Source organism: Hyperoodon ampullatus, assembly GCF_949752795.1.
Source record: "Hyperoodon ampullatus genome assembly, chromosome: 14".
Lineage (NCBI taxonomy): Eukaryota > Metazoa > Chordata > Mammalia > Artiodactyla > Ziphiidae > Hyperoodon > Hyperoodon ampullatus.
Genome location: NC_136927.1, coordinates 22,165,078 through 22,284,083, shown reverse-complemented (window position 1 = coordinate 22,284,083; position 119,006 = coordinate 22,165,078). Strand labels below are relative to the sequence as shown.

At 62.8% G+C, this 119,006-nt stretch overlaps 17 protein-coding genes and 1 long non-coding RNA gene across 28 annotated transcripts; 9 read left to right on the top strand and 9 right to left on the bottom strand.

The window, feature by feature from the left end:
* Window positions 1-1,936: 1,936 nt before the first annotated feature.
* On the top strand, window positions 1,937-2,327 carry GNG13 (G protein subunit gamma 13; the record flags this gene model as incomplete). The annotated part of the gene is made up of 2 exons (XM_079718746.1): window positions 1,937-2,034; window positions 2,222-2,327. The coding sequence occupies 2 exons, from the start codon at window positions 1,937-1,939 to the stop codon at window positions 2,325-2,327; spliced, it is 204 nt and encodes a 67-aa protein (XP_079574872.1).
* Window positions 2,328-2,381: 54 nt separating this feature from the next.
* Window positions 2,382-10,795, bottom strand: CHTF18 (chromosome transmission fidelity factor 18; the record flags this gene model as incomplete). The annotated part of the gene is made up of 22 exons (XM_079718620.1): window positions 2,382-2,812; window positions 2,888-2,945; window positions 3,352-3,465; window positions 3,568-3,712; window positions 4,361-4,491; window positions 4,584-4,733; window positions 4,815-5,039; window positions 5,809-5,980; window positions 6,247-6,377; window positions 6,512-6,610; window positions 6,857-6,950; window positions 7,070-7,221; window positions 7,301-7,424; window positions 7,702-7,799; window positions 8,302-8,511; window positions 8,833-8,977; window positions 9,114-9,166; window positions 9,261-9,353; window positions 9,724-9,892; window positions 10,057-10,207; window positions 10,290-10,484; window positions 10,705-10,795. The coding sequence occupies 22 exons, from the start codon at window positions 10,793-10,795 to the stop codon at window positions 2,676-2,678; spliced, it is 2,937 nt and encodes a 978-aa protein (XP_079574746.1). The 3' UTR covers window positions 2,382-2,675.
* Window positions 10,796-11,707: 912 nt separating this feature from the next.
* On the top strand, window positions 11,708-14,240 carry RPUSD1 (RNA pseudouridine synthase domain containing 1; the record flags this gene model as incomplete). 3 transcript variants are annotated; one of them, XM_079718485.1, is made up of 5 exons in its annotated part: window positions 11,708-11,916; window positions 11,990-12,113; window positions 12,245-12,347; window positions 12,501-12,602; window positions 13,035-14,240. In XM_079718485.1, 5 exons carry the CDS (start codon window positions 11,708-11,710, stop codon window positions 13,460-13,462), a joined length of 966 nt encoding a protein of 321 aa, XP_079574611.1. In that variant the 3' UTR covers window positions 13,463-14,240. The 3 variants fall into 3 exon arrangements, with proteins under 3 accessions (XP_079574611.1, XP_079574613.1, XP_079574612.1); XM_079718487.1 differs by having other exon boundaries at window positions 11,735-11,868; XM_079718486.1 differs by having other exon boundaries at window positions 11,735-11,916; window positions 12,245-12,356.
* LOC307063004 (mesothelin-like protein) lies at window positions 14,240-23,504 on the top strand (the record flags this gene model as incomplete). Its single annotated transcript, XM_079718972.1, is given in 17 exon segments — window positions 14,240-14,255; window positions 14,856-14,941; window positions 15,174-15,232; window positions 16,294-16,372; window positions 16,545-16,636; window positions 18,229-18,376; window positions 18,646-18,800; window positions 18,996-19,106; window positions 19,208-19,248; window positions 20,010-20,130; window positions 21,157-21,277; window positions 22,259-22,344; window positions 22,464-22,590; window positions 22,674-22,688; window positions 22,691-22,869; window positions 23,155-23,245; window positions 23,454-23,504. Coding segments are annotated over 17 exon segments (1,578 nt in total).
* A 2,141-nt stretch (window positions 23,505-25,645) lies between these two features.
* CIAO3 (cytosolic iron-sulfur assembly component 3) lies at window positions 25,646-33,029 on the top strand (the record flags this gene model as incomplete). The annotated part of the gene is made up of 11 exons (XM_079720234.1): window positions 25,646-25,711; window positions 26,710-26,805; window positions 28,284-28,427; window positions 28,714-28,846; window positions 29,404-29,538; window positions 29,812-29,930; window positions 30,084-30,213; window positions 30,653-30,725; window positions 31,200-31,337; window positions 31,771-31,928; window positions 32,017-33,029. The coding sequence occupies 11 exons, from the start codon at window positions 25,646-25,648 to the stop codon at window positions 32,253-32,255; spliced, it is 1,431 nt and encodes a 476-aa protein (XP_079576360.1). The 3' UTR covers window positions 32,256-33,029.
* A 51-nt stretch (window positions 33,030-33,080) lies between these two features.
* HAGHL (hydroxyacylglutathione hydrolase like) lies at window positions 33,081-35,617 on the bottom strand (the record flags this gene model as incomplete). The annotated part of the gene is made up of 8 exons (XM_079719602.1): window positions 33,081-33,474; window positions 33,794-33,873; window positions 34,170-34,271; window positions 34,488-34,591; window positions 34,668-34,776; window positions 34,856-34,973; window positions 35,062-35,126; window positions 35,513-35,617. 8 exons carry the CDS (start codon window positions 35,615-35,617, stop codon window positions 33,306-33,308), a joined length of 852 nt encoding a protein of 283 aa, XP_079575728.1. The 3' UTR covers window positions 33,081-33,305.
* A 1,334-nt stretch (window positions 35,618-36,951) lies between these two features.
* CCDC78 (coiled-coil domain containing 78) lies at window positions 36,952-40,622 on the top strand (the record flags this gene model as incomplete). The annotated part of the gene is made up of 14 exons (XM_079718971.1): window positions 36,952-37,011; window positions 37,247-37,366; window positions 37,454-37,540; window positions 37,735-37,887; window positions 37,968-38,052; window positions 38,159-38,213; window positions 38,339-38,417; window positions 38,505-38,630; window positions 38,848-39,035; window positions 39,102-39,273; window positions 39,395-39,438; window positions 40,160-40,226; window positions 40,302-40,402; window positions 40,511-40,622. 14 exons carry the CDS (start codon window positions 36,952-36,954, stop codon window positions 40,620-40,622), a joined length of 1,449 nt encoding a protein of 482 aa, XP_079575097.1.
* A 113-nt stretch (window positions 40,623-40,735) lies between these two features.
* Window positions 40,736-42,502, bottom strand: ANTKMT (adenine nucleotide translocase lysine methyltransferase). Of its 2 annotated transcripts, XM_079720001.1 has the most exons (6): window positions 42,258-42,502; window positions 41,944-42,107; window positions 41,625-41,729; window positions 41,387-41,527; window positions 41,117-41,167; window positions 40,736-40,987 (listed from the first exon to the last, which is right to left on the bottom strand). In XM_079720001.1, exons 2-6 carry the CDS (start codon window positions 42,103-42,105, stop codon window positions 40,766-40,768), a joined length of 681 nt encoding a protein of 226 aa, XP_079576127.1. In that variant the 5' UTR covers window positions 42,106-42,107; window positions 42,258-42,502; the 3' UTR covers window positions 40,736-40,765. The 2 variants fall into 2 exon arrangements, with proteins under 2 accessions (XP_079576127.1, XP_079576128.1); XM_079720002.1 differs by lacking the exons at window positions 41,117-41,167; window positions 42,258-42,502 and having other exon boundaries at window positions 41,944-42,209.
* A 3,507-nt stretch (window positions 42,503-46,009) lies between these two features.
* On the bottom strand, window positions 46,010-48,169 carry METRN (meteorin, glial cell differentiation regulator; the record flags this gene model as incomplete). Its single annotated transcript, XM_079719778.1, has 4 exons — window positions 46,010-46,326; window positions 46,403-46,462; window positions 47,381-47,781; window positions 48,072-48,169. The coding sequence occupies 4 exons, from the start codon at window positions 48,167-48,169 to the stop codon at window positions 46,010-46,012; spliced, it is 876 nt and encodes a 291-aa protein (XP_079575904.1).
* Window positions 48,170-61,996: 13,827 nt separating this feature from the next.
* On the top strand, window positions 61,997-65,135 carry FBXL16 (F-box and leucine rich repeat protein 16; the record flags this gene model as incomplete). The annotated part of the gene is made up of 5 exons (XM_079719355.1): window positions 61,997-62,638; window positions 63,382-63,890; window positions 64,262-64,346; window positions 64,659-64,722; window positions 64,987-65,135. The coding sequence occupies 5 exons, from the start codon at window positions 61,997-61,999 to the stop codon at window positions 65,133-65,135; spliced, it is 1,449 nt and encodes a 482-aa protein (XP_079575481.1).
* Window positions 65,136-69,083: 3,948 nt separating this feature from the next.
* On the top strand, window positions 69,084-73,819 carry WDR24 (WD repeat domain 24; the record flags this gene model as incomplete). The annotated part of the gene is made up of 8 exons (XM_079719149.1): window positions 69,084-69,564; window positions 70,758-70,935; window positions 71,084-71,756; window positions 72,285-72,403; window positions 72,482-72,603; window positions 72,697-72,801; window positions 72,886-73,226; window positions 73,401-73,819. The coding sequence occupies 8 exons, from the start codon at window positions 69,084-69,086 to the stop codon at window positions 73,752-73,754; spliced, it is 2,373 nt and encodes a 790-aa protein (XP_079575275.1). The 3' UTR covers window positions 73,755-73,819.
* A 245-nt stretch (window positions 73,820-74,064) lies between these two features.
* JMJD8 (jumonji domain containing 8) lies at window positions 74,065-75,720 on the top strand (the record flags this gene model as incomplete). Its single annotated transcript, XM_079718840.1, has 9 exons — window positions 74,065-74,156; window positions 74,234-74,332; window positions 74,544-74,592; window positions 74,670-74,766; window positions 74,856-74,924; window positions 75,019-75,138; window positions 75,226-75,293; window positions 75,371-75,505; window positions 75,585-75,720. 9 exons carry the CDS (start codon window positions 74,065-74,067, stop codon window positions 75,663-75,665), a joined length of 810 nt encoding a protein of 269 aa, XP_079574966.1. The 3' UTR covers window positions 75,666-75,720.
* STUB1 (STIP1 homology and U-box containing protein 1) lies at window positions 75,714-78,112 on the bottom strand. Its single transcript, XM_079718839.1, has 7 exons — window positions 77,851-78,112; window positions 77,136-77,334; window positions 76,882-77,047; window positions 76,594-76,681; window positions 76,381-76,437; window positions 76,176-76,292; window positions 75,714-76,098 (listed from the first exon to the last, which is right to left on the bottom strand). The coding sequence occupies exons 1-7, from the start codon at window positions 78,007-78,009 to the stop codon at window positions 75,973-75,975; spliced, it is 912 nt and encodes a 303-aa protein (XP_079574965.1). The 5' UTR covers window positions 78,010-78,112; the 3' UTR covers window positions 75,714-75,972.
* Window positions 78,113-78,243: 131 nt separating this feature from the next.
* On the top strand, window positions 78,244-79,645 carry LOC307062854. The gene is made up of 3 exons (XR_013811227.1): window positions 78,244-78,491; window positions 78,565-78,658; window positions 79,374-79,645. It is a non-coding gene; the product is annotated as an uncharacterized lncRNA (long non-coding RNA).
* Window positions 79,646-79,957: 312 nt separating this feature from the next.
* Window positions 79,958-82,387, bottom strand: RHBDL1 (rhomboid like 1; the record flags this gene model as incomplete). Of its 2 annotated transcripts, XM_079718618.1 has the most annotated exons (8): window positions 79,958-80,431; window positions 80,506-80,566; window positions 80,651-80,751; window positions 80,826-80,938; window positions 81,067-81,215; window positions 81,300-81,524; window positions 81,741-81,902; window positions 82,349-82,387. In XM_079718618.1, 8 exons carry the CDS (start codon window positions 82,385-82,387, stop codon window positions 80,160-80,162), a joined length of 1,122 nt encoding a protein of 373 aa, XP_079574744.1. In that variant the 3' UTR covers window positions 79,958-80,159. The 2 variants fall into 2 exon arrangements, with proteins under 2 accessions (XP_079574744.1, XP_079574745.1); XM_079718619.1 differs by lacking the exon at window positions 81,300-81,524.
* A 1,718-nt stretch (window positions 82,388-84,105) lies between these two features.
* Window positions 84,106-89,642, bottom strand: RHOT2 (ras homolog family member T2; the record flags this gene model as incomplete). 7 transcript variants are annotated; one of them, XM_079718478.1, is made up of 19 exons in its annotated part: window positions 84,106-84,712; window positions 84,995-85,197; window positions 85,289-85,411; window positions 85,524-85,604; window positions 85,701-85,831; window positions 85,917-86,017; window positions 86,101-86,243; window positions 86,320-86,404; window positions 86,606-86,726; window positions 86,821-86,929; window positions 87,058-87,156; window positions 87,229-87,330; window positions 87,426-87,534; window positions 87,613-87,665; window positions 88,160-88,213; window positions 89,122-89,165; window positions 89,248-89,329; window positions 89,428-89,486; window positions 89,606-89,642. In XM_079718478.1, the coding sequence occupies 19 exons, from the start codon at window positions 89,640-89,642 to the stop codon at window positions 84,586-84,588; spliced, it is 1,863 nt and encodes a 620-aa protein (XP_079574604.1). In that variant the 3' UTR covers window positions 84,106-84,585. The 7 variants fall into 7 exon arrangements, with proteins under 7 accessions (XP_079574604.1, XP_079574605.1, XP_079574603.1 ...); XM_079718479.1 differs by having other exon boundaries at window positions 85,524-85,831; window positions 86,821-86,932; XM_079718477.1 differs by having other exon boundaries at window positions 85,524-85,831.
* Window positions 89,643-90,128: 486 nt separating this feature from the next.
* On the bottom strand, window positions 90,129-106,723 carry WDR90 (WD repeat domain 90; the record flags this gene model as incomplete). Its single annotated transcript, XM_079718970.1, has 44 exons — window positions 90,129-90,434; window positions 90,722-90,806; window positions 90,920-91,252; window positions 91,360-91,490; window positions 91,599-91,773; window positions 91,926-92,048; window positions 94,035-94,206; window positions 94,363-94,474; window positions 94,615-94,783; window positions 94,872-95,062; window positions 95,158-95,317; window positions 95,490-95,611; window positions 95,840-95,942; window positions 96,516-96,613; window positions 96,915-97,082; window positions 97,228-97,359; window positions 97,551-97,591; window positions 97,679-97,840; window positions 97,974-98,119; window positions 98,319-98,480; window positions 98,770-98,900; window positions 99,414-99,544; window positions 99,750-99,889; window positions 100,096-100,331; window positions 100,661-100,777; window positions 100,849-100,979; window positions 101,082-101,225; window positions 101,318-101,436; window positions 101,882-101,939; window positions 102,010-102,155; window positions 102,225-102,335; window positions 102,923-102,991; window positions 103,255-103,317; window positions 103,456-103,674; window positions 103,752-103,849; window positions 104,228-104,295; window positions 104,402-104,516; window positions 104,779-104,940; window positions 105,155-105,263; window positions 105,353-105,529; window positions 105,659-105,750; window positions 105,977-106,115; window positions 106,202-106,342; window positions 106,691-106,723. 44 exons carry the CDS (start codon window positions 106,721-106,723, stop codon window positions 90,277-90,279), a joined length of 5,892 nt encoding a protein of 1,963 aa, XP_079575096.1. The 3' UTR covers window positions 90,129-90,276.
* A 219-nt stretch (window positions 106,724-106,942) lies between these two features.
* Window positions 106,943-112,128, bottom strand: MCRIP2 (MAPK regulated corepressor interacting protein 2). The gene is made up of 5 exons (XM_079720233.1): window positions 112,000-112,128; window positions 111,777-111,894; window positions 107,891-108,018; window positions 107,554-107,655; window positions 106,943-107,325 (listed from the first exon to the last, which is right to left on the bottom strand). Exons 1-5 carry the CDS (start codon window positions 112,049-112,051, stop codon window positions 107,255-107,257), a joined length of 471 nt encoding a protein of 156 aa, XP_079576359.1. The 5' UTR covers window positions 112,052-112,128; the 3' UTR covers window positions 106,943-107,254.
* Between the last annotated feature and the right edge of the window lie 6,878 nt (window positions 112,129-119,006).

Below are 119,006 nucleotides of genomic sequence, written 5' to 3'. Positions count from 1 at the left end.
GGAGCCCATCCAGCCCAGTGGGAGGACACGTCACCCAGGGCCAGAGCTGACCCCACACTGCTCCCTGATGCATCTGCCACCCTCAGCTGGTGCCCAGCAATGGAGTGCCCTGCCTGGGGCTGGCAGAATGTGCCTGATGAAGCCAGATCCCCAGGGTCAACCCAGCCCTGAGGAGGGAGGGCAGAGTGGGGGCGGTGCCAGGGCCTGGCCCAGGTGGCGGGAGTAGGCGGGGCACCTGCCTGGGCTCTGCCCGCCTGTGTGCCCGGCTCACTCGTCCATCACTTCGCCCTCGCCATCACTTGGCCCTTGTCATCTTTGCCCTAGCGGTCACCGTCCAAGGTAGGTCTGGTGAACTGGCCCCTTGTGCTGAGCAGGAAACCGAAGCCTGGGGCTCTGGGGCTTGCCCAGGTACCATTGGGCTGACCTGGACCACCCTAACCCCCGAGGCACCCTTGCCTGTCCGTCTTCGGGCGAGGGCAGCCGCCCTGCGTGTCGCAACGGGCCGGCCTGACCGGTGGAGAGGACCCCTCCGTCCGCGGGCAGGCTGCGTGGGGAGATGCGTCCGTGCGCCGTGCGCGCCGCCCGCAGTGCCCGCCGAGCCAGCGCCGTGCGCCGAGGCCGGAGGCGCGCAGGTCGGGCGGCGGCGGCTGCGGCTGCGGCGGCTGCGCGCAGGTAGGGCTGGCGGAGACGGGGGAGGGGGCTGCGGACCGGGCTGCCACCGCCCCCAGCCTGGGAGGCCCCCGCCCACGTGACTCTCTGAGAACCTGAGCCGCCGGGTGGGGTGCTGGAACTCGGGGTCTCTAGGAGGGAGCCCCTGCTCGCACCCCTGGCTGCCCCTGAGAAGTCCCCCTACTCCCCCGGCTCTCACCCTCGCTCCTGGCTGACCCTCCCAGGAGCTCCCTCCACGGCCTGAGGCAGGCGAGGTCACAATCCTGGCAGGACCTGCCCACACTTCCCAGGTCAAGGAAGTCGGTTCTCTGGCTCCCAGCCTCAGTGATGAGGGCAGGGGATGGGGGACAGCAAGGGGCTCCCTGGACCCCTTGAGTAGGCTGCAGCAGGGGAGACAAGGAGCGACCTGCCCTCACTTGACCGCAGCTGGCCGGGCCTCCTGAGAGGTCTGAACCTGTGGCCGTGACGGGCGGGCCGTGACGGGCGGGCCCACCCCCACCCGTGGGCCCACCCCCACCCCCACCCCCACCCCACCCCACCCCCACCCTCAGAGACGGGACCAGGGGCTTGTAGGCAGTACAGAGGAGACACTGGACAGTGGGAGGCGTCAGGGGTTCCAAGTCTTGGACCAGCTGCTCAGCCTGGGACCCCAAAATCCCCAGCACTTGCCCCCAGCCCCCTAGCCAGAGATGCAAATAGCAGCCTCACTCTCCTGGCCCCTGGATTAACCTGCCCTCGGGGTGGGCTTTGCCCATGCAAAGCACGGGGACGGTATGGGTGTGTGTGTCAGGGTCCCACCCCTGACATGATAGGTTTCTGCTACCGGGAGTGGAAAGTGGGTCTTGCAGGTGGAGGGTCAGGGGACCTGTCCTGTTCTGCTATTCCCCAGCACGGGGACATTAACCCACTTTCTCCAACCCAGAGGCCCAACCTTGGTGAGGCTTTGCTGGTGGGTAGGGGTGGAAAGTTTTCTCTACAGTTAATTAGCCCCATGGGAAGTGGGAGGCAGGCACGCAGGGCCTCATTAGTGGGGCCTCAGCTCCAGCCCTGTACCCTGGTGAGTGGCATGGGCTGTGGGGACCTCCCTAAGCAGTGAGCTGGTGTCAGTGTGATAGGGTGGGGGCTCCCTCCCTCCCTTTGTTTGGGGGGTGGGTGGGAGGGGGCTCACCAGTGGGGAGGGTGATCGTAGGCTGGCAGCCCCCTGGCTCTGTTGATTCCTCCCATACCTTCTAGCCCCAGGCTGGCCACTTCCGAAGCCCCGGATGCCATGGAGGAGTGGGACGTGCCCCAGATGAAGAAAGAGGTGGAGAGCCTCAAGTACCAGCTGGCCTTCAAAAGGGAGATGTCATCCAAGACTATCCCTGAGTGAGTCCCCAGGACCCCATGGAGCCCTGGCCACACCCCACCCAAGGCCAGCCATGGTTTGCATCTCATTTCCCTGCTCTGTGCTCATTTGTATGAGCCAAGACCACACACACCCCGACTGCCATCAGGCAGCACTTCTGAGGGAGGGCAGGTGCCCTTGTGCTCACCCCACCCTCCCCACCCACAGGCTCCTCAAGTGGATTGAGGATGGGATCCCCAAGGACCCCTTCCTGAACCCCGACCTGATGAAGAACAACCCGTGGGTGGAGAAGGGCAAGTGTGCCATCCTGTGAGGCCCCCACACCCCAGACTCATGCCTCCCTGTGAAGAGGACGACTCTGTAAAAGTGTGACTTTTATAAAGAGTTTTCAAGGATGTACATGCTTTTGTACATTTTCTAGGAGAGAGAAAGCAACACCCAGGCACCCAGTGTGTATCTGGGGACATCTGGTGTGGCTCCAGGGTGTCCGGTGTGGATCCAGCCTGTCTGGCACAACCCCAGAGTGTCCGGCATGGACAGGGGGGTCCAGCACAGCCCCCACGGTGCCCAGCATAGATCCTGGGGACGTCAACTGTGGGTCAGAGTATCTAGCACAGCCCAGGGTGGCAGCATGGATCCTGGGGACTTGGTGTGGCCCAGGCTACAGCAGGTCCCTGATGTACAGGCTGCGCCGCACGGCGTTGGAGACGCCCTCCTTGAAGCGGAACCAGACGTCGCTCCTGCCCACCGCGGTGCCCATGCGCTGCTCGGCCGTGTCAGTCTCAGGGGCTGCGTGCTCTGCAGGGGCCACACAGTCGTTCCTCCACCCGACCCTGACCCCAGTCCCTCAACTGCCCCCACCTCCCCACACACCTGTGCTCGGGGCTGCCGCTCTCTTGACAACCACACGACCAAAGAAGTCCCTCTCGGGCTAAAGGAGATAAGCCGGTCAGGTTCACGGGGGCTGACCCACAGCGGACAGTCCCCTACCTGGGGGGAGGGCCCAGAGGCCATCTCCCAGGGAGAAGGGGTCTCGTGGCACCTCTGGGCAATGGCCCCCTACCCTCACCCCAGCGCGGACCCTCTCTGCAAGTGTTCCCTCCACCCTTCACCACCCTCACCATCGCCTGCTCCCTGCCAAGGTCAGGTCCAGGGCGGGAGGTGCCAGCATCCTGCCCAGATGAGAAACTGAAGCCAGGTGGAACCATCATGAACATCAAGGAGCTGGACCTCCAGGACTTAGAACCATAGCACTCCAAGGTCACCCACCCAGGCCCACGTGGCCCCACCCTCTGGCCACCTAGCCCGCCCCCCCATTAGGGTTAGGGTTACCACACCTGCTCCTCCAGGGCAGCTCTCTTCAGGATGCGCTCCAGCCGCTGCTCGTGGCTGCACGGGGCAGATGGCTGCGCCCCTTTCTCCCCAGTGCCCCCCAGGGGACCCCCGTCCACCTACAGGAAGTCACATACAGTGAGAGCTGACTGGGCAGGACCATACCAGGGATGGTGTCCACTCTGAGGGCCCTGCTCTGCCCAGAGCCTGGGGTGGCTCACCTGGGGGCCGACCCTAGCCCGGGCCAAGGCCTCCACCCGCCGCATCTTCTCCACTTCAATCTCACGGGCAATGAGCTGCTTGGCCTGGTAGGTGAGGGGCTTGCGGGTGGGCAGCTCGGGAAAGCGGCAGACATCCTCCACGTTCCTGGTCTCGGGGTGAGCGGGGCAGGGCAGGACACCAGGGCACTCAGTCAGCAGAGACGGGGCAGGAGCTACTCACTAGCACCGACCCCAACTGCCAGAATGCAACAATGCAGGACGAGGTCCAGTCCTGTCCCTGCCACACCCAGCTGTGTGGCAGCAGTGGTGTTACCCACTCCGAGCCTCTGTTTCCCCAACTGTATGTGGGCTCGAAGAGGGCTGCAAGGGAGGAACTGACACAACGTGGCATGGCCTGGATTCGGGCCTGGGCCTGGGTGCTTGGGAACCAGCATCATTACTGCCTCAAGGATCTGCATCTGGACACCACTGCTGCCGGTCCTCCATCCCCACGACCCTCTCAGGACAGAGAAACGGAGCCCTGGGGAGCTCAAGGGCCCTCTGGGGGTAGCTCCCGGGGGCACTGAGAGGCTCTGCAGTAAACCTCAGGTCCCAGGGCTGTGCCCACCTCACAGTCACATCTGGGCAAGGAATGAGCTAGAACTGACTCTCCCACCCTCCAATGGGGAAACAGACTCACACCTCCAAAGCCATGCATTTAGACTCGCGCCGAGCAATCACCATGGCACTTGGAGCCCAGCCCCCCAGCCTCCTGCCCCCAGGCACCCCCACCCCAGGTGCTGCACAGACTCACGGCTCCAGCCTGTAGACATACTGCCCGTCGGGCGTGCGCTCCTGGCAGTAGGTGAGGCTATAGGCGAGCATGGTGCCCACGAGGCTGGCCAGCTGCTGTTTCTCTCGGGCGCTGTACAGCTGTGTGCTCACCTGTGGGACGGTGGGCAGCAGGCAGGGGTGCTAAGCGTGGCCAGGGGCCTGCCCCCACCAGGAGCCACAGCCCTTCCAGGCAAGGCACTCACGGGGCGCAGCTTGGGTGCGAGGATGTCCAGGAGCAGGCAGAGGGTGTCCAGGATGAGCGCCTGCGGTGCAGCCCGGCTGCGGGTGGCTGGCGTGATGCCCGACACCAGCGTCTGGATCAGGTTGTGGGTCCGGCTCATCCGATTCTGGGCCTGGGGTGGAGGGCGGATGAGGACCAAGTCACCCAGGGCCCCGGTGTTAGACCCCGGGTATGGGCAGGGAGTGGGGCGCACCTCCTGCTGGCTGCTGGGAAAGGTGATCCTCGGCACGTGGCTGGAGGCAAAGAGCAGGTGGAAGGCCGGGGGCAGGAAGGGCAGGTAGCGCAGCAGCTGGAAGCTCTGGCCGTGGTGGGCAGCCCGGCTCAGCAGGTCGTCAAAGGCCAGCCAGTCAAGGGCTATGCACACGGCTGCCAGGCTGGAGTCCCGCAGCCGCAGCCGCAAGAAGTTGTCGAATAGGCCCTGCGGGCAGGTGGACAGGCCAGTTCCCTGAGCCCCTCCAGCCTCACGCCCCCCCAGCCCACAGCACAAGCACCACCCAGTGGGACCCTTCCCTTCCCACCTGCCGGCCAGGAAGGCCCACTCCGCCACCCCAACTCTGGTTTGACCAAGACCCTGAGACATGTGAGAAAGAAGCCCCCAATTCCTCCCTAAAGGAAGTTCTGTTCACCAGAATCAAGGACACAGAGCCCCCACTCTTGTTCCATGTGGGAATCCCTCCCCTCCGGCCACCACGCTGCCCTCCACACAGTGGATTTCCAGATTTGCAAGGATCGCCAGCTGCTAATCCAAAGCTGCTTAGCCAGGGAGGCAACTTACACCAGGCTTCCCAGGGGATGGGGGGCATCCGCCACCTGCTCTCCACCCCACGTGCACCCACGTCCCTGTTCCCACAGCTCACATCCAGAATCCAGCCCCTCCCGGCTACTGTCGGGGCCCTTCAGGTAGTTCCCCAAGAGCAGCCAGAGTGACCCCATCATACGACCCCACGCTGGCCATCCCCCTCCTGCCAGGGTCAGTCCTTCCTCCCAGCCTGTCCCTGCTCCCACCCCTTCTCAGAAGCCTCCCGATGCCCCATGTCCACTCCCCACCCTCCCGCCCGCCTGCTTCTCCTTGGGCTCAGCACCATCTGAAGCGTGTCCCGCTCACTGTCTGGGGATGAGAAACACTGCCAGGTGCTGGCCTCCTGCCCCTCAGCCCCCCGCAAAGGTTTGAGGTAGAGCATGGTTACCTGGACCACCTTTTCGTGCTCACCCGCAGAAGCGGCCACATGCAAGATGTGGTAGAACCGCTGAGAGGCCGCGGTCAGGGGCACCTTGGCAGCGAGGGGCCCTGAACCCACGTGCCCATCACCGAGCAGGAGTGTGTGGGTGGGCAGGGTCGGGTCCTGACCCACGCGGTGCCTGCAGAGAGGGCCCTGAGGCTGGAGTGGAGCCCCCACCCCAACACCCTGGACCCAGCCCTGCCCACCCTATCCCTCCCGGCGGCACCAGCTTGTGTACGTTTACGATACCCTGAGGTCCCCGAGAAGGGACAGTGAGGGAGGCCGAGGCAGAGCCAAGTGGCCCCCAGGGCCGTGCAGCCTCACACCCCGTCAGCAAAGGCAGAGCTGGCTGGCATCCCAGGGCTAGGGTACTGCGGACGTCCAGACCGGGGCTGGCCTACCTACCTCCGGGCCTGGGGCAGCTGGAAGACCTCCTGCCACACGGAGAAGAGCCCCTTGCGCTGGTCCTTGAGGCCAATGCGTGTGGTCTGCACAGCCTGAACGCTCAGCTCCCGCCGGCCCCGCCCATGCAGGAACTGGACATGGGGTGGGGGGTGGGGCAGTGACGGTGGCTGACCCCCACCCGTGTAGACACGGCGGTGGTGCGGGGATGGGGGAGTGCTGGCTGCTGGCTGCCCCTGCCCCACCCCCGCCACGGGCACCTGCCCACCTGCAGGGCATTGATGCAGGCGCGGATGTCGTTGTCTGTCTTCTCGCAGAGGGCCACCAGGGCGCCAGGGTCAGCCCGCATGCCCCGCCGCAGGGAGATCTGCAGGGAAGTGAGAGGGTGAGTGTCCCCCCGACCCCTACCCTAAAGCCACCTACTCCCTAGAAACAGGGGTCAGCTCCTGTCCTATGGGGAGCAAAGGCCGAAAATCCCTGAGGAAGGACCCCGGTCGCTGCTTGGAACCACCCACCACCAGAGACCAAACTGTCCCAGCACCTCCACCCCATATTCTGGGACCAGGTGGGAGGCCGGCGGCCTGACGGCAGAGGGAGGGCAGCCCTCACGGACCTCCTGGAGCCGCTGCGTGAGCCTGGAGGGCAGCGTGGGCGGGAAGTGGAGCAGGAGCGCCTGCTGCTTCAGCTGCCGAAGGGAGGGCGCAAACCTGTGGGATGAGCGGTTTGCACAACGAGCCCACCTGGCCAGGGGCGCCAGGGTGCGTGCCACAGCCCAGCAGACGTGGGGCACGCCCACCCAGCAGAGACCCCGCCCCGCCCCACTCACTGGTCATTGCAGATGCAGATGATGGGCCTCATCAGGATCCCCCCTTGCGCCCGGCGCCGCCGCCCCCCGCCCGTGGGCACAGCGGGTCCCCCTGGCTCTGTCTCCTGTGGGCCCTGGCGGTCCAAGACGCTCAGGAGAACATTGATGGCGGCCTGGGGGGACACGCAGACAGCGGTGAGTCCCAGCCCCCACTGCCCGCCCACCCGGGCGCAGCACACCCAGGAGGCCCACCGTGGGGGCCCCGTCGATCTCATCGATAACCAGGCAGTTGGGCCTCCCACCAGCACCCAACACCGACTCCATCTGCGTGGCTGCCTCGATGCGCGTTCGGAAGGCCTCAGGGCTGCGGTCATCACTGGAACCAAGAGGCCAGGGAGGGGCTGTCAGGGCAGCCATGGCCTCAGCCAGGGCAGCAGCCAGTGTCCCCAGCAGGACAATTTCCCAGGGCAGAGCCACCACGTGTACAACTCACGGATACTACACAAGGCCACCCCATGACACTGCGGCCAAATCCCAGTGAGCCCTGAGGATGGACAATTCCACAGCCCACCACCCCCAGGCTTTCAGGGTTGTATCCCAGGCTCGACCAGACACATCAGGACAAAAGGAGGCCTGGCCCTCCCCCAACTCACCTCGCGTTCATCTCCACCACAGAGTATCCGGCATGCCGTGCAATCACGTGGGCCAGGGTGGTCTTGCCCAGCCCTGGGGGCCCACACAGCAGCGCCACCTGCAGCCGAGGCAGGAGAAAACGTGCTGTAACCGACACCACCTCACGGACTCTAGGAGACCCTGGCCCAACCGCCAGAGACTGAAAATCCTATCCCACGAAGCTCGGTGCTAAGAGATGTTCTCCTGCCCTGCCCTAGTCACCAAAGGAGAACAAGCCCCTGCCTGCTGGTCGTGCAGAGCGAGAATAAAGCCTTGCATGAAGCAAGTGACGTTTGGACCTGACAAAGACACAGCTGTTACTGACGTGACTAACACCCAGAACCCACCCACAGTCCAGCGTAATCACTGTGGGGAGGTGCGGGGCCCTGCAACGAGTGCTAGTCTTATCTAAGTCATTAGAAGAAAGGACTCAAATCCCAGCTCACATTGCTGACACTCCTCACCAAGACCCTGACATCGTCCCACCTACAGCCTCGGGGGCAGTAAATGTGCCTCATGGCCCCCAGAGGCTGCAAAGGTGCCAGCCACCCAGAGAACAGCCCACAGCCAGGTGGGCTCACCTTCTGCCGGGGCCGCCCGCTTGGATCCAGCTCAGCCTCCAGCATCTCCTCTAGCACCTGTCCGTGGCTTTTCCACTTGCTGGAGGCTGTGGCCTCCTTGCCACCACGGGCCAGTTCCACACTGGGTCTGGGCTTCCGGGTGGGCCGCTCTCGGCCAAACACCACCAAGTCCCACAGCTTCAGCCACTTGAGGAGGCAGCGGTTGGTGAACTGCAGGAAGAGAGGCCCGGCCTGGGGGAGCGGCCACCAGCACCAAGGACTCCTAGTGCCTGCCCCTCATGTCACTCTACTGTCATGAGCCCAAAGACACACACAGTGATGCTGAGGCTGAATGACAAGTGATGACCGGTGAAAGGCTCTGTACTGGCCTCAGTTTCCCCACCTACAATTCAACGAGGCTGGTCAAATCCCTCCTCCAAATCCTGACACCTCTGTGGGCTGGCAAAATGAAGACCTGCTAGGCCCTAAGTTCTTTTCTCTTGGCAACAAAGAAGCCAGTCACACTTCACTTAAGCAAAAACAGGACCTCACATCGTCACTGAGCAGCTCCGTATAGCGTTGGGGTGCGAACTCATCCACCCAGAGGCAGTGCTGGGAGGCATCTTGGCTGTCAGCCGGCTCCTCCTCAGAGGCCCCCGAGGGCTGGGGCCTCTCCTCCACCTCCTCTGACCTAAGACTGGAGAGCATTGTGCCCTGAGCCACTGGGCCTTAACCCCATGCAGGGATCACACCCCCCAGAATACATGCTGGTGGTCGGTCAGCAGTCCAAGGACCAGTGAGGACCTCAGAGATGGAGGGGCCCACTGTGTCACCTGCACAGTGTGTCCGAGAGCCGCTGGGCCTCTTCCAGCAGTCGCTGCCGCCGCTGTGCAGACAATGGGGTTGGAATCAGGATGGCTCAGCCAGCCAGTCACCCCAGAGCTACCTCTCCCTTCCCAGCAAACCCCAGCGGACCCTACCTCGCTGTCGATCTTCTCCTTCAGGGAGGCAAAGGACACGCCCAGCAGGTCCAGCTGGCCATGGCCACGCCACCGGATGTCAAGAAGAGGGCTCTGCAGGGAAGGGAGAGCATCAGTCACTCTCCTCTAGGTTATGGGATTTCTACAGACCCCCTCCCAACAGTGCTCAGGGACCTAGGTGGCATTCCCTAGTATCAATGGGCCACAAGGAGCCCCTTCTCACCAGGGACCCCAAGGGATCACTGGAATGGCAGCAGATCTAAGGTGGAGGAGAGGAGAAAAGGTGAAAAGAAGTAAGATGGAGAAGGAGAAGAAAAAATGAGAGAAAGAGGAAGAAACTGAAGGAGAAAGATGGCTCTCCCGAGTGGAAGACTAGAGGCCAGATGGACCTCTAGAGGGGTTCCCAGGGTCAGGGTGGAGGATGTGATGTCCAGGCCCCCGATCGTGTCTGCACAGCACCCACCTGGACCCCAGTGCCCACTGGGTCAGCCCGAAGCACCAGAAAGGCCCGGTCGCCGCCGGTGGAGGTCACGTTGATGTAGTCCTCCAAGACAGGGGGCCGCCTCAGGACAGGATTGCGGGCGGCTGGCGAGGCCTTAGTGAGACCCACATCAGCCTCGGTGTCCAAGGGCCTGGGAAGGGACCATGACCATCTTGGGGATTCTTGGGGAAGGGACTTGGATCCACTGCTGGCTACCCAGCCCTCCCACAGGCCCCCAATCCCCAGGCCTCAAGACCTTGTTGAAGAAACCGAATCCTTCCAAGGTACTGTATACCTGTACCCCAAGCTACACACCCCTTGCCCCACAGTTCAGCAGGGACCTCAGGACTCGGTGGGGGGGTGATGTCCTGAGTCGGGGAGTCAGGAGGCAGCGGCTCTTCCATCTCATCGGACCTGAAGTTCAGTCTCCTGGCAGCCTCCAGCCTGGACCGTTTGACTTTGGGGGCTGGGGAGACACATGGAAGGAACAGAGGTCCTTCTCCAGCCTCGAACCCCACCCCTATGGTCTGGGCCCCCGGAAAACATACTAGGGGGCAGGGGTCTGTCCCCGTGGATGTCAGCGGCCAGCTGCCTCTTCCTGGCACCGCCCTTGCTGTTCCTTGAAGGTCCTCCTGGAGAGCAGTGAGTGGGAGCATCCCCTCCAGCAATGGTCTCCTCGAACGTCAGGCGGGGCCGGCCCACGGTGGGCCAGGGGTCCCTGGAAGGTGACACGGCGGTTGTCCCTGCGGAGAGAAAACTCACAGCAGTCGTGCAGAGCAGCTCGTCTGCACACACAGTCACAGCCCACGAGGTCGGCGGCGCTGCAGGGCCCTGCTCTCCCTAAGGTTGTTGCTGCCTCCCGGCCTTCGCGCCTCCCCTCCGAGTAACCCTCCTGGAATCCCCGGGTGGGCCAGACCCCTGTCGAGCAACGGGGGACGAGGCCACGGCAGTGCCCACGCCTACCTTCCAGCTCGGCCAGCACCTCGAGCTCGGCCGCGAACTGGCTGTGGAAGTCGTCCTCAACGCCGTACAGCTCCCGCTCGTAGTCCTCCATGGCCGCCCGCCGCCGGCTGCGAACCTCCCGCGCCCCGCGCGCAGCTCCTGCCCAAAGCGACCCGGCGCCGCCAATCAATGGCCGGCGTACCCGGGCGCTCGCCATTGGTCAGCGGGAGGGGCGGGGCGTGGGCGTGGCTGCGCGCGCAGGCCGGGCGGGGCCGAGTCCGTACGTTGGAGCTGGAGCGGCGGGACCCGGGCGCTCGCCATTGGCCAGCACGGCCGCCCGTCCGAGCCGTGGGCAGGACGTGGGCGGGACTGAGCGCCCAGGCCGGGCCGGGCGAGGCGCACCTCTGTGGTCCAAGTGACGGCTCCGGGGCCGCTGGGCCACGAGGCAGGGAGACGCGAGGGCAGGAGCCAGGGCCGGGCAGCAGCATCGGGGGCCCAGACGGCGCAGCTCAGCTGCAGGTCGATCTCGGAGTGGGCAGGGGCGCGGGAAGCGTTCGCAGTGGAGTCCGGCGGGCACCTCTCCGCCTGTGCCCATCAGACGCGGGAGGCGAGGGTTCCTCGGAGGGGAGGCAGGGCAGGGGACGTCTACGTGGGAGAGGGAGAGCCCCATCCCCTGCCCTGCACCCCACCCCGGAAAAGGCCCCTATCGCGTGTCCGTGGCCCGTCTGGGAAGGGTTCCGTGGGAGCAGGCTGGATGGCAAGACTGCTTCTCCCCAGGCCCGGGTCTGGCAGGACTGCCCCACAGCCAGAGCCTAGGGCAACACTAGCTCCCCTGATATTGGCCAGATCCCTGCTACTTGACACCCTGCTACTTGACTCAGAGGTGGGAGCAGGCACACAGTAGGTCTGCAAGCTTGCCTGACACAGCCTCGGTGCCTTCAGACCCAGGGCCCTGGGGAGCAGGGGTGTCCACGCCAGGTGGGCAGGACCCTGATGTGGGCTGGGCACCCCATGACCCCGCTCCATGTACTTGCCCTGCATTGCAGCCACCATGGAGCCAGGCAGCGTGGAGAACCTGTGTGTTGTGTACCGGAGCCGTGACTTCCTGGTGGTGAACAAGCACTGGGATGTGCGCATCGACAGCAAGGCCTGGTGGGAGACGCTGACCCTCCAGAAGCAGCTGCGGCACCGCTTCCCAGAGCTGGCCGACCCTGACACCTGCTACGGGTTCAGGTACCCACAGCAGCCTCCGTCGGTGGGAAGCGGCCCACAGCCCAGCCACCACTGATCCTCTGCCCCACGCCAGGTTCTGCCACCAACTGGACTTCTCCACCAGTGGGGCACTCTGTGTGGCCCTGAACAAGGCAGCCGCAGGCAGTGCCTACAGGTGCTTCAAGGACCGGAGAGTCACCAAGGCTTATCTGGCTCTGGTAAGGCCCGGCTGGTCCTTGGAGCAGGAGACTCAAACTCTCAATCCACTTTGGTAGCCTCTGGCTGTCAGGTGGGTTTCCCAGCAGTGGTGGGTGACCCCGTGAGCAGCGTGTGACCCCCTTCCTGGCAGGTGCGGGGGCACGTCCAGGAGAGCCGAATGACCATCAGCTATGCTATTGGCAAGAACAGCACAGAAGGCCGGACCCACACCATGTGCATTGAGGGCACACAGGGTACGGAGGGCAGGGGGTGGGGGCCAGGGGCACAGTCGTCCAGTGGGGACCCTGGGTAGGCTGGGGCAACCCGGGCAGGCGACCTGGGATTGGGGTGGACTCAGCCATGGAGCTGGCCCAGCCAACTCTCTGGGCTTTCCTTGCTCCCTTCAGGCTGTGAGAACCCAAAACCAAGCCTCACTGAGCTGGTGGTCCTGGAACACGGACTGTATGCAGGTGATCCTGTCTCCAAAGTGCTGTTGCAGCCTCTCACGGGTGTGTCCAGGGCGCGTGCCCAGGTCTCCTTGCTGTCTGCTGATGGTGTCCTGCCTCGGGCATCTCCTGGCACAGGGCACCGAAGTGTCCCCGTCACGCAGGAAAGGAACCTGCCTGGGGTCTCCCAGCATTGCTGGCCAGGCTGACTCCTCCCCCACACTCAGCCTCACAGCCTGCAGCCTCTTGCCCCATAGGAGGTCGCTCAAGCCTGGGTTCTCTAGTTGATCAAGCATCGCCCTGGCCTCACCAGGGGCAGCCCCAGAAGTCGCTTCTGTTCTGAGTTCTGACGTCTTTGTGGCATGAAACAGGGAGGTCTGCTGCCCCCAGGGGTTGTGTTGAGGCTTCAAGGACAGTGCTGGGCATGACGTGAATGGGTAGGGGGTGGGCATGGGGTGGCGCCCCCGCCTGACTGGCCCACTCTGCTCCCCAAAGGACGGACGCACCAGCTGCGCGTGCACTGCAGCGCCCTGGGCCACCCCATCGTGGGGGATCAGACCTATGGCCAGGCCTCGAGCCAGGAGGACCAGCCCTTCCGCATGATGCTCCACGCCTTCTACCTGCGCATCCCCACGTGCACCGAGTGCGTGGAGGCCTGCACGCCCGACCCCTTCGTGCCCACCCTCGATGCCTGCTGGAGCCCCCACACCCTGGTGCAGCCACTGGACGAGCTCGTCCAGGTCCTGCGGGCTGCCCCAGACCCTGACCCCACAGAAGGGGGCCCCAGGCCCTGCAGCCCCTCCACGCCCCTGCCTGGGCCGGGCCGGCCCCCACCGCCCCCTGCCAAGCTCCCTGAGACAGAAGCACAGCGGGCCTCCTGCCTGAAGTGGCTGTCGGAGTGGACGCTGGAGCCGGACAACTGAGAGCGTCGTGCTGGGGTGGGGATGGCAGGCTGGGACTCCAAGGGTTGGGGGCTGTGGGTCAGAGTCCTGGACCCATCCCTGCAATGGCCAGGCCTGGAGCAGGGCCGGCAGGGCCAGCAGGGGGAGCCAGGCAGCTGCGATTCCAGAGGATTAAGCTCTTGGGCTGTGGGACCAACATGGGCCTCCCTCCCAACACCCCAACCCCCACAAACTGCCCCAGAGCACCTCCCTGGTTCTAGAGCCTCAACCCCAGGAGCTTATTTGTAGACTTCATCGGGGTCACCCTGGAAGAGGCAGAGCCAGAACCCTGGCCCCCCTCAAGGTGGGCTCCTCCTGGGCCCCCAGCCAACACCCCAGAACACCCTGTTCCACGCTGCTTTGCTTGGACCCTCTGTGTCCAACACCCCAGCCTGGCTGGGTTCTCCACCTGCAGGCCTCAACCCTCCTTGCTAGACCCGTCCGACCTTGTGCCTTTGCTTCTGCTAGACTCTGCCCCCTCCACCCGCATCCTGAGTGTCTCACGTGGAGGTAGGTGTGGGCCACACTCCTCAGCCCCCACCTCACGTGCCATCCCTCCAGGCCTTCTCAGTGCTGCTCCATGGGGTCTTCTGGGCCCCTAATTGTGGCTGCTGCCTCCATCACCTGCCTGGCAATTTCCAGGCAGGACCTCAGCCTGGGAGCAAGGGCAGCCCGCCAGCCCCTGCCTCCTCCATCCCCACAACACGGCCACGCCTCCCCAGCCATAGCTGAGCTCTGAGAACTGGGAATAAACGCTCAATGACTGACCTTGCAAGTGACCATGAATGTGCCTGATGTGGGGATTTCAGGGGGGCTCACACCCCCACCCCATCCCTTCACTGGACAGACCTTTGCCCTAGACCCCAACAGGAGCCAGGACGGACCTTATAATCCTAGCTGCTGACCTGCCCACCCCCATTCACTGAACAACCTGCAGTCCTGGTGTGGGGGCTGGGCTCTGAGTAGGGGACAGAGCTGGGTCAGCTGCATCCCTGGAGGACCCCAAGACCCCCCGCCAAAAACATCAGAGCATCCACCTGGTCCCACCAGGGTTCTCCGTAGAGCCGCTGCCCTCACAGTGCAAACCTTGGGGCCCTCCAACACCTCAGAATGCCACGGGAGGGCTGGCGCCTAGGCTTCCAGCCAGTTTGAGGTCACACACCATGTCCCTGTGCCCAACTAGGCCGGGCCCCTCCTCTTGGCCGGCCAAGGCAGACAGGCCCTATTGTGGGGCTCCTGGGCTCACCCCACCTGTAACCGCAGCAAGCTCTCAGCCCGGGTGGAGCCAGAGGCAGCCCCCACCCCCACCCCGCATGGGGCCTCTGCAGAGACCCAGGTCCCAGCCTCTGCTCCCCCGTCTCCTCATCTGTAACAGGATCGGAGGGACCCACGGGGCAGCAGCCTGGACAGATGGATGGCTACTGTGATGTGCCCAGCACGACCCTTTCTTGTCAGACGGGGGTGGGGTGGGAGAGCATCACCTTCCTGGCACTCCCAGCACCTCACCTCCTTGCTGAGGACTGCCCCACCTCTCCCCCCACCACCCTCCACTCCACCTCCTTCCCACTACCTTCACCCTCTGCCCTCCTCTCCCCACCACCATCTACGCCCCCACACCCTAATGCCCTCCTCTGCCATCAACTCTTACCTGTTTCGCCCCCTTCTCAGCATCTCACCACTGTCTCCTCCTTAGGTCCCTGCCGAGCATCAGCCCCTCACCCCCAGCGCGGCCCGGCTCACAGACCCTGCTCAGTGTGTATAGAGAATGAAGGAATGGTCCCCAAAGGACTCAGGGCCGTGAGCCCACCTTGTGCAGGCTTCCCGCCTCTCCCCACGCCCCCTTGTCATGGCCCCACCCCCTATGCCTCTGGGCGGTGCTCAGCCACCATCATGCCTGCTGTTGCCACACGGGGTCACTGCTGACCCCGGCCCCTCATAGCCCTGTCCTCTTGAGACTGCGGTGACCTTTGGAAGTTCCATTTCCCATGGACACACCCAGTTGCTGCCCAACTGCTGGCACCTGCCAGAGGGTCTGGACCTACAGGGGCTGTGGCCAAGCCAGGACCACCCCGACAGCCCTTCCTTCCAGGGGCCCCTCCCCACCCAGCTCAGGCAGGGCTACCCAACAACACCCCAAAGGGTGGCCAGGTCTTCCTCCCTGTGCCCCAGCGACTGGCCACATGTTGGGGTCCTCCCTGGGGCACAGGTCCTGAACTCGGGGGGGCGTTTCTCATGCCAGGACAGAGAGAATCGTTTTTCTTCAGCTGGCTGGCATCACCACTGTCCCCCCGCTCAGGTCCCAGGAAGCTGCTGGTGAGGCCAGGGGGCCAAGGGTCACCCCCATCCCCACCCTTCTGTAGCCAGGCGTCTTGGCTGGGCCAGGACCCAGCCTCCAGGGCCCCCACCCCCGACCCCAGCCACAGGGACGGGAGCACACAGCCGCCGCCACCATGTGGCCCTGGGGCTCCAGCCCCTGCTTACTGCCAAATGGCCTGAGGTCAGCCAGGTTGGGGCCTTGGGACCACCCTGACTGAGGGTCTGCAGGGTAGGACCAGTTGGCTGAGGAGGGGCCTGGGGGAGAGCGGAGGGCAGGCGTGACCCGCCACAGAGCACTGACCTGGGCATGAGAGCCTGGCTCAGGGCCCATGGGCTGAGCCTGCAGAGCAAGCGACAAGACAGACAGGAAGACGGGTAGACTGGACAGACAGACAGGCAGCCACGGAGAGAGGGAAGGCAGGATGGAAGGGCAACAGGGGCCCATGGGTAGGAGCTGCCCCGGGGATGTTCCACGTATATTTCCCCTCTCCCCACAGCCTGGCTCCTCCCCCTGTCAGCCCTGTCAGCTCCTCTGAGAACCCCCAGGACCACAGATCCCGACCTTGCTCCCCACAGGTATGCTGCCTCTCCCGCTGGCCCCAGGACATGGGGTCCACCCAGTCCATCTGCCCCCCACAGCCCACTGTGGGGCAGCCCATGAGTGGTCACGCTCCAGGGGGCACAATGTCGGCAGGTCAGGAGCACACCCAAGTGCCCAACCCTGCCCCTGCTCACTCTGTGTGGACAGGGACAAGCCGTCAGCCAGCCTGGGCCTCAGTCTCCTCGTGTGTACAGCGAGCACTCTGCTGGGCTGCTGGCGGGGGCCGGATTCCACGAGCAGTACGGGACAGCGCTGGGGACGGGTGTGACTCTCTACAGCCCAGCACTTGCTCTGTTGCTGTGGTCATTTGTCCACCCGGGGCCTGGGGCTTCCCTAGAGGCCAAACCCAAATGGGGCAGCCAGCATCTGGCCTCCTGCACTCACTGGCCTATGGGGAGTGTCCTTCAGCCAGGCCTGGACCCTGGGGTGGGTGGAGACCCCACCACCAAGTGACATCCCACCCCCACAGACCCCTCAGCATCCAGAGCTCCAGCAAGCCCTCAGCCAAAACCAAGTGCTCCAGAGCTGACCAGCCAGCCTCAGGGGGTCAGTGCTAGAGCCCAGGGTGAGCCTGCCCGCCTCCAGTGGGACCCGCCCCCTGGACCCCGCTCCCCTCCAGACCCTGGGGGTCACCGGCCTCACTGCCACACACCCTGCCAGATGGAGCTGAGCTGTCCCTCCTGGTGGTCAAGGGGCCCTTGGAAGCCCATCCTGGGCCAGCTGGACGGGGAGTCACCGGACAGTTTTCAGGGGAGGGGGCTGTCACCACAAGTTCTGGGTGCCCTCCAGCTCTAGATGCTGCGGCTGGACTCCCATGGGGCCTAGCCAGGGGCCGGGGAGCGATCCTCAGCTGGTCCCTCCAGCTGTAGGTCCCCCAGGGTCAGCACCTCTGCTTGTCTGCAGGGCTGGCTCGATGGGCACGTGTGGCCCTTGATGCAGGTGGTAGTTGTTCAGTGGCTGAACCCATGTCATGGGGGCTCAAGGCCCCAGAGCCCTCTTGGCCCTGCCAAGCAGGGGCAGATGTGGTGAAAGTTGGGGCCAAGGGCCAGCCTGGGGCCCCCAGCCTCCCCCACCTCAGCTGGGGAAGAAGTGTCTGTGGGCACCTTCATTCCCAACCCTCCCGCAGCCATACCTCCTGCTCTGCCTTGGAGACTTGCTCTGTGGAGCTGTCCCCGTCCCGGGCCCCAGGGTGCTGGGCACCAGGGCCACATGTGTGGCAGGCACAGCTCTCCCACTGAGGCTGCCTGCACACCCTCCCCGCCCCACGGTGCACACACGTGTGGACACGCATGGCCGGCTCTGCTCCAGTATCCACAGTACAGAAACACGCCACACGTCACTCAACCCAGGCCCCACAGTGGGGCCACGTGTGCCTAAGATCCCTGCAGGGGACACACGAACCACATGCACCACGTGTGCACACAGATGTGTGTGCTCCTGGGTGCACACGGATGTGCATGTGTGCTCACACACGGATGCCAGCACACATGTCAAGTGCAGGTGTGCACGTGTACAAACGCAGGTGCGACCCTCAGGGCAAGGTCACAGCTGAGCCAGGCCCCCCAGGGGAGGGGTGTGTGCTCGGCAGCCGCCAACTGTGAGCTAAGCCTCCCTCTCCTGTGAGGCTGGGGAGCAGGTGCCCGCTGCTCTTGGGGCCCCCAGGGGCTGACAAGGCTGCGTCACCTGGTATAGCCCCAGCCCCTCCCCTACACATCTGCCTAGCAGGCGTCACTGCAGGAGTGGGTGGCTGGCAGGGCAGGGTGCTGAGCGAGCCACGGAGGTGAGCGGAGACCGTGGTGCCCCAACCCTGCACCACCCCTGCACCCCGAAGCTCAGTTGCAGGGGCTGACACAGGGCAGGGTGGGACCACTGGTGTCTGGAGCTCCTGGCGCCACGTCTACAATATCCCCGCTTCCGATATCTGCCGCCTGGACCTGGAACAGCCTCCTTCTAGGACAGACAGAGTTCTTGGTGCTCAGGTGAGGGGCGGGGGTGGGACAGGAGCCACGACCAACTGGACGCACAGGTCCCCAGCTGTGAGTCTGGCCTCTGTGCAGCCCTGGGCAGGTAGCTGAGCCCCTCTGAGCCTCCATCTTGGCCCCCACTTGGGGCGGTTACCTCCCCATCTTCCTCGTGGGCCATGAAGAGTCCGGAGGCCCACAGGTGCCCCAAGCCAGCAGCCCGTGCAAGGCCGTGGTCCAGGAGCCAGCAGTGTGGACCAGGCTCCCTGGCGCAACCCCCTCCCCAGGCCTCAGTTTTGGTCTCCACCATGGCCAGGGCTGCCGGCAGCCTGCAGCATGGGTTGTGCCCGGGGCCAGGTCTGGGCATCCAGGGCCCTGAGAAGGGAAGGGGGCTGCCTGGGCCGCCTGGTGTGGGGGTGAAGCTGGGGCTGCACCAGGGCAGGTTGGGGGCCAGCAGGCCTCTCACCCCAGCTGCTGCAGGGACTCACTGGGACTGCCGCCCACCCCCACCCTCGAGCTGTTGAGAGAGCTGTCCACTGGAGACACAGCAGCCCAGCTGCAGATCCCGAGCCCTGACCTGCGATAAGAAAGCCTGGATTTGGCCTGGCACCCCCTCTGCTGCTCCCTTTTGTTCCAGAGACACATTGCTTGTGGGTTGTGCCCTCCTGAAAGACGAAGGGACACGGCTACAGCCCAAGATTCGGGGTCACCTGCCCTGCATGGCACCTGTCCTGTGTGACCCTGGGTGGTGACCTCCCCTCTGTACCCTGCCCCGGCCTCACCACCTCCTGTCTCCTCTCCAGCTTGACCCGGACCCTCTGCCTGTGACCCCCAGTGCCTTCCTGCCAGGATGACCAGTGGGCACCACACAGCCATGGGCCCCAGAGCAGGTGAGATGACTCTCCCTCCCCCTCTTGGGGGACAGCTCCCATGGCCGGCTCCTCGGGGTGGCAGGATCACCCTCTTTCCTCCTGAGCCTCTACTGGGGGTCCGGGAAGGGAAGGGGGCGGCACAGATGGGGCACTGGGGGTGGGGGTCCTGTTGGGTACAAGGCAGGGACAAGGGGGGCCATGGCTAGAAGGGACTGAGCAACCGAGGAGCAGGAGAAGGTGGTAGCTGACCCCTGTCCCTCTGCTCAGGGGTTTCAGGGCTCAGACTGTGAAGACAGAGCCACAGGGGGTGGAGGGAGAAGGTGCATACATGTGGACACTAGTAGGCATGCATACAGGCCATCACATAGGTGTGCACATGCTTCCAGACACACAGTCACATGCCACCAGCTACACATCATCACATGAGTGTATACACTGCCACACCAGCAGGCACACAGGTCTACTGCGTAGTCATGCATGCCATCCCACACATGTACACCCCACCACACTTGTGTATACACCACCACCACTGTACATACCATTAGGGGCACAGGCATACAGCATCAGACAGTTGTGTATACAGGTAGACACACTGCCACACATGTTCAGCTGGTCACACAGCATGCTCAGACCCAGGCTGGCACACAGGTGACCAGCACCGTGGAGCTCCCAAGGACTCCATATTGGGGCTGTCACAGGCCCACCCAGGACACAGGGAGCCCTGGGGAGACCCACACTGGACGCTCCCACACAGATGCTTATGGCCTGTTCTGTTCCAGGTGCCCTGGTGAGCCTGGGCCTCGCCTTCCTGGTGTCACTCACTGCCCACTGCTCTCATCCCCAGGCTGAGGGCGCCACCCAGGGAGGGCTGGATGTCAGCAGGGCCAACCTGTGGGCCAGGTGAATGCAGGTTTTGAGTCACAATCAAGTTTCCCCAGCAGATTCCTTGGTAGGCCTGGGTGGGGGTAAGAAGGAGGGACCATCTCCAGGGTCTGCATTTGACGGCCCAGGCATGGCTGGGGCAGGACTGACTTCCGGCTCCTATATGGGGGGCCTGGCCCTGCCTGCCCAGGTCACTCGCTGGAGATGGCTCAGGGCAGCTGGTGTCCTTCATCAGAGTCACACCCACATGACTGGGACAGGACCCCAGGCCATCGCGGCTGGCCATCGTGGGGCCCGGGTCCCCCACCTCGGCCCGGCAGACAACCACTTTTTTTGTTTCTGGGGGGGCCGCGTCATGCGGCATGTGGGATCTTAGTTCCCCCACCAGGGATCAAACCCACACCCCTTGCATTGGAAGCATGGAGTCTTAACCACTGGACTGCCAGGGAACTCCCGACAATCACTTCTTGTCCTGAGGCCTCTCAGCTTTCTTCTTTCCGCCCCAAGCTTTGCTGCCCTCTTGGGTCCCAAACTGAGACTCTGTCCTGGTGGGGGTTGGAGGCCACTGATCTGCCATCAATCACTTGATCAGTCAGTTGACTGATCAGGCAGGGCTGGAGGCCAAACTGGACCAGCTGGGCCCAGGCTAAGGTCTCATGAGACCTGACCTTCTCCTGTGCACGGATCTTACTAGATTCACATCACGAGGAAAGCGTGGCTGCAGTCACCCAACAGGTGCCCTTCAAAACCTCAGCCATCGCTGGGACCTCAGAGCCCCAAGCTCTGGAACTGGGCCTCAACCAGACCCTGAGTCTGGACAGGGGCCACTTTTAAGCCCTGCTCATAGCTCAGAGCCCAGCACCAACAGGGTGCCCTCAGGGGAAATGTGTGGTATGCATATGCTGGCAGCCAGAGCCTTGCTATCCACACCTCCTGTGTCTCTCACCCCCACCCTGCGTTGAGGAGTCTGACCTCCACCCCAAATGCTGCAGTCTGGGGCCCCTACTCCCTCTGCCCCTCACTGTCTGTCTCCTTTCTGCCCAGTGCCAACACCTCCCTCCTGCAAGGCTTCTGGTGCCAGCCGGCCAGTCAGCTGGCCCGGGACCAGCTTGCCGCTCTGATCAGGAGGATGGAGACGCAGCATGTCCTCCTCGGAGCCTGGCAGGTCAGCGGCGGCCCCTGCCGAGACTGCCTGGGTGTCGAGGGCAAGGGCAGACTCCCTGGAGAAGGGCCCCGGGGACGGGCAGGAAGGGAGGCATCCCCAGCAGAGGACCCAGGCAGCAAGGGCCAGGAATGTGGTGCCAGGACACGGAGTAGCTCTCCTGAGCACAGGGCCCTGTGCTGGAGAGCTGCACTGATTGTCTCCAAGCCGACACAAGATGCACCTCTCAGGTCACCCGACGGACAGGAAGTTAGCCTTTGAGGTGGGCTTCCCCCTCCCCTGGGTGATGTTCCAGTGTGGCCCACTTTGGACTGTTTCCAGGACTTCTCACCAATCACCCACAGACTCCTGCCTCTTGTTCTTGGTTTGGTGAGGGCTTGCCTACCTGGCCTCCATCTGGCACCTGTGGCAGGTCCTCCAGGCTCCCCGAGGGTGAGGGGTCTTCCAGCCTGCTGGCCTCTCCTCCACCTGGGCTGTAAGAGGGGCCAGCTGAGCCAACCTGGACCCACAGCTGACCCAAGCGTCACCAGTCCCTGAGTTTAATAAAAGGAAGGAAGGAAGGAAAGCTATTATTTTGTCTTATTATACAATTAATATAAAATTAGTAATAAATCTGAAACAACCCCAAAGTAGGCCAAGTAAGTGGGACAAGACGTCCAGGCAGGGGTGCATTGGATAAGCAGACCCTCAGTGAGCCAGTGTGGTGCAGCGGGGGCTGGGGTGGGCAAGGGCCTGATGCCAGAGGGGAGGGGGCTCTCAGGCTGGGTTTGACCCGTTCTGAGGCCGGTTCTCGTGTGAAGGTTGAGGCAGGAAGAGGAAAACGTGAAGTCCAGGGACAGAGAGCCAGCAGGCAGAAGGAGGGGATGGGTGGACGTGGGGACGGGGGCTGAGAGGTAGGTGGGGGACCCTAAGGTGGGCAGAGGGAGAGGGGCTGGGCAAGCCCCCGGCCGGGCAAGGAAGTGACATGCTGCCTGCCCTGCCCAGCTCAGCGGTCTGGCCAACCTGGCCACCCGGCAAGGCCTCCAGGGCGACTTCGAGCTCCACCCCACCAACCTGCTGCTCTTCTACGAGTGTCCCTCCCCTCCCAATGCCCAGCAGCGTGGGCTGAGCATGCTCCCCAGGGACACCTCAGTCACTCGGAGGCCCCCCAGTTGGCCTCCCTCCTGACAGCCCCCCAACCTTCCCACAGCCTGACACAGGTGAGGGAAGCTGACTGCCAGGCCTTCGTCCACCGCGCCACCCAGGGCAACACAGGGCTGCTGGCCAACCTGCCTGACCAGAGGGCCACCCTGCGGCACAGAGCCCTGGCCTGCCTGGTAGGCACCGTGGGCCGGCCGGGCCAGGACAGGACAGGTGACAGGCAGTGGGACCAGGCTCATGCTGACCTGCTGTCCTGCAGGGAGGGCCCCACCCCACCCGAGCCTCAGCACCTCCGACCTGCTGCTCCTCAGGGTCCTGGTGTGTGACATGGATGCATCCAGCATCATGGCTGCAGACCCCCATGTGCTGCAGAACCTGCAGCGCTGTCCCCAGCCGATGGCTGCCCAGCAGGCCGCCCTCAACAGGCTGCTGGCCAGCAGCAGGACCAGGCTCGGGTGAGTGGGGGCCCATGCCTTCTACCCAGGCTTCCCCTCCTCCACCTGATAGAGGAGGCAGCCTGGGGATCAATGTCCGCAGCCCCACTGACCTCTAACCTCTGACCCAGCTCCCACCCCACTCTGACCCTGCAGCCTATGGGGTATGGGTTTGGGGTGCCCAGAGGCCTGGGGTGGGAGAGTCTCTGCTGGGTAGGCCCTGGGAATGGCACTCAGGGAGGGTAGGTGGTCTGAGGGCTCTGTATGCTGCTCAGGGCCCGACACAGAGCCCCCTTCGCACACCAGGCCCCCTGGCTCCTGGAACCTGGAGGGGCTGCAGGCTCTGGCACCCCTAGCCACCTACATCAGCCCCAGCCTGTGGATGCAGGTGCAGGAGGTAGGGCAGCGCCCCAGGGCAGGTGGGGATCCAGCCAACCTTCCACCAGCCTGCCCAGGCCTGATGGTCAGCTGGCAGCCACTCTGATGCCCAAGCGCTGTCCCCAGTCGCTCCCCGTCACAGAGTTTCTGTCTGTGGGGACGAAGGAGGGAACAGGTAGCCCTGGTGGCCCTCCCCAGGGTGTGGACTCTCCAGGCCTGCCCGCCAGGCCGTGGGCCTGGACTTCTTTGGCAGCATAGTGGCCATAGTGGCAGCATAGTGGCCACGGGCAGGGCAGCTCAGCCAGCGTAAGACAACAAGAGAAGCCACCGCAATGAGAAGCCCGCACACCGCAATGAAGAGTAGCCCCCGCTCGCCACAACTAGAGAAAGCCAGCAGGCAGCAATGAAAACCCAACGCAGCCATAAATAAATAAAATTATTAAATAAATAAATAAAATTATTAAATAAATAAATAAAGTGTGCGATTCAATGGTTTTTAACATATTACATTATTAATTTTAAAACTGTGTTAAAATATGTATAACAAAATTGGGCAGGGCTTCCACGGTGGCGCAGTGGTTGAGGGTCCGCCTGCCGATGCAGGGGACACGGGTTCGTGCCCCGGTCCGGGAAGATCCCATATTAAACGGAGCGGCTGGGCCCGTGGGCCATGGACGCTGAGCTCGCGTGTCCCGAGCCTGTTGCTCCGCAACGGGAGAGGCCACAGCAGTGAGAGGCCCGTGTACCGCAAAAAAAAAAAAAAAAAAAAAAAAATTGGGCATTGTAACCATTTTTAAGTTTACAATTCTGTGGCGAGAGTTACATTCACAGTGTTGTTCAATCATCGCCACTATCTATTTCCAAAACTTTTCCATCATCCCAAACTGAAACCCCTTCCCAAGGCCTTGGTAACTCTAATCTACTTCCTGTCTCTATGGACCTGCCTGTTCTGCACATTTCACATAAGTGGAATCACACAGTAGTGGCGTCTGTGTCTGGCTCTCTCACTAGACACAGTGTTTTCAGGGTTCATCTACATTACAGTGTGTCAGCGCTTCATCCTTCTATAGCTGAATGATAGTCCATGGTGTGGATGGACCACATTCCTTTATCCGCATCTGCCGATGGTCATTTGGGCTGTTTCCATCTTTTGACTAGCCCCCACCTTTGCTCCACTGGTTCTGGGGGAAAGAGAGATGGAAACCGCCCTGCATATCTACACGCAAACTGTCCCCCTCCAGCATTAGAAGAGCCCTCCTTTGTCCCCCAGCCTCAGCCAGAGCCCCCTATGCTATAAACCCTCTCCATCACCCCAGCCTAACTGACCCTCATCCTGGCCCGATCCCAACAGCACTTATTATCCTCACGCATTTTTTATAAACGTTCTCTGGGGCACTGCAGTGAAACTAAGTTTATTTTGTATTTGTCTGGTTCTAATAATGAGTGAGAATGTTGAGATTTCAGGCACTGTACCCCAGACTTTAGTCAGGTATTGCCAGGACGGCGGGTGCTGGGGCCTGGAAGCCCACCAGGTACATCCTCTGGTGAAAGCCCCTCTCGCTAACACCTGGGCCTCAGGCACCTGGACATCACAGTTAACCCGCAGGTAGGTGAGGAATCATCAGGTAGAGCCCACATCAGAACAAGAACCCCAAGAAGAGCACAGGCTGGGATGTGTCCCCAGCATGTGAGATCATGCCCTGCCTGCGGGGTATTCTGGGGCTGACCCTGCCAAGGCACCTTCAGGGCTGGGCCCACGTGGGTCCTGGGGATGTGCCAGATTCCACCACTGGCGTTTTCTGGAAAGCCCAATAAAAAAGTGGTCATTACCTGTACATGACGACTCAAGAACTGAGTCCAGCCAGCTGCGGTTCTGTCTCAGGTAATAAAATCTCACAGGGAAATGGAGTTTTCTCAGGCTGGTCTTTGAAATAACCGCGGACTCTCTCCGAGAACCCCAGGGCTCTGCACTGAGCCGCAGCCTCGGGAGGAACGGCTCCTCATCCCCGTCACTCTCATTTTCTTCTCTTTTCAACAGACACTGGGCGTCTCTGCGTACCCGGCGCCCTTCTGGGTTCTTGGGCTGCGTCCGGAACCAAGTAAAGCAAGTCGGCTGCACCTCTCCCGGGGCGGAGACGGCGGGGCCCGCACACCTGGCTGGCAGGTGAGCCCGGGACCGCGAGTGAGGCGCCCTCGCCTCCCCGCCGCCCCTCTGCCTCCCGGCCCGCGCCCAGGCAGGGAGGAGAGTGAGAGGTGCCCGGCGTCGCCAGCAGGGGGCGCGCGCCTTCCAGACGCCCGGCCCCTTAGCCAGTCGCGCATGAGCTATGCGGACGCTTTCCGGCAGCGTGGCGGAACCGCTTTCCCCGTTTCGCGGCATTTGGCGACACCTGCGCGCGGCGGCGGGCGGCAGTGTGGCACCATGGCGTCGCTCTTCAGCGGGGCCCTGCAGCTGACGGACCTGGACGACTTCATCGCGCCGTCTCAGGTGGGCGGCCCGGGCGGCGGCCGTGCGCGGGGAGCCCCCCCCGCCGCAGTCTCTCCCCTGAGGGGCTCAGAAGCGGGGCTGCTGGGTCGCACAGCCCCGTAGCTTCCGCGTCCCCTTCCCGGGCGGCCACTGAAGCCGGACTCACCTAGCTTGGGGCCCGGGAGACCCTGCCGAGCTTCCTGGCCAGTTCCTTGAGTGTGAACAGAGTGGGACGGCCCCACCCCGCTGCGAGGGCTTGGGAGGTGCTCCGCTGGAGTCACGGCGGTGGTCGTCGTAGGTGTCGCCCCCGGGGGGGGGGAAGACAGAGCTTGCCCCCAAAGGGGACAGGACAGCTGCACTTGAGAGCCGGCCGCCCTTATCTGGCGTCCCCGCTTATCGGTTGCCACCAGCCAGGCAGGACCAGGGCTCGGAGGGCCATAGCTAAGCCGTCCCAGGAGGAGGAACGGGTGGGGCTGGTCCCGGCACAGCGGCAGGAGGAGCTCGGACAGGCCTCCCACCAAGGCTTTCTGGGGCTAGTTCCCTTTGGGAATGCGACGGCCAGTGAGGTGCTCCTGTTGAGAGAGACCGCGAGAACTCGAGTTGGGCAGAGAAAGGAACTTTCTTCCAGGAACTGGGCGGGGCCAAGCGTTCCTAGCGACCCCTTGGCTTCCTCCCAGCAGTCAATGAAAAACTGGCCAAGGTGCCCCGCCAGACGTTTACGCTGAGGAAGGTGAGGGTGGGGGTTGGTGCTGTCTGCAGACAGGTTAGCGTGCAGGCCCAGTCAGCACCGCCTCCATCTGACTGTGACCTGCAGAGCGACTCTTGGTCGGACAGAGTGTCTGACCAGGCGTAAGTAGGGTAAGTAGTGACAAGATCCATAGCACTAAGAGTGCTTCTGCTGCAGGAAGACCGGAATCAGGGCACAGTTTTCGTCCCAGGTGGTGGTGTGGCCATCAGGCTGCCCCTCTTCTTCCACCTCTGTGCACTCAGGTGCCCGCTGGGGTTTCTCACTGGTATAGGATTGCATCAAGCCCATGAGGGTGGATAAGAGGCCGGGAAGCGGCGTGGCCAAGATCCACATCGAAGATGACGGGAGTTACTTCCAAGTCAGTCAGGTAAGTGCCAGCTCGGTTGGCCTGAACCACGTTTCACTGCTCCGTCGAGTGACAAATGCAGGGGCCACAGGATCTTGCACGTTTCACCAGTCCTTTCTCAGATATGTTCTGCAGAGAGCTCTTTGCAGAGAGCTCTTTGCAGAGATGGCAGTTCCCGCATCCCCTCCCTCTTTCCTTCTGTCTCTGAGTTGTAATTGTGTAAGATTTTCTAGTCCAGACCACTTGTTCTTAGGGAACACCTGCTTCCTGTGTAATTTAGTAATGACAAGATCCTAATCCAATGGCGTTAAAATTTACCCCGACTGTTTGCCATTTGGACTCTCAAGAACATCAGTGCTGTCCCAGGGACCGCAGGCACCACCAGGCACGCTAGCCCGGGGATCCTGCCCAAGCAGGGGAGGAGCCACAGGATGGTTCACGGTAGGGCCAGACAGCAGGATCCAGAGTTCACAGGGAGAGAGCCACTGTTCACTCAGCCCAGGAGGGTGACGCAGCAGCACACCACGGGTCCCGCCCAAGCCCAGCACAGCACGGAAGACTGGGTCCTTTTTAGGTACCAAGTGGGCGCTGCTCCAGAGCAGCAGTGGTTGATCTGGAGGGAAGTCGGAAGCACATCAGCGCCCTGCTCAGCACAGCATCACAGCCTGGCCTTGAGGCCAGTCCAACCTGGGAAAATGCACTGAGCTCAAATTGTGGCTTTGGTGCTAAGTGAGGCCTAGTGATCTGGGCTGGAAGGGAGTTCCACTCTTGTCAGCCCCCTGGTCACACTCTGGGCCCCTGAAGCTCAGACCACTCCTGTGTGTGCAGAGGGAGTGAAGGGGCTCTACTGGGATCATTTGCAGCTAAGAAGAGTTGCCCAGCCTGGAGGCTGGCTTGAACACCAAGTTCTGCAAATGTCTGGCCGAGTCTGACACTGTGACTGCCCCTTGTGTCCCTCACCCACTCTTCCGTGTGTTGGCACTGGGCAGGCACAGCCCAGGTGGGCACAGCCTCCCGCCATCTCCTCCCTCTGCCCGTCTCCTTGTTCCTCTGTCCTTTCTTCCTTAATCTTTGCCCTTGCCTTTCTTTTCCTCCTCCATTTAGAGCCTGGCCTTGGGCATTTTCCTGTCCCCACAGCCCCGTGAGGGCAGCCTGGGGACCAACGACTGTCCAGGGCCTCTGTGATGAGTCAGCTGCTTCTCTGCAGATTTAATGCCCATCTCCCACCCCTGGTGGGCAGCAAGCCTCTTCAATATGATCTGACATGCCAGCCAAGTTTGTACCGAAGTTAGAATTTGGTGCCAGTATGAAAATATAGAATGTGTATATGTGTTTCTGCAATAAATATTTAACTTCTAAAAACTTACAGCACATAAAGCCAGTAGTTGGTTGTCAGTGTTGTGAGACGGAGAATGAAGGTTCCCTGTGGGTCCCATCATCTGAGAGCTCCATGTCCTCATGCGGAGGGCCCTTGGGGTACCAGGTTCTTGTGCTTCCAGGATGGAGGGACGAAGAAGCTGGAGAAGGCCAAGATCTCGCTGGACGACTGCCTGGCGTGCAGTGGCTGCGTCACTTCGGCAGAGACCGTGCTCATCACTCAGCAGAGCCACGAGGAGCTGCGGAAGGTTCTAAGTGCTAATAAGGTGAGCGGTGGGGCAGTCTTTGGGATGCCACTCTAACCCGACATCAACCCCAGCATCCCTCACTCGTGTTGTCAGGGCAGCTCATCTTCTGGTGCCCTTTATCCTATGTGACTCCTGACATTTTTAGGTCTCATCGGTGGGATCTCAGTCAATTACTTGTATTTTGACATTAGTGTTAACCCTAAACTTCAGCTTTTGCATGTTTGCAAAAATGACACGCCCTGATGGAGTTAGGCTTGGAATCTGTTAAACACACAGAGTGAGCGGCAGGTCCCTTGCTTTGCAGGTGGCGGCACCTGATCAGCAGAGGCTGGTTGTCATCTCGGTCTCTCCCCAGTCCAGAGCGTCGCTGGCTGTGAGATTTCAGCTGAATCCTACAGACACCGCCAGGAAATTAACTGCATTCTTTAAAAAAATAGGTAGATGCTGAACCTTGGGTGAGCTCCAGCTTGGACACAAGGGCTGGCGGGGGGCTCATCATGCCCCGCTGTCACTGGGCTTAAACACATCAGAAACTCTATCTGAGGTTGACTTCAACTTGAAGTTTTGTTTTGATACGGAGAGCAGTGCCTTTTAATAGAAAACTGTCTGAATTCTGATGTTGCACTTCCCGAGTCTGGAATTTACTCACTCCTAATATTGTTTTTAAACTGTCACCATCAAGGCACATCTCCCAGGTCTGAGTTGGGTTCTGGCTCAGATCAGCTGGTCAACCTCTGCGTGCTGGGAACAGGGCTGGGAGGACGTGGGGTGAGCCCCGGTGCTGGCGGCTGCCTTAGGCAGCATGCAGGGTTTGGCCTGATCCCTGGCAGCCACCGAGCTCAAAGGAAGGAAGGCCCAAGGACGCTGGGCTGTCTGCACACCAGCGTGTCATGTGACGCCCCACGGGAAGGCAGAGCCCTGCTCCCGGGGCGAGGTGGGCAGCACCTGGGGCTGTGGCCATCCTTCTTGGGGTGAGGTGGGTGCTCCCTTGCAGGGGCACACTACGTGTTTGATACCACCTTCTCGAGGAACTTCAGCCTCCTCGAGAGCCAGCGGGAGTTCGTGCGGCGATTCCGAGCACAAGCCGATTCCAAGCAGGCCTTGCCCCTGCTGACTTCCGCCTGCCCAGGTATGCTGATGCTGCGGACCGATGTCAACAGCTGGACATGGGTGATGGGAGTGCTGGGGGAGGGGCTCGTCAGCAGGCACTGCCTGAGGGTCACCTGTAGTTGCTTCAGTTCCCGGAGGGGTGATCATAGGGACACCTGAGACATGTGTCGGCGACAGCAGAGTGGGGGCTCCTTAGTGGGCTCCTAACTCCTGTACAAGTCAGTCCACCCCAGAAAGTCACACCCCTGCCCTGCTCGCTTCCCCCACCACCCCCACCCTGTGTTGGCCTCAGGCTGGATCTGCTACGCCGAGAAGACCCACGGGAACTTCCTCCTCCCCTACATCAGCACCGCCCGGTCCCCGCAGCAGGTCATGGGCTCCCTGGTCAAGGACTTCTTCTCCCAGCAGCAGGTAACAGGGACATCTTACAAAATGAGCCAAGACTGCAGTGGTCACGGACCCACACGCAGAACTGTGCTCCCAGCCATGCCTGTGCTGTCACCCCCGCCTCAGCCTTTGCTGCTGGGGCCAGGCAGCTGCACCACTGCCGTGTTCTCCACACAGCATTTGACCCCCGACAAGATCTACCACGTCACGGTGATGCCCTGCTATGACAAAAAGCTGGAAGCCTCCAGACCCGACTTCTTCAGCCAAGAGCACCAGACACGCGATGTGGATTGTGTCATCACAACAGGTGTGGGGCCCCGAGCCTGCTGGCGCCGTGTCCCCAGCATTAAGGCCCAGCACAACCCCCCTGGTTCATGTCGGTCACCCCGTCTGTGAGTTGAGCAGCCTTGCAGAGGCTCCCAAATGCTTAAAAGAGAAATGAATGCCCACCCGGGAGGCAGACGATCCGGGGAGGGTCGCTGTCCAGGGACGCGGTGCCCTGCCCACTCCAGGCGCATTGTGAGGCACCCCAGGGTCAGGCGCGTCTGCCCCACCGCAGCACCGGGAGGCCCTTCAGAAGTGGAGTTGCCTCTGGCTGGGTTCATCCTCCTCCACTCACGAGCAGGGGCTGGACGTCTGGCCACTCACAGGTTGCTAGGGATGCAGGTGGTGGGGATCTTTCATGGTCTCTGTTTTTGTTGAGATTCAGCTGAAGAGCGTCTGTCTGTGCTGTGGTCTCATCGTAGGAGAAGTCTTCAAGTTGCTGGAAGAAGAAGGGGTCTCACTGTCAGAGCTGGAGCCGGCTCCCCTGGACAGTCTGTATGTTGCGCCTGCCATGTTAGGGGCAGTAAGCTCGTCCAGCATTGGGGTGCTCTTGACCTTGGGGTCACAGGTGTCCTGGTGGGCAGCAGAAGGGACGAGGCGGGGGCAGGCACTGTCCTCCCCCCTCTTCTCTGCCTCAGCTTCCTTCTGGTTGGTTTTGCATCTGCCCCGTGGTATGTGTTGGTGTCCAGAGGTGGTTGAGTTCACGAGACGGCCTGTGGACAATTGGCTGATGGTTATCAGAGCTGACCCCAACTTCATACAGGTCTGAGCTCCCCAGAACAGGTGACATGACGGAGGGGACGGTTCTTTTCCCCCCGAGCCTCCTCCTGACACACCCACAAAGCCTTGGAGTCTGTAACTCATCTTCCACTTAGAAAGCAAGTGTTCTCAAACATGACAGAGAGGTTACCCAGAAGCCTTGGTGGACAGCAGCCCCACTACCACCTGAGGCCATGCCCTCCTCCCCAGGTGCAGCAGTGTATCTGCCCAGGAGCCTACCAGCCATCAGGGTGGGGGCTCGGGGGGCTACCTGGAGCACGTGTTCCGGCATGCAGCCCAGGAGCTCTTTGGAATCCACGTCACTGAAGTCACCTACAGACCCCTGAGGTCAGTGGGAAGGGCTGGAGCTTGGGGCGGGGCAGGGCAGCCTCTCGGGGCACCAGGCAGGAGTTGGGCCCTCCCCTCTGGCTCATGTGAAGGGGCCAGAGCTCTCCAGCCCTTGGTCTCCTCATCATAGGGCTCAGTGTCCCCTACCCACAGCACGGTGACCCAGGGCCCCAGAGGCCCATGGTGGCGGGACGGTTTTCCTGGCACAGGGTGTGTCCCAACGTGAGTCCCCATTCCAGGGAGGACGGGCTGGGGCCTTTGTCAGACCTTGGGAAGGTGGGGTTCCCATTCTACAGACCAGGAAACCAAGGCTGGGGCTGAGGCCACCTGCCCCACTCATTGAAGGGAGCTTCCTACCCTCCCCTATCACTGTCCCCCACCCGGGAGGAAGCCTGGGCGTGCCGTGTGGACAGCCTGGTCTGTGTCCCCTCAGGAACAAGGACCTCCAGGAGGTGACTCTGGAGAGGGACGGCCGGGTCCTGCTGCACTTCGCCGTGGCCTACGGCTTCCGCAACATCCAGAACCTGGTGCAAAAGCTCAAGCGAGGGCGCTGCCCATACCACTATGTGGAGGTCATGGCTTGCCCTGCAGGTAGCTGCAGACAGAGTGGGCCCTCTGGGACCCCGTGCGCCGACACCCTCCCCTTGACCACACTTCTGCCCGCCCTTCTCTGCCACAGGCTGCTTGAATGGCGGAGGCCAGCTCAAGGCCCCCGACACGCCTGGCAAGGAGCTTCTCCAGCAGGTTGAGAGGATATACAACATGGTCAGGACTGAGGCACCAGAGGACGCGCCTGGGGTCCAGGAGCTGTATGGGCACTGGCTGCAGGGCGAGGGCTCAGAGCAGGCCAGCCGCCTACTGCACACAAGCTACCACGCGGTGGAAAAGGCTGGCTCCAGCCTCAGCATCAGGTGGTAGGAGGCCTCAAGGATCCACCCGGCCCAACACAGCCAGCACCGGGACTCCCAGGAAGGCGTGTGGCATCTCCAGCAGGGAAGTCGCCCGAGGCCCCAGGGCATACCCCCAAAATGCTGGATGAGATGTGGGGACATTGGGACCCACATAGAGATGGGACTCAGGACCCCCCAGCCAGTAAAAGTGACTTTGAGCCTGTGCCCGCCCAGACTCCCTGCTGCAGGGGGCCAGAGGTTCCACCAACTGCTGGAACCTCTCCAAGGGCCCAGAGCCCTAGAGGTGCCCTGACTCCTCCTGGTTGTGGCGGCCTAAGCTGTGAGGGTTTCAGCTCGTCCTGTGGGGAGCTTAAGGGAGAGAAAAGGGGGGGGTTCCTCATCCCCCATTTCTAGAGTCACCTGAAGCTGCGATGTGGAGGGTGGTGATAGGCTGGACCTGCCAGGCTGGTCAAGCTCACAGCAGAGCTTGGGGAACCCTGCCACACTGGGCAGCAGAGAACACTGGCAGGAGACAGGCACCTGGCCCATGACCCCAGCTGGGGATGGGTGCTCCCTCCACCTAGAACCAGGTGTTCGATGAAGCTGCAGTCCCTGCGGCTTGAGAACCTGTGTCTTGGGGGCTGAGTCCAGGCGGGAAGGACTCTTGCTATCAGGCCTTAGTGGTCTCTCTGGCTGAGTCCTGTGTCCACAGCTGGACCCCCACTTAAGGGGCAGGGGGAGGGCAGATTGCATTCAGCCCACCAGGCCTGGCCCCGAGAAGCTCACTTCTAGTAAAGGGAACTCTCTCTGAAACCGGTTTCTCTTCACGAGTGTTTACCAGCATCAAAAAAGAGGCCTTTCAAAGCTTTATTCAAAGTTCAGGAGCCCTGTGCACCCCACTAGGCTGCTTCGCAAACCCCCAGGTCTCAGGGCTCACTGTGGCCCAGAGAGGGGCCCCAGGTGTCCAACACCAGGAAAGGCCAGGGCGCCCACCCTCTAAGGCTGGGCAGGGCTGAGGAAGGCTCGATCCTCCTCTGGGCCAAGGGAGGAGGGGCATGTGGCCCAGCCCACGTAGGGCTCACTTCGGCCGGGGCATGCTCAGGAGTCCCCACTGCAGCGCAAGGAGTGCCCGGGCCTGTGGCTGCAGCGGCTCAGCTGCCTGCTCAAAGCTCGCTCGCTCCCTGCAGAGCACTTCCAGGACTTCAGCTGGGGCGACCTTCCCCGTGAACTTGCGCACAGGCTCCTCTCTGCGGGGAGAGGGGCTTCGATGGGAACCGCTGGGCAAGCTGGACATGGCGGTGGAAATGGAGCCACTGTCGGAGGGCACTTAAAGAGCAGCCTCTCCCTGGTGCCAGACAGCCCAATAACTAGTCCCCCGACACCTCCCTCAGCATCCAAATGACTGCCAGGGAGGCCCAAAGGACAACAGTCCAGCCCCGTGCCAGCCTGTTCAGCAGCGTGGCCCCTGGGGAGGACACAGGTCCTCCCGACACGCGCTGGCTCAGGCCCTGCCATGTGCTCCCCAGCCTGCCCCACAAGAGGGCCCGCACGCTGGCCAATACTCACGCCACCCTCAGGAAGGGGTTGTAAAGGAGCTCCTCGCCCAGGGTTGAGGGCACCGTGGGCACATCATCCTCATCCCTCTTCTGGAATGACCACAGGTCTTTGTCACAGCCTTGTCTGGCAGTTCCAGGCAGCTTGGCTCAGCTCACCAGTCTGGGGGCTTGAGCCTAGACCCTGAGGGCAGGCACTCATGGGCCAGACCTGCAGGCTGCCCAGCTCCCCTCCCTCACCAGTGGGAGCCTTGGCTGGCAGAATGCCCTGGGCCAAACCACGTCTGGTCACCCGGGTCGGTCATGGTGGACTCCCCTGCAGTGCCTCCCTGGTTCCAGTCCTACCCCACCCTCCAACCTTGCCACTGAGAGGGGAGGAGTGGTCACACCTTGGCCCACGATAGCTTGGCCTTCACGTGGTTGTTGCAAGGCTCCACTTTTTGTGCAAACTCGAGGTTACCCAGTGTGTGCTCGTGACCACAGAACACCTTCTGGAGAAAGAAGGCACTTGGGGTGCACAGCACCACCATAGGCAGAGATGGGCAAAGACACTCACCCCAGTGGCCCAGCCCCTCCCCCCTCGCCTGGTCCACCTGTCCCCATGGCTGGCAAGCAGTCATCCTAAAGCCTGGCATAAGGCAGGTGCAGAGCGCACCGGTTATGTAGGAGGCAGGGCCCCATGAGAGGGTAAGGGGCAGGCTGCTCACTGTCTCAGGGGGCAGGGTGCCCAGGGTCTCCACCAAGCTGTGGTACATCTGCTGAGCTGTGGTCTCCAGGCGTGAGCCGCAGCCGGCCACAGACAATGCGTCCCCTGGGGAGTTGGGTGGGTCAGAGAAGGTGGATGGGGCAGAGGGAGGTGGGGTGGGTAGGCGCAGGGCAGCCGGTACCCGAGAACACGGCAGGCGGGTCCAGACACTCATCTTCCCACAGGAAGTAGCTCATGTGGCCCGAGGTGTGGCCGGGCGTCAGGAGGCAGCGCACGTGGATGGCCCCAAACTATGGCAGAGGAGTAGGTGGGCCTGTAAGGTGGTTGGGCCCAGGGCGCTCTCCCCACCCCTCCTGAGTGCATGCTCACCTGCAGCTCCTCGCCATGTACCAGCCTGCGGGTTAGCGCACAGATGCGCTCATCTGCGCCCAGCACCACCAGGCCAGGCAGCAGCCCCGCCAGCTCCGCGTTGCCCCGGGCGTGGTCCCTGCGGGTGGGCAGAAGCAGGATCACATGGGGTCAGGGTAGGGTAGGGGTGACACCCTCCTGCCTCAGCCCGCCCTGATGGCACTCACCAGTGGTGATGGGTGGTCAGCACAGTTGTCAGTGACACCCCCTCCCGGCCCACGATCTCCAGCAGCTGAAAGGGATGGGAGTTAGGGAGATGCAGGTGGTCCAGGTGGCTGCCTGTGTTGGGGCGCCAGGCCCGGGTGCACAGTGCCCTAGGCAGGGGACGGGCCTGGGGGTAGGGGAGATCCAGCAGACAATTACTGAGCGCCCAGCGCACACAGTACAGTTAGGCACCATACACAGGGAGAAGAGAAGACCCGAGACGGCTCTAACCTCAGAGGAAACCCAAGATAATCAAGAAACCCTAAACGCCAAATAACCAGAGATGAGACAATAGGGGAAGGATCTGGCCCTGGCAGCGTAGTCTGGAGAGCCTCTCGGAATACGGACTGACGGTCTCGGCCTACGATGCCTGGGCCCACAGCTGTGCTCCTGCCGCCCGAAAGCTGCCCTCACCCTTTTGGGCACGGCCACGTCCACGGCCACAGCCTCCCGCGTGTGCTCCTCGATGACCAGGTACATGTAGTTGTCCTCAAGCACAGGGATGACTTTGACCTTCATGGTCGCAGAGCTCAGCCACCCCGCGCCTCCTGAGCCCCTTCCTCAGGGTGGGACTACCCTCTCCAGACCCTAGGCAGCGCTGTGCGTGGGAGGGGTCAGCTCCACAGACACGCTGGGGGCCAGGAAAGGAACCGCGCTCCCTGCTCCCGGACTTTCCCGAGGGCCCTTGAGGAATCCCAAGCTCCAGGCTTAAGTTGACCTGCAGCTGCGGGGACCAGTCTCTCGCAAAGACTCAGCCCGCCGCAGGCCCCGCCCCCGCGCAGCAGGCCACACCCCCCGATTAGCCCGCCCTCTTCCGGCTCCGCCCCCAGCCACGCCGCTGCCCCGGTAGGCCCCGCCTGCCTCCCAGGCTCCGCCCCCTCCCCAGGTGCCCTCCCGCCGCAGCGCGACCCTGGACCAGCCCCTCTCCAGGCCCCGCCCCTCAACGTCCTTCCGCAGGCCCCGCCCACCCCAGGCCCCCTCCCTCCGAAGGACGACCCCGGCCCGCCCCCTTTTCCGGTCGTCCACTTACCCCAGCGGGCTGAGCCAGCTGGTCGCAAGGACTGTCTGAAGGACAGCCGGACGGAGGCGGGCCTCGGGCGCCTGTCACGGGGCCTGGACGGAGCGCGCCGCTCACCCGGGCCGCCGCCAACGGCCGGCGGGCCCTCCTGGAACCTGCGCGCGCGGGGACCCGAGCACGGTGCACAGAGCACACGCGTGCGCGGGCGGGAGCGCGCGCGTGCCCGAAGGGGGCTGCGCGCACGTCGGGCCAGTCGCGCCCGGCGCTGCGGCGCCTCCTCCACGAAGCCCTCCTGGCACCGGGCTGAGACAGTCCTCCTGAGTACCCCGGACCCGGATTGGGACGTCTGAGCCCGCTTCCGTCAAGTTGAGGGGTGCAGGGATCTGTTCAGTTCGTTTGCCTGCCCTTCCAGTGTTCAGCGTAGGGCCCTAATGAGTGTGCGAACCCACGTGGTAGAGCAAAGCGCGCTGTGTGAGGACAACAGTAACAGCAGCGGCATCTCCATACCATGCGCGCTGTCCCACACCTCCCCAGGCTGGCCCCTTCTATGCACTCGTGGTTCCATCCGCGTCCCTGATAAATGCTGGGGTGCCGATCTGCGTTTCCCAGATGAGGAAAAGGAAGCCGGAAAAAATGGATCGCCAAATACGGAAGAAGTTGAGAGTTTGCACCCACCTCCCCAACCACTGAACTGTCCTGCCTGCCCTCGTGGGCGGGGCCCCGGGAGTCTCCTGGGGACAACAGAGGCCTTGGCAACACAAACCACCGTGTTGCAGCAACAGGCCAGTAGTCGAGGCGGCACCGGGCTTGGGGCAGCCCAGAGTCCCTTTTGCCTATGGAGTATGTTGCAGCCCCAGGCCCCAGGCCAGGGGCCCCACCTCGGGCCACCAAGAATGTGAGTCCTCCCAGGACGCTGCTGCTTCTGGGCTCGGGGGTTCTCCCTGTTCCCTCAGAGACCAGGAGGGGTGTAGGTCCTCCCAGGACCTGGGCCTGATCCTGGCTGTGGGAGGGCCTGCCCCAGCTCTGCCAGGCTGAGGGTGTGGGGGTGGATGGCTGGTGGCTTCATGAGAGTGGAGGCCACAGCCCAGGTCTCAGACGCACCTGGGGTATGAGTGGTGGTGCCTCCCTAGGTTCTGCCGCGGGCCGAGACCTGGCTGCCAGGAGTCCCTGGGGGTGCCCCAACCTGGGCCGCCAACCTTGAGACAGAGGTTCCCTCAGATCTAGAGCTGAGTGAGGAGCAGCGGCTGCAGGTGGGTGTGGGGGCCCTCGGGCAGTGGCAGGAGGGAGGGCATCCCCAGGGCCCCACAGGCCCCACCTCTCATCCTGGCCATCCATAGGTCTGCAAGGAGCTGGTGGACCTGCAGATCAAAACCCATCGCCTGAAGGAGCAACACGAGGCTGAAATCTTCGAGCTGAAGAGTGAGGTGGGCACTGATGTGTGCCTACGTGTGCCAGCCTGAGGGCATGGGGGGAGGGTGCACACTTAGTGCCAGAACTGTGAGGGGTGCAGGTGTGCCCCATGTGACTGTACACGTGCAGTGTCTGCGAGTCCCCACCTGTCCTGTGTGTGCTGTGTCCCTGTGGATGCCCAGATGGATGTGACCTGGTCACCCCGCAGGTCCTGTGGCTGGAGAGCCGGGTGCTGGAGCTAGAGCTGCACGGAGAGCAGGCAGCCCTAGCAGAAGCTGATCCGGGGCACCGCCGGGCACTGGCACAGGAGCTTGGGCACAAGGCCTGGGGGCAGGGACACTCCAGCCACCACAGACTCCAGGTCACCATGAGCGCATGGGTGGAAGCTAAATGGGGGTCCAGCAGGGGAACAGTGAGGCTGAGACCGGCTCTTCTGTGCAGGCACAGCCCAAGGACTTCCTGACTGCTGAGAACGAGCAGAAGCTGGGGGATGGTGTGAGTGTGCAGCCACCTAGCCCAGGAATCTGTTGAAGTTTCTCCTAGCCCAGGGTGGAGGTGGGGCAGTGCAGGGGACCCAGAACTTGGGCTCTCACCCAGCCACCCCTTGTGTACCCCGCAGCCACAGGGAGAAGTAAATCGGGCGCCAGAGCAGCACAGGGCTCGGCAGCAGGCACTGGAGACACGTGTGTGAGTGACTGCCTCACCTGGGACAGGAGGGCCCAGCAGGGCACAGTGAGCAAAGGAGCTGTTCTTAAGGGGCAGAAGCAGTCACCTGCCCTAGGTCCGGCTAAGCCTCATACCCATGTCTGCAGGGCAGCCCTGGGCTGGCAGCTGCAGGGAGCCCAGGAGGAGGCCAGGACAGCTGGGCAGCAACTGGCTGCACAAGCCTTGGTGAGGCCCACCCCTAGCTGCTTTGAGGTCTGGCTCAGCAAAGGTCCACCTTGCAGGACATAAATTCAGGGCCATCTCCACCCCCAGGTATTGTCTGCCTGCCGGGGCCGGCTCCACCAGGCTGAAGCAGAGAACGCCCGGTTGCAGCTGCAACTCAAGAAGCTGAACGAGGAGTACGCCATTCGACTGCAGCACTGCGCCCGAACCGTGGCTGTGAGCACTGGGCCGGTTGGCCCTGTGTTGAGTGGGAGGCCTCTGGGTCCTGGGGAGCCCGAGCCTGGCCTGGGTGTGCTAGACCACTTCAGAGAGACTCTGACCTTGTGGGAGACTTCAGACCCACCCAGCATACTGTCATCAGACCAGCTCCATGGAGGGAATTGGCAGTGGGGGGAGGTGTGGACCCGCCCCAGCCCGGCCATATCTCCTCCAGGGGTATGCAGATGGTGCAGGCCCGAAGCCTGCATCCACAGCCCTTCGGACCTTCCTGGAAACCACTCTGGAGGACATTCGGGGGGCGCATCACAGCCGTGAGCAACAGCTGGCCCGGGCTGCTCGCACCTACCGCAAGCGCCTGGCAGATCTGAGTCGGAGGCACGAGCTGCTGCTGGCTGGCCCCAGGTGGGTCCCTCCCTGAGCTGGGCACCTGGGGTGGGATGGCCGTAGGTGACCTGGTGCAGGGCTTAGTGTGCAACAGGTGCTGGTGGATCCCAACGGGGCACCCAGGACCCCCAAGGCTACCTCTGGTGCAGCCACCTCAGACATGGAGCTGCCGCCCCTGCACACGGTCACCAAATTCGGCCACCTGAGAGAGGACCAGGCTAGGCTGGAAAAGCAGCTCCAGAAGCTCCAGGCCCAGGTGACCGCTCCCTGCTGCCCCACAACTCGCCCCAGGACCCATCCCAGGCTCAGCAAAGCCCCAACCCCAGGGCCTCTGAGCAGCCTGCCTCATTCAGCAACCGCTGTTCTTTTTCCCACAGAAAGAACCCAGTGAAGCCTCTCAGGGGGGCCCATTAGAGCCACAGTGAGTACCTGGTGTGGGTGCTGAGGAGACCCATTCATTTATCCTATGAACTAACTGCTTAGAGGGGTTCTGGTTGCTGCAGTGAACAAGGTGGCCCATCTGTATTCTCCAGTCTCGGTCTGCTTATGAGACACTAACAATCGCAGAAAAACCAACTGCCCGGAGAGAGAAGGGACTACCCTCCTGTATGGGAGGGGGCTACCCTTGAATGGGAGGGTCAGGGAGAGACCCCGAAGAAAGGACACTTCAGCTGAGACTCGGAGGACCCACAGCTGAAGACCTGTGGTGGCATGGACAGTAGAAGTCTTGACCCCAGGACAAGGCAGGAGCAGGCCACCTGGTGACCTTCACAGCCTTTGCCTCCGCACCTTCATGTTCTCAACTGTGCAGTGAGCAGAAGCTGGGACAAGTCGCCTGCCTGGGGTTTTGGGAAACCCCCCAGCAGGGGGGGAGGCCCCCCCATAAGCATCCTTACAGACACTGGGGTCACTGTCCCAGCTGGCCTCGTGGCTTAGCTTTCCCTGAGTGGCCAGTGGCTGCCCCCATGCACAGATGGCTTCAAGCCTCACAGGGCCCATAGTTGAAAGGCAGCCCTGTACTGTCCCAGACTCGCTCCCAGCAGGCACCTCAAGGACCTAGGGGCCCTGACTTGAGCAGGGTCATTGATCAAAACCTGGGTCCATGCCAGCTTTCACGCCCACCCCTCCTCCTCCCCTCACAGGGGCCTGGAAGCTGCATCCTGGGCCCAGATCTGCCAGAAGCTACAGGACTTCTCCCGTGGCACCCAGGTAGTGGGCAAAGCCTGGCCAGAGGCCCCTCCTCACACTGTGCCCAGGCTCATGGCTTATGTTCCCCCATTCCAGGCAGAGCTGGAAAGGGAGAGAGCACAGCTGCTAGTCCGAGCCACGATGGCTGAGGAGCAGCTTTCTGAGCTACAAGAGTACGTGGACCAGCACCTGGGCAGGTGGGCTCTAGAGGTGGGCTGTGTAAGACCCAAGGACCTCAGTCCCAGGCACTAGCAGCAGGGTTTGTCCACAGCCAGGTGGTAACTATGCCTAGTTTCTCTGAGCAGGTACAAGCAGGAGATCCTGAGGCTGAGGAAGCTGGTGGGTACAGGAAACCCCTGGAAAGCAGGGGCCACACCTCCAGCCAAGCCGCAGCACCCAAGGACCCGCAGCCGTTAGCTGGTCAACAGATAAACTTGGAGCAGAACTCTTCACAGCCAGCATGGAGCCCTCCCCACAGCACCCCCTTGGGAGATCATTCCACCCAGCTCAACACCCAACAAAAATCAGGCTGGAACCCACTGAGTCTTTATTGTGTCCAGTCAGCCAACCTGAGAATTGGGGGCTCCAGGTATGGAGGCAGAACTAGGCCCTGGGACAGCCTGCCCAGCTGGCCCACCACTGTGGACATCATAGGCCCAGACGCGGTCCAGGCCCTCACCCAGTACAGCCACAGGTTGCCAGGTGGGGAGGGGGAAGCGCCCAGACACCACTCGGGCTCCTGCAGGCAACTCTGCCCGTAGCTTGTCCTCCAGCAGTGGGAGCTATGGAGGAGAGGGAAGGTTGGGGTGGGCAGGGTGGAACACAGCTCCCCCTACCCAGCTCCTCCAGGCCCAGCACCTACACTGGGGATGGCTTGGGCTTCCCATGGGGTCAGCAAACCCCAGACCTACCACGCTAGGAGCCAGGAACACAGACACATTGTGGCAGTCCCTCAGGCTCACCTGCAGGAAGAGGAAATCACCCCAGCAGGGATTGGGGCCCCAGCAGGGAGGGAGGTTTGGTGGGCATGGGGTAACTGCAGCTTCCAAGTCCCAGCTCCAGCCTGCCCAGGTGGCAGAGGTACCTGGCACTGTCAGCAGGGTGGCCAAGCTTCCAAGCTAGAACTGGAAGCATGGAGATCAGGGTTGGGGTCTGAGGGGGTCCAGGACTCCCTGGATTACCTTCCAGAGGTTCTCACGGCGGTAGCTGACATTGCCCGCACATCCTGCCCTCCAGGCATGCAGCCACGCCAGCCCCACCAGCCATGGGTTTAGCTCATAGCCCACAGCTGGGCGGAGACCGCACTTGTGGGCAGCCAGCACCTGTGGGCACAAAGCGTCAGGACCAACAGATGGGGAGGTGCGTTCACAGGAGGGGTCAGCAAAGACGCTCCCCAACACACACGAACACGGTCCTTACAATCCTGCCGTCGCCAGAGCCCAGATCCACCATCTTTCCTGGACGGCCTCGCAGCAACGACAACACGTGGTCCACCTGCCTGGCACTCGCGCCAACATAAGGCACCTGTACAAGGAAGCAGATGGGACTGTGAGGGCGGGGGGCCTGCCTCCTGGGCTTCCTTTCTTAGAGTGGCCAGTCGGGTCCTAGCTGAAGGAGGTCCCAACCCACAGCCGGATCGGCCCTGGAGTAGCTGCACCCTCCCCCTTAGCGCCACACTCCAGGCCCCGCCCCCAGCCCGGGCCCGCCCGGCCGGTCCCCACACCCCTTGGCCCAGCACCTGCAGCCGCAGCGGCACGCGGCGGAAGCCCGGCTGCAGCAGCAGCGCCCACACGGCGTAGGCGACCAGGCCCGAGCCCGCCGCCACCTGCAGCAGCTCCAACGCGCCTAGCCGCCGCTCGCGCAGCTCCGCCAACGCCTCGGCCGGGTCGTCCTGCTCCATGGCTGCGGGAGAGCGGCTCAGGGTCGCCCCACCTCAAGGCCCCTCCCCGGCTCAGGTCCGAGACCCTCATGCCCCGGCCCGGACCTGAAGAGGGCCGTCCTCCCCACCGCCCCCGGCCTGCGCGGCGCCCCTCCTCCCCGCTCCGCGCCTACCAGACCCGCGACGCCGCGCCGGAAGAGGCGGCCGCGGAGAGACACCGGAAGCGGCCGGGTTCGCGTTCCGCTCCGTCCGGGTCCAGGGACCCTCCCGCGGGTTCCGGACCGCGGAGCCTTGGGGTCCGGGGCTACCCTCGCGGGTTCTGGCCGCACAACATCCTGCCTGTAGCCCGCGTCGCTCAGCCTCGTTGGCCCATGCCGCAGATGGTTGCTGCGGGCCTGTCCTGGGCGCTGCGGACCCCTGGAGCTGCACATCCCAGCGCGGGGAGGCGCGAGGGAGGCGGTGCCGTGGATCCAGTTGACTGGCAGCGGAGGCCCGTGCGGTGTGGCTGGAGGCCAGGGGCGGCGGTCAGCCCGGGGGAAAGGGCTCACCGGGGAGACGCCGCCCCGCACACCCCGATAGCCAGCCAAGCCCAGGAGCAGTCGCGGGGAGGCCACCCGGGCCCCTCCCACGGCTGAAGGCAGTTAGCCCGAGTGCGCAGGAAACCCAGGATGCGCAGGCTTCGGCGGGGGCGGTGGGAGTTTGAGCTTGGCTGAGGGGCAGGGCGGAGAGGGTTGATAAGGAGAAATTTAGCAGAACCGAGAAGACAGATGTTGGCTCTCTCTGAGCGTCATGGGAGGGGAGCCGGATGTGAGGTGCTGGGCGCTCTGGCAGCTGGCCCAGTCAGGGGGATGGGAGGAAGAGCCCCAGGAGCTGGGGAGACTACCTTCTCCAGAAAATGTCACACACACGAAGAAAGATTGAGTTCCCGGAAGTGACCTGATGAAGCCTGGGAATGGGAGAGGCAAGTGGGGGGACAGAGGCAGGACCCCCTCCTCACCCCACCCTGAGGCCAAACGTCCTTGAGTGGCAGAGACTTGTCTGCACACAGGCCCTGACCTGCTTCTCATCCATCCACGGCATCGGTCAGGAGGGACGGAAGCTGCTTCAGACAATGCAGGCATGCTGGAGACCCCTGCCCCCATCCCCAAGTGCAGACTGCCGCAAACTTGGCCCCAGCTGCCACCACTTGGGAAAGACAGGTGTTCCTGTGGCAGGAAACCCCGGTGCCCTGCTCCCAAGACCTGAGCACTGGAGAGGAGGAGGGCTGCTCCCCACCCCCATCTCAGAACATCCTGTCTCCTTCCTGGCTGTCACTGGGCCCTCCCCATAAAAGGAGGATGTGCACTGGGCGTACACAGCATCCCATTCTTGTTTCTTTTGTTCCTTGTATTATTCCTGGTGCCTAGAGCAGCACCTGGTACCTAGAAGAAACTCAATAGAAGCTGGTCGACTGAATGAAGGCACCTACCCTGACTCCCCGGTGTGCACACCCAAAAGTCCCTCACCTTCACACCTGCACCCTGCTCCTCACCTTTGGGTACTGGGCACTTCAGTGCATACCTGTGTGAGTGCACATGCCCAGAGGTGCCCCAGAGGCACCTGCTCCCATAGCCCCAGCCCTCATGCTCACCCACACCGTTTCCCCTTGGCCACTCCCCTGTGGGCAGGCATGAAGCCCCTGGCCCAAGCCTTCCAGGCTCCTCCCAGAGCACCCTGGGGCTCCTCTGGCCCTGTCAGCCACACCCACTTCTGCCCTTTCTGCTCCTTTTGCTGGTTGCAAAGCCAACACTTTCTCTGGAGGAGGGTGTGTGCATAGGAGGCGCTTCCTGGGGCAGGTGGGCAGAGGCCAGTGTCCAGCCTAGGGCCCAGCCCAGAGAAGATGCCCTACATTTTTCTGGACAGATGGTCCCAGAGGTAGTCCACAGTGACCACACTTGGGCTTCCCTGGTGGCGCAGTGGTTGAGAGTCCGCCTGCCGATGCAGGGGACACGGGTTCGTGCCCCGGTCTGGGAGGATCCCACATGCCGCGGAGCGGCTGGGCCCGTGAGCCATGGCCGCTGAGCCTGCGCGTCCGGAGCCTGTGCTCCGCAATGGGAGAGGCCACAACAGTGAGAGGCCCATGTACAGCAAAAAAAAACAAACAAACAAACAAAAAACACAGTGACCACACTGGGTGTGGCCATGGGCCTCTGTCCAAACAAGGCTGTGGGGAGCTGGCCAGAGAATTAGGGCAAGAGCCAAGGGTGAGGTGCTCCTCAGCGCTGGAGGCGAAACCCTCCTCGGGTCGGGGTCTGCATGGGCAGTGCAAAAGCCTCCCAAGATGGAGAGGAGAATGACAGGAGAGCACACTCACCTCCTCCTCCTCCTCTGGTCTTTACTGAGATACTCCCTGGTGGGGAGAGGGGGAAACAGGGATACAAGGGTCTGCAGTCCAGGAGAGAGGTCCAGGCTAGAGATCCAAACGTGGGGTCATCAGCATGTTGATGGTATTTAAAGCCAGAAGGCTGGCCCAGTTCTCCAATGAGGGAATGTCGGAATGTGCGTGGAGAGGAGGAGAGGTCTGGTGCCTGAGCTCTGAACAATCCATGGGTGCCAGTTTGAATTTGGGGATGCAAAAGGGCACAGCAAGGAGCCTCAGGAACAGCAGAAGGTGGGAGGAGCCCAGGGGAGCCTACCATCCAGGGTGACTGTGCTCCCACCCACAGTTCTCACCAGTCCCCACAGCAAGTGGCCCGTCCAAGTGAAAGGAGTGCGTACCCGACACGAGTGTAGCCTTAGACAGCCCTCCCCACCGAAACTCCAGGGCAGCCACCGGAGTGATGCAGTGTCCACACAGGGCGTGGCAACATGAGGTACCTATATCAGCTGAATCTGGCAGAAGTGGCCCTGTGTATCCTTGTTCCTCTCCCAGCCTCAGTTCCTGCCTGCAGGATGGCGGGGCCCCTTCTCCAGTGAGGGCTGCCAGGCAGAGATGGGAAGTTGTTTCTGGGGCTCAGCCCAGGCACCCCACCAGACCTGAGCTGTGGCCCTCTTTCCCAGGAGCTGTGGGGCTGGGTCAGCAGAGTCAGCTCCCTCTGGGTTCAGTAGTCCCACGTGCACCCCCATCCTGGGGCCTTCCAGCCTCAGGGCAGTCAGCTTTGTCCAGACCGCGCTGGCCCTTTATGTGGCTGAGGCTGGAGAGGAAGGCGGGGGCAGTGACAATGAGGCCAGTGGCGGGAAACGGTCCTTAGAGACCCCATTGTGTGCCCCCGCCCACTAGAAATGGGCAACAAGCAGGACCCTGCAGAAGAGACCCCACAGCTGTCAGGATGCTGGACACGTTGCAGGGGTCTGTGGACAGAGGGGCCCATTCTTCCCCAGGGGCAGAGTGGGGCCAGGATGACTCTGCTGGGCTTGCAGCGAACCACGCAGGGAAGTCGGTGGCCCACCAGATTGCAGCCCCTTCCCTCAGGTTTGGAGTGGTGTCACCTGCCTCCCCCTACAAGGGCCTCCACCCACCTCAGACCTTGGGTGTTATGGCCCCTTTTCCACTCCCACTCTGAGCAGTGGAATCACCTGGCATTGGGGGCAGCAGAGCTGAGGGTGACGTGAGTGGGGGGTCCCTGCATGCCCCCACCCAGCAGCAGCCCCTCTCCAGGGCGTGGGCTGGGTGGCCTTAGACATGGCACCACTGCTCCAGAGCCTCAGTCTCCGGCTCTGTGAAGTGGGAACTGGGCAGTGCCGGGGGCTGTGGGAGAATAAAGTGAAGTGAGGCAGGCCCAGGGCTGGGCTCAGGCACGAGCACCCGATGCACATTGGCTAATGCAAGCAGCGTTCTTATTGGTTATTGCTATTACCTCGGAAGCAGTTGGTACTGTGATACCATCTGGAGGCCAACCCCCCACCCTCCTACCTGCCCCTCCCCAGCACCCTGCTCCCAGGCCCCTCAGTCCAGCACCACCTCACAAGGGTGAAGGTGGTCAGCATGGGCAGCCGTGTAGGCACGGCTGAATTCCTGGAAGCGGGGTGCACAGCCCAGCCAGGCCTCACCGAAGCGGCTCCAGCCCATGAAGAGGAAGGTGCCAGGGCCAGGGTGGACGCCACAGTGCAGTGGGGTGCGAATGGAGGCCTGCGCATGGCCCCCAGGGCCCCCCACCCGGAAAAGCGGCAATGTCTGGCGGAGGACACGGGCGGCGGCCACGGTGATAACAGACTCCTGCAGCTCTGTGTCGTGGGCAACCCCGTGGATGGTTCCATGGATCACTGTGGGGACACATGTTGGCCAGTGGCCTTCAGGGGAAGGCAGGCCCCTGGCTCGCCCCACAGCGGGGACACTCACCAAAGTCGCTGGTGCACACGGCCAAGAGGAGTTCGGCATCACTGCAGGGTCTGCAGGCACCTGGCATGCAGGGGAGGTCATGAGTGGCAGCCCTGACCTCTCCAGGACTACCCGAACCCTCCCCCAGCTGGACACAGGATAGAGAGGGCAAGCTACCAGACCCCCCTCAGGGCCTGATGGCAACTGGGGGTCTCAGGGACCATGTGTACACACCCTGAAGACACCCTGTACTTGGGGTGACACTGCAGGCTCGTGCATGCATCACACCCACGCACAGACATGGGCCTGGGGGCTGTGCCCAGCATGCAGGCAAAAAGACCCACCGAGCTGGAGCTCAAGGGTCTGGGTGCACGCGGCACATGCTCTTGCACACCCATCTCACAGGCAGCACCAGCAGGCGGTAACTCCTTGGTCTCCCAGAGCTGCTTCCTGGGGCCCAAAGTCACTGGCCCAGCCCATGTGGCAGGAGGTTATGGTGGATTCGAGGGTCAGGAGACAGAGCAGAGACCCCCATCCCCTGTGAGGTTAAGCTCCAAGCTCCAGGAGAGCAAAAAGCTGGGCCTGGTGCCCTGCCGGGAGGCGGGGCTGCATCTCCATGGTGACCAGGCTCACAGTGGACTTCTGTTGTACTGGGCTGGGGGAGGGGAGGGAGGTCACCGCTGGGCCAGGGAGCCCTGGACAGCTTTGGCCGTCATCCCCTCCCCCAACCCTTCAGGGACCAGGGGCCCGGGTTGCCCTGCCCGGCCTCCCCTTCCGGGATTCTGCCCTCTGTCAGCAATTTCCCTAACCCGCAAAGTGAGGGATTGCCCCTCCCCCCGCCCCACCTGTCCTGGCGCTGCTACTCACTAGCTGTGTGTCTTTGACAGGCTGCCTCTGTTTCTCCCTCTGTGCAGTGGGGAGGACAGGCAGGTTCCTACCCAGCGAGACCAGGGAGCGACTCCACGACTCCCACCTGTCCCCACCCAGACCTGCACTCACCATCCGCACTGAGGCCGTGGGCCTGCGGAGGCAGCTCTGGACGCCCGTCCTCCCGCAGTTCGAAACGGAAGGAGGCCACGCGACGGCTGATGTCGGGATACGGGGTGGCCTGCAGGAAGAGGGCCCGGCGCTCGCGGGGACCCCAGCGCACGCATCGGCCCCCGGCCGAGCCTGGGCCCTCGGCCAGCAGCAGCTCCAGCACGCCGCCCGCCCGCTCCGCGAAGACTTGGGCGCCTGCGAAGGGCCGCGCCGGCCGCAGGCAGGCGATGCCGGGCCGCACGCCGGGGTCGGAGCCGCCCAGGGTGAGGCGCAGCGCCCCGGCCGGGTACAGCCACTCGATCCCGCCCTCCGCACAGGCCAGGGCGAGCTGTCCCACGCTGCCGGGCTCCTGCGTCAGGCCGCTGCGGACCGAACGAGCGGTGCTGAGGCGGGCGGCCGGCGCCCACACCCGGCCAGCCCGCTTCCCCTGCACCCTCTCCCCGCAGCCATCAACAGCTGCGTCCACTTTGTGGAGAAGGAAACTGAGGCCCAGCGTTCTGGGACTCGGCGGGGGGCGGGGAGGGCAAGGATTCGGTGCCGGGACGGAGCGCCCCCATCCCAAAGGGCTGGCGACACATCTTCCAGCCCCCTCCTAAGGGGAGCGAGGAGTCCCAGGGGGTTGGCCCGCGCGGGGGTCCAGCGGGGCCCGTACCTGCCTCTCCAGCTGCAGCGGTCCTCCGAGTAGCCGGCGCGGGCGGCCGTGGCCAAGAGGCCGAAGCAAAGGGCGCAGAGCAGCGCCGGGGGCGGCATAGCGCGCGGGGACGCGCGGGGGCGCGGCGGGAGCAGCCGGGGCGTTGGCCCCGGCCCCGCGCAGCCCCCACCGCCCGCGCCTGCCGGCCGCCCACCCGGCCGGGAGCCTGGAAGCTGCCAGGAGGCAGTGGGCGGGCCGAGCGGCCAATCGCGCCGCGGTGCCCGAACTTTCCACCAATTGCAGCGGCGCTCTCGGGGGTGGGAGGACCAGCCCGTGGCCCAGGAGGCGCTGGGGAGGGGCTCCACTGCCGGACGTGTTCCGTGTCACCTCCTCGATGTACCCCCATGCTTTCCCCCCAACACACACCCCCGCCTCCAGCCTCGCCTTGCTTGCAGTCCTGGTCTGGCCACTGTCCTCCAAGCCCCTGGCCGGGGTGGAGGTGGTGCCCACTGGAACCTCTGGGAGAGGGGAGTTCATCTGGGTGGCTCCCTCCAAGACTGCTACCTAGGCTTCCATCCCCCATCTCTCCCTAACCTGGCCCTGGTGACTTCCCACAGGCCACGCGGTAACCCAGCGATGAGTGTCCAGGCACTGGGGCTGCAGGCACCGTGGAAAAGCAGGAGCAAGGACAGCCCTGAGCCCCAGAATCAAGCCCCTAGTAGGTTGGGACAAGCTGAAACGAGGCCCACTCTCATAGAGGAAACCCCGCCCCCAATGCCAATGTGTAGGCCAGGGAGGGGGTGGGGAGTAGGTTGTCTGGTGGGGACTGGAGAGAATGCCAGACAGCGGGGAGGAGCAGACAGCCTTGGCCAAGGCCCTGAGTTGTGGACCCGGTGGATGGGACCCAAGAGCCTGGTGAAACCGTGGGGTCAGATTACAGAGGTCTTAGGCACAAACCCAGGACTCCAACCTCACACTGGAACCCTTGGGATCACTGAAAGCTTTAGCTGACATAGACTCTCTGCTGTCTGTGGGTGTGAAGTTGTTTTTTTTTTTTTTTTTTTTTTGGCTGTATTGGGTCTTTGTTGCTGTGCGCGGGCTTTCTCTAGTTGCGGTGAGCGGGAGCTACTTTTCATTGCGGTGGCGGGCTTCTCTTGTTGCAGAGCACAGGCTCTAGGCACGTGGGCTTCAGTTGTGGCACACGGGCTCAGTAGTTGTGGCTCGCGGGCTCTAGAGTGCAGGCTCAGTAGTTGTGGCGCACAGGCTTAGTTGCTCCTTGGCACGTGGGATCTTCCCTGACCAGGGCTTAAACCCATGTCCCCTGAGTTGGCAGGCGGAGTCTTAACCACTGCTCCACCAGGGAAGCCCGGGTGTGAAGTCTTTACCCCACTGTCCCCCCACCCCAGCCCTCCTGCTGCCCTGGGCCAGAAGTGCGGGCTGACAGATGAAGACAGATGGCGCCAAGGGGAAGGGGGGCATTGGAGCCACTGCCAGACTGAGCGTACCACTGCCCCCTCCCCTGGCTCCAGGGCCCTTCAGGGCCAAAGAGGGGCAAGGCATCCTCAGGGCTCAGCTGGCCCCTCGCCCTGGGCAAGGTGGGGTGGGAACCAGCTATCAATCACGCTAGCCCAAAGGTGGACACAAGCCAAGTATCCATTGACAGATGATGGGTAGACAAAATGGGGTCTATCCATACCGTGGAATATTATTCTGGTTAAAAAGGAAGGAAATTCTGCCACATGCTACAACATGGATGAACCTAGAAGACATTATGTTCAGTGAAATAAGCCAATCACAAAAGGACAAATATAAGTCTATTCATTTGAAGTACCTAAAATAGCCAAATTCATAGAGAAAAAGTAGAATGAAGGTTGCCAGGGGCAGGGGGATGGGGAGTTGGTGTTTAATGGGGACAGAGTCTTCAGTTTGGGAGGATGAAAACGTTCTGGGGATGGTGGTGACGGCTGCACAACAGTGCGACTGTACTCGACACTCCTGCACACTTAGACACGGTTAAGATGGTAAGTTTTATGTGTGTTTTACCCAATTACAAATTTAAAAAGGGCCTGGCGCTGGGCACATAGAAGGCAAAAGAGGCTCCACTAGAAGGAAGGGAGCGGGCACCCCAGTCAGCTGCCCTTGCTGAGACAGCGGGTCCACTTCTGGCGGGTCACTGGGGCCCTGAGTGCTCTTGCACAGGCCTGGGAGGCGGACAGTGGGCTCCAGGCGCCCTCTGGTGGCAGTGTGAGGAGTCAGCCTCAGACCCACCTCCCACCAGTCTGGGGCCCCTGGCTCCCCACCTTCCTCCTCCCCCGGAAAATGGGTTAGTGTCCGTGGGTGCCTGGAAGGGGTTCCTAAAGGGTGACCTAGTTTGGAAAGGACTGAGCTGGTCCCCTCAACACCAGGCTTCCCCTGCCTTCTGCCCCAGCTGATTCTTCAAGGGGCTCAGTGGTGATGCTGACTGTCACCCACAGAAGACCACAGAAGGCTGCTCTCCTCACAGCTCCTGGCCCCACGCCCTGTGGGTGCTTCCCTGAAGCACCCAGTGTCATAAGCCATCGGAGGTCTGCCACCCACAAGACAGGGCACCCAGAAGGCCACGCCTGGCCTTGCTTGCTGTGGGTGCAGGAGCAGACATGCTCAGTAAATACCTGGAGAGAGAGTGCATGGGTCGATGAATGATACCCCAAATCTCAGGTAACTCTCCCAACATCTGTGCTCGGTTTGGAGGCTCCTTCATGCGCCCCCAGCTCCAGACCCTTCAGTGCCCTGACCCTCCAAAATGGGCCTCTCTGCATTCCCACTCAAAACCCAAGTCCTGGCAGAGGACTGGAGCAGATGCTGGGACAAGGAGCAGTCCAAGTGAGCCCTGCCCTCCAGCAGGGGAGGCAACCCCACAGGGTAAGGGGCACAGGTGAGGAGCACATGTGACCGAGGGGGGGCTGGGCTGGTCCCGGGCCTGTGGGAGCAACACAAAGGCCAGACAGAGGCAATGGGGGTGGAGGGATGGGAAGAGTGCCCCAAGTCTGGATGGAGCTTAGGGCCAACCAGGGACAGGAAGCTGGCCAGTGGGAGGTGGAACTTGGCTTCCAGGGGACAGTGAGCCTAGCTCCTGAGGAAATGGTGAGAAAACCCAAAGGGTCAAGTTCTCCCAATTGCCCAAGACCTCCCACTTGGGCTCCCATTTCAGCAGAAGCAGGGGAGAGGGAGAGATGGGGGCTAAGCAGAGGCCAGCTCAGCCTTGCCCCTAGCTGAGCCTGTGGCCGCCCAGACCCCTGCAGCCAGGACCTCTTGAATGTGTGCTCTAGTTGGCCCAGGGCAGGGCGCTGCACCCCTTGGAGGGGCTGGGAGCATGGGAGCAAGGGACAACGGGGACAGTTCCCACAACTGAGAGCCAAGGGGTGCCAGGAAGCTGCCACCAAGTGACACGCTCCAGTGGTGCCCACCATGAACACTGGCCTGGCAGGCTCCTGACCAGCCTGACCTAGGGAGCCCTAGGGTGCTGAGTGACCAGCCCTCCCAGAGACCCCATCAGGGAGACAGTCATATCTGCCAACTCTTCCGGGCAGCCTGCGCTGGTTCCGCTTCACCTGCACACAACCCCACCTCCACTCCCAGGTGGAATCTGGCCTTGCCCACCTATGAGCCTGTACCTTGGGACACATGACAAGTTTCCTCCCTTGATGAGAAATCCACCCCCCTCCCCGCCCCACATACACCTTGCATCTTCTCTGGGAGCCAAAAACGCAGCTGCAGATTGATTTGCAGCTGAGCTAAAAATAACTGCCAGGCTCCAGCCAGGGCCCAGGAAAATATCCCATTGCTAGGAGACGTTACTGGGAGACCGCCATTGCTAGGCAACAGGGTTGCCATGGTGACAGCTGGGCCCTGAGTCATCCTCAGCCCCGGCTGCTCCACCCCGCTGCCCCTCGTGAGTCGGGCCTGCGTCCTGGGAGGAGGGAAGGCAGGGAGCAGAAGCTGGAAGCAGCAGAGAGGCCTGCTGCCCACCGCCCGCCACCCACAGCTGCCAGGGCCACCCCATGCTGCGAGGTTCTCACTTCTGTGGGCGCCCATCTGGCTTCGGTGGTGAGGACTGGCAAACACACTTGTGGCCTTCCCACCCCACATGGTCCCCTCCCCAGGCACTCTCGGGGCTCCTGCCTCTGGGTGGGGAGCAGAGGCAGTGAGGGGCCCAGTGTCCATGTGGCCCCACAGCTTCAGAGCAGGAAGCTTCAGAGCCGGCCTAATCACTAGGGAGCACGGGGCTCTCACCACCTGTGCTGCACTAGGATCTTCAGGGCAACCCCTTGGACCCCAGACTCATTTTCCAGGCGGGCAACTACTTGTCTGAGGCCCCATCCACAGAGGGAAGATTTGGGCCCAGGCATGTGGTTCCAGGGCACACACATCACCCCGGAACTCCCAAGGAAAGGCCTGAGGACCTCCTGTGAGGAGATTCAGGGAGTTTCAGAGCCACTGCCCCAGGCCTCCAGAGCCATGAGGGTGACCTCCATGGTAAGAAGCCCCATCCCCCGGCTTCCCTGGTGGCGCAGTGGTTGAGAGTCCGCCTGCCGATGCAGGGGATGCGGGTTCGTGCCCCGGTCTGGGAAGATCCCACATGCCGCGGAGCGGCTGGGCCCGTGAGCCATGGCCGCTGGGCCTGCGCGTCCGGAGCCCGTGCTCCGCAGCGGGAGAGGCCACAACAGTGAGAGGCCTGTGTACCGCCAAAAAAAAAAAAAAAAAAGAAGCCCCATTCCCTGATGTGACAGTGGCTCTCTCTCTCATAGCCTTCCAAGGTCTCAGATCCTCACCCCCTCATGCTCCAGAGCTGGAAAGCCCCAGCTGCCTGGACTGGGGAGACTCCTCCATGCCTAGGCATCAAGACAAGGGGTGCTCCAGCTGAGGGGTGAAGGTACTCCAAGTGAGGGGATGCTCCAGGTGAGGGGTGCTCCAGGTGAGGGCATGATCTAGGTGAGGGACATGGTGCCCTCCTGGCCCTGGAGGGAGGCCAGTGTAGCTGAGACTCCAAGAGCAAGGGGCCGGGTACAGGGCAAGGCTGTGGGCTGGCAGTGCCAGAGACTCAGGGCTTTGCAGGCTGCAGCAAAGAGCAGAGGGAGCCCTGGGAGCATGGGGACCGCATCTGCACTGTAAAGTGACCCCCCTGCACCTGGGAGAACAGGTGGGGGCAGAGGTGAGCGGGGCACAGGTGTTCAGGAGGCCCCCACAGCAGTATGCATGTCCCTCTGAGCAAGAGCTCTTCGCTCAGATTCTCCTAAGGCAGGTGGCCTCTCGGGCCCCTTTGAGGGCATAACTTGCTCTCTGCCTGGGGCCCTGGCACTGCTGAGGGGCAAGAGCCCCTCAAAGTGCAAAGTGAAGTCCTGCCTACCAGTCAGGGCACTGTCCACATCGGGGTCCATGCCGACCCACGCATGCTCTCATGGGGTGGAGGCTGAGCACACGCTGGACGTGACCCAATGGGTCAGACAACACTCTCCCGGTCACCCCGAAGTCTTCACGCACCCCCTGCCTGTCCCACCAAGCCTCCCCCTTTGATCAGTGTCAGCAGGACTCTTCAGTCCCTGCCACACAGAAGAGCTGCCTTCACCCCCGCCAGCGTCCCACACACAGCCAGAGTGGCACCCCCCAAACCAGCCAGGGACAGGCCAGGCTGCTCCCCCTCCACTGCCCTCACCTCACACCAGCACCACTGGGTCCTGCTTCCTATCAAAATGTTGCAAACAACAGCTGGTTTCATTTTCTGTTAAGGCTCTCAGGGGGGGGGGGGCTGCCTCTCTGCCCTGAGGCTCTTTCCCTGGTGTAAAAACCCAGCTTTGCTCTCCCTGCACCTGGTCCTTCTGCCATCTCCACTCCCAGGAGGTCCCAGGATGGGCAATATTAGCCTCTGTCCTCTGCCCTGAGCCTGCTGGGAGGCCTGGCATCCCCAGTGGCCCAGACACCCTCCACACCCTCCCACCAGGCCCCACTGCCCCCGCCCCAGCCTGCCCTATAAAGCTGCCACCACCAAGGCCTCCAACCCATTCCAGAGGGAACTTGCCTGGCTCCTTAGGCCTCAGGACCTTTGCACATCCCTTCCTGAACAACTTCGTCTGCCCTCTCACCCTTGGGGGACTCAGTTTAAGCGTCTTGTTCTCAGGAGCCCCACTCCCACCACCAACCTCACGCGGTCACCATCACGTGGCCCTCTTGAACGTTCACCGCACTCGTCACTCTCTGAAATGATCTACTGGTCTCTTGTTTCTCGGCTCTGCGGGTGTGCAACTGCGCTCCTCACTGAGGGAGGTTCCTGGGCCTGGCACCCCGCAGGTGCGCGGGAGATGAGAGGGCCGCGCAGGGGGCCTGGCCACCGGCTCCGCAAGAGGGGCCGGGAGGGGAAGCGTCGGCCGGCCGGCGCCCAAGAGCTCGAGTCCTCTCCACCCCGCAGGATTCGGGGTCCCCACGGCTCCGCAAAAGGCAGGGCTCGCTCCACCCGGCTCTCCCTTTGCGCGCCCAGCCCTTCCTTCGCCTTCCTCCCTCTCCCGCCTTCCCCTGCCCTCCTCTCCCCTCCCCTCCCCGCCCCGCCGTGCGCCAGGGTTTGTTATTGTGCGGGCGCCCGTGGCGAGGGGAAGCGGGGTTGAGGGCCGGTCTGGCGCGTGCCCGCGCGCGCCGCCGCGGGAGCGCGCTGTGCGCGCGGTAGGGCGCGGCGGGGCTCAGCATCCTCAGCGCCCCCGCCCGGGCTCGCCAACCCGGATTGGCTACCGGCGCCGGGGCCGCGCGAGGGAGCGGCGCGTAAGGCCGGGCGGGGGGCGGGCGCGGCGCCGCCGGCGGCCGGGGAGGAGCGCGGGGAGGAGGGCAGAGGAGGAGGGCGGGGAGGAGGAGGGCGAGGGGAGGGAGGAGGCACCCGCCCGGCTCCCTGCAAAGCGGCCTTATTTATCTGGGCACAGCCTCAGCCTCCCCGGTGGGAGGCTCGGGGCGGCCGATCCTCTCCCACCCGGGAGCTCTTCTTCGAGGCGCGGCAGAGGGGGCCCGGCCAGGCCGGGCGCGGGGCGCGGCCGGGCCCTGCCTGCCAGACCAGCACCTCGGCCGCCTCCCCGCTTCGCCGGTGCCCATGCCGGGCTCCCCATGACGGGAGGACGCCCGGGGGACAGCGTGGCATGAGCCAGGAGCCCGGGCCCAGGTAAGGTGTGTGTGCCGGGCCAGGCTTACAGGGCGGGTAGGGGGCCAGGCCACAACACCGCGGAGGCCACAATGAGGACGAGGCGGGGAGGGGGCTTGGGACAGCGTCGCCGCCACCCCCAGAGGGCTTACGTAACCGCAGCCCCTTCCCTGGCTGCTGCAGCTGGGCCTTCAGCCCTGCCAGGCCTTCCCGCAGCCCTTCACCCCAGTGGCTGGCCTGGTCGAGGCCCGATCCCCATGGCAACTGGACCAAGGCTGGGTGTCGGTGCCACTGTGCTGTTCCCCTGTGGAAGCCGAATTGCAGGACCCCAGTTGGGTTGGCTGGGTGAGGTCCTGGACCCCACTGCACTCTGGGATCCCCACCCCAGCACCATGAGCCCCTGCCCCTGTGAGACAGGTGTTATATACAATTACACTCCAGGAGGAGCTTGTGAACGCGTGGCCCGGTGGCTGATCTGCCTCAGGACACCTGAACCTGGTCCTGTTTGGAGCTGCCACAGTGGGAAGACAAGGCGAAGGGAGGGGGCTGGCCACGTGCCTGGCTCTGGAGGAGGGGTTGGGCGATGTCCAAGGCTGAAGGGCCCCAGAAGGAGAACTGGGCACCCTGAGACTGCTGGGGGAGGGTCTTGTCCTTCTGAGAGTTTGAGTGGGTGGGGAGAGTCCCCACGCATGACCCCAGAAGGAGAGAAGGCCTGGTTGTTGGAGCATCAGAGAACCCACAGCCCAGTGGCCACTCCTCCAGCCCCTCCCAGCCTCTGCACAAGAAGCCTTCCCTCCACGGAGAGAGCAGATGGCAGATGCTGCTTCACCTGCCGCCTCCGAGGGCCCACTGACCAGGGTCAGCACAGGCCTCCCTGGGGCCAGGTGGGGCATGGGGCCCTTTCTTCCAGCAGACTCCTTTGAGGGATACTGGACAGCAGCCTTGGAGCAAAAGGCCTGAGCTGGCTCAGGACCCTGAGAGGTTTGGGGTCCCACAGGCCAGGGCAGAGGCCTGATGGAGACCCACTGGCTTGGCAGGAGGTGGCCACAGGGCTGGACCGAGTGCTATCTGGGGAGGAGGGAAATTCAAGCCCCAGTCATAAACACTGGCAGAGCAGGGAGGGCTGTTCTGCCCTCAGGGACCCCAGGATTCATCTGGCCCAGTGCCTGCCTCATCCACGGCCTGGCCTGGCTCCCCCACCTCTACCACCCCTTGCCTTGGGAGGCCTATGGGCACCTCTAACGCTGGGGAGGTTCATGGGACAGATGCCACCCTGCAGCTCACACCCGCTTCCAGGGCACTTGCATGAGTCCTGTTTCCCACTGCTCAGAAGGAAACAAGTGGCCCCGAGGTCAGGGCACCTGGGACACTCAAGACAGCTGGGCCTCAGGCAGGCCTACTCAGCCAGGGAGACACCTCACCTAGAGGTCGGGGAAGGGGTTCCTTGGCTGGCACTGTCAGCTGTCCACAGCCCCCATCTTGTCACACGTGGGAGCTTGCTGCTGTGTCTCAGAGGGCTGGCTCAGGGGAAGAGCGATGGTGGCAGCAAAGGAAGCACTATGGGGTAAGTGGGTGGCCCAGAACCTTCCCTACCAGTGGCCCGGGAGGAGCCTTAGCCAGACCAGGGTGGGCTCAGGCCACATTCCTTCCCTTGGCAGTGTTTGAGGCACTAGATGCCCCAGGGCTAGGCCCTGTGGGGCTCAGGTCCTTCAGAGCAGAGAGGCCAAGATGAGGACTGAAGCCCAACACCCACCCCTGAGGCACCCGGCCCCACGTGGCTGAGCTGCCCTTAGTTTGGCCTCAGGACTTGGTCTGCTGAGCACCGACTCAGGTCTCTCCTGAGGCCCACGTGCTCCCTTCCCAGATCCCCCAATGCACGGGTGGGGCAGCCCGCACCCCAGAAGCATCTCCGAGCTGGGGGCGGGAGAGGAGCGCTGCTGCTAGGACGTGTGCAAAGTGGCAGGGATGTGAATGTGCCTGAGTCACAGGGCTTGTCATGGAATTTGTCAGCCTGCGCTGTGTCCCCAATCCCAAACTATCCTAGTTGTCACCCCAGCCCCCGGGGCCACCACTGCAGATCGACCCGATGTGAGTTTTTCTGACTACTAATGCCCTGCCCAGCTCCAGGGTCTTCAGCTGGCAGGGAGAACTGGTCAGTGCAGGTTCTACTGGGGCCAGGCCCTCCAGCATCCAGGGCACACTGCATTACATGGGGGCATCAGGGATGGAGGAAGAGACCTCTGAGCTTAGGGCCATGAGGAGTGGGGGGTTTCCTGGGCATGAGCAATCTAAAAGAGTGTCCCAGTGGTTGACATCAGCTTGCAGCCTCTGGAAGGAGCGCAGGGGCATGACAGGGGCACGCTGGGAGAGACCCCAGCCGAGGGACCCAGGCTGGGAGGGCACAGGGACTGAAGCAGAACAGAGTAGAGAAAGGAGTCAGCAGCAGGCTGATGGGGGCCCAGGATTGCCCTCTGGGCCGCCATGCCTGGTCTGAGTCTTGGGGTCAAACCCCAGCTTTGTACAACTTCTGAAAATTCACTCTCTGAGCCTCTCTCTCCCCACTTGTGGTCAGGCAGTGTTTGACGGGCTCAGACCAGCAGTGGGCGGGAGCGGGGGGGCACGTGGTGCTGGAAGAGCAGAGCAGGACCAGGCTTCCCTCCCTTCTGGTGCTTCCTGTCCCCTGCCCCCTGGGTCTGGCCAGATTATGGGGAACAGGCAGCCAGCTTCCTTAACTCTGCAGCTCTCAAGGTGGGGGGGACTCAGTCAAAAAGGAGACATGAGCTGTCCTCTTCCCGAAGGTCTGAATAACGGCAAGGCCCACCCCAAGCCCCAGGGTCTTGGGAGCCTTCTCAGGGACTCTGGCACCAACCCCTCCCTCCCCTATGGACACTGGCGTCTGTCACAACCAGGACTGACAAGCTGAGCTACAGCTCTTCCACCGACTGCCTTCCATCCCGCCTCCTGGGCCTCTGTCAGCTGCACCCCTTTCTGCATGACCCTGATAAATGGACTGCCATTCTTTTCATTCAGCAAGCACTCAGAGGCCACTCAGTAGTCATGCTGTCTGTCCTCAAGGAGTCCCCAGCCAAGGAGAGGCAGACAGGTGGACAGTGATGATAATCCATGTGATGGCGGAGACTCTGGATATGCCTTCTCAGTGCTGGGGGTCCCCCAGGGAGAGGCAGGGGCAGTGCTCACACTGAAGGGTGGAAGAGAAGGAGCTGGCAGGGTTACGGAGCAGGGAGGCCTACTGAGCAAGCAGGGGGACCAGCATGTGCCCAGGCAGAGAGGGGAGGGGAGGAGGAATGCAGGACAGAGGGTCTGGCTGAACTGTAGGGTCAGGACTAGAAAGGGGCCAGAAGTGAGGCTGTAAGATGGACTTGCTGCGTCTCGGGGCCCAGTGACTTGACTTGCAGAAGAGGCAGCTCCTTATGAAGCCCCAGCATGGCAATCTGCAGACCCTTAGCCTGGAAGCCACCAAGGTCTGGAGTCCTCCCGCGAGCCCCTGGGACCCCCCCCCCATGCTTCACATGAGTCTGCTGGGGAAACACAGAGGCATGGTTAGCTCTCCCAAGTGGCACCCTGATCCAGCTCTGGCTCAGGCTGATGAGGACAAGACAACTAAAGTAGTGACCATCACCTCCCTCCTTCTCCTGGGGTGAACCCAGGACCCTCGAGCCCCTGCAGCCTATCCCAGGAGGAGGCCTCCCCCAGAACTCCACTCCACACAGAGACACAACACACCAGGGGCTGAGGCTAAGAATAGTGCAAGCCTGGCCATCTTATTTTAAAAGCCTCTCTTCCTGGCGCTAGCTCCTGGTGCTTATCCCTAAAGGGGAAGTAGTCCCCAGTGCACTGGCAGCTGCCCCTGCCCCATCCTGGCAGGAAAATCCAAGCAGGTCCTCCTGGCCCCACTGGGTGCAGTGGGGGCAGGTACCAAGAAGGTGGGAGGCTCTTCAACCCGTCTGGCTGGGGGGGTGGGGCCAGGGTCAGGGCCAGGCAGAGGGGCCCTCATCCCAGCCCCCCAGGGACCTCTTGCCTAACTGGCAGGCAGACCCATTTCCGAAGTGAACAGTGAGCATTCTCCCAAAGCCCCGACCCCTGGGCTAAGGTGTGGCTGTTTCTAGTTTTGAGCTAAAGAGCCAGGGCTCAGGCTGGGTCAGAGGCTTAAGGATGAGGAGCAGCTGGAGCACAGGAAGACCATGGACAAGGTTGGGGAGCAGCAGGACCGCCTCTGTGGGAAGGCAGCTCCAACCTAGGGCATGGGGGTGGTGCTGACCAACAGGCTGACCAGTGCCTTCTGGCCGGGGATGGGGTGTGGGATGAGGGGCAGTCAGGCCTTGGACACGCCCCACAGGCTGCTGAGGGCCATCTTTGGCATGGCCCCTCCCTCCTGTGGACTCTTTTCCATGGGCCAGTTCCACCCTGAGGTCTGGAGGGTGGGGATGGGACTGGGGGTGTATGCAAATGTGAGCTCCTGTGGGGGACGGCAAGGGAGCCCCGCAGATGCCCGGGGCATACACGTGATCCCCCCAACTCAGGCGCTCCACGTGCACACCCATGGCTGGGAGAATTTTCAACCTAAATCGGCACTGCTCTTGAGTTATTTCTCCCCTGGTGCCGCCTCCGCCGCCTCCTCCTCCGGATCTTAGCCGAGCAGGCGTCTCCTCCCCCCGCCCCACACCCCAAGCCTCCAGGGCCCCTCCCAGCTCCAGCTGAACTGGGTTTGCCGGGCCGTACCCCTCCCTACCCCACCCCGCCGCTGTCCGTGGTGGAGAGGGCCGGGCCTGGCCTGGCCTGGCCTCCTAGCCCGCGCGAGACAGCTGGAGGGGCGCTGTCCATGGTGCTGCTGCCGGGCGTCAGGCCGCCCGCGCCTGCTCTGCAGGAAGCCGGCGTGCCCTGCTCTGGGGACACAGAAGGTATTCAGGCTGGGGCTACCCCTCTGTATCCAGCACAAACCGCAGGAGGGAGTTGCCAGGACAGCCTCTCCACTGGCCCCAGGAGTGGGGCAGGGACAATTGTGGGCTTCATCCTGTCCCTCCATGAGGCACTGCTCTCCCAGGATGGTCCCCTCCTATGTACTGGCATTAAGCGATATCGGGCAGCCCTCATGTCAGGCCACCCCTGCCACTGTGGGCAAACTGTACCTCCTGGGACCCTCCAGTTCCTAATCTGAAAACGGTGGTAACAGTAGTGCTTTCCCCTGTGCCCCCCACCCAGGCTGCTGTAAGGTTGAAATACACAATTATCCCAGTGGGCATTCTGCAAATGTTGTCAGGGATGTCGTGTATCAGCCAGTGTGAGGCTGCTACTACCTGGTCATGAGCTGTAGTGAAGGGGCAGCCAAGGTGTGGGAGCCTCCTCTGGGGAGGGAGGCCCTGGGGTGGACTGCCAGCCTGGAAGTTCATGGCTACCAGGGCAGGAAGGCCTCTGGACCCAAAGCTGGTTGGCAGCCATGAGGGCCACATGTTACAGTAAGACCCTTGGACCCAGCCCAGGATGCACCCCCTCCCCAGATGTGGAATACTGGCAAGTGTTGTCCTGTCCAGGGCTTGGACGCCAGTGGAGGGTGTGGTGCTGGGAAGAGCAGGGCAGGACCACTGGCTCCCCTCCCTCCTGGAGGCTCCTGTCCGCTCACCCTTGGGCCAGCAAGCTCACTATGAGCCATGCACTGCACGTAGTCCTTGTCACATGCTGTCCTGTGGGGCAGTATTGTCACTTCCCGGGCTTTGAAGTGAGGAAAGTGAGGTTTGGAGAAGGAAGTGGCTCCCCAAAGCCACACAGCCAGAGTGGGGTGAGCCACTGGGTATGCTCCCTCCTCGCTGAATGTCTGAGGTGGGGATGGGCAGGAGATCTGGAATGTGGGACAGATGGTAGCGCTGTGGGGGTCCTGCTGCCCCTTCTCTCCAGGGTCGTCTGTGCCCAGTGCCCTCTGCCACCCATTCACAGCCTTGGAGGCCGGAGGAGGGGAGCTGGGGGGTGGTCTCAGCCCCCACCCTGTGGGAAGCTCCCTACACACAGCCTTCCACAGCCAGCTCAGTGTCCATGTCTTGGCTCCACCACTTACTATGACCTCAGGCAAGCAACTCATGCTGCCTCAGCCATGATTTCCTCATCTGTACAGTGGGTACAGTCATCACATCATCGTCCTCAGTGGGTTGAGTGGAGGATTAAAGAAACAGTATGTGTGCGGGGCTCACTGTGCTGGCATCACGGTAAGCACCCTGGGAAGACACCTGCCCTTTCTCTGGGTAGATTCTGAGCCACAGAACCTCCTGTAGCCACTGAGATTCTCAGAGGCTAGTATGTGAGTCTCAGATGGCTTACTCAAACCACTCCAGACAGCTACGCGGGCACCCCATAGAGGAGTGGCCAGAGAATGCTCCAAACCCTCAGTTCCCCAGCCCCTGTCCAGCAGAGGCAGGCCTGGCAGACACTGATGGTGAGCAGCAAAGGTAAAGAGAGCAGTCATGGGGGAATGTCCCTCCATCTCTGTTCTGTCATCTGTAAAATGGGAGCCACAGTACCTAGGTATCGAAAAGCTCTGTGAGTGGGTGGAGGTTGAGCTCAGTGCATACAGTAGGTGCTCAAGGAGTGTCGTGGTCATGACCAGCCCTGCCTTCCTGTAACTGCTCAGTCAGGGAGGGAGGGACTTACACTCAGATCCTTTCTGTTGGGTGGTTCTGGGAATGGCATGGGAGGGGACGCCCATGGATAGAAAGGAGTCCAGTTCTGCCCTGGCAGCAGACTCACTACCCTCTCCTGGACCCTGTCTGCAGACCGAGCGAGGAAGATGTCGAGCCCGGGCGTCGACGGCGACCCCAAGCCTCCATGCTTGCCTCGCAATGGCCTGGTGAAGCTGCCAGGCCAGCCGAACGGCCTGGGCACAGCCAGCATCACCAAGGGCACGCCGGCTGCCAAGAACCGCCCCTGCCAGCCACCCCCGCCCACCCTCCCACCACCCAGCCTGGCTGCTCCACCACCCCGGGCTGCTCTGGCCGGGGGCCTGTGCCCCCAGGCAGGGCTCCCCCTTGGTGGACCAGCCTTAGCCCCAGTGCCCGGGCCCCCGGTAGAGCGGCCGCCACTGGCCACAGACGAGAAGATCCTCAATGGCCTCTTCTGGTACTTCTCAGCTTGCGAGAGGTGCGTGCTGGCCCAGGTGTGCAAGGCCTGGAGGCGTGTGCTCTACCAGCCCAAGTTCTGGGCGGGCCTCACCCCTGTGCTGCATGCCAAGGAGCTCTACACAGTGCTGCCTGGAGGTGAGAAGGAGTTCGTGAACCTGCAGGGCTTCGCAGCACGTGGCTTTGAGGGTTTCTGCCTGGTCGGTGTCTCTGACCTGGACATCTGTGAGTTCATCGACAACTATGCCCTCTCCAAGAAGGGCGTCAAGGCCATGAGCCTCAAGCGCTCCACCATCACTGATGCCGGCCTGGAGGTGCGCACCACCACTGGCCCAGAAGGGCAGGGATGGGGGGCAGGGCCAGGCAGCAGCCACTCAGCATGTGGGGGGAGTAGGAAGAAGCTTGGGCGCACAAGCAGCAAAGCAGCCAAGGGTGGGGTCGGTGTCCTGAGGAGGAGTGTAGCTCTGGGGTGGAGGGAGCAGGACTGGCTACATAATTTGGGGGACCAAAATGAAAATTCAGGTTCCTTGTTCAAAGATGACTAAGAATTTCAAGACAGCAACAGCAAAGCAGTCAATTAAATGTGAGGCCATGCATGCCCAAGAAGTTCACATGGGGTAGTACCGGAGGATGCTGGAGGAGGTGGGAGGAACAGGGGCAAAGGTCAGAGGAGCAGCTGTGGAGGCAGCCCCTTCCCCAGAACCTGGACTCTTAACATCACATCATTAACACCTATGGCTCTGAGCACCTGCTCTGGCCAGGCCCTGGACTCCCAGGCCCCCTGTTCCCTGCCTCCTCTTTTAGATGTTGTTCAAGTGTAATGAACACACTGTAAAGTGCACTTGTCAGAATACAGCTTGATGCATGTTTACACCATATACACGCTTAAGAACACAGCTTCCTGCCCCTCGGAGGGCTCCTTCTGCCCTGTCTCCTACCGTCCTCACCACGCCCTGGGGGAAGGGGCGTGTCTGCGGAAACCTGGTAGGGTTGCTCCCTGGCGAGGGGGAGGTCGGGGCCTCCTGACCACGCCCCCCCCGCGCCTGCCCGCCCTCAGGTGATGCTGGAGCAGATGCAGGGCGTGGTGCGCCTCGAGCTGTCAGGCTGCAACGACTTCACCGAAGCTGGGCTGTGGTCCAGCCTGAGCGCGCGCATCACCTCGCTGAGTGTGAGCGACTGCATCAACGTGGCCGACGACGCCATCGCGGCTATCTCTCAGCTGCTGCCCAACCTGGCTGAGCTGAGCTTACAGGCCTACCACGTGACGGACACAGCACTGGCCTACTTCACGGCACGCCAGGGCCACAGCACGCACACGCTGCGCCTGCTCTCCTGCTGGGAGATCACCAACCACGGCGTGGTCAACGTGGTGCACAGCCTGCCCAACCTCACCGCACTCAGCCTCTCTGGCTGCTCCAAGGTCACCGACGATGGTGTCGAGCTTGTGGCCGAGAACCTGCGCAAGCTACGCAGCCTCGACCTCTCGTGGTGCCCACGCATCACCGACATGGCGCTCGAGTACGTGGCCTGCGACCTGCACCGCCTGGAGGAGCTCGTGCTGGACAGGTGTGCGCGTCCCCCACCCCGGGGCCATGGAGGGCAGGGCTGGGCGAGGCCTGCCGGATCTCTAAGCAGGGAGCCTAATGGCCTAGTGGACAGGCCTATAGCTAGAGTAGGGCTGCAGCAAGGGGGGGGCGGGGCCCTCATAAGAGGCCTGCCTAGTGTGGGCTATAACACGAGAGCAGGGCTGAGCTATGTCCCCCCAGTAGGGAATACCACCGAGGGGTCAGGTGGGGGCGGAGCCTGGTGGGGCGGGGCTATGGAAAGGGCGGGGCATGTTGGGGCAGGAGGGGAGTTCACGCCCGGGACACTTCGGGAAAAGGAGGAAGGGGTCGGGTGTTTTGAAGGTGGGCAGCCTCCTTCTGTTGCGACCACAGGTGTGTACGCATTACGGACACTGGCCTCAGCTATTTGTCCACCATGTCGTCCCTTCGCAGCCTCTACCTGCGATGGTGCTGCCAGGTATCAGCCCTCCATGCCTCCAGAGATTGGGGAGTAGGCAGGGGAGGTGGGGGGCACGGGGAAAGCTCCCACCCAGACAAGCCGCTGGCCTGCACCCGGCCCGCTCAGATCCTGTAAGGAAGTCTGTGATCCCTCCACACCCAAGCGGCCGACGTAAGCGAAGCGCAGAGTCCCCAGGGCCTCACCGACTCCGTGGGGAGCTGAGAACCCCCGTTTTGAACCCACCCCCTGCCCCCTATGGCCTGACCCCAGGAGTGGGGCTCCCTCGGGGCGCGAACGGAAATAGTTAACTCGCCCCGCCTTCCCGCCCAGGTGCAGGACTTCGGGCTGAAGCACCTCCTGGCCATGAGGAGTTTGCGTCTCTTGTCTCTGGCAGGTGAGACCCCCCCTGCCGTCCTCCTGGACAGTGACCACCCACCCCCATTAGTCCGACTCCGCCAGCCCTGCCGGGTCCCCTGTGCAGACCCATACCTGGTGCTGACTCGCTGCGTCCCAAGTCCCAGTCGGAAGGCGGAGACGCCGGGCAAAGTTTAGCCCGGCCCGGTCCTGCCCGGCCCCCGAGCTCCCTCCTCCAGCCCCGCCCTCCGGAGCCCTCGGGCCGCGCCCACTCAGCCGCCGCCCCGCCTCCCGCCCAACGCAGGCTGTCCGCTGCTGACCGCCACCGGCCTGTCGGGCCTGGTGCAGCTGCAGGAGCTGGAGGAGCTGGAGCTGACCAACTGCCCTGGGGCTACCCCCGAGCTCTTCAAGTACTTTTCGCAGCACCTGCCCCGCTGCCTCGTCGTCGAGTAGCGCGGGGCCTCCCCGCCTCTCGGCCCCTCGCTCTCCTCCCGGCCCCGCCTCGAGCAGGGAGGGCGGTGGGCGGGTCAGCCCCGCGCACGCACGCACGCACGCTCGGGGAATTTGTGCATGCCCCTCGCACCCGCAACTGCACGCCCGCCCTCCACCACGCCACAGCCGCCGTCATCGTTTGCCCGCCCGCTGGGTGCGGGGGGCTGGGGCTCGGTCCTGCGGGCGCTTTGAGCTCGCCAGACGGCCGCCCCTACCGCCTTCCCCGCCACACCCCGCTCTGTCTCCCCGCTGTCCCCCCCACCCCTGGCAGGGCCCAGGGGGATTGAGGGGAGCTGGGTCCCTCAGGACACAGGGGCCCGGAGGAGACCCCAGGGCTTCCCGCATCTTCCACTGCACCGCGCCTGGAGCCCTCCGAGGGGTGCGAGGGGAAACAGGCCGCCGCCAAAGCCATGGCCCGCCCAGGAGCCCAAGTCCCACCCGCCCTTCCCCCACCTCATACCAGCCTGACCCCAGCGACCTCACCTCTTCTTTGCCGCTGTGTGAGACAGGCCGTGCTCGCCCCACCCCCATCCACAGGCCTAAGGTCCTTGGGCCCTGGCCAGGCTAGGGCAGAATTGGATGAGGAGAGGGACCGCTGGGCTGACAGTGACCCTGGCATAATCAACATTAGCCCAGCTGGCTCCAGTCCACCTCAACCCAGGGGTAGTACAGCTACCTTGAGAGACCTGAAGCTGGAGCGACCATCACGGCCTGCAGGCCTTGGGAGCAGTCCTGGGTGGACCCTGCCCCGCAGCCCCTGTAGCCAGCTGGGCCCAGGCCCCTCAGCATCACACTTCACCCAGGGCAGGTATCCGTCAGGTGGAAGATGGAAAAGGGGGCCCCAGCCAGCAGCTCCGATCTTCCAGTGGCCAGCTCACCCTCAACACCCAGAGGAGGGAGGGCTCCTTTCTAGCCTCACACCCCTCCCCAGCTTCCCAAACTTCTACTTGTCCACATGGGTTCACCGTGTTCTGTCCAATCCCAAGATATTGGGAGGTCCCGGGGGTGCTGGCACATCTTGGCAATTACTAAGGAGGGGGCTGGGACCCCCTTCCATCCCAACCTTGAGCCCCAGGATATACAGCACCCACATCCAATCTTGGGACACTCCCCCCACCCCGCATCCGGTTGGAAGAGAGTAACCAGTTTCCAGAGAGCCAGAGAGTGAAAGAGAGAGAGAAAGAGCGAGCGAGAGATGCTGTTGAAGAGAAACAGTTCAACAGCCCAAAGATTTCCCTGCCCCTGGAGCGCTGGCCAGAGGCTCCAGGGCTGAGGTGGTCAGGAGCCAGTTTCTTCAGCCCCTCCTCCCCACAGCTCCCTAGTGGGGAGGGGCAGCTGTCCATTTGTCCAAAGTATTAATGCAACTGAAGCTGTGATATTTCCAACGACTGTAGGAGGAAAAATTAGGGGGAGAGAGGAAAACAAAACCAACCAACCCCTAAAATCATTTTCTTATTGTACATACGACCTCATTCTCCTGTATATGCGGAAGATATAACCTTATATTTGGTAAGTGTTTCTTGTGCTATTTTATCACGTGACCTGTTTATAAAAATATATATTAAAAAAGTTGTAAAAACACATGTCTGAATTGGTTTTTCACATGTCTGAATTGGTGTCTGAAGGTGTATCTGTCCTTAGTGGCCCAAGTCTGAATTTTTATGCACCTCTCAACTCATCAGACTTACTGGTTCTTTCAACAAACGTGCAGGTAACACTGTGCCAGACTGGAAACCCAGCAGCGACCAACAGAAGGTCCCTAACCTCTCACTGCTTCAGGGGGGGAGAGACACTAAAATCATTACACATAACATTACCTCCAAAATATCTAGGATCTAGCCCATCCTTCCAGAAGGGCAAAAATGAGGCCTGTTTCATGCACAGGGTAACTAAGGATAGGAATGGGTCAGGGATATCCTAAAACGGGTCCGCAACAACCCCCCACCCCCGGCCGCCCAGCAGGAGGTGAGCGGCAGGCGAGCAAGCGAAGCTTTATCTGCCGCTCCCCATCGATTGCATTACCACCTGAAACATCGGTCACATTACCGCCTGAACCTCCCCAGCCAACCCCGCCCCACGTCCCTGGAAAAATTGTCTTCCACGAAACTGGTCCCTGGTACCAAAAAGGTTGGAGACCACTGTCCTAAAAGATCACACAGTGCAACACAGACAGACCAGGGGTCATACCCAGGAGAGAAAGGCAGGCTCACAGAGTCACTGATTGAGCCGAGCCGCTTGTGTGAACAGGTCTGGTCAGGCACTCGAGCTCTTGGAGACAGAGACAGATGTGATCCCTGCCTGGTTGAGTTCACACTCGTGTGCAACAGATGATAACCAGTATACAAAGGAATGGGTTGTGACAAGCGCTGAGGAGGTGACAGTGACTGGAGAGGCCACGTTAGATGGGGTGGCCAGGGAAGGCCTCTAAGAACGTGACATTTAAGCTGAACTCTGAAGAGGTTTAAGGACATTTGAGCTGTCCTTCTGGAGAGGACAGCGGGCGAAAACGTGCGATAGCCATGAGGCAGGGAAGAGCTTGCCCAGCTGGAAGAAGGGCTAGAAGCCACCGTGGCTGGAGGTGCGCGGAGAGAGGAAGAGGCCGGGAGTTTGGGATTTACTCACAGCGCGGTGGGGACTTATGGGGGAACCTTAGGCCAAAGAGTGGTACCTGACTGCTGGGCGGGGTTCAGATCAGGGGGAACGAGGAACCGAGGGAGAGCCGTTAGAAGGCTGCTCCTGGGGTCCCGGGGAGGGCGAGAAAGGAGGCGGAGATGATGGAGGGATTCAGGACTAGTTTAGGGATGACTGGACTTGCTGATGGACCTTGGGGCAGAGATAAGCACTAGCATTAAAATACTGCGATGGGGCATCCCTGGTGGCGCAGTGGTTGAGAGTCCGCCTGCCGATGCAGGGGACACGGGTTCGTGCCCCGGTCCGGGAAGATCCCACATGCCGCGGAGCGGCTAGGCCCGTGAGCCATGGTCGCTGAGCCTGCGCGTCCGGAGTCTGTGCTCCGCAAAGGGAGAGGCCACAACAGTGAGAGGCCCGCGTACCGCAAAAAAAAAAAAAAAAAAAAAGCGATAAAAAAGAAAACCCACCACCACTCGAGGCAGAACCGGGGGAGCCCCTCTAACCTAGTCCTGGTCAACCCCTCCGCCTCCACCAGCGCAGCTCCCTGATCCGGAACTTTTGTAGTGTGTGCACCCGCCTCCGGCGAGGGGCTGGCAAGAAAAGGACCACATCCGGCGGGGGGCGGGAAAGAGACGGGCTGCTTCCGGCGCGGCGGTTCCTCCCCGGCCCGGCAATTTTAGGAAATGGTTCGGGTGCTCTCGGAAGGAGAGACTTCTCCGTTGGGCTGGCTCTGTTTCCGCTGCCTCCGCTCCCCCACAACCTCCGCGCCGCCAGCCTCTCCTGCCTCCGGTCCCGCCAGAGCCCCCCAGGCTCCTTAAACAGCTCGGTCCTTGAAGTCCCTCTGTGTCCCTCGCGCCTCTATAGCCTGTGTTCTCCGGGCTCCTCTATCCTTCTGCCCCCCTTTCAGAGGCCGACTTTGCGGACGGTGGGAACCACCTGGCTTCCCGGGCGGGATTGACTGACCGAACGTCCAGTGACTATCCTAATCTGGCAATTGGGGGGTTGGAGAGGTGGCCTGGCCTGGGACTGACGAGGTAGGGTCTTCCCCAGAAGTCAGACATGGGACTCACTGGCCTCAGGGCAGCTATGGCGCCTTCTGACTGCCCAGCCAGGGTGATGGAATTTGCCTGTCAGACTGACTGACTAATGGTGGACTGCCCTGGACTAAGCAGTTTTGGAGGAACCACCCAGGGTAAAGGCTCTGAACTGACAGGTCCCTACCCCCAGGCTGACCAGCCCTGCCACCTTCACTGACCTATCCCCACCACCTGTGCAGCCATGGAGAAGATGTCCCGCGTGACTACAGCCCTGGGTGGCAGCACGCTAACGGGCCGCACCATGCACTGCCACCTGGATGCACCAGCCAACGCCATCAGTGTGTGCCGTGATGCGGCCCAGGTGGTCGTGGCAGGCCGCAGCATCTTCAAGATCTATGCCATTGAGGAGGAGCAGTTTGTGGAGAAGCTGAACCTTCGTGTGGGCCGCAAGCCCTCGCTCAACCTGAGCTGTGCAGATGTTGTTTGGCACCAGATGGACGAGAACCTGCTTGCCACGGCGGCGACCAATGGCGTCGTGGTCACCTGGAACCTGGGCCGGCCATCCCGCAACAAGCAGGACCAGCTGTTTACGGAGCACAAACGCACGGTGAACAAAGTCTGCTTCCACCCCACTGAGGCCCACGTGCTGCTCAGTGGCTCCCAAGATGGCTTCATGAAGTGTTTCGACCTTCGCAGGAAGGACTCTGTCAGCACCTTCTCGGGTGAGGCCCTTGGAGGCGGGTCGGGCAGGTGTGCATCTCTGCAGGTGGCTGGCCTGTCTAGGCGGGTTGAGAAATGCTGTGTGCATCAAAGGCCCTCAGATGTGCTCTCAGAGGGCTTCCTGGAGGAGGAGCCAGCCGAGCTGGCACTGGAAGAGTGGGTGGAGGTGAGCAGGGGAGGGGCAGGGCAGGGTAGGCCTGGTGGAAGTGTGAGGGGTACCTGGAGTGTGATCACAGCTCTGATGCAAACTGGTTCAGCAGGAATCAAGGCTGAGTGTGGGATCAGGGAGAGAGCAGGGCCTGAGCAGATCCACAGCCCACCTGGGCAGCCGAGCAGAGAGTTTGTTTTGCTGTCTTCTCTTTCCTTGCCTCAGAGCTCCAGGCCACCTCATTGCACAAAGTCTACCTCCCGGGTCCTCAGCCCAGGGAAGCAGTGGGGAGTGGTGCACTGCCTGGTCCCCCCACCAGTTCTCTTCCCAGCAGGCCCAGCTCCCTGACAACCCCCTTTGAGCCAGCTCTCCCTTTTCACCTCGATGAGCCCAAGTGAAGCACACGGCAGAGCCCAGAGAGAATCTGAGGGCTTCTTAAGACAGACCTTGAGCTACCTGTGCTGGGGAAAAGCTGGACACTGCACTCAGAGGCTCTTGGTGTGGTGGTCCACAGGGGTGGACATGTACCCTCAAGGTGTCCAGTGCTCTGGGGCTGACCTGGCAGCTCCAGCTCAAGGTGTAGGGACTGGGCAGATCCTGGGGCATCCCATCCATGCCTCCGTGGGCCTCAGGCCCCCAAAGATTGTATTCGGCCCACTGAGGCCCCTGTTCATTCAATGCTGATACCTGGTCCTGAAGCCAACCACAGCTTCGCCCAAGGACTGATGTCAGGTGCAGAATCCAGGGAAAATTGAGATCCAGGAGCCTGTGTCAAAAACCACCCAATGTCTTGTGTCCCTCTTACCAGCCCAGGCTATTGTGTCTGCTCTGCCAGGCCTCTCCTCGCCCCTGTCCACCCTGGGCAGGCCTTGGCAGTATTTACTCCACCCTCTAGGCCTCCTGGCCTGCGCCATGGGCAGGCATGTGACACCAGTCCACATTCATTCCAAGGGATCCCCCTTGGTTGCTCTCCCTCCTGGTGTCCCTGTAGGCTACCCACCCACCCACTCACCCCGAACTCTCCCTCCACTGATGTCCTGCCCACAGGCCAGTCTGAGAGTGTGCGTGACGTCCAGTTCAGCATCCGGGACTACTTCACCTTCGCCTCCACCTTTGAGAACGGCAACGTGCAGCTCTGGGACATTCGGCGGCCCGACCGCTGTGAGAGAATGTTCACGGCCCACAATGGGCCTGTCTTCTGCTGCGACTGGCACCCCGAGGACAGGTGTGGGGTGGGGTGGGGGCCGGGGCAATGGGGCAAGATGGGTGGGGCTTATGGAAGGGCTCTCTCACTGCCTCAAGACCTGTGAGACAGAGTGGGGAGCCCTCCCACCCCAAAAGAGGTCACTGAGGACCTCACGGGCCTTCCACAGGGGCTGGTTGGCCACAGGTGGGCGTGACAAGATGGTAAAGGTCTGGGACATGACCACACACCGCGCTAAGGAGGTGCACTGCGTGCAAACCATTGCATCTGTGGCCAGAGTCAAGTGGCGGCCTGAGTGCCGCCACCACCTAGCTACGTGCTCCATGATGGTGGACCACAACATCTACGTGTGGGACGTGCGCCGGCCTTTTGTGCCAGCTGCCATGTTTGAGGAGCACCGTGATGTCACAACAGGCATTGCGTGGCGCCACCCGCACGATCCCTCCTTCCTGCTTTCCGGCTCCAAGGACAGCACCCTATGCCAGCACCTGTTCCGTGATGCCAGCCAGCCTGTTGAGCGCGCCAACCCTGAGGGCCTCTGCTATGGTCTCTTTGGGGATCTGGCCTTCGCAGCCAAGGAGAGCCTAGTGGCCACTGAGTCGGGGCGCAAGCCCTACGCTGGGGATCGGCGCCACCCAATTTTCTTCAAGCGCAAGTTGGACCCTGCTGAGCCCTTCTCAGGCCTCGCCTCCAGTGCCCTCAGTGTCTTTGAGATGGAGCCTGGCAGCAGTAGCATGAGCTGGTTCGTGGACACGGCTGAGCGTTATGCCCTGGCTGGCCGGCCACTGGCCGAGCTTTGTGACCACAATGCAAAAGTGGCTCGGGAGCTTGGCCGCAACCAGGTACATAGGGCTGGGCTGAGGGTCATGACCTTGGTGCAGGGTCAGGGAGCTCCTCTGACTGCTGCACCCAGACCCTGCCCTGAGTTCAGTGCTCAGTTCTGGTTGAGGTCACCACTGGCTCTTGCCCCAGTAACTAAGGGTGTCCAGAGCCCCAAGTGGGCCAGATGCCAATGCCATTCCTGGGATGCAGGTCTGGGGTGCTGTGGGGCTGGAGCCCCCTCTTCTGGCTTATCCTTGCTCTTAGACTTCCCGAGGTGTCCAGCCCTACAGAGAAGGCCCACACTGCCTCGCTTATCACCTCCCGGGGACCCCAGGCTCATTTCCATGTTTCTTTCTGTGCCTCTACAGGATCGAGGCTAGGGTTTTTGTCCTTCCATGGGCATCAGTTTCCCACCTGGGGCGGGCCAGGACATTGGGTCCCTGGGGCAGCTGAAAGCTGAGGGTTTGTGGTTCCATCCAGGCAGAGGGGGGCCTGCACGGGGCGCCAGGGACACAGGACCCCCGTGAGTGACCAGTGCCCACCCCTAGGTGGCGCAGACGTGGACCATGCTACGGATCATCTACTGTAGTCCTGGCCTGGTGTCCACCACCAACCTCAACCACAGCGTGGGCAAGGGCAGCTCCTGTGGCCTGCCACTCGTGAACAGGTAGACACCTGGGGGCGGCTTTCCCCAGAGGGTGGGATTGTTGGGGCCCACCTATCCATCGGCCTTCCCTGCCTCCAGTTTCAGTCTAAAGGATATGGCCCCAGGGCTGGGCAGTGAGACTCGGCTGGACCGCAGCAAGGGCGACGCACGGAGTGACACAGTGCTGCTGGACTCCTCAGCCACGCTTATCACCAACGAAGGTAGGCTGGGAGCAGACGCAGGGCATTCATGGGAGTGAGACTGGGGCCTCCCAGAATGAGCTGGCCCTGCAATGCTCTCCCTCCCTGTGGCAGATAACGAGGAGACCGAGGGCAGCGACGTGCCTGCCGATTACCTGCTGGGCGATGTGGAAGGTGAGGATGACGAGCTGTACCTGCTGGACCCGGAACATGCTCACTGTAAGTAGGGGCTTGGGGAGGGGTGGGGCCAGGAGGCGGGGCCAGAGGCTCATACCCTGCCTACCCCCCCTCCCCGCTTCGCAGCCGAGGAGCCCGAGTATGTGCTGCCCCAGGAAGCCTTCCCACTGCGCCACGAGATTGTGGACACCCCACCCGGGCCTGAGCACCTGCAAGACAAGGCCGACTCGCCCCATGTGAGTGGCAGTGAGGCAGATGCAGCCTCCCTGGTGCCTGTGGACTCTTCCTTCTCACTCATCTCCGTCTCACACGCACTGTATGACAGCCGCCTGCCGCCTGACTTCTTCAGTGCCCTGGTGTGCGATATGCTGCGCTTCTATGCAGAGCAGGGCGACGTGCAGATGGCCGTGTCCGTGCTCATTGTGCTGGGTGAACGCGTGCGCAAAGACATCGACGAGCAGACCCAGGTGGGTGACAGGGTGTGGGGGGTCTCCCTGGAGCAGCTGCCACCCCCAGGACTACCCCTGCACGCCCCGCTTGCACCCGCCCCTCTGTCTGTGCCCAGCACACTTGGGGGAAGCTCTTCAGTGTGCCCGAAACCCTGATCTCTTACCTCCTTCCTCCCCTCCCTGCACCACCAGGAGCACTGGTACACGTCCTACATCGACCTGCTGCAGCGCTTCTGCCTCTGGAATGTGTCCAACCAGGTGGTCAAGCTCAGCACCAGCCGTGCCATCAGCTGCCTCAACCAGGCCTCCACCACCCTGCACGTCAACTGCAGTCACTGCAAGCGGCCCATGAGCAGCCGGGGCTGGGTCTGCGACAGGTGCCACCACTGCGCCAGCATGTGCGCCGTCTGCCACCACGTGGTCAAGGGTCTGTTCGTGTGGTGCCAGGGCTGCAGTCACGGCGGCCACCTGCAGCACATCATGAAGTGGCTGGAGGGCAGCTCCCACTGCCCCGCCGGATGCGGCCACCTGTGCGAGTACTCCTGACCCGCCTGCTGGACCTGGATGGGTGTGCTGGGCTTGTGAACCAAATAAAGGAAGCGGGAGACGTATTCTGAGGCTGCCTGTCACCGGTCGCGTCGCTTACGGTCCAGTCCCCGCGCGCGGGCGACTCTGGTGGGCGGGTGGCAGTGTGTCCACGAGAGCTGGCAGTAGCCAATAGCAGCTCTTGGTGCGACCTTCGTCCCGCCTTCCGGAAGTGCTCCCTATTTCCAGGACGGGCCAAAGGAAGCCGCTTCCGGGAGCCGGCCTGTTGCCACGACGACGGAGCTCCCGGCATGCCTCGCGGCGGCGGGCTATGGCGTTGGGGGTGCGGCTACTCCTGTTGCTCGCGCTCTGGACGCTGGTGGTTCCGGCCCGGAGTCTCCGGGAAGCAGGCGACGGAGGGTGGTGAGCGGCGCCGGGTGGCAGGGCGGAGTGGGGCGTGCGGCGGGGCGGCCAAGGGCACTGACCAGCTGTATCGGCAGGCAGCAGCCCGGGCCGGGGGCGCCGGCGGCCGTGGCAGAGGAGGAACGCTGCACCGTAGAGCGCCGGGCCGACCTCAGCTATGCCGAGTTCGTGCAGCGGTAAGTGCGTTCTCTTGTGTGGCCACACCTCCCACGCCCGAAAACCCTGGGGCTCCGTCACCCTGCACCGCAGAGGCCGCGCACTGGTCGCCGGCCCGTCCTCCCGGACCTCCTGAGGCCGCTTCCCCTTGAGCTCGTGCGAGCGCGTGTGGGCGGGGGCGGAGGATGGGCGCGGATCAGACTGAGGCCATGATTCCGCCTTTTGTTCTAGCTACGCCTTTTCCAGACCTGTCATTCTGCAGGGGCTCACAGACAACTCGGTGAGTGCTCACGCTCCTCGCGACCACCACTCGCCCGTGCTGAGCTTGGCCCCTGAGTACTTTCCCCGCCCCCACAGAGGTTCCGGGACCTGTGCTCCCGTCAAAGGCTGCTGGCCTTGTTTGGGGACAGCGTGGTCCGGTTGAGCACTGCCAACACCTACTCCTACCAGAAAGGTGAGCTGCCCCTCCCTGCAGCCCAGCCTGCTTGCCAGCATCCTGAAGGTAGCACCAATCAGTCCTGACCAACCCCTTTCAAACTGCAGTGGACCTGCCCTTTCAGGAGTATGTGGAACAGATGCTGCACCCCCAGGACCCCTTCTCCATGGGCAATGGTGAGCCAGACGGGTGGCCATGGGGTGGGGTGGGGTCACTTAGGAGTACCCAGGTGCCAAGATCCCTGCATCCTCCTGTGTTTTCTGCTGTCAGACACCTTGTACTTCTTTGGGGACAATAACTTCACGGAATGGGCATCACTCTTTCGGCACTACTCTCCACCTCCATTCAGCCTGCTAGGTACCATTCCTGCTTATAGCTTTGGAATTGCAGGTGGGTGCCCTGCAGGACCAGGGGACTTGGGAACTGGGTGGGGGAGGATTAGGCTTGGTAACCAGCTGCTCATAACTCACCACACAGGTGCCGGCTCTGGGGTGCCCTTCCACTGGCACGGGCCCGGGTTCTCAGAGGTGATCTATGGCCGAAAGGTCAGCACAGGGTGGGGCTGAGACTTTGGGTTCACTGACCACAGCACAAAGAGTGACCTTGCTGCTCCCACCCTCAGCGCTGGTTCCTGTACCCTCCTGCAAAGACACCTGAATTCCACCCCAACAAGACCACACTGGCCTGGCTCCGGGACACATACCCGGCCCTGGCACTATCTGCACGGCCCCTGGAATGCACCATCCACGCTGGTGAGGTCAGTGGCTGGCAGACAGGGGCCAGGCTGGGCTGGGCCAAGGGCCCCCAACCAATCCCTATGTCCCCCCAACTCCCAGGTGCTGTATTTCCCTGACCGATGGTGGCACGCCACACTCAACCTCGACACCAGCGTCTTCATCTCTACCTTTCTCAGCTAGCCAAAGGGGGTGGCTGGGGAGCCCGTCGCACACCAGCACATGCCCCTATAGTGCTCACAGATTTTATTACAGGGACAGAGGTGGCAGTGGCAGCCTCAGCCCAGCCCACTCTCACCCGCTGTTTCTGGCCCAGAGGGGGATGGGGGAGGCTCATGACCCAGCAGAACTGATGGGGGTGGGCTTGGGGACACCAGGACAGGGATCTAGGGAAACAAACTATGTACAGCGGCTAGAGACTACTGCCCAAGGCCCTCCTGAGCCAGGGTACCGGGCAAGGCGGGTGAGTGGCTCACACACCCGCACTGCCTCAGTAGTCCTCCACCCAGCCATTCTCGGAGATGAACGCGTCAATGACCTCTTTCATGGCCAGGTTGGGGATGAGCTGTTCCTGGGTCAGGGGGCTCCGAGTCACAGGGTCGAAATGGCCCACACGCTGCAGTGACAACAGAATCAGAATTAGGAGGTGCTCAGTGGGTGTGGGTCCTGTTCCCACCTCCCATGGGCCCTCACCTGCAGGTGCTCCTCAATGTCCTTGCGGTCATAGGTGATACCACTGGGTGTGATGCAGGGCTCCCGCATCAGCTCAAAGCTGATCTTGCCACACAGGTAGTCGGGTATATCTCGCTTCTGCAGCACACAGGGTCAGGTCAGGGGCTGGGAAGGGGCACTGCTCCGACTCCTGCTACCCACAGACCCCAGAAGACAGGCAGCTCACCTTTCTCTTCTCGTCTACCTGGGAGAAGAGCTCATCCATGTCTGCCAAGTACTTGTCCTGCAAAGAACCAAGCAGCTATATGTGGGCCTGACACCCCATCTCCCTTCCCCAGGCACCAAAAAGCACAGACCCAGCAGGAGCCAGGGGCACCTCACGTCCGTCACACGCATGCAAATACACACAGGACCCACACTTGGGCTGGGGCACCCTCACATGCTTGGCCTCAATGCAGGCCTGTTGGGCCCGGAGGTGGCCATCGTCCTCATCACCCTCATGGTTCCGCTGACACTCTTCCAGCTCCCTGGAGGTTGACCAAAAGCTGATCAGAGATGGGTCTGGCCGGGAGGTCAGACTCCACTCCAATCTTAGGCTCATTCAGGCCTCATTCCCCTCCATCTCCTGCGTGCCAGAGTTGGCCTTCAATAAATGATTGTGTTCACGACTCAGAGTTAACCTAGAAGTGGTGACTTCGGGGGGGCGCCTGTCATCACCACAGCCCACCTCTCACGCTCGGCCACAATGAGCTGTGTGAGGTAAGAGTGCAGCTCGTTTTCCTGGTGGATGCGCCGCTCCTCAATGCTGTTCCAGCGCTTCTTCTTCGCGATGCGCAGAGCACTGGGGATGTCGTCCCCAAAGTTGAGCCGCTGCTCCTTGGCCAGGTTGTAGGCTGGAGGAATAGAAGATTTGGATAAACCTCCAGCCAGTCCACCCGCCTGGTCCCAGGCACCCTGGCACCAGCCAGCCTCTAAGCCCACCTCGCTGCAGGTTGGCAATAGCCTCATCATAGCTCTCCATCTCCAACTGGCATTGTCCCAGGAAGAAGTGTGCCTTCACAGACTGCCCGTCCAGCTCCAGGGCGCGCCGGCAGTCAGCCAGAGCTTGCTCATGCTGCTGCATCTTCAGGTAGCACAATGCCCGGTTGGTGTAATACACCGCCACCAAGGGATTCCGGGTCTGGAGAACAAGGGCAGACCAGCCAGCGTGAGGGAGTGAGCTCAGCCTACCCCCTCTGTCCCAGCTTGAAGCCCATAGCTGGAATCAAGACACTACAGGTTTCTCAGCTTCCAAGCCTCTGGGTTCTGAGGGAGGGTGGAGCCTCCCTGAGCCCACCCTCTGGACTCCAATGAGTCTTGTGAAGGTAGCTTTTCCAGATCTGTGGAAATCACCAGCTTTGGGCCTGGACTCCTCAAGGGGCAAGGGTCCCTGGCCCCCAGGCGAGTGGGCCTCAAGCACTCTGAAGCTCCCACCCGCCACAGTTCTCTGGCAACCAGCACTGGCTCGGGAGCCGTGGCCTTGGCCCCTTTGGAACAAGATCATCACTGAGTTCTCAGAGCCCAAGCACCACCCCCCTCCGAAAGTCGGGCGGGGGCGGCCAGACAGGGGCTCCGGGGAGGACGCTGAGGCAAGCCGCAGCCCGGCCCCTCCCCTGGCTCGGACGCTGGCCCCCTCCCGCGGCGCGGGCGCACTCACGATGGCGCGGCCATAACAGGCCGCCGCCTCCGGGTACTTGCGGCCCACGAAGAGCCGGTTGCCCTGTTCCTTGAGCTCCTGCGCGCTCGGGCTCTTTTCCGGGCTGCCGCCGCCGGCGCTCAGCCGCGCGCCGCCCTCCTTCTCCTCCTTGCCCTTCATGGCGCCGCGCGGCACGGCCTGGGCTCCGCTCCCAGGCTCCGCGCCGGGCCCGCCCTACGCCCGCAGCCCGAGCCCGCGATCCGCTCGGGCCCGGTCCAGCGCTCCGCCACCGGAACTTCCGGCCGTGCAGGTGGGCGGGGCCAGCGGGAAGGACGGCCTGCCAGCGGGCGGGGCCGCGCGTGCACCAGACGCGAGGCGGAGGAGGGGCGGGGGAGGGGCAGGCGGGGGAGCATGCGCTCGCGGCAACGCGACGCGCGGCATCTGAGGCCTGAGAAGCGCCGAGGTCGTCGGGGCAGGATCCCACTCGGGCGCTCCGACGCCCCGCCCCCGAGGCTCCGCCCAGGCGCGTGGGGATGGCGGCTGCCCGCGGGCTCGGGCTGTGAGGACCCGAGCAGCTGGGCTGCTGTCCTGGGGTGCCACGGGGAAGTGCTGCGGGCGCGCGCGGCTCGCCCCCAGGGGCGGCTGGAAACCCTGGAGCGATGGTAGGGCGGTGGGGACATCGGGGGGGCGGGCCGACCCCTGTGGCTCGGATTCCCCGTCACCGCCCTTCCCCAGGTATCGAGAGAAGTTGCCCGCAGCCATTGAGGGCCGGGCGGAGAAGCACGTGACACGCGACGAGCCGGATCAGCTGCAGGCGTGGAAACTGGCGGTGAGGAGCTTCCCACGTGGGGGACGGAGCCTTCCGGGGCGGGACGTAGCGCCGTGGGCGTGGCTTCCTCCTGGGGGCGGGGCTCCTAGCGAGGTCCACAAGCCGTGACCCCAGACCCAACCTGACCACCGAGGGGCCGCTTTCGGCCGCACCTGCAGCAGCTCGTGACCGCCAACTCCCCGGAGCTGGTGGTGCAGCGCTCGGCCGCCGCCTTCCGTCTCCTGTCAGACGTGAACGCAGCGGTCACGGAATTGTGCGCCCTCCGGGGCGCGGGCCCGTCTGTCACCTCGCGTTAGTAGGGAGAGCTGGGCGTCCCCCCGGCGAGGTCGTGGGCGGGACCTGGCGTGTTAGTGGCCTTATCTGTGAAATGGCCAGATGGCCAGATACGTGACACCGAGAGTTGTTGGGAATGGCAGCCCCACGCCATTTACTTCCCGCGGCAGTCCTGGCTGCCAGAGCTCTCGAGGTAGCAGTCTTCATGTCTGATGAGGCAGTGGCCGCAGTGCCCGATCTGCCAGCCCTGCAGTACACCCTGAAGCACCACCTGCTCTACCTGGGCCGGGTGCAGGAGCGTGCCACAGCCCTGAGCCAAGGTGCAGTCTGTTGGCGGCCAGGGAGGGCATCCAGGACTCTGGTCAGGGTGATGTGCAGAGTTATCCAGCAGGGTAGGGTGACTGGTGCCCCTGAGCCTCAGACTCCCTCTGCACCTCCCCAGGCAGTGCCTCAGGCTGTGGACCCCTCACCGTGTGGAGACAGCACTGTGGATCTGGGCTGTAGGGCAGAAGCTGTGCCCTGACCTGCTGCCTGACCTCGGTCCCAGCCTGGCCACCCCTGAGGACACCAGGCCAGCCAAGAAGCACAGGACCCAGGCCTACTGACTTGGCTGTGGCCCAGGGCTTGCACACCTACCCTGTGATCTCAGGGCACAAGTCTTTGGACAGGGGGCTGGCTGCTGTAGGAGCTCAATAAATGCTTGCTGAACTCAAACCTGACTATGAGGCCCATGACCCTCCCCAGGGGCTCCCATCTCCCATACAGAGACACCTCATGCTGGGTGCAGAAAAGCAAGGGGGAAGCCCAGGCTGCTGCTTGTGTGGAGGGAAGGGCCCTCACAGTTTGATCAGTGAGTTGGGGGGAGAACAGCCCAGCCCGCAGTGCCCAGTACAGCTACCTGGTGCTGTGTAAAATATTTATTCATTCTCCAAAAAGGCTCAGACTGCAAGTCTCATGGGAGAGGCCAGGGCAGGGTCTCCTCTGGGGCCACCCTTGGGGACCTCCACCACTCAGCCCAGTCCAGCAGTCCTATCCCTCCAGGCCTGGGAGGGGGCGGCCAGGGCTGGTGTAAGGCTTGGCCTGGAGTCAGTGGGCCACAGGGGCCACCTGCCCCCACCAGGAAGAAGCAGCCTCAAGACATACATTCACAGAGGACGAACATGCAGGCCTCCCTAGTGGCTGGCCCACGGATGCTGCGCCCTGGCTGGTGTGGCCCTGGGAACCCTTGTCAGGGTGGCGGGGGAATGTGGGCTCCCAGCAGGTCGTAGGCAAAGATGTTCCAGAAGATGGCGAAGAGCAGGAAGGTGCCATAGGCAAGCAGCACCACCCACCAGCCACACTGGTCTCGCAGGCGCTCCTCATAGCTGCGCAGGATGGTCAGGCCCATGCTGACACCCACCACCGCGCCCGCCAGGTGTGCCATGAAGCTGGGCTGTGGGCCCGAGGCAGGCAGTGGCGGGGAGAAGCGCAGCCACACGGCCCGGCCCACCTCGGAGCTCACTACAGAGGGAGGCAGCAGGTGAGAGGCACCCTAGCCATAGGCTGAGGCCCCTCCACCCTGGCTCCCTACTTACTGCACACCAGGGCCAGCACCATCCTCAGCAGCTTGTAGGGACATCTCATCCCAGCCCAGTTCTGATGGGGTGTGAATAAAAAAGGCTGTGAGGGAGGCCTTATGGGCCCCTCCCCGCACCCCCGCCGCAGGGGCTGCCCCGTTACCATGACGACATTGGCCAGGTGTGCAGAGCACAGGGCGTAGACCCCGCCGGAGCCCCCCACCACAGGGGCCCGCATGTCAGTAATGGAGACGGTCAGGGAGCCTGTGTGAGCAAGGGGAGAGCCGTGAGGGTGAGGCCCACCAGTGAGGTGGCCAGGGCGCACGCACCTGCCTCACCTGCCAGCACACCAGCCAGGTAGAGCAGGCTGATGCGGAGCAGGCCATGCACCATCTCCAGGGGCACCCCGATCATCAGCTGCAGGAGTGCGTTGAACCCCAGCTGCTCCAGCCTGGCCGTATGGGGCAAATGAGTGTGAAGGGTGGGGTCCGCCAGGGGGCTACCAGCCCCCTGCCCCCACCTCGAGAGACTGAGCCCTCCCAATCCAATCTGAGGGGTGCCAGAGGTGGGCCCACTCACCCGACGTGCATGAACATGTAGGTGAGAAAGCGCCAGGCCCGAGCACGGTGGCCGGGGTGGTATACGAGGGGGCTTTTCATGTACTCAGGGTGGTAGGTCTGCAGCACCCACTTGTTGAGACGGGCCCCGTAGCACAGGAACACGATGATCTGGGAGGGACAAGTGTTGGGGCCAGGCAAGACCAAGGATAAGAGAGGCTCCCGGGGTGGTGGGCGGTGGACGGGCAGGCCCACCTGGGCGAGGGTGACCGAAGCCATAAACACGGGGGGTGGGCAGCTGCGGTGCCGGTAGAAGTACCAGTGGCGGTCCACCTCTCGGGGCAGGATCTCGTAGGCCACGTAGCGCACGAACCGCTTGTAGACACCCAGGCCTGGCTCGTCCAGCAGCCCGTCCTGGGGCAGTGCCCGTTGTCCATTGGCGATGGCCCGCTTGAAGCTGCTTGAGCGCTTGCTGCTGATCTGGGGGGCGGGGCCTAGGCATAGGCCACCATACTCCCCCCATGGCCGCCCCTCCTGAGTGGTCCACCCAGCTCGTCCATCACAGGGTCTGAAGCCCTGCCCCATGGCTATAGCCCTCCCCAATGGGAAGGGCAGGGAGGAGGGGCCGCCTGCCCAACCCACTCCAGCCAGGGCACTGCGCCCACACCCCAGCTGCCCACCCACTGTGGCACTGACCAGGTCCACCAGCTCCTGGTAGCAGACCTGGCCCCGCTCGTTGCTCTGGGCCAGGGCCACCAGCATGTCCAGTTTGGCCGGGTCCAGGGGCAGCTCATGGCGGTGCACCAGGCCAGCGAAGGTGTCCGCGCCGATGAAGCCGGTGTTCTCAGGGTCCAGCTGCTGGGGTCGGGGGGCCAGCGGCCAAGGTCTGAGGGTGGGCCAGGCCCCACGACCACAGGGCTGAGCCACGTCAGGCGGGAGAGGCAGGCTCCGAGCACCCTGGGTCCAGGCCCCTGTGCCCACATGGTCCCAGGAGCTAGCTGTAGGCACCGGTACCTAGGTCCCCGGCCTCCAGCTCCGCTAGCTCTCCAGCGGTCTCCCCACCTCATTTCTGCCTTGCCCATCCTGGAAGGGTAGGGCCAAGGTCTGAGGGCAATCACCAACCCTCTGGCCCCTTCCCAAGCGCCCTAGTCTGGCTCGCCCTTTCCTGGGGTCTCGTGCAGGGGGCCAAGGTCGTGCAGAGAAGGGGCTGCGCTGAGGGTCTCAGAACTCCATCCCCCCGGCCCACCCAAGGGCGGAGGGCCGGCAACGGGGGCGGTGCCGGCGCCCCCCACCTCTCCACGCACCTGCTCCTGGATAAGCTGCAGCAGCGAGCTCCTGTCCATAGAGCCAGGCCGGGCCGGGGGCCTGGGGCCGGGGGCCGGGGTCGGCGGCCGCGGCCGGGAGGGGCTTCTCTGCGGACTACTCCGCTCCGCCCCGGCCCTCCGGCTCCGCCCACTCCGCTCGGCGCCGCGTCACGGAGCCGCCCGCCCCCGCCGCACACGCCGCCGCTGCCAGCCCAGCCACTCGCGGTCAGGACACGCGCGCGCCCCGCACGCGGACGTGCCCGGGCAAGAACGGCGCGGGGCGCTTGGCTCCAGTGCCGGCGCCCCCGCCCCGCCCGGGGCTGCAGCTCTTCGTCCCGCGGGGCAGCAGCCGGGAAACTGAGTCACGCGCGGCACGCAAGCCCCTTCTGCGCCCACCCCTTTGCCCCGGGCTGGACCTCAGAGCCGATGCCACCTCCTCGGGGAAGGCTTCAGAGAACAACCCACTGCTGGGGACTCCCCGCGCCGGGCTCCCTGAAGGCACCTCCCTCCCTGACATGCTTGCCCGTCCTGGCAACAAGAAGGCTCCACGGCCCCAGTGGCGAGCACTGAAGCCAACAGGGCAACTAGCAGGGTTGAGGGAGGTCCCTGCAGCAGGCCCTGCTCAGTGGGTGGGGACCAACACAACTTGGGCTGGAGGTTCCTGACTATTCCTGTGGCCACAGTGCTAAACTGACCCATGAACATGGGGGTGGGGAGAGCCCCCAATGGACAAGACCGCAGCTGGGATGGAGAGGAGCCCTACTTCCCAGGGAGGACAGGTAGACCCCCCTACAATAAGGAAAGTGACAGGCTATGGGAATGTGTAACCATAGCAACCCCTGACAGCACCGCTCAGAACGCCTGTGCAGCTGAGCCTCAGGACAGATGCAGCAGCTAGAAGCAGCATCCTGCCCTGCCCAGCTTTAGTAAGAACTGCACCAGGGGTCCTCAGGTCACTGGAGCTGGGGGGCCAGCAGGATGGTTGAAACAACTTCAGGGTGTGACCCCCAGCCCGTTGGGTCAGGCCTGAGCATCCCCTGCCGAGAAGGCAGCTCCCCCGCCTCTAGAAACAGCTTGTCAGGGCTGAGGGAGGGGCCCTGGCCTAAAGGCCTGCCTTGCAAAGAATGACTAGTTACAGGAAGTAGAGGGGGTACTTGTGTGGCCAAGGTCCTCCACCCAAGCACACCACATACTGCCTCTGCTCCACGCCCAGAATGCACGCCGGAGTGAGCACCTAACCTCCAAGCTGAGCCCCCTCCTCAGCCCAAGGAAGGTTCTCTGTCCCCTTGTCCTTAGGCTGGAGCTCTGGCTGTCTCCTGCCCAGTGGGAGGGGCAGAGGCCTCTGGGTGGGGTGTGAGAAACAGGGCAGCTCGCCCAGACCAGGGCCACCTCGCACACCAGGACATTTCAGCACATCCCAGAACCCCAGATGCTCAGCACACCTCAGCCAACCTGACAGGATGCTGAGGCTTGGGTAGTGGATACACCTGGCTGTAGGGAGGGGTCACATCAGGGGGGTCCTCAGGTATCAGGCCCCCTCCAGCCTCTCACCCTCAGGCCAGCATGGACCTCAATGTACCTAAAGGCTCTGAGGCTGCGGCTGGGCCATAACTGGTCCTTACCCTGGCCTGAGACCTCAGGACGGTGACCCAGAGAGGAGGCGGGGGGTCAGGAGCAACATTCCCAGCCCACACCCAGACCAAAGACACGCTTTAGTTAATTCAAGAAGTCATCCTCAGAAAGCAGGACCCAATATGGAAAAGACACAAGTGAAGTTTAATCAGGAAACCCAATCTCATACGTCTTCTGGGAGAGGCACAGCCCTGGACCTGTCTTCAGATTGGGGGGTGGGGGCACGCACAATGGTCCAGCCATTTCTTGCCTCCACGCCCCTGCCTTTGGCCCAAAGCTCTGCCTTCTTACCCCCTTCATACCCTCTGGCCACATGGGACCAGGAAGGAGGAGTGGAGCCCTGAGAATTCGGGTCTGGGGTCACTGACTTCCTCACCCACACCTCCCAGTCCCTCCAACACGATGCCCACGGAAGAGGGTCATGCCTGGCACCTGCAGCAAGGCCGGACACAGGCTGCTGGGAACCGGGGCCACCCTCGGGGCTGAGGCAGGGGTGGGGCAGCAGATGGACTGTCCTCAGGAGGAAAGTTGAGAGGGTCTCTATCCCCCACCAAGCAAGTGGCCCCACACCAGCACCCTGAGATCAGACTGCAGGGTCTGGGACCTCATCGGCTCTTCACCAGGACCCTGTAGAGTGAGAAGCTGAGAACGGCAGCGACGGCAGCCCCGACGGCCCCCAGCGCCACCCGGAGCCAGAAGGAGGTGGTGTGCAGCTCCCCGTGGACAAGGTGTCTGCAGGAAAGAGGGGAGTCTTGCTGCTGTAACCCCACCTCCGTCTCCTACAAAGTCCCAGAGCCCCACTCAGCTGCTCCGTGTCAGTGCCCAGCATGGCAGGACCCCCAGACTAGAGGGCAGCCTGTGAGCCCAGGCCCCACGGGCCCCACCTGGGCATCGGCACGGGCACCAAGGCCCACCCTGCAACCTTGACTGACTCCAGTCCTGACACCACAGCTGTGCCACTCTCATGGGACAGGGAAGGGTCTCCCACACAAGGGCTTCGATCCTGGTACCCACGGGAAGGCGGCCATGGTGGCGAGCCGGGTGAAGATGGCCGCGCGGGGCTCGACTGGGCCAGCACAAGAGAACAGGGCGGGGGCGGGCAGCCGGTGCCTACGGCAGAACTCAGTCGGAGACAGACCAGGCAGCAAGACGCCTTCGGGCAAGTCAGCCTTGGAGGAGACGAAGAGGCAGGGGGTCTGCCTGTCCATGTAGTGGCGCTGCAGGGGGAGGGGCCATGTGAGTGTGCTGGGGGACACCTGCCCACAGCCCTGCTACACAGCAGGGCCCCCAGGGTGGGCGGGACCTTGCCTTGTAGACACTGGCGCACAGCGAGAAGGACCTGGGGTGGCTGCTGTCAAACATCAAGCAGGCGATGTCACAGGTGGCGTCGGCCGAGGCGGTCAGGAGGCTGTCTGCACCCACCTCACACAGCTGAACAGAAAGGGTGGCCTCAGAGGGGCACAGGCTAGGTCTCCCAGGGCCGCGTTGGGCGGCTCCCTCAGCGTGCACGCTCTAGGCCTACCCTGGGGACCCCCGCACTCACAATCAGGTACTTCTCCTGCCCGTTGACCTGCACGGTGTCGATGGTGTAGGCAGAGGGCTCCCCGGCAGGCTCCCCAGCATCCTGGTGCAGAGGAGGGACGCCCCTGGAACTCACTGCTCGGATTCTTTCCAGAACCCCTGGCCCCCAGGTCCACGCACGGCACACACGGACACTCACCCCCAGGCCATGGCCGAGGAAAGCCTGCAGGAAGGAGGACTTGCCCACTCCGCGGGCCCCCACCACCTTGCACAAGAAAACGTTTCTCTGTGTCTGTCCCTTCTCCTGGTCCAGCCTCTTCTCCCGGGTGACTGTGGGCAGGGAGCAAGGATGAATATGAGGGAGGGGCTGCCCGGGAGGCACTGGCTGGGGGCCGGTGTGAAAGCGGGCACCCACCTGTGATGGCGTGGACCTGGGAATCCTGCTCGCAGAGGGTGGGGAAGCCCAGGTAGCCAAGGTGCTCAAGACAGTGCTGGACGTCCAAGTAGGTCACCAGACTGGGGTCGGGAGAAGTGGGGATGTGGCGTTACAGCAGGGCAGAGGGTGAGGCCGTGTCTCAGTGGGTGAGGGCTGCACTTACGTCCACTGGCAGAGATACCCGTGCAGGGGCAACCGACCGGCCTCGGTGCGGACCGTGCGAGGGAGCTGGGGGCCCCAGGGAGCAGCAGGAAACACGCTGAAGAGGCTCTGCAGCTCTGCTGGCGAGAGGGCACCATCCCGGTCCTGCGGGCAGAGGAGCTGTGGTGACACGTGCAGGCGGGAGGCTGAGGGGGGGCTCAGTGGGGCCCAGCACCCTCACCTGGTCATGCTTCTCAAACATCCTCTGCACAAACTGGTAGCCGCGATGGTTGAGCTCGGTGCTGCATCCGGGGGGCACACGGAGCCTGCGGGTGCCGGGATGGGGGTGGGGCTGTGCACACCTCCTTGTGCTCCGCAGGGCACCTCCTCCGAACACAGGCCGTCCAGGCAGGCAGAGAGTCCCCCCGCCAGGGAGACGCCCCGATGGCCCCCAGCACAGGGTCCAGGAGCCCCAGGCCCCATCCGACACAGATGGGAGGCGAGCCCTGAGCCCGAACGCCACTCACGGTGGGCAGAGGTAGTTGGCCGTCAGCTCAAGCGAGTCGCCATAGCCAAAGCGCCTCAGGATGGTCCACGTGGTCTCGTGGCGGCCTCGCTGGATGAAGAGCATGTTCAAGAAAAGGAAGCCTGCTCAGGAGAAGCAGAGAAGGGAGTAACACCAGGCACAGCCCGGCCTTGCCCCACACCCCACGCCCGATGTAGGCAGGGTGTCGGGCCTCACCGTCCAGGGTCAGCCGGTCATCCCGCACGCCTCCTGCCACATTCTTGCTCACCACCATCTTCACGTCCTCCAGGGCCTGCGGGGCAAGAGGGTGCCCGAAGCAGGACATCTGCTTCCGAGAGAAAGTCGCCGTTAGTCAGCCAGCTGCCCTCTCCACCCGTCACAAGGGCAGCGGAGGCGTGGGGTGCGGCTGCAGCTGGGAGGGTGGGTACCGCCAGGAGACAGAAGGGGGCGCACCTGGAAAGCATTGAGCTCCTGGTCACTGAGCACCTGGTCCATGTCCTGGTCTGAGAGCCTGAAGATGCGTGTGAGGGCCTGGGCGCACTCGGGCATCAGCTGTGGGGACAGCGGCTCAGCACCCCCACCGCTCCCTCCTGCTTGCCCTCCCCACCAGTGCCTTCGGCCCACCTGCTTGGCCTCAGGGTCATAGAGGGGGGCCGTGGGGTGTAGCACGGCCTTCTGTGCGTAGTAGAACAGCTCTGAGATGTTTTTCAGGTTCTTCGCCGAGCACTGGGACACGTGGGAACAGACTCAGAAGGGGAGGCAGGGAGGCCCCCTGTCCTCGCCTCTGCGGTCCTGGCACCCCCAGGGCCCTGCCTGCTCACCTCCACACAGGTCTCGATCTCAGGGAACTGGCTCATGATGGGCAGCACAGCCTCCATGGAGCCCCCCGGCCGCAGGTCCGACTTGTTGCCCACCAGGATAATGGGAACCCTGGGGGAGAGACCCACGGTCACCAGGGATCAGGGAGCTGGTGGGGCCCAGCCCACCTCCCCAAGCCCTGCCTATTACCTGGGCCCCCTCTTGGTATCCCCATTCACCAGCGGGATCCATTTGGTTCGGATCTGAAAGGTAAGACCTGGCCATGAGGATGGGGGCCTGCCTGGCCCACAGCTCCCATGTGGAAGTCTCACTTGGCTCGAGGAGAGATGGGGGAGATTGAGGGCCACTGAGAGCCAAAGTCACGGCCACTGGCAACAAGACCAGTGGGGAAGAGCAGCGGGCAGGTAGAACCTCATCTGATCCTAGCAGTTCCCAAACACCCACAAAGGGCCTGAGATCAGCAACTCCTCCCGCAAGCCTAAAACATTCAGACGCAAGGCCATCCACGCTCTCGGCGGGAGACAGGGTCATGGGAACTCGGGGGAAGCTCTGGGGGCCCTGGCCAGGGTGGCTCCGTGAAGCTCCCCAGTGGGGCCAGCCACGGGTGCAAGTTGCCCAGAACCCGGGTCAACTGAGCGTCCGCCTGTGGTGTGTGCAGAGAACAGAGAACAGGTGGACGACCAGGCTGGGCGCCAGTGACAGAAAGCTAGGATGGACAGAGAGTTCCCTTGCTCACCTTCTCAATGGTGGTCTCTTCAGACACGTCATACACCACGCACACCACGTTTGCCTGTTGGGGGCAGGGAGAGGGACGTATGGTGGGATCTGAAGCTCCCTGCTCCACTCACAAGCTGGACAGGAACGGGCTCAGAGACTGGGGGAGCCCACCCTTCCAGCTGCTCCCAGGCCGAGTCACTGGCTGTTGGCTACGCACACCTCAGGCCAGCCCTTCCCTACCCACTTCTGCTGCAGATACCAGGCCCCAGTACTGCAGCTCTGGTCAGCGAATCCCCTGAGGGCTCAGGACACAGCCACCCTTAAACTTGACTCCCCAGCCCCAGCCTCAGCCCTTCGCTCCCTGGTCACTACAGGCAACAGCAGACAGAGGACAACAGCACAAGGTAGGGGATGATGGCAACACAGTGGCTGCGGCCTGTACCCTTGCCCAGTAGCACCCCCAGGACACAGCAGATGCTGCAGGGGCAGCAGCCCCACCAGGAGCTTGGTCCAGGCACAGGTCCTCCTGTGCAGAGCAGAGAACTAGCTGTGCAGCCCACAGCCCTGGTCATTACACCCGGTGCAGTCCAGAGGCCCAGGACAGTGGGCTGGACTAAGGAGTGGGGAATGGGGGTGCTAGGCACAGAGCTGTCCAAGGGATCACTTTCAAGGACTTGGAGACTGCTCCCCAGGGTCCACCAGAAGAGGGAAGGCTCGGCACGGAGGGCTGTGGGCTGGCCAAACACGCATGCAGGAGGAAGGAATGGGTCTTCCTCCTGGCTCCCAGCAGAGTGCGTCACGGGGACCCCAAAGACTCTCAGTGCTAACAGGTCACAACAGAATTAGCGAGGTTGCGGACACTCTGGGCACCTTAATCCAATCTCTCAGAGAATGAAGCCGATCAAGCCAGGGCAGCCATACCCCCAAGGCCTGAGCCCTGACCCCCGTGCCCAGCACCCCCTTCCCCGGGACCCACCGTACCTTGTGAATCTCGTCCTGAAGCTCCTCGACTGTCTGCTCAGCCTCTGGGTGGAAAAAGAGACCCTACTGCAGACTTGCCGGAGACGCCCGCTCCTGGGCGCAACCGCGGGCGGGCGGCCCCTCTACCTGAGTAATCCACGATGTGGGTGGGCACCTTCTCTGGGGTGACGTCCGCGGGAATGGTGATCTCTTCTGCCCGGGGGGGAACCTGGGGCAGACGCGGCCGTGAGGACAGCCGGGAAGGGCGGAGGGCGGCGGCGTCCGGACCTGGGCCCTTCTTGGGCGCGGGGGCGCGCTCGGCCTTACCTCCTCGGGGAACTCCTCGCCCACCAGCGACAGGATCAGCGACGTCTTCCCCACCTGGGCTGCGCGGGTCGGCGCGGTCAGTGCGGCGGCCAAGGTCGCGGCGCCTCTCCCCACCCCGGCCCCGAGATCCCCGACCAGGCTCGACCCCCACCCGACCCAGGCCCAGGCGCCTACCTACCCTCGCCCAGCAGCAGGATGCGCACGTCCCGCTTCATGCTGGCCGCCGGGAGCTGCAGCCCGACCCCGGTGCAGGCCCGGCCCCCGCCCACGACTGCGACCCCGACCCGCGCTATAGCTGCGCCTGCACTTCCGGCCCCCGCCCGCGCAGCCGCACTAGCGAGGCGGGCGGGCCAGACCGGCGTAGCTGCCCAGCGGCGCCACCGCGTGGGCGCGCCGGGCACTGCCGGCGCCGCGCCGGCCAGGGGGACGGGGCCTTTGCCCTGTGCCGCCCCGCCCCCGCAGCTCCTGCTCTGGCTCCCGTGGCTCTTGCAGGGGTCAGGATCCCTGGCAGGGAGCAGGAGGTCTGTAGGTTGGGCAGAAACTGAGCTCAGGCAGTCTGGAGTGACCAGGAGACAATGCCTTAGTGCAACACCCACATTTATTTGAACTGTACAAGGTAGAAACAAAAGTCCAAAGATAAAGAGGCAATAAGCACTTCATACATGTTCAAGGTCTTGATAATTTGTACACACTCCTGGGCAGCCAGGTGTGGAGGGGTGAAGCCCACCCAGCCATCCTGGCCCAACACAAGGCCCCCGGCCAACCCAGCTTCTCAGCCAAGCCTCTGCCCAGGCCAGGTGCCTGGCTGACCAGCAGGGCAACACCTGACCCCACACTCCCCACTGGGGGTCAGTGGCCTGTGACTTCCCACACCAGTATCTCATTGTGGGCCGCTGTGAAGAGCAGCCGAGCAGATGGAGCAAACCTGCACAGCTGCACCGAGTCATCATGGCCAGCAAAGTCCTGCACGGCCCCCGAAGCACAGTCCACCAGCCTCAGCACACGCTCTGCCAGGGGACAGCATGGGGTGGGCTGGGGCAGGTAGGGTGCTGTGGGCCCTGTGCCTGTGTCTGTATAGTTCCAGGACCCAGGGTTCCTCCCACCCTGGCTCCGTCTCCAGCTGGGGCCAGTGCCTCATTGGAGGAACCTGGCACCCCACACCCCTCATTTCCTGGCCCTATCTAAGACTCCCCTGGAGCAGGTGTCCTCACCCCACTTTCAGGGGCAACGGGTACGGCTCAGTGTGGGGGCACAGGTGTGCCCTCTGGGTCCCACTCAAGACACCAGCACTCACCAGAGAAGCCAATGGCCATAAGGCGGGCCCCAGGGGACAGGCTCATGGACACAGCAAAGAAAGGTAGTGGGATCTTCTCCATCACCTGCAGACAGCAAGCGTGAGGCACTGGGCGGGGGTTCCAGTGGCCCCGAGATCTGCCCCTCCCCAGCCCTGGGTCCCTCAGGCTCCCAAAACCACATGGAGGAGTGCACGTGCCTGCTTCTGGAAGAGGCTGTAGAAGACCACCTCATGGTGCACGCTGAGGCCCGCACACACCAGCAGCGCCTCATCCCAGGGGCAGAAGGCAGCGAGGGAGGGCGGCAGGAAGCCGGGAACCTGTGGAGGGCACAGCACATTGTGGCAGGGTGGGGGGCACACCGCCCACAGGGCCACCGGGACTCTTACCTCCGTGAGGGCGGGCGCTGGGAAGCTCAGCCAGTCCACGAGCTCACAGCGGTCCTGCAGCCAGTTGGAGGCCCAAACGCTGACCTGCTGGTCCCCGCTGGCAGCCAGCCACAGGTCCACACCCTCTGCCCCGAAGTCTCCATACTGGGGGCATAAAGGCTGGTAGGTGCCGCCTGCCCTGCTCTCCCATCCCCTTCCCTGCCAGCACCCTCGGTCAGGCCAGGCCCTGCAGGCTCACGAGGCTACCTCACCTCTCTTCTCGTGCTCTGGATGGTGCAGATCGGGGCTCCCCGATGGTCACTCAGCACACGGAAGGTCATCCCCGTGCGAGGGCGACTCACAGCCACGAGCCCATCCTTGTCTCCGGAGAGGATGGTCTGACCTGGGCGAGGCAGAGACCACGCTGTTACTCGTGAGCCCCTAGCCCTCAGCCCAAAGGTGTGACCTGGGCCAGGCAGAAGCCGTGCTGTCACCGTGAGCCCGGTCTCACCATCAGCAGAGAAGGTGATGGCCGTCAGTGCAGCCGAGTGGGGATGCATCTTGAGCTCCATCGCTATGCGGGGGATGCTAAAGAGCCGCAGCGTGCCGTCACTGTAGCCTGCTGCCACCCACTGCTGTTCTGGGCGTTCGCAGGATGGGGGGCTCCAGGACAGGCAAAGGCAGCTCTGGGGACCCACGGTGGGAAAACATTAGCACTCCCTTGGGGAGCGGGGAAGGGGCCCGGGACCAAGGCCACAGACAGACACTAAGGCTGGAGGGAGGACAAGGCTGCCGGAGCCCCAGGCATGCACCCCAGCCCCAGGTGCCCCCCGAGTACCTGGCTGAGCACCTGGAACTGGATCAGCAGCTCCATGCTGGCCACGCTCCACACCCTCACGCTCCCATCGTCACTGCACGTGGCACAGTGGGACTCGCTAGGGCTGAAGACCACCTCGTTCACCTGTGAGGAGCCACCACCCTGCCTGAGGCCCGTGGCCCTCAAGCAGAGAGGGAACACAGCATGGCCAGGTCATTCATGAGAGCATCCATCTCCCCCTTGAGCCTACCTGGCCGCGGCCCCCCATGTGGCACAAAGAAACTGTCCTGACCTCCCTCCCTCCCTCCCAAGTGTCCCCACACTAGACCTGGGTGGAATCCAAATTGCAGGAAGCCCACCAGTCAGTTGAACTTGACCATCCACTTGCTGGGACGTCACAGAAGGAACTGTCCTGACAGAACCTAGAACACGGGACTCCCAGGGGGCCACTCCTGGGCCTCATCACAGCAGGGGGGGTGGGGCTGAGATTGTCGTGTGTGTGTGTGTGTGTGTGTGTGTGTGTGATGTGTATCAAGGGAGAAAGCAGTTGTGTGATTACACAGAGTCAGGATCTCTGGTGTTAAAAAAAAGGAGACAGGCCGTGCACCAATGAGGTGAAAAAAAATCCGAGTCCTGAATGTGAATTTCAAGTGTTAAGTATAAACTCCTGATGCATTTTATCTTAGAAAAATAATAATTTAGGTCTGTTTGGCTGAGAAGTGATGGGACCCTCTGGGCCTCAGACCGTGACCTCTAAGCCCATTTCCCACTGGAGGGGCCACAGGCTCTGGAACAGCCAAGTCCGGTCTTGGGCGGAGCTGCAGAGGGAGAGGCTGGAGCACCTGTGGTCCACCGAAGAGTGGGACCACCAGTGACCACCAGCTCAGGTCAAGAACTCAGCACCCTCGAGCTCAAGCCCTGGTGGGTGGATAAACTCATCCTATCTGTACCACAGAAGCGTATTTAGTAGTAAATAGGAGTGAAGCACTGACACTCGCTACAACTCAGATGGACCTTGAAAACACGATGCTCAGTGAGAGAAGCAGATAGAAAGCACCACAGAGTGTGTTTCTGTTCACAGGGACCATCCAGAACAGGCAAACCGACAGAGACAGAGTCGGTGAGCGCCTGCCAGGGGCTGGGTGGTGAGTGCTTAATGGGTGGGGGGTTTCCTTCTGGGATGAAAGTGACTGCGGTGATGGTTGTACAGTTCTGCAAATGTTTCAGAAACCATTGACGTTACATGGGTGTGTGGCCCACAGGTTATACCTCGACATAAAGCCATTACCAAAGAAAAAGGAAACATGTAACCCTCACTACCTCACACAAGAGTTTCTTTCTTGGCTACTGTTACACCTGAACAAATGAACGTAGAATTTTTTTTAAAAAGACTGAGGAGCCAACTTGAAGACCGTGCCACCAGCCGAGGCCAGGACTCCATGAGCATCAAGAGAAAGTGACGGTGGGGAAGCCAGACCCACGTTTCCACCCACCAGCCCTAATAGCTCTCAGAAAGTAACACATTGACTGCTGCTGGGGAACCTGGTCTACGAGGGAGAGACTCATCTACCTGTGCCCTGTCCCAGCCCCGGGAAATCTGAGAGCTCTCGAGGCCACTTCCCTCCTGAAGGAACGAGGGATCTGACTACTGCCACCTGCAACTCCTGCCGCCAGACAAGGGCATCACTGGTGGGAGACACAACGCTCCCAGAAGGAAGTGACGTTGGGACTGGCTGGCCCTGACTAGACCCTGGCCCGGCTTCCAGACCCCTCGAACCCCAGGGAAGCATGTCCAACAACAGTGGTGGAAGACTTCAGGGTGGATGAACAGTTTTCTTCAACACGTAAATTACAAGAGAATAAAGTGGTGGGAAAGAGGAAGGGTCAAGAAGGCCACAGGGCCTGGGGCTGCTGCACGCGGACACGGCATGGACCCCGTGCCCACGGGGAGGGGCGCGTGGTTCCGGGGATGCAGCTGGTCCTGGGAACACCTGGACGCTCGCGGCTGCGCTTGGGCTGGGAGCACCCGGGGGGTGGGGATGGAGGGAGTGCGCGGCAGCTGCCCGGCCTGTGTGGGCTGGGATCCCCTCAGACATCCTCGGTGGCAAGCCGGTGGCCCAGCGGCCTCACCTTGCTCCGGTGGCCGCTGATGAGGCGGGTGCTTGTGCCCTCAGCCCAGCTGACGTACCAGAGTGTGCCCGCCGTGGTGCCCACCACACCCATGTCCATGCTTTCGTGGAAGACTGCACTCACGACGGCCCCATCAAGGGTCAGCTCACGCTCCATAAACACAGAGCTAGACCTGGAGGGGCAGGGGGTCAAAGGGGTGGCAGCAGCGAGAGCCGAGGGAGCCAGGTGGTTTGGCCCACGGGCTCAGGCCTTGCCCGAGCATGTCCCCTGGGGGACGGGCCCAGCTGGCAACAGAGTGCCAGCTCCCAGACACACTGTAGACACTCACCTGGCCCCGGAGCCCTTGCGCCTCAGCTCCAGCACGGCCCCCACGGCCCATAGGCGCAGCCGCCTGGTGTTGCTGCCACTGACCAGACGCGCGCCCGAGCACAGCAGCACTCCTGGGGGACAGGAGATGCCGTGAGCCACGTCCCCAGATGCCTGGCACTCAAGACGGTGTCCACCGCCCCAGCACTGGGATTCCCAGGGAGAACCGAGCCCCAAGCTGTCAAGGGTCACGGGGGCTCCGTCAGACACCCACCGATCTCACCGTCGTCCGCCTCCCAGGCCAGGAAACAGCAGCCGGCACACATGTCCCAAACACACACCTGGCCAGCATTGGAGCCGCAGTAGAGCAGGGGTGTGGTCCCATAGCAGAGCGAGGTCAGCTCGCACCCCCCCACCTCCTCAGGGATGGGCTCTCGGTGGGCCTGGAGGGACACGAGCGCGGTGTGGGTCAGCAATGCCCTGGGGTCTAGCCAGACCCCATCCTCCAAAACCTCCTCTGAACCCTGGTACCTGGAGGCTGACGTCGCCCCCACGCTGCTGCAGGAGCCACAGGGTGACGGCACCCTGGCCCACGCAGGCGAGCTCGCCAGCGTCCCAGGGGTTGAAGGCCATGCCATGTACTGGCTCTGGGAGGCACGTGGAGGATACAAGCTCGTAGGTGGCCATGCTCCACAGGGCCAGGGTGCGGTCGCCATAGTCCCCTGGGGGAGATGCAGTGACCACATCAGCTGCCCAGGGCTCCCAGGACAGGCAGGGCAGTCCAGAGACCACCATCCTCCACCCCCGCCCTGCTGACCCAGCGTGACGAGGAGCCTGTCGTCTGGCGAGAAAGCCAGGGCCTGGACAGCAGTGTCGTGGTGAGAAAGGAGCTGCCGACAGGAGCCCCCCGGCACGTCCCAGACACGGATCTGGCAGTGGGAGGCAGTGCTGCTTCGGCCGGAGGCAGAGGCCAGCACCTGGTGGGCAGGCGGGTGGGTGGTCAGCAGGAAGGGTCCAGTCCACGGGCCCGTTCCCACTCTGGGTAAAGGGCTGCTCTGGAAGCGAGAGCCAGCCGCACGTGGTTCAAGGAGCCAAGCTCCGAGGCACACCTCAGCCCTGGGCATTCAAGGCAGGCTGCAGGACAGGCACCTGGGCATCGTGGCTGAGGGCCAGTGTGGAGATCTCCTCAGGGTGGCCAAGCCAGTGCTGCTGGACACCAGAGTGCAGGTCCTCCACCACCACCAGGCGACCACACGTGTAGGCGAAGAAGCCTGTGGGCAGGGAGGAAGCGCCCGCCCCGTTGGCCCCACAGCCCCAGGCACTCGTGCCCACACACCCCCAACCCCATCCCAAGGAGAACTCCTGCTCACAGCAGGAAGTGCCACCAGGAGGACACGCCCACCCTGCAGCCCAAACCACCTGCAGGCCCCTCCATGGGGCCTGGCCTAGGGGTGGACAGAACTGAGCCCACCCTGCAGCATCTGGGCCGCGGCCCCCACCTGTGTCTGGCCTCCAGACCAGGTTGGCGCGCCCATTCCCGTTGTAACCCATGACGGCCTTCAGGTGCAGCCGCTCATCGCCGACAGCAGGGAAGGAGAGGCCCTGTGAGGAAGTGGACCCAGGACGCTGGCACCGGCCCACCCGGCCCAGCCCCCCAACCTCAAGCTCTGGCCATCAGGCCGGGCGTGGGACTGAGCCTTGGGAGATGTATGCTCCCAAGAGGAGGCAAACGGCAGGAACGTGGGCACCGAAGTCTGCACGCGGTGGCCAGCGGGGCTGGGAGCCTGGCATGCAGCACGCAGATGGGGAGGCAGGAGGAAGAGACGGGGAGGCGCCTGCCGTGGGGGAGGTGAAGGGGAGTCAGGACCATGGAGTGAAGCGGGTGTGTGGGCTCAGCAGGACACGCCTGGGTCCAGTCATCGTGTGACAGTGAGAACCTTAACCAGCCCGGTGAGAGCATGGGGCTCAGGGCGGAGGGGTGACCCGTGGGGTGACTGCCACCAAGGCCTGGGCTGCTGTCAGCTCTGGGAGCTGCCCCAGGGAAACACCAGGGAGCCTGTGTCTACCAGGGAGCAGGAGTACCCCCAGACACCACAGGGCCATGCCACCTGGACCCCTGGGCTTCCAGGATATCCACTGATGGCAGGGGCTATGGGGATGCCCCACCCAGCCAACCTTGGCCAGCAGGGAGGCCTTGTAGCGAGCTGTGAAATGCCGATAGGAGTCCGGGCGAGTGGGGGGCTGGGCCCTGGCTCTTCCAGTGCTGCAGGCACCTGTCAGGGAAGGGAATGAGGCTGTGAACCCCCAGGGACCACACAGTGACCCTCCTCGCAGGCACCCTGCCCTGGCTGGTCAGACGCTTGGGTTCAAAGGGCACAGATGAGCCACGTCTCATCACCCACCTGGCCCAGCAGGGCCCTTGGGCTCTCCATTTGCCCTGTAGGTGACCATCCCTTGTCTGCCAGGGGCAGCCAGGTCTGTCCTTAGGCCACCTGGAGTCCACGTGGTACATGCACCTGGGCCCTGGTCCAGTTATGAGTGACCCTGCCCCTCCCTGCTGCCCCTCCCGCTTACTGGGCCAACCACGGGGGTGGGGAGGCCTGCCAAGGTCCCAGGGGCCCCCGGTGGCCCCCCAGGCCCCATCACCGGCCCTGCCAGCCTCCTTCTGCACCAGCACAGGTGGGCCTGAGGCCTGGCGGAGACCCTCAGGGCCACGGCTCTCATCTGACATGGAGAAAGTGCCTGAGGAGGATGGGGAGAAAGTGAGACGAGGGAGCACAGCACCCCCGTGCCCCCGCCCCTCCCACAGGCCAGGAGCAGCAAAGCATATCAGGACGGGAGCCAGACGCACATCCCCTCCAAGCCCTCCCAGGACCCCTGCCCTCACCATCATGGTCCTTGGGGGGCCTGGCACAGGTGTCCAGCCAGGGTGGGGACGCCTGGGATGGCATGGGCACCTGCTGCCGGGGAAGCCCATTGGCCCCGGACACCATGTCCTCCAGCTGTCTTGTACCCAGGCCTGAGGACGGAAGGAGCTCGGCTGAGCCCAGGTCCCGGGGAGGGCAGAGCAGGAGGCGTGCCCAGCCCCTCATGCCCAACCAGCTCTGCATCGGGACCCCCAGGAAAAGAACAGCGCTGTGCACCCACAGCGGTTACAGTGCTAGCACCAGACATCACCATGGAGCCTGCCAGTGTGGTGGGACCACTCACCAGCTTCGCAGGTTGGGGGGGCCCCGGGAGAGCCTTGGACTCTGCAGAGGTAACAAGAGAGATGGTCGGGTGGGACGGAGGGGTGCAGAGGGAGGCCTGGCAGATGCATGTCGAGGGCAGGAACTTGCCTTCCTGGAGGGGACTTCTCAGAGGGGGCCAGAACGTCCCAGAGGAAGATGGCGTCTCCCACGCTAAGGAGCTGCTGCTGGTCGGGGGTGAACGCCACGGCCCGCACAGGTTCTGAGTGGCCGATGTACACCTGAGGGCAGCAGTGTGACATACAGAGGCCACTGAGGCACAGCTGGAGACACCTGGCCACCAGACTACAGACGGACCAAGAGGACCTCGTGCAGTGTCAGGCCCCAGCAGGCATGGGGGAACCTCGGGGACTGTCCTCCACCCTCCTTCCTACCCGCTGTGCACCCGCCCAGGGCACACACCTGGCAGCCAGGGCCGGCCTGTGCTGAGTAGTCCCACACCTTGATGGCCCGGTCGGCGGCTGTGAGCAGAAAACGGCTATCCCCGCTGAGAGCTAGGACAGAGCAGGCCGCAGGGGGGACACAGGACAGCTGTGAGAGAGGGCGATCGCTGAGGGAAAAGGTCGGAGCACACAGGACCACCAGTTGGGGGAGCCCCCTTCTCACAGAACACAGCCTCTAAGGAGCAGCAAGTGGCCCAGGGCCTCCCCTCCTCTGGGCACTGCAGGCACCAAGGCTGGAGCCGGGAAGGCGGGGGAGGCCAGGCCACCAGCCACAGTCTTGGGCTCACCTTCCGGACCAAGCGGCCCGACGTGGCATCTAGCACTGCAACCATGTTAGAGGACGTGGACACCAGCAAGTGGCCAGGGGGTGCGGGGCCAAAGCAGACGGCCACAGCTGAGTCCAGGCGGCTGCCAGTCAGGTCCAGAGTGCTGATGTCAACCCTCAGCAGCTGAGGGAGCGCAGCAAGTGTCCTCACCATGATCTCCGGCCAGAGCTCGAGCCCCCAGAGCTGGGGCCCGGGCCGTGGGCAGCCTTGGGCATCCATCCGGCAGGCTGCCCACAGCTCACATGTCCTCTGTGCCATGAGGGGCGCAGGGCCCAGGTCCTTTCTGAAATGAGCATGGCCTCCCACCCAGGGAAACACGCAGCCGCCAGGGTCAGGGTGCCCATGGGGTCTGTGGGCCAAACTGGCGTGGCTCCGCCCTCACTGCACACAGGGAGGGTTCCAGTTGACTCACCTCATCCAGTGAGGTTGTGTCCATGATGGTCACCGTGTACTTGGAGGGACCCACAAAGGCCAGCAGGCGGCTGTCCCCACTGACCACCAGGGCACTGGGGCTTGGGCAGGGCTCCTGGCACACCACGTTAGCTGCCGGCACATGGGGACAGGCAGTCAGCTGGGTTGGGGTCGGCGGGGGGCACCAGAACAGACACTGGTCAGAGACCTACTGGTGCGGAAAACACCAGCCTGGGCTGGGCAGATCCCACAGCAGCCAGCCCATGGGGCTGGCACCAAGACCCCAGTGGGCACCACGGACTGCCAGGAAAGCTGGGGGCTCTCCCAGAGTGACCACCAAGTGACCATCTGGCTGGCCTGAGTTACAGTGGCCATGGGAGGGGGCCGACTCCCCTGCTGGCCTGATGCTCAGGCTTCATGTACTCACTTCCTCCTGGGGAAGGGTGGGCACAGACTCTCACCGACCTTCAGTCTTGGGGGGCTGGTGAGTCCTAAAACCACACTTGGCTCTGGGGGTCTCAGTAGTGCGACTGTGGAACGCAGTACCACAGTCGGGGGTGCCACGTACCCCCACCCCCGCAGGAACCTGACCAGGGGATGGCTGGGAGGCCAGAGTGGGGCTGGAGCTGGGCCTGGGGGCCTGACCTGCCACACGAAGGATGCGGCACCGGGGTGTGCCGCTGTGGTACTGGGCCAGGGAGCCCCGAGAGCAGGAGCTGAACAGGAGGCTGCCGTCGGGGCTGGCGGCCAGGCCGGTGATGGCTCCGCGGTGACACCTGCACACACGAGACAATGCTGCCTTGCCCCTGAGCTGCACTGTCCCAGACCTCCTGCAGAACCCCCAGGGGCAGCGGAGGGCAGGGCTTCCTGTAGACGGCCCTCCCCCGCACTGCCCGGTCTCCCACACTCCCCAGGGAACCCACAAACCACTGGAGCTTCCACCTTGATCATCTGTGGGGCCAGGGCCGGCTGGCCACCCACCTGTGCTCCACTAGGACCTCGGTGGCCTCCAGGCTGAAGGAGCGGACGGCCCCGCTGCTGAAGCCACAGAAGAAGGTGGGCTGGGTAGGGTGGAAGGCAACAGCACACGGGGCCTCCTCCGGAGACACGAAGTCGTACAGCTGGAGGACAGGGCCATGTGAGGGCGGACAGGCTGGGGCGACCAGCTGGCCACAAGGCCCGAGAGCCAGTCTCTCTCCAAGTGCCTTGAACCTTCAGGCCCCAAACATAGGCAGAAGGACCCAGGGCCCCACCCACCGGGCCTCAGTGTGGCCTGCGGCCCTCCAGTCCCTCCCTCCTGGCTGGCTTCCCTCCGGTCACACCCCACCTGCTGCAGGGTTGCTAGGTCCCAGATGCGGACAGTGTGGTCCTGGGACACAGTGGCCAGCTGTCCCCGGCTGCACTCAGTGGCAAGGGCCAGCACCGGGGCGGCGTGGGAGCGCACCAGCACGCTGTACTCCCGGGACAGGATGTCCAGGAAACCCAGGTGGCCCGAGGAGGTGGTGGATAGCACACGCAGGCCGTCAGGGCTGACGCGGACGGAGCTGATGGGGCCCTCGTGCTCTGCAGGCAGGGTGGGTTGGTGACCGCCCAGGCCTGTAGTGGGGTGGGCTCGGCACCTGGGCCAACCGGGGCAGGCTGACCATATCCATGCTGTGCCTGTGCCCAGCCCCCCTGCCCAGGACACTGAGAAATGCGCTTCCCTGCTGCCTGGAGCCCCATCTCCCTGTGAGCTACAACAGGCGCCTCCCCTGTGACCACCCACTTCTGGGCTCAGCAACGGTGGACCCCAGCTCAGGACACAGCCCCTTGGAGCCCCATGACTGCCGTCCAGCCCGGGGACACGGCCCTCCTGTGGCAACCCTGGTGGCAAGTTGATGTCGAGGCCCCACCTGCCTCCAAGAGCACAGAGGAGAAGTCCAGGGGCCAGAGGCGCAGGTAGCCGTCCTCGGAGCCCACGGCACACTTGGCCTGGGAGACGCTGAGGCTGCTGATGGCGATGCCGGGGCCTGGGTCGGGGGAGGCACGGTCAGCCCAAAGCGTCAGGGCCGCTCCTCCCAACACAGCAGGACCTACCTACCTGAACTGAAGGTCTGCTTCTGTGGGAGGGGGCCACCGGGGGTCCGTGTGGGCAGGAGGCGGCGAGCGCACCGCACAGCCATGCGCTGGTGGTCAATCTCCAGGATGTGGCCGCTGCGGCTGCAGACGTAGCTGCCCAGAGAGGCAGAGGTAACAGGTGAAGGCGGAGGGGCCGAGGGGCGGGGCAGGGAATGGGCGGGCCCTGGCCATTAGGGGAGGGAGGGTGGGGCTCACAGTGTGTGGCCGTCCTGGGCCTGCCCGAAGGCCAGGTCAGTGAACTCCAGCGCGTGGTGCTCCCCCAGGTCCACAGGGCAGGAGCGCAGCCCCCCACCTCGCAGCCGCCACAGCCGCACGCTGCCCCGCCCGCACGATGCCATCCTGCGAGGGGTAGGAGGTTAGCCAGGGAGGAGGGGCCAGCTCACAACTCGCTGGTCCCAGCACGGAGGGTGGGCAGGCGGGCAGCCAATCACCTGGTTTCATCGAAAAAGGCCACCTCGAATGCCTGGATGTCAACGTCGCTGTGCACCTTCGTGAGGATGATGGCCTCTCCGCCTCGCCCCACCTGGGCCGTGCCCCACACCACCACCGTCTGCAACAAGTCCGCGCTGAGCACCCACCACCCGCCTGGCCTCTCCCACAGAAGCAGGCGCGTTGGGCTGCAGGGGGTGGGGAAGTTGGCCCCTGCAGCCCGTAGGAACCTACATGTGCCCACCCGGGGCTTCCACAGACATGTGTATGCAGAAAGGGGCAGAAGACACAACCACGAGGGGAGGAGAGGCCCCGGGTGAAACACCCAACTTCAGAGATGCTGGCACGTTAAACACGCCCAGCTCAGGCGTGGGGGACTTGCCACTGAAGAGGGTGAGGCCAGTCAGTCAAAGGTCAGCTCCATCCATGAGGGAATGAAACAGATACTCTGTGGCAAGTATGGCGCAGTGGTGCCCGGCGGGGCTGGGGGAGGCCTGCGGGGGACCCTTGCTGCCTGCATGCACCCTAGGATGGGCTGCCCCACCTCCCCGGCCTGGCCCGCTTACCATCCGCCCGTGGCGGTCCTTGCCGACACCACAGAGAACCTCCCCACTGTCAGAGAAGCTGCGGATGGAGAGGTGGAGGTCAGTGTTACAGGCGCAGCCCCCACCCGCCTCGGAGACCCTGCACCCACCTGAGGGAGCAAACGGTGTGGACTGGGCTCTGGAACAGGGACAGGCACTCCTCGGTCTGGAAGTCCCAGAGACGCAGCATGCTGTGGGGCCGTGCCTGGGCTGAGGCCAGCAGGGAACCGCTCCCGTCCAGCGCCAGGGCAGAGACCTGGGGGGCAGCAGGGTGAGGGAGGGTGTGTGCCTGCAGAACAAGCCACCCCTGGGCCAGGGTGCCCACCTTGTCTGTATGGCCAAGGAAGAGACGCTGCTCCCGGGTGTTGACACACAGGACGACGATGACCGCATGGCAAGGGTACACGATGGCGGCCCCATCCCGGGTCCACAGGGCCTGTGCACAGGGGCCGGAGGCTGAGGTCACAGGCTGGTCGGCTTCATCCCCCCACCCCAGCACTCCCCTGAGCCCCACGCACAGGAGTCAATGGGATGCACGTGCCAAAAGAACAGAAAGAGCTCAGGTGCACGTGGGTATGGGCAGGGCTTCCTCTAAGCCCTGTCTGCAACACAAGAAACTTTGGGATTCAGGTGACAAAAGGCCAGAGAGCCCACAAAGACTCGGAGTTCGTGTCCTGGTGAGCACACAGCCTCCTTTCCTGCTGCTGTCCCTGCAGGGGACAAGTCTCGCCCATACCCGGCCCCACTTGGCTGGACGACACGCATCAAAGCTTTAAAGGGAAAGCAAGGGCTCTCAGGTCTCTGGAAGCTTGAGCCATTGGACGAGCACCGACCCGGCTGGTGTTCACGACACAAAGGGACGCCTGTGACGGGATGTCATCACATCAAGGAAGCACCGAGCGTGTGAGGATGCGGGCAGGGCTGGGCGTCCGCAGCGGTAAAGGGACCCGACGCCTGGGAGAGCTCGGCTGTCCACACAGCCACCTCGGAAACACGACCCAGCAAGAACAGAGGACCCCTCACCCATTTGGTGCTGTGACCCCCAAAGCCGATGACCCCCTTGAGCCTCAGGACCGGATCCGGGAGGAAGCTCTGAAATAGGCAGACTCACAGTGAGACCCCGAAATGGCAAGGCTCCTGTCCCACCAGGGATGCCCCACCCAGAGCTGGTGCCTGCCTCCCAAGAAAGCCACCTGGTTCTAGTGCCTTCTGCCAGCTGCTCTATGGCAGGAAACCAGAATTCCAATCACATTGCTAGACCCTCCAGGTACCCCAGTCCTGCGCCTGCCTGGAGCCTGAGCCCACCCCCCACCAAACCACTGGGGCTGGGGTCAGGGCACCAGCCCCCTCCTTACTCTTTGTTGAAAACGATTCTTGCCCAAAGCCTCCTCCTGTTGGTTCTGCTTTCTGCCAGGAGACTAGATGGGAAGGGACCATCTGCCCCACGCATGTTTCCAGTGGACAGAGGCCCAGCAGCCCTCCACCCACACCTCGTCCACATCCCACCCCCCTCGGTGGCACAGTCAAGCCCCACCTTCCTTGGGAAAAGCACTCACCTCTCGTGGGGATGCATCCTCTGGGGCCGTGGGCTCCACAGTCGTCTGGTGCACAGACACGTGAAGGCTGTCACTGGCCACGTGCTTGTCAGTGGCCTCCACCCAGGCCAAGGGCTCCTGGCTACAGCCACTGGGGCCACCCACACTAGAGACCTCGGAGTGCTCACAGGACACGCTGACTTCTGGAAGGGGCCTGGGCACAGAGGGGGCCTGGCGGGACTTTGGGAGGACAAGTGCCTGTTAGCACCCTGTGGCCACCACCCTCAGCCCCATCTCCGAGGGCACAGGGCACTCACAGCTGTGGGGCCATGCTTCTGGACCATGAGGGCCAGGCTGTCCTGAACAGGTTTGCTGAAGGCCGCGGGGTGAGGGAGAAGCCGAGGCACAGGCCCCGCTAAGACTGCAATTGAGAAGAACCCACTGAGCAGAGTGCAGACAAGCCTGTGAGGACGTGGCCACAAGGCCCCGGGCAGGGGGCAGCAGTGGGCCCTGGCCTTGCCCACTCTGCAGGAGGGAAGCCACAACAACAGCTGCAGCCTACCCTACCGTGGTCCCCGGCCCCCCTTCCCAGTTGGAAAGCCTGAAGCCACCAGGCACCCTAATCAGAACCTCCCACATTGGGCCTGGGGCCTCGAGACGGCCTCCCCTCACCCTTGCAGGCACCATGCTGCTGCATTCACCTCCCCAGATGCAGAATCAGGGCCCCTCTCCCGCCGAGCTCCATGGGCCCTTCAGGCCTGAACCTGGGTCACCGCTGGCCCCACAGGCCCACCTGCCTCGGAAGGGGAACAGCTCTTCTGAACTGCCTCGGAGGGTGTTTTTGAGCTGTCGCTTGGAAACCTCGGCGGGGTGAAAGGACAGTCAGCTTCCGGGGCGGCCCTGCCGTCCCTCCACCCGGCTGCCCTCCCTCCACCCGGCCACCCTCATGACAGGCAGAGCTGCTCACCGGATGTGGACATAGTGGTCGTGCCAGCTCTCCCCTTTCGGCACCGGGAACGCCATTTCTCGAGGTATGGGGGTGATGGGCAGTTTTGCACGCCGGGCTTCAGCGACAGTGACAGCTACGAAGAGCAAAGTCCAGGGAAGCCCACCCAGCTCCCTCTCCCAGCCCAGACAAGACAACACCAGGTGCCAGCCAGCAGGGTACTGCCTGGCCACCAGCCCAGCCACCACCTCCCCCAGCGGCTGCCTTGGGAGCTGGGAGGCTCAAAGATGGTACAGCATGGGCATTTTCACCAAGTGCCAGGGAGGGCGTGGAGGCCAGCCCACAGGGAGTTAGTTAGAGCAGGCGGGCTGCAGGGTAAGCACACCTTTAGCCCTCACCAGGATTGAAGCACAGGTCACTGGTGTAGAGGTTCCTGACCAGCAGGCTAGCACACAGCCTGATGCTCTTGAGATGACTGTAGCGTTGGTTCAGGTAGACCAGGAGAATGTCGTGCAGGTCGAGCTGCAGGCAGGTCCAGCGGGCAGCAGGGGAGCCCACACCTGCCAGGTGTGCAGGACAGGAGCAAAGGTCAGAGCCTACCCCCTCACCAACTGGCCCACAGCACTACCTGTCCCCGGCCTGTCCCCACTCTCATGGCCACAGCCACGTGCCCCTCCACCCAGGCTGTCCCTGGCCTGCCTCCCCCCTGAGCCTTCCGGCTGGCTGCCTCTCCCAGACTATCTGTGACCCGTTCACACCTCATCTGCATGTTACCTTTCCTGGGTGTCCCAGTCTCACAGATGAAAGGGAACTGAAGCCATGTGGCTGTGGACTTGAACTCCTTAAAGAAGTTGGAGAATGACACTCGGATGACCTGGCTGCCCTGTGGGTATATAGCATGGCCGTGAGAAGAGGAGACTGCAGCAGGAGTGCAGGGCGCCCACCGGTAGCTCCCGCTCTCCAGCTTGTAACCTCGGTACACAGGTCCAGGTGAATGACGAAATGCTTGGCGGGCAGGGGCCGAAAGAGCACGTACAGGTAGCGTCCGGTCAGCCCCAGGGACTGGGTGCTGGTTTTGGGGAGCTGGATGTAATTGCCAGCAGAGACAGGGCCCCGCACGCGGTACACCGTGCACTTGAGGGTCTTGTCCTGCAGAGAGACACGGGAGGCGTGGCGTCCCGCTCAGCCCCACGGAGCGCAAGGAGGGCTGCAGCAAAGCGGCCCAGGAGACAGAGGAGAGGCCGCCGCTCCTGCTGCCAGGAGCCCCGGCCCACTTACCGTCACGACGGTCACGTCGCCCTCTTTAGAGGACCGCTTCCACTCGTCCACCTTGAAGTGTCTGAAGACGTTGAGGAACGGCTGCTGCCACACTGGGGGACACGGGGGCGTGAGGTGCCAGACCCACCGCGGGTCTAGGGAGGGGGCCGGGGCAGGGTCTGCGCGCTCCCCAGCTGTGACAGCCAGCGCAGCGCGCGGACTGGGCTCCGGGCGAGTCTCAGCACCAACCCGTCCGCGGCGGCGCCGGATCTCGGGCCCCAGACCCCGGCGCCCGGCCCCGGGCCCCGAGCCCCCGGCCCTCCCGCCGCGCGCCGCTACCTCCGGCCATGGCGCCGCCGCTCGCGCTTCCCGCCTCGGCCGCCGGGCGCCTCACGCAGAGCACGCAGTGCGCGCCTAGCAACGGCCGCCTGGCAACGACGCCACTTCCGCCGTCACGGCGGCAGGGCACGTGATCGCGCTTCAGGGACGGGGACTGTCACGTGACCGCGCGACGGGGCGGGGACTGGTGAGTGACCGCTCCGGGAGTCCGGACTCCCACCTCACCAGCTGTTTCTCGGGGCGCCCGAAAACCTTGCCCGACCACTTACTCTTCTCTGCTGTCGTGCCCCGGGGCATAAGGGGCCTCCGCCCCCAGGCCTCTGCGGCCACTCCCGGGACCCCCTGGGGGTACGCTAGCGCCACCAGCTGTGGGATCCAGGAAGTCAGGAAGGTTCCTGACTCCCTCTGGGAGGCATCTTTGTATAGGGAATGAGACGCAGCCCAGAAATTGTGACCTGCACTTGGCAGGAGCTGTCCCTACCTACCCTGTTGCTACCTAGCCCTCTGGAGGCACGTGTGTCAGACGCAGGCAAAGTCACCTGGCCCCACAGGTAAAGCAATGTCCTACAGGACCCCGAGGGCTCCCCACCAGACCTGGAGGATTCAGAGACAGCACCAGGCGTCCTGAGACCTGACCGCAATTCTGGGTGGCTGGGGCGCCATCTCAGGGCCAGTTATGTAACATTTCTGGGTCTTGAGGCCGGGTTCACACACCTGCCAATGACTACGGGGTGTCACGTGGGGCATGGTGGCATTTATAGACGTCTATGCAAAATGACTTGGCCCAGGACACAGGAAGGCAGCTGGGCAAGAGAACAGGGGGGACCAGATTTAGACAAAAGCTTCAGCTGTGAGGAGATGAGGCTACAATGGAAGGTTGGGCTGGGCCTGGTGCTGGGACACAAGCGCCCCGTCCCGCATCCACCCCCCCACCACCCCCAAGTAAAGGCCTTTCCAAAGGGCAGTTTCTCAACTTTATTAGCCTGGAGCTCCTCCCTGCCAGCCCCACAGGCTGGTCCCCGGGCACAGTGAGCAGGACTGAGGTCAGACAGTTTCAACCCCTGGCCTCTGGCAGCCTGGAACAGCTGGGCCAAGGGGTCAGCAGGAGCAAAAGTCCAAATTCTGGCACTTCAGGTGTGGCCGGCTCCTGGCCAGACCCAGGGTGAAGCACGGCCCACCGCAGCGGGTGGACAGGGCGCCGTGGTCCTCTCCTGGCAGAGGGTCCAGCGTGGGGCAGGGCCAGGCCCTGCACGGGCACCGTTCCTTCCAAAGCTGCGACTAGGAGCAGTTGGTGATCCTGGCCAGGAACTGCTGTGCCCACCACTCGTCCAGGTCGATGGGTACGAAGTCTGCGGGGGAGCAGAAGGCTGGGCAATGATGCGCCTCCCAGGCTGACCAGCATCTCCCACCTCGAGCTGACCACAAGCCCCTCACCCAGACCCCAACTGTAGCAGACGCTGGGAAGAATTGGGTCAGGCTCCAGTCCTCTTCCCAACCCCCTGGGGCTAGAACCTGGCTGAGCCAGATCAGGGTTGGAGGAGGTGGAGGGGACACCCTGAGGGCAGGGGAGGGCTCACTCTGCAGCCGGGGGTTGGGGGTCCTCTCCACGTATTGCACTGGCCTCGGCCCGCTCTCACCGGCTGGGCCACCACCCAGCTGCTGCTCCACTTGCTGCCAGGCTGTGGGGAAAGGATGGTCAGGCTGAGCCAGGCCCCTGGCACCGTGTCTCCCACCCCAGGGCATGGTGGCTACCCTGGACCCCAGCCCAGAACTGGGAGTGGGCAGCCTGCTGGACGGTCACAGGAGAAACAGGCAGAGAACCCAGGAAGAGCCCAGGCCTCTGGCAACTTCGAGTGAGGTTACAGTGGGAAAAGGACCAGTGGCCCAGGTCACACCCTCGGGCCTCAGCTCTACCTTCGGACACAAATCGGACGTTCTCCTCGTGAGCCAGTGTGTAGGTCTCCTGGGTTCCCTTGAGGGACGGGGATGTGGCAGGTGGCCGCCGGCCATTCACCCGATTGAACACGAGCCTCGGCCCTGGACTGCAGGAAGGGGGAAGAGATGGTCAGCAACTGTCCCAAGCCCAGGTGTTACCTGGCAGAGCTCCCGGAGCAGCCTCAGGCCACCCTCACCACCCCTGGGCCAAGCCCAGCCTGGGCACTTCCCTGAACCACAGGAAGGCTGTGTGCTGCAGCCAGTGGCCAAGGCCTTTCTCGTGCAGGCCTGCACCCCCAGCAGCTCAGTTCACAACTGCAGCCCCCCACCCTGAGCCAGGCCTAAGACTGCGGGGGTGGAGTGGGGCCTCTCTGTGTCCCCAGATCCCCTGCAGAGCTCCATGCTCAAGGCACATAGGCGGCCCTCCAAGGGTCTCAGGCACCCCCACTGCCACCAGCCACCCACCTCCCCTGGACCAGCCAGGCCTCCATCAGCCCAAGTTTTGACCTGAGTAAAGGTCACTTGGCCCAACCCCACCCACCAGGCGCAGTTCTTGGCCACTTTCTCCCCCACAGAAGTCTCTCCATCTCACGATGCCCCCCAGTGTGGGATGAAGGACCCAAACAAGAGCTGGCGGCCTTTGCCCTTCCCTCTCCCAGCTGCCCCAGGTCCCCAGGGACAGCTCCTGGTCTGGCTAGACAGCACCAAGTGCTGAGTGGGCCATCCTGAGTAGGGAGGGTGTGACTGCAACCCTGGCCCACCCCTGCAGGCCCCAGACGAGGGGCTATGCTCTTGCCCACGGGGGCAGGAATGCTGAGTGAGGAGATGGCCCTGGGTGCTGGAGCTCGGCCTGGTGGGCATTCGATGTCCAGGTGGCCACTGGGCCCATCCCGGCCAGCCGGGCCCAGGGCATTGGTTGGGCTGCCCTGGCCAGTGGCAGCTGGCCCAGCCCTGTGCACATGAAGCCCGGGACAGGGCCGTGGAGAGTGCGGGGCCCACACCTACAGCAGGAGGTGGGAGCCGGGAGTCCTGGGCTGCACGTGCCACTCCGCCAGGCACTCGCGGTCCCGCCGGCCTGCTCGCCATCCTGGGCTCAGGTGCCCCACCGCCGCTGGGGTTTCCTCCTCAGTTGAGAGGGGCACTAAAATAAAGAGGAGCGTCTTGAGGGGCACCGGTCCCACCAGCTCCAGGCTGGCAGGGTCAGGTGGCCACATAGAATGTGGAGGGGCAGGGCTCCTCCCAGGCCTGAGCTATACCAACCAGAGGGCATCGATACTTGTCCTTAACTGGAACAGCCCCTCGCCTGCTACCTTAGCCCTGCAAGGCCGCAAACTCTAGAAAAATTTGGAGACTGAACACCAAAGAAGGAAAAATAGAATTGCAGTCAAAGGCTGTAAATCGCAAGTACCTAGATGGTGGCCTGGCCAGGGCTGAGAAGGGGCCCCAGCAAGCGGGCACCTGACCGCCCGCTGCCGGCAGTTACATAAGGCGGTTCTGCGGGCCCTCTGGGGGAAAGGGCACAGCTCCCTGTGCACCTATGGACGAGTCCAGCGTCCATCTTCCCCACCCTTCTCTGTGCCAGCGCCCAGGGACTCGGCCCGCAGGAAAGCCCCGCCCACAGGCAAGCTCCGCCCACAGCAACAGCAGCACCGGAATCCCTGCTAGGTGCCTGCTGATACAGGCCTCGCTTCCTTTTACTTAACCCCCTTCACTACCCTCCAAGGTAGACCACCCACCCGTTTTCAGCCCAGGAACCTGGGCTCAAGAGAGAAGTGACCTGTCCAAGGTTACATGTGGTGAGTGGGTGGCAGCATCAGAACTCTATGCCTGTCTGACCCCAAAGCCCACAACCCAGTACAGCTTCCAAGCCCCCTCCCCCACCAGTCCACCTCCCCTGCACCATCAGGTGGCCCCATTTTATCTTCTCCCTAACAGTTGATCTTATTCTCTCTCGCTGGAAGGGAGAACTCATCACAGGCACAGACTCATGTGCCCTGTCTACCACCACGGGCAGCGCCCGGCTGGAATCTGAGCCCGGACATTTAGCAGGTCAGATGCTTTGAGCACCTGTGGTGCACCAGGCACAGAGGGTGCAGCAGTGGCTCAGACTCCTTCCTCCTGGGCAAAGTCTGGGTGAGGGAGGGTGGACAGGAAGTCTGGGTGGAGTGATTTCAGAAGTTTCAGGGGCTCCTGGTGTGGAGGACATGCTGGCTGCTCTGGCCTCCCAGCAGGAGTACTCTTCAAGGCCCCTGAGACTGGCAGGGGGCAGCTCAGGGAAGGAGTGACCTCAGAGGGAAGGGGGGACGGCATGACCAGCACGCACTCTGCCTTCCTGCCACTCCCCTGCACTCACAGTGCCACACAGGACTGCAGCAGGCTGAGGGGCCAAGCACCAGCACCCCCCTGAACCCCGGGACCTGGCAGGTTGCAACATCTTCAGGGCTCTGCTCTGTCTTTCCTATCTCTCTCCCCAGCACCCTAATCCTGCCACAGATGCACATTTCCTTCCCCATTCCCCAGCAAAGGGGCCATGGAGGAAGCAACAAGTTTCTCCAGGTAAGGTGTGGGGGGAGGGCTCCCTGCTTGGGTGATAGGGGCGGGGCTACACACCTATGCCTTATTCTCTCCCCTGCGAGGTAGGGTGGCTGTGAGGACCAAGGCTGATGTCACAGGCAGTGTCACAGCACAGCTGGGTCCTGGGAAGTGCCCCCCAAGGTCCCACTCACCCCTCTCCCCAGGAGGCACTTGTGGCCGGCCTGGAACATTTTCCTCACTAGGACCAGTCTCAAAGTGTCAACATGCTCCTAGCAGGAGGCCCCTAGAAAGGGCCTCAGCCAAGAAGGGTCCTCACAGGCTGCCCCCACCTGTGGCATCTGAGGCCAGTAACTGAGGGGGAAGGGCACGCTGTGGCCTGCAGCACACAGCCCCCACCTCTTAGCCAATCCTGGAAGCTGTTTGTCCTCAACTTGGGAAGAAATCCCAAGGCCTGGTCAGCGCTGCCTCGGGGCCCTGAGTCTGCTGCCCCCACCCATCCACAGCCCAGCTCAGGAGCCCTCAGGCCTGTGTGGGCCTGGACTAAGCCCTGGACCCAGAACATGCATAGAATAAATGAAACCAGAAGCCAGGACCTGAGCCAAAAAGTGAAAGGTTCAGTCCTGGGGGATGGAGAATATGACCTCCAGGTCACAGTCACTTGGAGGCCAAAGTGGTTGAACTGAGCCTCCTATGGCAGAACTGCTGGTCAAAAAAGGCGGAAAAACCACAACTCCAGCAAGCCCCAAACATCTGCGGGGGTCTCCGCGCCCAGCCAGGGTGTTTGGGGTGAAGGGCAGAGGAGAGCAGTGGCCTGGCAGGGCCAGAGAGAACCACGTGCACTTCTCCCCCAGCTGCCCCGCAAGCACGGCGCTGGCAGCCTCCAGCCGCAGGCAGAGGCAGGCCACCTGCGGGCCAGCGTCCTAGGCCACTGCTCTCCCGCCCTCTAGGGCGAGTCCCCAGCAGCTCGTCTCAAGCCTTGGCCTCGAAGCCCAAGGTCGGCCCAGGCACCTGACTTAGCCGCCTGGAGCCCCTCAGATCCAGGAGCCGGTCGGCTTTCTCCCGACTCGGGGTCCGCGGGATCCCAGAGGACTCGGAGGTGTGTCACGCACATCCGGTCCAGCCCCCTCGGACCCAGCCAGGTGCCAGGTGAGGCGGAGGTGCGGTGCCAGAGCTGCACGCGCGGGCGGGGTCGGCGTGCTCCGCCCCCTCCGCGCCCGCCGGAGCATGTGGCCCGGTCTCCGCTAACCTTTCCCCAAGGTCACCCTCAAGGCCCCGCGGCGGCCGGCGGGGGAGGGGAGGGCCGGGCTCCGGCCGCGGCCGCGCGTCTCACCTCGACAGGGGCCAGGGTCCCGGCGGCTGCGCCCGTGGGGGCTCCGGGGTCGGCGGCGAGAGATGCCGGCATTTCAGGAGCTCGCCGAGCCTGCTCTCCACCTGCTGCTGCGTGGGACCTGCAGGCACGGGGAGGGCGCGTCAGCCGCCGTCGCGCTGGGGGCGGGCAGCGCGTGCGGAACTCCGGTCATCCCCTCCCTACCTTGCCCGCCCCCGCTGCGCACCTGTGCGCCGCTGCGCGACCAGCTTGCTGGGTCCCTTGGTGATGGTGTACATGGTGCGGAGGGGCCGCAGCGCGCCCGCGCCCTCCGCGCCCTCCCCGCCCGCCGGCCCGCGGCCAGATCTCGCGCCCTCCGCCCGGCTGACACTCCGCGGGTGCCGAGGGCGCGGCCCCTTTAACGGGCGGCCGGCGCTGCGGGGAGGGGGCGGGCCCGCCACACACCCCCGGCCCTTAAAGGGCCCGCGCCGAGGCACGCGGCAGGGGTGGCGCTCGGGCCTTTGGGAAACTGGCTGGACCCGCGTCGGGGCCCGAGGCTGGGGTTGGGCGGCCGCAAGCAGCGCCCGCCCCTCTGGCCCAAGGCCTAGGTCAAGGAAGTTCCCTGAGGCCTGGGCCGCCGTCCGCCACAGGAGGCTAGGGGAGCCATAGGCACACAGACGTGGCGAGGTTCTGGCCCAGGCCCTCGGTGATGTCCAAGGAGCTGAGGCATTGACAGGCGCTGGGAGTGAGCTGTGTGGACCCTGGAAGCAAGGGTATTCCCACTCACGTCGGAGACCCTCCTCCAAGGTGCCTGGGTGGGCCTGGGCCAGTGCGCCGGTTCACCCAGTCATGGGACTGAGGGGGTCAGAGATGAGAAAAGGCGGTCAGCCCCCGGGTTTGGGCAGACATGACGCCCTGGGAATCTCCCTTTCATCCCATGGGGCAGGAGCAGAGAGTACACTCTGCCGCAGCTCAGCCTTCCATGCTGATGTTTGTCCCCAACCCCAGGGAGGCGGGAGGCCGCTTACCAATCCAGGAGCATCGTGGGGGGTGGAGAAGGCGGGTGAAGCAACCCAGCTTATGTCATCCCACAGGGGAGAAAGAGCACTTACTCCTCCAAACCCCCCAGGCAGTGGGGTCAGCCGCAAGACCTACTTCAGTGACAGTGCCTCAGGAGGAGCCAGACCTGCCGGAGGAGAGGGGCTGCTGTGCCCTAATCTGCCAGGCAGCCCCTTCCCAGGGGGATCTACCCACAGGTTTCCTTCCTGAGGATTAGATAGAGATGCCCCTTCCTCCCAGTTCACAGGCTGCTTAGGGCTGCCTCAGGCTGTCAGTGGGGGCAGGGTCATCACAGGGTCTCACACACAGCAGCCTGGGTTGGGGGAGGGGGAACCACAGAACTCTTGGGTTTGTGAGCCTGAGGGCCTTTTGGATTCTGCAGGAGGCACCCATCCTCCCTTTGGTTGAGTTCAATCCTTAATGCCCCCCCCCAAAAAAAAAACTCTGCCCAGGGTCATCCAGGGGGTGTGGCATCCGCCTCAGAGGCTTGTGCAACCACGTTGGTCCCTCAGGGCTCCTGCACTGCTCCCACAAGTATTTGGGGAGGCTCAGTCGGGCCAGCACCAGAGCCTGGGGTGTGTCTCAGTCTGGGAGCCGCTGCCCCAGGGGGCAAAGGGGCTTCCCCTCAGCACTGTGGCCCAGTGGGTTCCTGGAGGGCACCTAGCCCAGCTCCCCCCACACCCCACACCTGAGCGGGCCTGAAGCCTCCCACCCAGGCAGGGCTGAGAAGCCAGGTCAGGGGCTAGAGCGCGTCTTTCTCCTCGTATCACGTCCAGACAACAAGTACTGTGTACAACATGGCGGGGTGGGGGTGGTTAGGGTTAGGGTGGGGGCAACCAGCAGGAGGATGCCCCCACCCCACTACCCCATGTACCTGTGTGGCTGCTGGTTGAGGTGGGGGGACTGGGCCTGCTGGGGCTCCTTCAGGGAAGTCTGCTTCCTGGGGCAGCTGGGCTGTCCTTCCTCCCAAGTCCCCCATAGCCCCTTGGCTCTGCGTCTTGTTCTACCCAAGGCCAAAGGATAAGACCCCTATCCCCGGCCCCAGCTGCTCGCTCTGTGGGGCTGGGCTGAGCAAAGCCTGTGACCCTGAGAGGGGAGAGCACGTCCAGGGAGCCTGGGCATGGGCACACCCCCTGGCCAAGCTGGCCCCCCTTTCCACCCGAGGTGCCCATCCCTCGTCCCTCCCCCCAGCTGTGTCAAGGCCACCACGCTCCTGCCCTGCGTCATCTGTGCTGGCTGCCCTGGTCTCCCTGGTGGCCTCGAGCACAATGCTAACTCACTCAGGCTGGGGAGACCCCGCAGGGTGAGGGGCCTGGGCGGGCTTGTGTCCTGAAGGCACATGTTCTTGCAGAAGGAGCCAGGCCCTGGGGTGGGGGAGTACTTCCCCCCAGGTTGACATGAGTTGAGAGCTCCTCGTCTCCCAGGCACCCCCTCAGGCCAGCGTGAAGAGGGGAAGGACAGGGCCTGTTGATGAGCAGATAGGCCTGGCCTTGATGGTGGCCAAGGCTGCTAGACTCTAACGTCCCAGCCCTGCCTACGGGCCTTGTCTGAGGTCAAAGGTTGGGTCCAAGACCCCTTGCAAGGGCTCCAGGAAAGAGGAGCAGAACAGGAATGGTCCTGACAGGCAGGAGAGGAGGGGGTGCAGGACAGGCTGGGCCTTGGGGAGAAGTGAGAGAGCCCAGAGGTCCCCAAAAGACACTGAGCTAAGGGAGAGGGGAGCCAGGGAGAGAAAGGCCGGGTTGTAGGGGACAGGCAGCGGGGGAGGGCAGGGAGGAGGGCGGGGCTGGTCTCCCCCTGAGGCGCCTTTCCAGCCTCACTGCTCCCGGCACTCAAGTGTGAGACCTGCCCTGGCCCCGGGACAGAGCCAAGGGGAATGGGGAGGGCCCAGCCAGAGCCTGGGAGAGGTCAGGGTCTGGATGGGCCTGCAATCAAGATCTCAGTTTGGTTCTCCTGTTAGGGTAGGAACCCTGGCCAGCCTGGCCTTCCCTGGACTACACTGTCCATGACGGCAGGCCAGCCTGCTAAGCCCCTGTAGAGACAGCGTCTTGCAGCCAGCAACATTCCCTATTGTCAGAGAGGCTGGAAACCCATCCTGGAGTTGGAGTCATGGGCAGTTGAAGAGGAGGCAGGGGCCTCACCCAGCAGGCTGAAAAAAATGGGTGTCATAGCAAGGAAAGGCCTTTACCTCACTGACCCCAGTTAACCATAATAAAAACAAGTACGGTTTTTCTCTTCTAAAAGGCTCTAAATATGATACTAAAGTGTCATGTTAGAGGAGAAAGTTTAAGTTTTCAGTCATCCTCCATCACTTTCCAGATCTGAAATCCATGCCCTCACCAACCCAGACTAGAGGATGGGCTTCTGCCAATAAAGGGTGATCAGTGGCCCCCAGGAAAGGCTCTGGCTGGATGCTGCCACACCTGCCACCAAGTTTCTAGGGATTGCCCATTCCTTTTTTTTTTTTTTTTTTTTTGGCCTCGTGGCTTGCAGGATCTTAGTTTCCTGACCAAGGGACTGAACCTGGGCCCTAGCAGTGAAAGTGCCGAGTCCTAACCGCTGGACCGCCAGGGAATTCCCAAGGGATTGCCCATTCCCATACCCAAGTGCAGTGACTTGAACAGTGGACCCCCAAAGATACATCGCCCGGAACCTCAGAACATGACCTTATTTGGAATAATGGTCTTTGCAGATATAATTAAAGCAAGGATTTCGAGGTAAGGTCATTCTGGATTAGGATGGGCCCTAAATCCAATGATGAGTGTCCGTGTAAGAGAAAGGAGAGGTATATTTGGACACAGAGAGACACAGAGAAGACCAGGTGAAGACAGAGGCAGAGACTGCAGTGAGGTGGCCACAAGCCCAGGAACGCCTGGAGCCACACAGAAGCCGGAAGCTGTGATCACGAAAGGGCTTCCCGTAGGGCCACTGGAGGGAGCTGACATGCTTATTTTGGGCCTCTGGCCTGCAGAACTGTGAGAAAATAAATTTTTGTTTCAAGTCACCAAGTTTTGGGGTAATCTGTTATACTAGCTCTAGAAAATTAATATACAGAGGAAAGTGGTAGTGGGTGAGGGTGAGGGAATGGGAGGGGAAGTGCCCAGGGTGCAGCACTGGAGGGCTTGGGAGGAAGTTCAGTGAATGGTGGGCACGTGGGCCTGGACCTCAGAAAGGAAGCTGGACCCTGCTGTTGGCTCTGGACATCATGGGGCAGCACTAGGGGGGCTTACTCCACAGCCCTCTGTAGATGAGCATGACTAGCAGGAGAGGCCCCTCCGGCTCCAACAGTAATCGCAGGAGACACAACCCTAGGAGGTACCACTGAGCACAGGCCCGGGTCTCGGGCACTTCCAGGTGTCCCATGTTCAGCATCCCCTGGGGGACTTGGACCCTCCCAGAGTCTGACACACATCCGGCACTTTATAGGAAATGTGTGCTCACACTTCATGCAGCTCACACATGCTCACATGCGTGCATTCACACACACACGCACCGTAGCAAAGGCCACCGCTTGGCTGCAACCAGCTGCTTCTGTCCCAGGCTCTGAGCTTGGTGAGTGCGGAGGGCATGTGTCAGTTCCCCCAGCATCCAGTCCAGAGTGATGAACGTGGCAGGGGGACGTCAACCCGAGGTCAAGTGCCGTTAAACAGAAGACGTTGCAGGGCCTGTGGGCAGTTCCTCAAGCAGCACCATACAACATGGGGGAAGCAGGCTCCTTCCCTCTTACAGGATATGAGTGTAAAGGAAAAACTTCTTTTTCTGTACTCACAACACTTCTGACACCAAAATTGGGGGGGGTGGTTCTTACTGGCTCTCTAGTGAGAATGCTCTAGTTCTCTTTGGACACCAACTGGGTGTCTGACAATTTAACTGGATTCTAAGTCTAACTGCCCAGCGTCCGCGCAGACCCACGGGCTGAGGGCTCAGTCCCTCAACACCACCCCCCACCCCCACAGATGCCAATGAGGAGTCCAGGCCGTCACCTGTGCTTCTGACCAACCAGATGTAAGTCAGGGTTCCCACTACCCCCTCCTTGGGTTCCATAACTTGCCAGAAGGGCTCACAGAACTCAGGGGAACATTTTACTTATATTTACTGGTTTATCATAAAGGACACGACTGCGGAACAGCCAGGTGGAAGAGATACCCTGGGAAGGTGTGAGGAAGGGGTGCGGAGCCCCCATGCCCTCCCTGGGAGCCACCCTCCCAGCACCTCCAAGTTCACCGTCTGGAAGCTCCCTGAACCCCTCCATTTGCGGTTTGTATGGAGGCTCCATTACAAGGGCAGGGCTGATTAAATCATTGGCCATTGGAGATTAGCTGTGTCTCCAGCCCCTCCCCCTCTCAGGAGTCAGAAGTCTGAGTGGGGCAGAAAGTTCCAACCCCTTAATCACAGGGTTCCCCTGGCAACCAGCCCCCATCCTCCAAGAGTCACCTCATTGGTATAAATCCAGGTAAGGCTGAAAGGGGCTTGTTATGAATAACATATGCTCCTCTCACCTCATCACTCACGAAATCTTCAGGGTTTTAAGAGTTCTATTCCAGGAACCAGGACGAAGACCAAATATCTGTTTCTTATTATACTATAATATGACAGGGTGGCCCATGCCCAGGAATGCCATGTTAAGTCAGCAGGAAGCGTGGTGCCTCTCGAGTGGGCAAGGAGGGCTGAGGGGCCTGGTTGGTGAGGCCTCAGATGACCACTGATCATTACAGGTGAGGGTCAGGGATTCACATTGAGGGACACCTCTTCTCCACCTGGAGACACAGAAAACGCTCAGCCAACAAACTAGGAGGTGAGGCAAAAGTGAGTCAGGTAATGAAAGCTCAGGGCCATGAAATGGGAAAGTCAGCTACGAAAAAAGGGGTGGTCGTAATGCAGAATGCCAAAGGGGCTGTCTGGAGGCTGGCCCACTGAGTGGAACTTTCCCATCTCCCGTCCCTAAGATGCAAGGTTGTCCTCCTTTTCTGACCACTTTCAGACAGCGGCCTCTGGTCCCACTCTGCATGCCCCCTCAACAGCAATCCCAGGCTAAAGTCTCGGTTAGTGCCACTCTCAGAGCTCTTGCCAGAGCGACGTTGGGTATGGGGGGAGGGGTGTCTCACGCGAGAAAAAGTGCCTAGCAAAGGAGATAAGCTAGTCCTGACTGCAGAGCACTGTCTCCAGCCTGCTGAAAGGGCCCCTTCTGAGACATGGGCCCCAAGAAGACAACCAGGGAAGAACCGTGGACACAATAAATCGGCCTCCGACTTGACTCAGAGGTCACCGACCCCTCACAACATCCGTGAACCCTAGGCTAGCTCTGGTCATCTCAGTGTCACAGAGAAGCCCTGAGCATCACAGGCTCAGTTCCGGCAGGCTGGGCCCGCCCCTCCCGGAGCCCCACCCACCGCAAGGAGCCCCGCCGAGCACAACCCCGCCCACGTAAGAGCCCCGCCCCAGAACCCCGCCCAGCTGCAGCCCCAGCCCCGCCCCAGCGGAGCCCAGTCCACCACAGGGAGCTCCGCCACACAACCCCACCCACCCGCAGCCCCCGCCCAGCCAGGAGCCCGCCCCAGCCACAAAGGCCCTCCCATGGCCCCGCCCCCACAATTTCCGAATGCCGCAGTTGCCATGGTTTCCACGGAGCACGCTAGAATCCAGTCGGCTACAAGCCCACGTAGCTCATCCCCGCTCCTTCCCCTCGAGCGCTGGGTGCCCGAGCGACACCCCGAGACCCCCCCACCATCGCGGACCCCGCCAAACCTGGTGCGCCTAACCATTAGCGACGCATGCGCGCTAATGTCTCTGCGCGGAGCCGGGGAAGCGGGGATGGGAACGGTAGTGGGGGAGGCTGGTAGTTGCGTCACAATCTCCTAAGTCTCGCGGGCGAAATCGTTATCAACAGCGCCGCTGGTGTAGTGGTATCATGCAAGATTCCCATTCTTGCGACCCGGGTTCGATTCCCGGGCGGCGCAGCTCGTATTTTTTTTCTTTCCCCTCAACTCAAAAAAAACCCGAGAGATTTCATAAAGGAAAGAAAAACTAGAGGGAAGTATCCCATTCCGATGCGACACGAACGAGACAACTTTGGAGTAACAAGCGCTATGAAAATGTGCCAGGACAGCCACGGGCACCGGGTGCTGAGCCAATGGGTGCCTGTAAACCAGCCCGCCAAGCTCCTCGCCCCGTCCCCCTGCGGAGGCCGCGGCTCGCTAC

What these genes read in the sequence shown, in the direction of transcription:
- STUB1 (XM_079718839.1), bottom strand. Translation starts at nt 78,009, where the DNA reads ATGAAGGGCAAGGAGGAGAAGGAGGGCGGCGCGCGGCTGAGCGCCGGC. An exon ending in CCTGTTATGGCCGCGCCATC is followed by an intron (nt 77,335 to 77,850) that starts GTGAGTGCGCCC and finishes CTTGTTCTCCAG; the next exon opens with ACCCGGAATCCCTTGGTGGC. An exon ending in CCTGCATTGAGGCCAAGCAT is followed by an intron (nt 76,438 to 76,593) that starts GTGAGGGTGCCC and finishes GGTTCTTTGCAG; the next exon opens with GACAAGTACTTGGCAGACAT.
- ANTKMT (XM_079720001.1), bottom strand. Translation starts at nt 42,105, where the DNA reads ATGGAGCAGGACGACCCGGCCGAGGCGTTGGCGGAGCTGCGCGAGCGG. An exon ending in GCGTGCCGCTGCGGCTGCAG is followed by an intron (nt 41,730 to 41,943) that starts GTGCTGGGCCAA and finishes TTCCTTGTACAG; the next exon opens with GTGCCTTATGTTGGCGCGAG. An exon ending in GCCGTGAGAACCTCTGGAAG is followed by an intron (nt 41,168 to 41,386) that starts GTAATCCAGGGA and finishes CTCTTCCTGCAG; the next exon opens with GTGAGCCTGAGGGACTGCCA.
- MCRIP2 (XM_079720233.1), bottom strand. Translation starts at nt 112,051, where the DNA reads ATGTACACCATCACCAAGGGACCCAGCAAGCTGGTCGCGCAGCGGCGC. An exon ending in GGTCGCGCAGCGGCGCACAG is followed by an intron (nt 111,895 to 111,999) that starts GTGCGCAGCGGG and finishes CCGTGCCTGCAG; the next exon opens with GTCCCACGCAGCAGCAGGTG. An exon ending in GGACCCTGGCCCCTGTCGAG is followed by an intron (nt 108,019 to 111,776) that starts GTGAGACGCGCG and finishes CCCTTCCTGCAG; the next exon opens with TCCAGGGCCGAGGCTCGTGT.